Raw genomic sequence first — 121,896 nt, forward strand, 5'->3', positions numbered from 1 at the left:
GGCAGGGCTGGGCTGGCAGGGGGCTGCGGGTTGGGAGTGAGGGGCACCGGCAGGGTTGGGGGGCAGGGCTGGGCTAGCAGGGGGCTGCAGGTCGGGAGTGAGGGGCACCGGTGGAGCTGGGGGGGCAGGGCTGGGCTAACGGGGCTGCGGGTCGGGAGTGAGGGGCACCAGCAGAGATGGGGGGGCAGGGCTGGGCTAACAGGGGGCTGCGGGTCGGGAATGAGGGTCACCGGCAGGGTTGGGGGGCAGGGCTGGGCTAGCAGGGGGCTGCGGGTCGGGAGTGAGGGGCACCGGTGGAGCTGGGGGGGCAGGGCTGGGCTGGCAGGGGGCTGCGGGTCGGGAGTGAGGGGCACCGGTGGAGCTGGGGGGGGCAGGGCTGGGCTGGCAGGGGGCTGCGGGTCGGGAGTGAGGGGCACCGGTGGAGCTGGGGGGGCAGGGCTGGGCTGGCAGGGGGCTGCGGGTTGGGAGTGAGGGGCACCGGTGGAGCTGGGGGGGGCAGGGCTGGGATAGCAAGGGGCTGCAGGTTGGGAGTGAGGGGCACCGGTGGAGCTGGGAGGGGCAGAGCTGGGCTAGCAGGGGGCTGTGGGTCAGGAGTCAGGGGTACTGGCAGAGCTGGGGGGGGCAGGGCTGGGCTAATGGGGCTGTGGGTCGGGAGTGAGGGTCACCGGCACAGCGGAGGGGGGGGGGTGGAGCCCCACAGGTGTAGGTGGGTGGCTTCCCCTCCCCCCCAGGCCCTGCTTCCTCTTTCTGTCTCTGGGGGTGGGAGGTGCCGGGTCGCTGGAGCTGGGGGAACTGAACCGTGGCTGAGGGCAGGGGGTTGGCGGGCGGGCGGGGGGGGGGGCTTCACTCTGCAGCTGTTCCCCTGCCCCAGAGCTGGCTGCATCTCAATGCTGGGGGGCAGCTTGTGTGAGCTCAGCCCGGAGAGTTGGGGGGGTTAACCCTGGGGCTGAGCCCGGGGATCTGAGGCTCACATGGGACAGGAAGTTGTGTCAGGGGCTTTGGGACAGGAAGTGGCTCCCGCCCTGAAAGTCGGATGGCTTCCTGGAGATAAAGGGCTTTTCAGCAGGTGGAGGAGGGTGGGGCGGATTTGGGGGGCCCCTGGCAGTGAGAGAAACCCAGGCGTCCTGGCTCCCAGCCCTCCCCCTGCTCTAACCCACCAGACCCCACTCCCCTCCCCGAGCTGGGGAGAGAACCCAGGAGTCCTGAGCCCCAGGATGTGGGCCACGTCCCGCAGGGGCCCCTGAGCAGTGGGACGGGGCGTATGCCCTTATATGGGTACAAGTGGCCCCTGGGGAGAGGAGCCGAGCCGCCCCCCGCCCTGCCCAGTGGAGGCGCCAGGATGTGGCTGAGCTGTGACTTCTGCTATTTTCAGGGCCTCGGTTTGCAGGCGGGGGGACTGCAGGGGACTGCAGGGGACGGGGGGAGGGAGGGGTTCTGGGGGGGGGGGATTGGGAGGGGGCCGCAGTGTTTGTCCCCCAGTGTCTGGGTTTGGGCACATGGGGCCCTGGGATCCCCCCTTCAGTGAGCCCCAACCCCCAGAGACACTGGCTGGTGCATGAGGCAGGAAATACACCCAGCCCCAACCTCCCCCCCTCTCCAGTAGGGGGCAATGCTGCCCCCCCAACAGGCAACATCCCGACCGTGCCCCCCCAGTTCCAATCACAGCCCCCCCATGAAGGACACAACAGGGGCAGGGCAGCTGGGAGAACGACACAACGCTTCCCCCCTGCCCTGCTCTGGACTTTTCCATGACGCGGCCGATTCGAAACCGCGCCCAACAGACCCGCCCCCCCCCCCGGCACGGCGCTGCCGCCTGCCCCGAACCACAGAGCAATGCCGAGAAGGCCGGAAACTCAGCCCTGCAAATATAGAAACAGCCCCAGCCCCCTCCCCGCCCGCCCCAGCCCAGCTCGGCTGCTGCCCCTCACTCCCGACCCGCAGCCCGCTGCTCTCTGTGCTGGTGGAGGCCAGGCGCCGACACCTTCGCCAGGTTGCAGCCCCCGGGTCCCAGCCCGAGCGGGAACGGCTCTCCCGGCGTTTTTAGCCCGGGGGCTTGATCCTGAATGTGTAGGGCCAGGCTCTCAGCTGCGCTGCCCCGGGGTGCGGGGGGTTGCTGTGTGGACGCGCCTGAAAGGTCGGGCTGAACAGGGCCCTGTTGCCATGTTTGAGCCGCCCCACGTGGGAACAAGTCTTCCCCCCCGAGCCTGTCAACGGAGCAGGGCCCAGTTCAGGACCGGTGTTTTCCCCCGGGAATTGAAATTAGCGGGGGTCTTCGAATACACCAGGGGGTGAGGGCCGAGGGGTGAGACCGTGAGGGCGAAGCGGGGCTTACGGGCACCATTGTAAAAAGTGCAAAATGTCTCCCGGCCATTTGATTAAATTGAACTCGTGTGTTAAAATCATCACGCAAATGAAATCGGGCTCTTCCGGCCTTCTGTGAAGCCCGGCCGCTCCAGCCCTCTTGGGTTCTTGATGTAATTTTGCACAGCTCTGTTAGTGAACTTCTCGAACGCAGTGCGTTCGTCTTCGGTGGCTTCTCGTGCGTCCAGTCCTTCACGAGATCAGGCAGGGGTGGCGAATCCTTTCAGAACACAAAACGCTATTCAGTGAGGCCGAAGATCCCTCAACCGTAGCTGTTGTGACTGCGAGTGGCGGGAGAACAATTCCGACTTCCTTCATCCCGGGAGACAGAGCACAAAAATTGGGCCAAACCACGAGTGATGATAAAGGAGAAGCTGAAGTCAAATCTTCATTCATTCGTCGTGTGACGTTCCACTCTGTGTTCAAAGTCTCTGTCCTGAGCACACGGCAGCCCCGTGGCTGGTTGCGCCTACTCCATTCAGCTGTCGGTGTTTTATAGGACAGGCATCTGTAAACGCTACGTAGAGGTTGATAGAGTCCAAAAGTTGCTGTGGTAGGTTTGTAAGGATCGACTCCGTGTACTTGACTTTTCCAGCTGGCTTAGCAAACACTTCTTGTCCTCCTCACTTTAGGATTCAGAATAAGTGCCTTCATTGGTCAACTTCCTGACTGAAGTCTTTGCTTCTTCCAGCACGTTTGCAATGGCGCTCTCTCTGATTGACCCAAGGGTAGCTTCTCTTGCTGGGCAAAGACCTACTCCTGTTTGTAGCAGATGCCTGGATGGCATTGTTTAGTGACCCAAGGGGTTGCAACAGAAGATTTACAAGAGAGAGAATGGGGATAGTCTTCTCCGAACGTAGCCGTGGAAGTGATCCACCAGCCTCACTTCTTAGATCCATCCCATCTCGGTAGATACTTTCCAAAGCCAATAATAACGGTTGCAGTAATTTTAAGACAACAGCCAAGGATCGCTCGTGGGAAAGCCAGCGGGTTTTCCCAGGCTGGACTAATTTGAACTTCAGTCCCAGTGTATGGTCTGTTTTCCAAGACGTTCAGTCTTTTTGGACTCCTGCTGAAAAGAGTATAACAAAGACATTAAATGTATAGCTTTTTAAATGCCTTTTGAAGAGTCTGTATAGCTCGTACTAGCGCTAGCTAGAGTAGATGGCCTCTGCCGTGCGTATAGGAGAGACTAGGGTTACCCTTTTCTCTGAGCAAAGCTTGTGCTCCACCATGTCTTCCAGAGAAGTTTGCAGCTCCATCAAATGCACAAGCAGCCATCTGTTTGGGGGCCCACTGACGAGCATTTAACGCTTCTAAGATGTGGGTTGTCACAGATGCAACCGATGTGTCTTCTGTTAGGGGGCTTATTCCTTCGCCCACTTACTTCCCTGATCCTTCTCGCATGAACAGAGAGCAACAATACCCGAAGTCCAAAGGTGCAATTGGGGTTTATTGGGGTGAACTTCCAGCAAGCATGATTTCACTTTCCTTCCTTAGTGTCCCCCTTCCCAGCTCTGACACCACAGAGCCTTACCTGTGTCCTTGTTCCCATCCCCCCCCCCTTAGCCAAACATGATTCCAGTTTCCCCACCCCCATTCCTTGTTCCCATTTCCCCCCTCCCCACACACACTCCCTGATTGACTGCAGACTATATAGTAAAACTTGAGTTCAGCTTAGCTATACCTTAACCAATCATTTTCCTGAAATTTAACTACCCAATCCTAACGTATTGTAACATGATTATGTAACCAATTATGTCCCACCACCTTAATTAGTTTACACCCAGCAACATTAATTACGCAGCAGACAGGAACAATCACAGAACCAGACAGAGATTATACAGACAAACAGTAGCAAAGTGGGAACTATAATGACAAAACAATACAGAAGTGAGGATTTCACATCCCAGTATTGATAAGTGAGTTCTTGCCAGACAGGATGCTATCAGACTAAGTTTCCTTTTACATCTTCGAGGCACTTCCCTTTCTCTGGAGGCGATGGGCGTTATCAGGACAGGGTTGTATCCTAACAGCCCAATAGCACCTTCTTTCGATGTGACTAGTTTGGGATGTGAGGAGGTGACCGGTCGCTTCCCAGCTTATGGCTGCCTCTGTTGCTTAGCCAAAGATCTTAGCCTAAGCACAGGGCCTCCGAGTGTCACAGTGAGAGAAGGCCCTTACTCCGGCAGACAGTGATTTTGATTCTTTCTTTTATACCTCTAACTAGTCAAGTGATAAGAATACACCTAAATTCTTAGAGTCTGGGCCTTTACAGACAGGCCTGAATATCTGTATCCTAACATCTTCTATCATCCGAACATCTAGAAATGCATCGACTGGCCCACCACTGGATGCCCGTTTGCATCGGTGCATTCATCAGCCATGTGTACACGTTTTCTGAATGCCGTGAGAGAGGTCTTCGCTTTTTCAACTGCCGAGTCTTTCGCTTTTGCTCCGCATGCTTCTAACCAGTCGGCTGAGTTTCTTGCAGGAAGATAGTGAGAGCCTTTGCTGGTCTGGGTAGGAACCAGTGTCCAGCTTCAGGGTGAACAAGTGCCAATGCCCTTAACTTTGGCCTCCAGTTTGCAGTGCGTGCTATCGCTTTCTATTTAAGCAAGAATGATGTGACCGCCATGTTTGTTTGCATAAAGTGTGTTGTGTCTCCAGCTTTCTCGACAGCCTCGTTCAGCACGTCTAAAATTGGCTTTGACAGGGCCTGGCTTATGAGGCTTTCTGCATCTCGACGCAGTCCCGAGGCTTGGTGTTTTTTGCAGCCGTTTCACGTAGATTGTCAGCATTGGCTTTGCTGATCGGTCTGGCAAACCAAGCTCCTCCACATTGACTATATAAATCCATGGGACGCCCACATCTTGAATACTGTGTGCAGTCCTGGTCCCCTCAGCTCCAAAACGATTTATCGGAGTTGGAAAAGGTTCAGAGAAGGGCAACAAAAATGATTAGGGGTATAGAACGGCTTCCATGTGAGGAGAGATTAACAAGACTGAGACTTTTCAGCTTGGAAAAGAGACGACTAAGAGGGGATGTGATAGAAGTCTATAAAATCATGACTGGTGTGGAGAAAGTGGATAAGGAAGTGTTATTTACTCCTTCCCATAACACAAGAACTGGGGGTCACTGAATGAAATTAACAGGCAGCAGGTTTAAAACAAACAAAAGGAAGTATTTTTTCACACAACGGACAGTCAACCTGTGGAACTCCTTGCCAGAGGATGTTGTGAAGGCCAAGACTATAACAGGGTTCAAAAAAGAACTAGATAAATTCATGGAGGATAGGTCCATCAATGGCTGTTAGCCAAGATGGGCAGGGAGGGTGTCCCTAGCCTCTGTTTGCCAGGATCTGGGAATGGGAGACAGGGCAAGGATCACTTGATGATTCCCTGTTCTGTCCATTCCCTCTGGGCACCTGGCACTGGCCACTGCTGGCAGACGGGACACTGGGCTAGACCTTTGGTCTGACCCCCCCTGTATGGCTGTTTTTATGCTCTTACGTAAAAATTAATTATAATAATAAAAATGGTTAGTACAGAAGCTTCCCCAGATTATGACTTCTCGAGATGGCGCCGATGTGAGATAACGGCCTTGGCAAACGATGCGTTTTAAAAAATCTTGGCCGACTAGGAAACGTAAATGCGTAAAAGTTTCCCAGCCACAAATCTCGCATTCTGGAGCAAAGTCGCTAAAACCTCGTCCGACCGACAAAGGTTCCCTTAGCAACCTGCCCCTCCCTTCCCCCTCCACCGCCCCCCCCAAGCGTCGGGTCAGTGCAGACCCAGGGGTACGTTCGCAGGAGTTCACTTCCCCGCTCTGGCCGCTGTTCTTTGTGCGCCACCGCTCCGGCCCCGAGGGCCCCGCGCCATCCCCTGCCGCGGTGACCTCTGCCAGTCGGTCTCCTGGGGCCCCACCAGCTCTCGTGGGGGGGGGGAGTCTCGCCCCTCGTGCAGGCTGGGTGGTCTCTGCCACCGAAACCCTGGCCCGCAGCAGGGCTTCGACCGGATGATCCGTGACGGCCGCTCTACCGGTCGCCTCACCAACCCAAAGACTCTCTCTGGAGCCTCGTCAGCTCTCCCCTTCAACCAGGGCGAGGGGCAGGTCACTCGTCGGCAGAGCCCGCGCCACCAAGCAAAACACCTGTCCCCACCCTCTCCCTCTCGCTCTTCACGAGGATCTGGCAGCCGAACCCCCTGCCTAGCGAGGGCAGCTCAGTTGGGGGTGACCCGTGCTAAATTCGTAATGGAAAAGGTGCTCAAGCAGTTTTTTTGCTTTCATCACTGATGCGCAAGGCCGAGAGGTGCCGGGGCTCTAACCTGCCGGGCCCAGAGGCGCCGGGCTCTGACCCGCCGGGCCCATAGGCGCCGGGCTCTGACCCGCCGGGCCCAGAGGCGCCGGGGCTCTGACCCGCCGGGCCCAGAGGCGCCGGGCTCTGACCCGCCGGGCCCAGAGGCGCCGGGCTCTGACCCGCCGGGCCCAGAGGCGCCGGGCTCTGACCCGCCGGGCCCAGAGGCGCCGGGGCTCTGACCCGCCGGGCCCAGAGGCGCCGGGGCTCTGACCCGCCGGGCCCAGAGGCGCCGGGGCTCTGACCCGCCGGGCCCAGAGGCGCCGGGCTCTGACCCGCCGGGCCCAGAGGCGCCGGGCTCTGACCCGCCGGGCCCAGGGGCGCCGGGGGCTCTGACCCGCCGGGCCCAGGGGCGCCGGGGCTCTGACCCGCCGGGCCCAGGGGCGCCGGGGCTCTGACCCGCCGGGCCCAGGGGCGCCGGGGCTCTGACCCGCCGGGCCCAGGGGCGCCGGGGCTCTGACCCGCCGGGCCCAGGGGCGCCGGGGCTCTGACCCGCCGGGCCCAGGGGCGCCGGGGCTCTGACCCGCCGGGCCCAGGGGCGCCGGGGCTCTGACCCGCCGGGCCCAGGGGCGCCGGGGCTCTGACCCGCCGGGCCCAGGGGCGCCGGGGCTCTGACCCGCCGGGCCCAGGGGCGCCGGGGCTCTGACCCGCCGGGCCCAGGGGCGCCGGGGCTCTGACCTGCCGGGCCCAGGGGCGCCGGGGCTGTGAACTGCCGGGCCCAGAGGCGCCGGGCTCTGACTTGCCGGGCCCAGAGGCGCCGGGCTCTGACTTGCCGGGCCCAGAGGCGCCGGGCTCTGACTTGCCGGGCCCAGAGGCGCCGGGCTCTGACTTGCCGGGCCCAGAGGCGCCGGGGCTCTGACTTGCCGGGCCCAGAGGCGCCGGGCTCTGACTTGCCGGGCCCAGAGGCGCCGGGCTCTGACTTGCCGGGCCCAGAGGCGCCGGGCTCTGACTTGCCGGGCCCAGAGGTGCCGGGGCTCTGACCTGCCGGGCCCAGAGGCGCCGGGGCTGTGACCTGCCGGGCCCGTGACCTGCCGGGCCCAGAGGCGCCGGGCTGTGACCTGCCGGGCCCAGGGGCGCCGGGGCTCTGACCTGCCGGGCCCAGGGGCGCCGGGGCCGTGACCTGCCGGGCCCAGGGGCGCCGGGGCCGTGACCTGCCGGGCCCAGGGGCGCCGGGGCCGTGACCTGCCGGGCCCAGGGGCGCCGGGGCCGTGACCTGCCGGGCCCAGGGGCGCCGGGGCTCTGACCTGCCGGGCCCAGGGGCGCCGGGGCCATGACCTGCCGGGCCCAGGGGCGCCGGGGCTCTGACCTGCCGGGCCCAGAGGCGCCGGGGCTCGGAACTGCCGGGCCCAGAGGCACCCGGGCTCTGACCTGCCGGGCCCAGGGGTGCCGGGGCCATGACCTGCCGGGCCCAGAGGCGCCGGGGCTCTGACCTGCCGGGCCCAGGGGCGCCGGGGCTCTGTCCTGCTGAGCCCAGGGGTGCCGGGGCTCTGACCTGCCTGGCCCACGTGACACATAATCCGCTATAGCCCAAATGTCAGCCAATAAAGTGAACGACACGGTTTGGCCCGTGGCGGCCAAGTAGCCGGGCGCGTCACTCGCAGAACAGCGAGAGCCGCGTGTGGAAAGCAAAGCTCGCCGTGAGCGACTGGCTCTGAGCAGTGGCGAATGTAGGTTAGGGTGTGCCTCAGTAAATCCAATCCCGCAGAGACGTAGTTCGTTGCCTTTTTAACCCAGCACCTGCCAACCCCACTCGATACCTAGGCCGTGTGGGGGGCGTTCATGGAAACGCAGTCGGGGCCTGACACGCCACCCCCCCCCCTTGCCCCCCCCACATCACCAGCTGTCAGGGGAGAGCTCGTCCAGACCCCTAACCTGGCCAACCCACGCGCCGACGGTGCCGTGAAAACCAGCGGCTTGTGCGAGGGCGCGGGTCTGTGGGTCGCACTTTTCAGACCTAGTGTGCCTTTTCGGGTACAAGTGTTTGAGCACATGCTTTCCAAGCGGGGGGGCGGGGGGGGGCAACGCTGCGTGTAACTAGTTGACCACTGGGGAGGGGGTGACGGGGCAATTCGGGGGAGGGGAGACCCCAGTGCCGGGAGGCGGCAGGAGCCAGGGAGGTGGGGAGCCAGAGAACGGAGCTGCCTTTTGCAGAGCGCCTGGAGGTCCCAACTGGGCCGGTTGTGGGGGGGGCTTGGCTGGGCTGGCCCCTGGCTTCACCTTCATTTCCCCCTCCATGCGAACCCAGGGCCGGCCAGCACCAGGTGGCTTCTCAGTTGTTCCCCGGTGAGAGGAAATCGGCCGTTCCTATCATGTTGGTATGTGGCTGCTGCCTGCCTCAGTTTCCCTCTGGCCTTTGCGTTGCCCAGAGGGGGCCTGCTGCTCCTGGCTGGCACCGGTCTGCGTGACCCGGGGCTGCCGGGGCCATGACAGAGCTGGGCATGACCCCCGCTCCCCAAGTGCGCCAGAGGGTCCGGAGAGACAAGCTGGGGGGGGAAGGATTTTCCTGGCCTGGTTCCTGTCGGTGGACGAGACACTCCCTTGGCCGAGGCTGGGGCCATCGTCTGGGGCGCCGAACGGCCCTGTAGACGCCCGGGCTGTCTTGTGCTGTGCCGGAGCATGTCCACTGCAGTATTCAGCCTGCGCCCAGCTGGGGGCTTTTATTGCAGCCTCGTCGGCCCCCCCCAGGAGGGTCAGGGGGGTGTCAGGTGCCGGGAAACCGGTGTGTATTGCCTGCATGATTGGGGAAGGGGGGCTGGAAAGATGAGGCCCCCCCCCCCATGACTGCTCCAGAGACACCGACAGGCTGGCAACCCTGTAGGCAGAGCTTGGGGGAGGAGGGGAGCTGAAACGGGGCCTGGTGCTTTTTGGGGGCTGAGCAGTGTTCCCTGGGGACAAGGAGATAGGTCCGAAATGGGGACAGCTAGGCCGGCGGGGGGGTGACCCCCCAAGGCCGGCTAGTGGGGTGCTTTTGCTTTAGCTGTCTGGGGCAGTGACAGATCCGCGCCCCCCCTCCCGGAGCTTTGTGCCCAGGCAGGGGGGTGGGTAGAGATGGGGGCTGCTGTTTGCCGTGTGGCTAAAATACCCCCCTAACCCCCCCCCCCACGCACACTGCCGTGTGGCTAAAATACCCCCCTAACCCCCCCCCCCCACGCACACACCCCCAGGCCTGTTCGGGCTTGAGCCAGGGCCGGGGAGGGAGGGCTGAGAGCCGGCCGGGATGGGGCGCGGGGTCTTGGAGTCTAAGCTGAGCCTGTCTACACAGCTGCTGGGGGCTGGGGTGTGTGTCTGTGTGTGTGTGTTCCCCACAGCACGGATGAGGCAGGGCTGGGGTGCTTGAATTCCCCATGTGACCCCCCCTGCATTAACCCCCCATGTGACCCCTGCATTTGCCCCATGCGACCACCCCTGCATTAACCCTTCTTGGTTGTGCAGGCCCCCCTTGTAACACACCCATGACCACAGTGCCCTTGTTGTTACCCCACGTGACCTTGCTTGACCCCCCTTTGGACCATATCCCCCCCCACCCGGGGTCTAGGCCCTGGGGGGGTCACTCCCTGGCTCAGAGCCAGGCAGCTTCCCTTCGATGCACACAGCCCTGTCTGCAGATCGGGGTTGGGGGGCTCAGAATCAGGGTTAACAGCAGGGGCTGTGCTATAGGGGAGCTGTGGGGCACCCCGGTATCAGTAGTAGGAATGGGGGACCCTCTGCTATAGGGGAGCTGTGGGGCACCCCAGTATGAGTGATGGGAATGCGGGACCCCTGTGCTGTGGGGGAGCTGCGGGTCACCCCAGTATCAGTGATGGGAATGCGGGACCGCTGTGCTATGGGGGAGCTGTGGGGCATCCCAGTATCAGTGATGGGCCTGGGGGCATGTCCCAGACCCCACGACCGGTACTCTGCCCCCCAGCTTTGGAGGAATCCCGCCGAGGAGCCCCTCCCTCCGACGTGCCAGACCCCCAGGGGTCCCATTTCCTCCAGGGTCGGCTCCGGGGAGAGCCCCCCGTGTCCTCCAGCAGCCCCCACTTCTCCCTCCGCCCCCAGGTCCTTTGGTCTCGGGCTGGGGGCTCTGCCCGGCTGCCCCGTCCTCTCTGCTTTCCCACCCCGCTGGCTCGGGCCCCGGTCAGTCGGTCCAGGAGGCTGGGAGCCAGGTTTGAGCCCTGTTCCTTCGCAGTGTAGATGCAGCTGGACTGCTGCTCCGGGAGCTCAGGCAACACTGCCCCCAAGGCGTCGTCCAGCCAGCCGGGGCGAGAGTGGCCGTGTTTTGGGGGGCGCGAGGAAGCCTGGGAGACGGCTGAGTGGGCTCTGACCCCCCCGCTGCAGTGTAGACACTGGAGCGCTTAAAGCAAGTGCTGCAATGTGGAAAGACCCTCCTCCCGGCTGCCCTGCAGGCAAACGGCACGCCCCCTGCTGGGGAAACTGAGGCACAGCCAGGCTTCATAGAAATATGACAACACATTCCTTTGAAGTTGAACTGAGAAGGGGGGGTCTTAGCCAGTGAGCTGGGGCCCCGCCACGACCTCTTCCCCTCGCCTGCCAGGGAATGAAGGGGCAGGGGACCCACCTTCCCCCATGGGTCAGCCAGGTTGGGGCACCCATCCCCCCGAGCTGAGGAAGGCAGGGAGCGATCCCGTAAGCATTTGGGGGGATTGGGGTAGGTTGGTCGCCATGCAAAGCTGGTCCTAACCCAGCCGTGTCTCTGGGGCTCCCCCAGATTGGAAGGCCCCCTTTGGCCTGAACCCAACCCCAGGGCTGTATGCGTGCAGAGACCCGACTGCCCTTTTTGGGGAGGCCCCTTCACCCCCAGGACAGAGCCTTCCCTGCCTTGCCCTGGGGCACCCCAATATTAGAAATGGGAATGGGGGGGCCCTGTGTTATATGTGAGCCCTGAGGCACCCCAATATCAGAGATGGGAATGGGGGGCCCTGTGTTATGGGGAGCCCTGGGGCACCCCAATATTAGAGATGGGAAAGGGGGCCCTGTGACACCCCAATATTAGAGATGGGAATGGGGGACCCTGTGTTATAGGGGAGCCCTGGGGCATCCCAATATTAGAGATGGGAATGGGGGTGCCATGTGTTATAGAAGAGCCCTGGGGCACCCCAATGTCTGTGGTAGAAGTGGGGGTTAACCTGTTGGTAATAAAGAGGAACTTGGGGGGACAGCACTATAAGAGGGGGTGCTGTGGGGTACTGGGTGGAAGAGATGGGGGGCTGGCACGGTTAGAGAGGTGGGACACCTTGCTGGTTTTTGAGGTTCAAGGGAGGCAGCCCAGGACCCCCCCAGTAAGACAAAGCTTTGGGGAGCCCCAGAGGATTATGGGGGATCCCCAGAGAACCCCCCTGCCTCAATGTCAGACCCCAGACCTGGGTAACACAAAACCAGCCAAACCTTTATTGTTTCCAAACCGAAGAGAAGGTGGATTTCAGGGGGGCTGGTGGAGGGGGTTTGATCCCAGACAGGGAAGCGAGGGCTGTGTGCTGGGGGGCCAGGGGAGACATCCTGGGGGGGGCAGGAGGGGGGGTCACTGTGCCCACCCCCCGATCTCACTGCACGGCCTGTTCGTTTGCGCTGCTGCTGGAGTCTTGGGGTTTCATGACGTCGGGGAGCTCCGGGGGGCTGGAGAAGGGGTCGATGCGGAGAGCCTCGAAGGAGTCATCTGGAGGAGGAGAGAGGGTCAGAGAGGAAGGAGCAGCCCCCCAGGCTCCCCACGGCCTCTTCCCCCCAAGCACTCACCCCCGGCTCGGAAAGCCAGGCCCACCGTGGCCGGCGCCTGGGGCCGCGCCGTCTGGCTGGTGAAGCCGCAATCTCCCAGGGTCTTGCTGTCGTCGAGCAGCTGGTCATCCTGGGACGGAGAGAAGGGAGAGAGTGGAGCGGCGCAGCCTGAGACCCAAAGATGCAGCCGCCTCTGGGGCGCGGCAGCTGGGGAACCGCCGCATATAACACGGCACGGGGACGAACGGCCAAGGGAGCGGGCCCCCCTGCTGGGCCCCCTGCCGGCTCCCCGCAGCACGTGACCCCTGCCCAGCCCCCCACCCCCCGTCCCGCACCTTGTAGAGCCGCTGCTCCTCGGGGGGCCGCTTGAGGATGCCCTCCACGATGCGCTTCAGCTCGTACACGGTGCTGGACTCCTTGGCGTCGGTGAAGATGGTCGTCTTGTGGCGCCGGATCATCAGGAACACGTCCTGGGGGAGGGACGGACAGATGGACACGTGGCTCAGCCCCAGGCCCTGCGCACCAGCCCCGCTCCCCCCCCCCCCGGGGGCGTGCCTCAGTTTCCCCACCGGCTCAGCGCCAGGCCCCGTGCGCCATTGCCCCTCTCCCTGGGGCTTGCCTCAGTTTCCCCACCGGCTCAGCGCCAGGCCCCATGCGCCATTGCCCCTCTCCCTGGGGCTTGCCTCAGTTTCCCCACCGGCTCAGCGCCAGGCCCCATGCGGCCTCCCACTGGGCCGTGCCTCAGTTTCCCAACCGGCTCAGCACCAGGCCCCGCGGGACCCCCCTCCGGCCCAGGGCGTGCCTCAGTTTCCCCGCCGGCTCAGCGCCAGGCCCCGCGTGGCCTCCCCCTCCCGGGTCTGGGCCGTGCCTCAGTTTCCCCCCGGCTCAGCGCGGGGGCGGCTCCTGGGAAGGGCCCCGGCGGTGGGGGAGGGGCCGGGCCGGGCCGGCGGGAGGGTCCCGGGGGGGGCGGGGTCCCGGCGGGGGGGAGGGGCGGCCCGGGGGGGGCGGGGGGGTCGGTCTCGCTCTCTCGCTCACCATCCCGGCCGCTCCCCGCTCGCCCAGACGCAGCCGCAGCCCCCGGCTCCGCCACGGTCCCAGCCTGCACCGCGCGACCCGCGACGCACGCCGCGCGACCCCGCGCTGGGCGCCATCTTGGGAGAGGCGGTGCCTGCCCCGGTCGGGAGGGCGGGGGGAGGCCGGATCAGCGGAGCGGCAGGACCAATGGGGAGGGGGGAAAAGGTCTGGCGGGCGGCCATGTTGGGAAGGTCACGACAGCGTCAGGCCGCCATGGCGCGGAGGGGGACATGTTGAGCAGGTCTTGTGCCAATTCGCCATCTTGGAAAGGTCAAAGTTCAAGGCAGGAAAACCCCCCACCCACCGTCAGCCATTTTGAGAAGGTCCAATGACTTTTTCGGACCCTGAGCTGCCGCCATGTTGGGAAGGTCAAGGGAGTGGAGAGAGCCCGGACTCCTGGGTTCTCTGTCCCAGCCCTGGTCGCTGCACAGACTCCCTCCCCAGACCCAGATCTGTGAGCCCCTCGAGCCCCTTCCCCAGCCTTTAGCCAAGACACCCGAGCCGTGCCGGGTGTGACTTTCCCGGTGGTGAACTTCCCCCCGAACAGTGCCGCTGCCTCTGCCACCGTTCCCTCCACCCCTGTCCCCACCGGGCTTCCGCAGCTGACCGGCTGCCCTCGAACCTCCCGGCCCCCACCAAACCCACCTTGACCCCGTCTCGTCCCCCGCAGTTCATATTGCAGCGAGAGACCCCCGAGTTTGCACGCGGAGATTGCCCGCCCTGCGGGCGCGGTGACAGACGCCCGGGCTGCAGCTGTTGGAGAGAAATCAAAACCGGACCCATCGGGATAAATCCACACGGCGCTCCCCCAGGGGGCGGTGTAACGCCGACAGACCCCGGGCGTCGGCCGGCGGGATCGAACCGGCGACCTCTGGAGCTCAATGCATGAGCCTCCACGGCATGAGCTAAGAGCCACGTGGCCCTTCGCTCTCGCTAAGTGGTCTCGGTGCCTCTGGCGGGGACAGAACCCCACACCCAGGAGGTGTGTGGGCTACAGCTGCACGTCTGATTTCCCAGCCGGGACCCGGGAGGGAGCGGGACGTGGGGGCCCGTAGGGGCAGATCCCAGAGCCGGCGGTCATGCTTCTGCTGGCTAATCTGCCCTGGCCCTTTGACAATAAACGTAGCCCAGGCCACAGGCTCCACCCCAAGGCCCCGCCTCCACTCTGCCTCTTCCCACCCCCTCCACAAGGCCCCCCTCCCGCCAGCTGCGGCCGGTGGGTGCTGAGCACCCCCCTAGTTTTCCCCGTGAGGGCTTGAGCCCTGGAGCACTCCTGGCGTCGGTGCCTATGCCCCAGGCCCGAGTCCCTTCCAAGGGTCGCCTGTGGTGTCCAGCCCCTGATCCTCCGTTCCCAGCAGACCCCAGTGCGCCGGGTTCCCCTTAGCCCCCTCCACCCACAGCGCTTGAGTGCCGTGACAGTAAACCAAAAGGACGTTTATTCCAGAAAGAGCAGAGCTTCAACTGGAAACACGTGGGAGAGATGGGAACAAGCGGTCATGTACAAAACAAACCAGAAAACACAAACTAGGACCTACCCCTATCAATAGTCACCATTCCTAGCTAGGAAAGTAGCGTATCACCCCAGAATTCACTCTTTTGCAGCATTTGCTTGCCTCATGGAACCAGGACACCCCTGGGCCCCCGCTCATCAAGATATGTGCCGGGTGACCAGATGTTCCGATTTTATAGGGACAGTCCTGATTTTTTGAGCTTTTTCTTACATAGGCACCGATTACCCTCCACCCTGTCCTGATTTTTCACACTTGCTGTCTGGTCACCCTAGGCCTTCTCCACCCTGTGAGCTACTGGACCAGACACTTGTCTCTGTTCACGGACAGGGACAGCCCCTCGCTGCCCTGTCGTTCCATTTCACCTCCAGGCGGTTCTGATGGTTTGCCGTTGTCTTGGAGGGTTTCTATTGAGTTAGCATCATAGACTATCAGGGTTGGAAGGGACCTCAGGAGGTCACCTAGTCCAATCCCCGGCTCAAAGCAGGACCAATCCCCAATTTTTGCCCCAGATCCCTAAATGTCCCCCTCAGAGATTGAACTCACAACCCTGGGTTTAGCAGGCCAATGCTCAAACCACTGAGCTAACCCTCCCCCCATGGTGATCCCCCAATGAGGGGATCTGGGGCAAAAATTGGGGATTGGTCCTGGTTTGAGCAGGGGGTTGGACTAGGTGACCTCCTGAGGTCCCTTCCAACCCTGATAGTCTATGATTACCTTCTATGACTTCTTCTGGGCTGGGACCACGGTAGAGAACTGAACCATGAATTCCATCACCCCCATTACTGGGGAAGGGTGATCACTGCCACCTGAATGGGCCTCTGATTCCCTGGTGACAAACTTGCCCTCCCAAGACCACCAGGGCATACATTTCAATATTAGCCACATTATGACCCGTCCACACATCTCGCAGTGATCCGGAGTTTCAAGAAGTCACAAGCTTTCGGTAGAGACCTCACGGGCAGCTCCACGGCTTGTTTTCTAACTCTGAAAATACGTATTCTAGATTCTTACTCTTTGGACCCGCTCTCCTTACTAATAGTGATACTTTCTTGCAAAGTCAGCTGGTTAGTGTGGAAACAGCCACTTCACGCTGTGTTTCACCAGGGCAAGGTAAAGCCCCATTTTAACTACGGTTATGCTTCGTCCTGTGTTTTCACAACCTGGTATTAAACAGCCTGCGCGGGGGTGTGCGCTTGGGGAATAATACTAGCTAAAATTTTGTTTGTTCTTAAACCAAAGGCCCACAGCCACATAGGGGAAAGAAGGATAACCACGTGCCAGCTTTGCTTTACCCTGGAGTGCCGTGTAAATTGCTGAAACTTGCTTTCAAATCTGCCTTTTTAAAAAGGGTTTCTTGAAACAGTTAGTTTGGGTGCTTAAATTGTTTGTGATTTAGGGGCATAAGCACTGAACTTTTGTTTTTCTCCTCTGAGAAAATGTACGTGTGACCTCGGGCGGGCGGGGGAGGCGAATCGGTGTGTGGTTTTTTAAAACTGTTTGGGTTTCAGACGCTTAAATATACGGGCTGCCAAATGGGGTCCATGTATGTTTTAAAATGGTTACAAAAGTTGTTTTTCATGTTTAACTATGTAGGAACAGGTGCGGGTGGGTTTTCTACAGTGTTTTGTTGCAGTTGCAAACTGCTTTGGGGGGCTTAAAATAAGGGAGATTTTTTTTTCTTTTACTCTGGGCAAATGTATGTTTTAAAATGGGATAAAAATTAGTTTTGATGCTTAAATTGTTTGTGATTTAGGGGCATATGAAAGGTGTCTTCCCCTCCCCCACCCAGGAAAATGTACGCGTGATCTCAGGAAAGGAGGGGGTATAAAAGTGTGGGTTTTTTAAAGGTATTTTATTGCAAACTGTTTGGTTTTGGATGCTTAAAATACTGTTGTTTTTTTTTACTCTGTGCAAAACGTGGGGTCGGGGGGAATTGTTTGTGTGTGGGTAATTTACAGTCTGAAATTGATTGTGTAGCACAGTGACTTTTAAACAGCCCCAACACAACCAAAAAACACCTCCCCTAAATTATCAGTTGATTTTTCAATTTCACACAACTGTTTCCTGTGTCTTTTTAGTCATGGTGACTCCCCACAGTAAGGGGGGGGACAAGAGAAATCCTTAGACCCGAGTGCAAAGAAGTCAAAGGGAAAAAGAACGAGAGGAGAGAAACTCTCCAGGATCAACAGTTGACAGATGGTTGAAACCTAGTACATATATTTCGATTATTTGTTTGGTTGCTCAATTGGTTTTGTTGTTAAGCGAATACCTAGGTGGGGGTGCGTTTCGGTGAGAGGGAGAGATTATAGATTACAGAGTTAAAGGTTTGTTTGTGAACATTGTTTATTTGATGCTAAATTGGAACATCTTTTCCCTAATCAATCCTGTCTGACTCTCCCGACCTGCTGCAGTCAGAGCTACGGAGACGTGGCCGGCCGAACCACCGAACAACCAGGAATCTGCCGAGCCCGTTAACAATGCAACCAACAGACGAGCGCAGACAAAGCATCAGGGTAACCCAAAACTTGGCTCCGGCCAGCCAAAACAAATGACTCAAAAATCAGCACGGCAGCCACACCTTCAGCTCCTCTGCGGTTGACACCGCACTGAGCCCGGAGAAAGCTGTGAGCAAAAACACGAAGGCGGGTGTGCGCTTTAGGGTGGTGAATAGGGCTGCAAACACACACAGTGTCAGGGTGGCTACGGGCTGCAAAAACACTGTTGCAATAATTCCTCTGTCTCTCACTAATACCAGCAGTAAGGATTTTGGAAATTGGGAGCTAACATTGATGAGGGAGGTTCTGTCCCTGAGTGCCGACCCTTTGAGTGACTTGGAAAGACCGATAACTGTACAAAGTCTATGCTGGTGGCGGTCAAAAATTGGGTTTTTCTAACAGGAGATGGTAGCACTGACCACGCGGGCCTAGGCATGGGGCTCACGGCTGTGCGGATAACGAGGTTTGAACACACGAGGGCCTGCGCAGACTTGCAGAGGGAGCGCTCAGCGGCAGCAGGTGGAACGAGCGTTTGGATTTGCAGGATTTGGGGGACAAAGAGGCGCCTGCCGAAACTATGGGCGAGAGTCCCTGTAAAAAAAAAAAAAAAAAACGTAGAAAAGGTGGAAGGGGCAGGGAGGAGAAAACACACTGTTATGACTGAGAACGAGGGGTGGGATCGCAGAGAGTCTGATTTCGAAAAGCCCACGGAGCGGGGTTCCCATCCGCTCGCGAGAGACCCCGAGGCTCAAATAGTGGCTGATGCAGAAGAGCCCCCCCTCAGCGATGGGGCTTCTCCCCAAAACTTTCCAATTCAGCTACTTCTCATAGACTGTAAGGCCAGAAGGAACCATCCGGGTCATCTATCCTGACCTCCTGCACGTTGCATGGTTCAGCTGCTGGATCTCTTGGGAGGGGGGGCTAGTGGAATGACAACGTCCCAATCTATTGTTCTGTTTTCAGTTCAGACCAGAGCACCCCAAGCAGTAAATGGCCACCCACCGCCATCCAATGGAGGTCTTCGTGTTTTTTCCATTTCAACCTGTTACTTTGGCGCTTCATGGTTTGGTTTGGTTTTCAATTGAAATGGACGTCGGAGAGCCACAGCAAATACCGCCCCCGAAACGCCCCTCGCTTTGAAATGCTGGACAGGGAGGAGTTTGTTCTTCCAGCGTGATTTATAAATATGGGACAGGCGTGTGACCCCCGGCAACGTGTCAGTGTGGGGTTAGCCCGGCACTGACTTTGGGAATAATGTGATTTTTCAACCGTTTAGTGACTTTGCGAGGCTAGAAAGCCTGACCCGGAGCGTGCCATGAACTCCCGAGGGGTTATTACACCTGATGATTTAGTTGGTGTTGGTCCTGCTTTGAGCAGGGGATTGGACTAGATGACTTCCTGAGGTCTCTTCCAGCCCTAATCTTCTATGGTTCTATGATTTTATGACCCACAGGGGTGTATAAACTCCTGAGCTTCTGTCTGATTTACTACCAATCTGGGCTCCCCGCCCCGCTTTTGGGGGGTGAATGCCCCTTAGCCCTAATTACTGACAATCTTTCCAACCCCCAGCAGGACCTAATATCTTCAACCCTGATGGAAAGCGAAGGAAATCTGGGTTGGAGAGTCACCCCTAGGCCTGGTCTTATAGATCCACGGCAGGTGATCGAGGTGCCTTGGGCGGGTCGATGGGGCTGGGTCAGCGCTGTTGAGCTCAAGCAGGTGTGTCAGACGTCCGGGCTTTACACAAAATGTGAGAGCTCCTAGCTTGTCTTTTAAACTCACCTTGCTGGTTTTATTCCCCACCCCCGTTTCTCCTGCAGGCGTTTCAGCTTCTTGGCTGGGAATCTGTCTTTTTTCTTAAATACCCGGGATCTGGCAAGCTATTGTATTAGACCGACATACGGCCCTTGAAAACAAACCAACCTGCCCCATCAAACCCTTCGTCTTATCTAAGGCCCCCGTAACAGACACACGGATGGTCACAGTGGCCTTTCCAATAGATATTGTTCACAGATGCCAAGGTTTCCTAGGTTTGAGCTCACATTTCATCCCGGCACCATCCTCTGACTTCACCCTTTTGGATTTCTTACAAATCCTCTTTTTCCTCAGCAGGGCTCTGTGAGGTTTGTGCGGATCGGCCAGGCAGTATAATGCCCTAAGCCGGGATCCTTCGACTGGCTAATTCTCTTTAAACCACTGTCCGGGACGCTCGCGTTTTGCACAGCGTTTACCAAGGTGACACCGTGGGCTACATTTTCGTGGGTGAAGCACAGACGTTGCGTGGGATAAGCTACGGCTTCTTCGCAGGCCCGGGTCAGCACACAGGCCCCGGCGCTTGCAGTTTCTATCCTCTGAAGTCCACGCAGTCATGATGCTGCTGGCCCGGCGCGTCCCTAACGCGGCCCCCACGATCTTCCGTAAGCTTCTGGGCCGAGGGCCTTCCTTCCGTCCGCACAGCTGTCTTCCTCGTCCCGCGCGGGGTCCTCTTGAGCAATGCGTCTTGGCGTTGAGCAAAACCACGCTGGGCCTGATTCCTCTTCGCTCTCTGAGGCATGGCCGGCCAGGGCCTCCGGGGCCTCTAGGAAGGCCTCAAGCTGCCGAGTTTCAGGGAAGGAACAGCTGTCAGTCCCCTGGGTTTAGATTTATCCAACCCCAGGTCGGTTCCCACCCCGTTGAACCCCATGCTTCTGGTCATGTGTCAGTCTTGGGGGTGGAGATTACAGGTGGGCGGGGCCTTAAAGGTCAGGGGCGGGGACAGTGTTTCTTGACGTTGTACCCTTCGATGGCTCCCATGCTTGGGTCAACCCTAAACCTCCAAGAGCCAGAAGCTGGGAGTGGATGACCGGGGCTGGATCACTCGATAATTGCCCCGTTCTGTTCATTCCCTCTGAAGCACCCAGCACTGGCCACTGTCGGCAGACAGGACACTGGGCTAGGTGGACCTTTGGTCTGACCCAATGTGGCCGTTCTCATGTTCTTATGAGTTTGTCAGGGCTGAGATTGGAGTTGCTTGTAAAGAAACAATGAACTTTTTGCTGGTTGGCAACAAGGGGCTTCTGTGTCCCGGGAATCAACGGTGAAGTCACCCCAGAACGGTGCCCTAGTTAGTTGTATAAGCCCCGTGAAAGATGGGTGTCTGCCAGCTTACTGGAGTTGGCTTCCCCTCTCCAGAGATAGGACCCCTCCGGCGCAGATGGTGCAGTGGAGGGCTTGGGTGAGGATGAGACACATGCCCTTGGCTTTACAGTGCCCCCTGTGGATGACAATTGTGATGCGTTGGAAACGGTATTAAAATTGTGAGCGATCAGTTTAGATTCTCAGTGGGTTTCCGGGTCCTGTTGGCAGGCTAGGGGGCTCTGTGAAGAAGCCTGTTATCAGAGATATTTCTGCAGAGAGCCAGCCTAGAGTAAGGCCAATCCAGTTGTGCCCCTCTGCTTTTTAAGGAGCAGCCTGTTTTGTTTTCCTCTGTTTTGCGGGTCTTGTGTGTTATTGAGCTGGATTCTAAGCAATAAAGTCATGTTACGTTGGTACCTTCCAGACAGGCTGTTTAGGTTTGAGCTAACTTCTCTGTGTGTTTGCCATGAAAGTTAACAAGTATGGCAAGGCACCAATGAGAAAATCGGAGGGAATATTATGCTGGAGTTGCTTCAAACCTGCTGTTCTGAGAAATATCAATGAACTAGTTTTGCATTCAATTGTCTTGTCTGGAGCAACTAGGATAAGAGTTGGAAAAGGCCAGGGTGCCGCCTGGCTTTCTGGTCAGATGGGGCGGATGGGAGATTCTCTCCACACGTGAATTTTAACCCACCCAGATGCTCACCGAACATGTCTGCTGGGTGGGAAAGTTCTCCTCGGCATTGGGATTTTGATAGGAATTTGGTTTTTGACAATGGCAAATGGGTGATTTGAGGCTGAACTAGGGTTTGAAGGGAAATTAAAATGTCAATGGGAAGTTTTCCTGAAAAGTGTCTGATTCCTTGGGTGGGGGTGGGGGGGAATAAAATTTGAGTTTTTGGCCCAAACTTGTCAGGTTTTTGGCTTTTCTATGAAAAGTTGAAATTTTCTGTTTTCTGAGGATCTTTTACTGTTTTTTTGTGTGTGTGGAAAAACAAGGTATTGGACACAACAGATTTTTGTTCCACAGAAAGTGTGTGATTTGGGAGGGGGATTTTCTGATTTATTTTTAAAAACCAAAAGCTTGAGATGCTTCTGGCTTCTTTGCCAATAATGTTGCTGGCTGGTTTCTTTGACAACAAGTTGAAATTTTGCATTGGAAATAGACGTTTGTTTTCCGTGCCAGAGTCTTCACATGTGGGTGACGGTCACTGGTCACAGCTGGGTGCGAGATTTCGTTCATCACAGTGGAAGTGGAAGAGTATCACAGGAGGAGAAACTGAGATCGCGGGGCGCGGTCACATCGTGCCAGGCGCTGCACAGACCCTGAGTGACCGCAATCTAAACAGAAAGAGGAAAGTTTTTGCCGGGCCTGTGAAGTTCTTACGTTCTGCACTGCTCAGTTTGGATGTTTGTCTCGTGGTCTGTAACACGGTCACTTCTGAACCCTGTGTCTGACCTATCCCTGGCTCTAGAAAGGTCTGAGGTCTAGTGGGTTAGAGCAGGGGGGGCTGGGAGCCAGGACTCCTGGGTTCTCTGCTCACCCTATGTCGGTGCTGTTGCCCCCCAGTGTGTCGCCAGTCCAGGATCCCTGGCTGAAATGTTTGGGGCGGGGGGTGCCCCATGGGTCCAGGGACTGTGACAGGTCAGCATCCGTTTGCTCGGCTGTCTTTGTTGTAGAGGGTCCCTCATCTCAGACCAGTGGGTTGTGTCAGCAGCTCATTGCTTTGAAAGGTGAGTCACTTGGGGTGGGGAGGGACGAGGGGACAGGCAGATGTCCTGCTTGGATCCTTGCTGGGAGAGCCATCCCCATGCGGGGTTATGGGCAGCTGTTCTGCAGCTGCCCCACCCCAGAGGTGGCTGCATCTCAGCACCAGGCAAGCCATCCCTGTGTGGCGTCACTGGGCAGTTTTTCCTCCGCTGTCCTGCCCCAGAGGTGGCTGCATTTCACAGCCACATGAGCCCTGTGTGTTATTGTGGGTGGTTCTTTTCCTGCTGCTCCACCCCGGACCCCACTGCATTTTTGCCCATGTTTACAATCCATCTTCCCCCACTGATTGTTGTTTTCTCTCTGCTCCCCATCTCTGGTCCTCAGCCTGCCTATTCTGTGAACCCTGGGGGGTGCGGGGGAGTGTGGGTGGGTTAGAAACTAGCTCTCCAACCCCTCCCTAAGCCAGGTCTGATCCCCCATGCACCAGATCATCGTCTATCCTGATTACGAGAGGTGCAGCCATTCAGCCGATGTCGCCCTAGTGCAGCCGCCGAAGCCAGTGCGATTCAGAGATGAAATCTGCCCCCTCTGCTTGCCGGGCCCCACTGATCCTCCCGTGCAAACAGCCATGCTGGGTCACCAGCTGGGGAGACTGTTACTCAGGTAGTAAGACCATCCCCCGGGGGAAGGTGCTATCGCTCCGTGTCTAAAGCCCCATGCTCCTGGAGTCCTGGGATTCCTGCTGCACCTTGAAATAAACCCAGCCCAGCACTGTAAAATTTGTGGCCGTCACAAAGCTTGGTGGAAAATTTTGCTGTTTGAACGCTCACGGGGCCAGACTGAAGCCAGAGACCCTCCGGTGTTACTCCTGGGTCCGCCCAGAAGGACGATTTGAATGGGCAGCACTGTCCCTCTCAGGAGTTAGCTGGTAGCTTATAACCTGTCAATAGCACCAGGACTGGCCAGAGGCATCATCAGTGATGTGGGATCTAGGGCACCAGTTGAACTGGGGTAAGTGACGGGGCTCTGGGGACCGGGAGCAACCTGGATCTGGGGTGGAAATGACCCTTCACAACGAAGTCCACTTTGCCCGGGTGGCCAGAGAGACTGGAGAGTCTAAGACTGTCCATGACGTGACTTTTCTAGGGGTCCAGGAGTTCCCATTTGTTCCTGGCATGGCGAAATCTCATTACCGGCAGGCCGCCGGGTTGGGGTGTCTGCCCAGGCTGCCCCGAGGTTGGCACTCACGGCCGTGAGCCGCTCCAGACAGGGTGGCACAAACTCCCCCGGAGACTGGCGAATTCCCCATGGCGGCCGGCCTTAAGGAGCCCTGAGCTGACGCTGCCCCCTGGTGTCGGTCAAGGAGGCTGCAGACGGAGGGGGTGGCCCGTTGGCTCGGGCGGGAGAGTTTTGTGTCACAGGTTCGGGTCCCGCATAGGCTTTGCCATGTGTGTGTGTGTGTGTGTGTGTGTGGGCGGCGGTGTGGTGTGGCCAGCTGGGAAGGGGAACGGATGCCAGTGTGGGGTGGGTGGATGTGGGAGGAAAGGGGGTGGGGACTGGAGCAGAGGATGAGGGTGTGTGTGTGGGTGGGGAGGAGGACAGGGTGGGACAGAGAGGGATGGGCAGGCATGGGGGTGGATCCAGGGACCCCGTTCTCCGCCCCCTCTCCGTCGTCCCCCCACCCCAGACTCCGCAGGAGATTCAGGCCCAGCCTGCAAGGCCCGCTCTGCACCATCCACCCTCACCCAGAGCCTGGCAGGGACCCCGTCAAACCCGAAATGGTCCGGGCGCCTCCTGGATAGGACCCGCGCCCCCGACACTCATCGGCCAGGGCAGCAGCTCAGCTGGAACTCTCTCGCCGTCCACGCTCCCGGCACGGCCCGCGTCATGGAGGGAGGGAGAGCTCAGTGGTCTGAGCATTGGCCTGCTAAACCCAGGGTTGTGAGTTCAATCCTTGAGGGGGCCATTTAGGGATCTGGGGCAAAAATTGGGGATTGGCCCTGCTTTGAGCAGGGGTTTGGACTAGATGACTGCCTGAGGTCCCTTCCAGCCCTGATATTCTCTGATCGAGCTGCTCCGGCCCCAGGAAGGAATTTGCTACCCATTTGTTGTAGCGGTTGGTGCAGATCTCTGGATCCGCCCCCCTTTTTTACTGTTGATAGTCTGGGTCTGAGCAGCACCCGCCCCCAGCTCTGCTCCAGTCCCATCCCCAGCCTCCGCATGGCTCTGAAGCCAGCGGTGGGCCTGCCCCCAGTCTCGGCTGCTGGCAGTGGCTTCTCTGTTCTAACCCACGAGACCCCACTCCCGTCCTAGAGCCAGGGAGAGAACACAGGCATCCGGGCTCCCAGACCCTGCTGCTCTAACCCACCAGACCCCAGTTCCTTCCCAAAGCCAGGGAGAGAACCCAGGAGTCCGGGCTCCCAGATCCCGCTGCTCGAACCCACCAGACCCCACTTCCTTCCCAAAGCCAGGGGGAGAACCCAGGAGTCCTGGCTCCCAGTGGCCCCTGCTCTAACCACTAGACCTCGCTTCCTTCCCAAAGCCAGGGGGAGAACCCAGGAGTCCTGGCTCCCTTCCCCGCAGCCCCACCTACCAGTGGCTATTCATACCCTCGCCACGCCCTGGGAGCGTCTCCTTCGCGGTCAGAGCCCGGTCGCTGGGCAGGAGGAAATAGAAACTTTACTTTCGTTTCCCCAGGATTACACCTTGGACACGGGCAGAGCGAGCTGTGGGACAGGTAACGGGGGGCCAGTGACCGTCCCCGGGGGGCAGAATCGCCCCCTCCAGTCTATCCCCCCCCACCACTCCTACAAGGCAGGATCATCCCCCAACAATCCCCCTGAGATTTGAGTGGCTGGTTTCAAACCAGCGGCAGCTGGGGGGCACCAAAGGCAAATCCCGGCCAACCCCCGGCCTCTGGCTGGGGCCCGGCCCCCGCCCCACCAGCGCAGCCCCGCGGGTCCCCTCGCAGCGAGCCGCGCCCGGCTGCCAAGCCCGAGAGCTGCTTGAAAAGTCCCGAGCGGCTGAAAATCCCGCTGCGCCCGGGGCACTTGCGCCCCGGTGGGGAGGGGGGCGCGGATGGCAGCGGGATCTCCCCAGGTGCGACGGCTGGGGACGCGCGGTTTCCTCCTGCAACAGAGACGGAAATGAGTAGTGTTTAATGCCAGGGAGCCCGGACTCCTGGGTTCTCTCCCCAGCTCTGGGAGGGGAGTGGGGTGTAGTGGGTTAGAGCAGAGGGGGCTGGGAGCCAGGACTCCTGGGTTCTTTCCCCATTTCCGGGAGGGGATTGGGGGCTAGTGGTTTTGTGCAGGGGGGACTGGGAGCCCAGACTCCTGGGTTCTCTCTCCAGCTCTGGGAGGGGAGTGGGTCTAGTGGGTTAGAGCAGAGGGGGCTGGGAGCCAGGACTCCTGGGTTCTCTCCCCAGCTCTGGGAGGGGAGTGGGGGCTAGTGGGTTAGAGCAGAGGGGGCTGGGAGCCAGGACTCCTGGGTTCTCTCCCCAGCTCTGGGAGGGGAGTGGGGGCTAGTGGGTTCGAGCAGGGAGGCTGGGAGCCTGGACTCCTGGGTTCTCTCCCCATCACTTGGAGGAAGGAGTGGGTTAGAATGGGGAGGGGAGCTGGACCCCCTGGGTTCTGGGTGCAGTGGGGCTGTGGCATGAGGTGCTGGCCAAAGAGAGTTTGCTCATTTCTTGGGGTGCTAGTGGGGATGGGGGTGTGCCCAGTACACAAGGAGAGCCCTGGGGAACTCAGCACTCAAGAATTGGGATTAGGACATGGAGTGTCCCATCCCTGCTCTGTGCCTCAGTTTCCCCCTCTGCCAGCCCTCCTGTTTGAGCACAGTGGGTGTGAGGGGGTTAATCCATTGGTGTCCTGTTGACTCAGCTCTCCAACTGAGTTTGGTTTTAGTCCCAGCCCAGGAGGAGTGGAGATCGGTGGAGCCCAGCCTGTCACCCGCGGCATTATGGGAAATGCAAATAATAAAGGGTAAGCGCTCCAGTCCCACCCCATTCAGGTGTAACCCATTCCAGCCCTGGGGCTAGAGTCCACGATTCCTGGCTCACAGCCCCCCCCCACTCGACTCCAATCCCCTGCCCTGCACCCCCCAGCTGGGATAGAACCCAGGAGTCCTGGCTCACAGGCCCCCTGCTGTGTGTCTCCCAGGCCGATCCCACCCCCCTCCTTGAAGCCAGCTCCAGAGGGGATGGTGGAGCGACTCCAGGAGGACGTCACCTGCTCCATCTGCCTGGACATCTTGGAGGACCCCGTCTCCATCGTGTGTGGCCACAACTTCTGCCGGGGCTGCCTTGCAGCTCACTGGAGTGGGGTCTCGGCATGGGGGTACCAGTGCCCCGAGTGCCGGGCTCCCTGCTCCAGGAACCGGACGACCCCAGACACACGTCTGAAAAGCCTGGTGGAGAAAATCAGAGACCTGCCACATGAAAAGACGTTGACAGCAACAGGGACAGCGAGCCCTGAGGTGGGTGCAGCCCACCTGAGGCTGGTCCAGAGATGCAGCCACCTCTGGGGCGGGGCAGCGGGGGAACAGCTGCATGTTTGCTCCCTGCAGCACGGTGTCCCCTATCTCCATGCTGGGGCCTTGGGGTCGGGGGAAGGCCGGCTAAGGGGATTCCTGTGTCCCTTTAGCAACCGCTCAGGTCTCTGGGCTCCTAAGGGGGGAGCTGGGCACTCAGGGCTCAGACCTGCTGATAAGAAATTAACCCCCGAGCTAACAGGCTGTGACTCCAGACGGGGGCCCCGGTGAGGGGACATGGACTAGCTGGAAGTGGGGGGGAGAGGATGGGACACGGGGCCTTTCCCCTCTAGGGGGCACTGGCTTGGATGTGGCCCATGGTGGCACTGGCTGGTCCAGGGGGTGGGAACGGGGCTCTGATCCGGGGGAGAAGGGACTCACCAGCTCAGGGGTGGGGTCCCAGCTCTGATCCTGCTCTGTCCCTGCAGCCGGGGCCGAGGGCTCAGCCGGGGCCGGGGCACCCGGTGCAGCTGGTGCGTCTGGACGAGGAAGGGGGCCTGACCCTGGACAAGGAGGCCCTGAGCCGCTGCCTGGAGCAGGGTGGGGTGGGGGACGCCCCCGTCTGCCTGGTGTCCATCATCGGGGAGCAGCGCCGGGGCAAATCCTTCCTGCTGAACTACCTGCTGCGCCGGCTCCGGAGCCTGGTGAGTGCAGCCCTGATCCCCTCCCAGAACCAAGGATAGAACCCAGGAGTCCTGGCTCCCCCCCCCCCCCCGCTCTAACCCACTAGACCCCACCCTCCCCTCCCAGAACTGGGGATAGAACCCCGGAGTCCTGGCTCCCAGCCCCCCTGCTCTGACCCACTAGACTGTCTAGACCCTTGTCTGTGTGTCTGTCTCAGCCTGAGTCTGCCTGTCCATCATCTTTCCAGTGCTCTGGTCCCCATGCTACTTGCCCGCTCATAAAATACTCACAGTCCCCCTTCCCCCACCACACTAATTGCGCCGCCCCCCATGTCTTCTTCTCCCCCCCCCCCCCCCAGGATGTGAAGGATGGATCCTGGATGGGCCGGGAGGAGGAGCCCCTGGAGGGGTTCGAGTGGCGAGTTGGTGCCCGCAGCATCACCAAGGGGGTGTGGGCGTGGAGTCAGCCCTTCTGGGTCCCCTCCGAGGGGGGGCAGGTGAGTGGGAAGAGGGGTGGGGAAATGGGGTGGGGGGACGAGTGACTGCAGCAGATCTCTACTTGGGGGAGCGGAGCAGACAGAGGCTGGGTGGGCTCGGTGACCGGGGCCTGGGATGGGAGGCAGGGAACACTGTGCCCCCAAGGGGCTGGGTCTCACTGGGTGCTGGGGCATGTGGGGGTCAGAGTGGGGAGCTGGCGTGAGACACTGGCCCCTGGCTCCCCCCCAGGTGGCCGTGCTGCTGGTTGACACCGAGGGCTCCATGGACATCGCCAGAGACACGGAGACCAGCGTGAAACTCTCCGCCCTCTCCATGCTGCTTGGCTCCTACCAGGTAGGCACTAGGGGGCGCTGTGCTGCAGGGAGCGGGGCAGGGCTCAGCAGGGGGCGCTCTCCCATTGCAGCCAGGGCCGGCCCCGATGCTCCAGGTTGGCACTAGGGGGCGCTGTGCTGCGGGGAGAGGGTCGTGCTGGTTTCTGTCTCTAACCCTGTCCTCTCTGATGACTTGCAGATCCTGAATGTTTCCAGCCAGCTAAAGGACCCCGATCTAGAATATCTGGAGGTGAAGGGGGAGGAGGGAAGGACGTGGTGCCATTCTCCTAGAGCCCCAACGGGGTAGTCTGCCCATTCTACAGCTGGAGAAACTGAGGCCCAGAGAGAATCAGTGACTTGCCTGAGGTCACATGGGGAGTCTGTGGAACAGCCAGAGATAGAACCCAGGAGTTCTGGCTTCCAGGTCCCCCGCCCCGCTGTTTTAACCACTAGACCCCACTCCCCTCCCAGAGCTGGGGATGGAACCCAGGAGTCCTGGGGCCGTATCCAGCAGGGCCCAGCTTCTGTGCTGCTCCAGGGTCTGGAATTCGCCCCTGCCCGAGCTCCATGCCGACTGAGAACACGGGTGTTGCCAGGACTCAGGGAAGTCTCAATATTTGGCATCTTGGTCAATTCTGCTCCTACCGTCGGTGGGCACAGGGGGCAAACAGAGCCCCTGGCATGCGGCGGGGGGAGGGGAACCTTGACGTGCAGTTCTGCCCTTCGGCCACTAGGTGTCTCTGCAGCAGAGGGGGAAAGCCCTGGGGCCCGGGGAACAGACCCAGACCAAGCTGGAGCTGCAGCTCGGTGGGTGGCAGGGGGGTGTTTGTTGGTAGGATTTCCACCCCCACCTGCCACCAGGGCACACGCTGCCTCCCTGCCCCAGGGATCTCAGGCCCCTGCTCTCTCTGCTCTGCAGATGTTTCTGCACGTGGCCGAAGAGGTGGGAAAGGAATACGGGCTGGAGTCCATTCAGGTGAGACGACATTCCCCCCCCATTCCCGCACCCTGCCCCATGCAATCCCGTTGTCCCACTGCAAAGGATGCTCCTGCCCCAGCCACTCCCTGCCCCACACCTGAGGGGTTCAGCCTTCCCCTCCTGAGATTGTCCTGTCTCCCCTGCAGCACCTAGACCTGCTGGTGCGGGATTGGAGCAACTCCCCGGTCCTTGGAACGGACGGTGGGAAGGAGCATCTGAGAGACGTCCGACAGGTGACTGTGGGGCTTGACACGGGGCCTTTGCCCTCTGTGGGGTGCTGGCTCCAAGCTGGCTGCAGGGCAAGGGCCTGGCTGGCTCAGGGGAGCAGAAAATGGGTCCCGGAGTATTTCCCTCTGTTGATATCTCACTTCGCTGATTTCCCCGGCTCTGGCAGATGCTGGCGGCGAGGTCCCCTTGGAAACATCCCAAGGCCCTGGAAGCGCTGAGCAGAAGCAAAACCCGCTGTTACCTGATGCCCTTCCCTGGCAAGCGGATCATGACTGGAAGCCAGGGATGCCTTAGAGGTAACGTTTCCGGGACAGCGGCTCTGAGCCTGCACGACGGGGCGTCTCCATCTCTGCCGGGGAATGGACCGTGGGGGGACGCTCCGGCTCTGGGTTCATTGCCATGTCTCTCCCCTTTGCAGACATGGATGAGGATTTCCGGGACAGCCTGAGGGACTACGTCACTGGCCTGGTGGCCTCAGCCGGTCAACACGTCTGGAGGGACCGGCACGGGGCGCTGGTGACTGGGTCACAGCTCGCTGCCAAGATAAAGGTGGGGATTGGCCAGCTGGGCATGGGGTCTCAGTAGGGGGCGCTCTCCCATGGCGGTCAGCACTGTCCCCAATACCCCATGATGGCGCTAGGGGGCACTGTGCTGCGGGGAGCAGGGTTGGGCCTTAGCCCTTTTTGCTGAACTTTTGTTAATTAAGAATGAGGGTTGTATTTACAGCCTAGCAGAATCCCAGCTTGGATGATTCTACCGAGCCTTCCTAAATCATCCAGGAAAGTTCTTCATTTCCGCCACCAAACTGATTCCCACCGTTGTCTTATGGCCGTTCCCCAGCTGCCCTGCCCCAGAGGTGGCTGCATCTCAGCGCCGGGCGAGCCATCCCCATGTTCCCACTTTTCTAAGCACCTGTGAAGTCTGTATTGTGATTGCTTGTGCTTGCTTTGCAGACATTCTCTGATCTGATGAAGAAACATTGTTTCGGCTTCTCCTCTCCCCCTCAGGTACCTTCTCTGCCCGTCTCTGCCTCTGACCTGGTCAAGGGGTGTGTCCCTCCTCCTGAATCCACTTCCGATGTAAAACTGTAGCCTACTTTCGCCTTGCCCAAAAGGTGGCTGCATCTCATGTCGGGCAAACCATCCCCATGTCGTGTTGTTGTGAGTCTATTCCCCAGCTGCTCCTCCCCCTCCGACAGTATTCTTGCCAGCAAGTTAAAGAAGTATGGGCTGGATGAATGCACTATAAGGTGGATAGAAAGTTGGCTAGATTGTCGGGCTCAACGGGTAGTGATCAATGGCTCCATGTCTAGTTGGCAGCCGGTGTCAAGTGGAGTGCCCCAAGGGTCGGTCCTGGGGCCGGTTTTGTTCAATATCTTCATAAATGATCTGGAGGATGGTGTGGATTGCACCCTCAGCAAGTTTGCAGGTGACACTAAACTGGGAGGAGTGGTAGATACGCTGGAGGGCAGGGATAGGACACAGAGGGCCCTAGACAAATTAGAGGATTGGGCCAAAAGAAATCTGATGAGATTCAACAAGGACAAGTGCAGAGTCCTGCACTTAGGACAGAAGAATCCCATGTACCGCTACAGACTAGGGACCGAATGGCTAGGCAGCAGTTCTGCGGAAAAGGACCTAGGGGTTACAGTGGACGAGAAGCTGGATATGAGTCAACAGTGTGCCTTTGTTGCCAAGAAGGCCAATGGCATTTTGGGCTGTATAAGTAGGGGCATTGCCAGCAGATTGAGGACGTGATTGTTCCCCTCTATTCGACATTGGTGAGGCCTCATCTGGAGTCCTGTGTCCAGTTTTGGGCCCCACACTACAAGAAGGATGTGGAAAAATTGGAGAGGCCCCCGAAGGGCAACAAAAATGCTTAGGGGGCTGGAGCACATGACGTATGAGGAGAGGCTGAGGGAACTGGGATTGTTTAGTCTGCGGAAGAGAAGAATGAGGGGGGATTTGATAGCTGCTTTCAACTACCTGAAAGGGGGTTCCAAAGAGGATGGCTCTAGACTGTTCTCAGTGGTAGCAGATGACAGAACAAGGAGTAATGGTCTCAAGTTGCAGTGGGGGAGGTTTAGGTTGGATATTAGGAAAAACTTTTTCACTAGGAGGGTGGTGAAACACTGGAATGTGTTACCTAGGGAGGTGGTAGAATCTCCTTCCTTAGAAGTTTTAAGGCCCAGCTTGACAAAGCCCTTGCTGGGATGATTTAGTTGGGGATTGGTCCTGCTTTGAGCAGGGAGTTGGACTAGATGACCGCCTGAGGTCCCTTCCAACCCTGATAGTCTATGATTCTCCCCCAACCCCAGAAGTGGCTGCATCTCAGGACTAGGTGAGCCCATCCCTATGCAGTGTTGTGTGTGGCTGTTGCCATATGCTCCTCCCCAGAGGTGGCTTCATCTTAGGAGTGTGTTGACACTTGTTGGAAAATGTTTGTTTTTTTTCCCCCCAAAGAGAAATTTGAGTTTCCGGCGAAATATGAAAAGTTGAAATACTTGATGTGGTGTCTCATGGGAATTATAGTTTGGCTCTGCATGCTCCCTTTTCTCCCCATAAATCAGCTCTCTGGTCGGACTGCAACTCCCATGATGCACCATAGAGGAGGGGATGATGCATCATGGGGCTTGTAGTTTGGGTGCCTGGCTTCAGGCTGAGCTGCCGTGGTGGCTCATGGGAGTTGTAGTTTCACACTGGCTCGTGGCATCGCTCTGTTACATGAGGTTGCTGCAGTTGCTAGGTGGAGACAGGGCCCCATAAACTGCGGCTCACCCCAGTCTTGTCCTCCCTGTGCAGATGGCCATCACCTTCCACAACCAGAGAGTCCTGGACAGGGCCAGCGCAGACCACACTGTGTTTTTGAGGGAGAAGGTGAGTCTGTGAGGTGGGGGCCCCTGTGCCCCAGCCAGGGGAACCCCGGGGAACTGTCCTGGCCAACCCCACTGGCTGTGGGCTTTGGGGTAGGAGATGGGACCTCGTATCTCCAGCTCCCAGGATCACTATAGAGATGGGAGGTTCAAACTCCTGCACAGGGGTTGGGAGTGGGGGAGGGAATAAGTTTGCCCTGTGGCCAGCTGCAGTGGTGGAGGCGTCATGGCCCAGGTGGCTCACGGGCTGGACCAGGAGTCAGAACTCCTGGCTTTTGTTTATGGTGCTGTCGCAGACTCCCCTGGGCTCATCACTGAGACTCTCTGGGCCTCGGTTTCCCCATCTATGAAAGTGGGAGAATGATCTTGCCCTTGGGTGTTTTAGCCTGTGATCTTTTTGGGGCAGGGATGGCCTCTCACTGAGTTTGTGTGCCACGTGAGGGAGGGCCTCCATCTCGGTCCAGGTCTGTGGTGCGCCCAGCATGAGGGGGCCCCCCATCTCAGCCCTGGTTTGTGCCGTACCCGGCACGAGGGGGGGCCCCCATCTCAGTCAGGAGGGTGGGGTCCATGCAGCGCTTGCCCCTTCTAACGCTCTTGGCCGTCTCCTCTCCCGGCGGGCGCAGGACGGCGACTCCCAGAACATGTTCACCTGCCTGAAGGTGCGGCCGAGCAAGATGGCGGAGCTGTTCGCGGAGCGGCGCGGGCAGGTGCTCTGGCGGTGCCGGACGGACATGTGGGAGCCGGCGCCGGAGAAAGAGGCCCAGCTGACGGAGCTGGAGGCGGTGCTGACGCGGGAGGCCGAGACCTTCCTGGAGAGCTATGGGAAGCGCTTCAAGAAATTCGCCATTTTGGCGGGCGTGGGCGCGGGGGTGCTGGTCCTGGGACCGGTGGGCGGCGCTGCCGGTGCCGGGATCGCCGCCGCTGCCATCGCTGCCGAGGTGGCGGTGGCCATTGGGGCTGGGACGGGCGCCGTGGCCGGGATTGTCGTGGGCGGGGGCGTGGGTGGGGGAGTTGGTGGGAACATCGCCCAGAAGGATAGGCAGAGGGCCAAGGCTGCTGGCGGCGGGAGGGAGGAGGAGGACGGCACTGAGGATCTATCCGACGAGAAACCCCTGATCTGATCGGTGCCCCCCCACAATCTGGGGCTGACGAATGGGGTGACAGGACAGCAGTGTGGCCTGGACACGTCCCCCAGAAGCCACCCCAGAGCAGGGAGCCATTGCCCCCAGATTCTAAGAAGGGACGTTTAGATCCTCTCGTCTGATCTGCTCTGCCACCCAGGCTGGAGAATGCCGCCCACTTCCCCCTGCCTTGGGCCCGATATCTCCTTTGCACTAAATCATTTCCCAGAAAGGCGGCCAGTCCGGCTCGGAATCCGGAAAAGACAGAGTCCCCCACTGTTTTCCCGCTGGTGAATCACCCGCGCTGTGAGAAATCGGGTGCCTCGTTTCCAACTGGAATTTCTCGCTTTAACTTGCAGCCCTCGGTTCTCGCTCTGCCTTCCTCCAACGTTGCAGGGCCACTCCGGCTGCAACACATAGCACTTGGAAACGCCCTGCCGACGGTCCTGTCCCGAGATCACCCGCTGGGGGTGACCGTGGGCGCCTGGCTTAGTTCCTACAGCGGCAGCCATGTTGTCTGGTCCTGGAGGATAGATATCCAGCCACTCCTCTGAGCGGGAAGGCGGGTCCAGGGGAGAGGGCACAGAAAGACGTGGATTGGGTTTCCTGCTCTACGATGGGCTTCCTCTGTGACTTTGGCCAAGTCACTTAGTTTCTCTGTGCCTCAGTTTCTCATCTGTATACTGAGGATAATAATGCATTGAAAGATGTGAGGGATTTGAGTTCTACTGAGAGAAAGCGCTATCCAAGAAACAGGTATCGTTATTTATTCTGCAGGAGGGCTATAAAACCATCCAAAGCTAAAGGATTTTCTGTTCAACACCCATGAACGCACGCCGAGCAGGGGACACCGTCTGATCAACTCCACAGGAAGGCTCAGCTCCTACCCTTCGGCGCTGGTGAAAAGCCAGGAGTTGGACTTGAGGATTTCCAACCAACGAGGGCTCGGGCTAGGGGTACTCTTCAGCTGTTCCATGCCCATGCCAGCCTCAGCTGGTGCCTACGATCCCATAGACCGCTCTAGCGTGAGGTACGGGGTCAGCTCCATCATGGCTTTGCCTTGGTGAGCTGGGAGCGCCCCTTCCCATCACAGATTCCAAGGCCTGGATAACATGGACCTTGACCCTGCCCTGAATTAATTCCTGCTTGAACTGGAGTGATCTGTTAGAGAAACTTCCCATCTCTATTTAAAAATGGACAATGATGGCGAATCTGCCACGACCCTTGGTAAATTATTCCAATTGTTCTGACTGTTTAAAATTTCTGCCTTACTTCCAGTCTGAATTTTGTTGAGCTTCAACGTCCAGCCATCGGAGCATGTTAGACCTTTCTGTGCTAGACTGAAGGACCCATTATGAAATATTTGTTCCCCAGGTGGGTACTTATGGACTGGGATCCAGTCACCCTTAACCTGCTCTTTGAGTCCTATCTTCCTAAGTACTCCTTGGAAACCTAATATCAGGGCTGCAGGTTTTCAAAGGCTGCACCTCTTGGTACCTAACAAGAGAAAGCAGAAGTCACTTGAGACTGTGGTCTGCAAAGTGTCCAATGGGAGAGGTTAGGCTTCTGCTGGAAGGTGGCCAGTCAACAGGTCTTGGGTGCAGGACAGTCTCAGAGCAATGGAGGCATTTAAGCAATTTCCTTTGTGCCCAACAGGAGGAAAGATATTTGGGGTACTGTGTTAGGGTGTCAATGTAGGGATGAGTGCGTGCGTGAGTCTGTGAGCACCTGTAAATGACTGTCATGGGGAGTGCTAGAGAGTAATCTCCCAGATCTAAATAACTGTGAAGTTCTGACTCTTCGAACCTTGCATGGTGAGTTCCTAGTTTTGGGACAAGTCTCCACAGAAACCATCAGCTGTAATTCCGTTCAGGGAAGAACGGAAGGGCTTTAAACTGCTCCTGGGGGAATTCTGCGCCAAAAAAATTTAAAATCCTGCGCAGAGTTTAAATTTCTGCACATTTTATTTATCAAAATAACCTTATATAATCACACCAGTTTCATTTATTTTGGTAATTTATTTCAAAATACCTGTCGGCAAGTATTTCTGTAACAGTCGAGACACCCACACAAATTCCCCTAGGAGTAGAAAGTTGAAGAAACCCTGACAACTCAGTTCCTGCTTTTGTGCCCCCTCCCTCCCCTGCTTCCCTGAGCCCAGCTGTCCCCACCTCCTCAGTCCAGCCAGTAGGCCCTCCTCAGCCCAGCCATTCACACCTCCTCCCCTGCCCAGAGCCTGCACCTGTCACCCAAACCCCATCCCAGAGCCTGCATGCCAGACCCCTCCCCCACCCAAACTCCCTCGGAGATCCCAACCTCTCACCCCTTCTGCACCCAAACTCACTCCCAGAGCCTACCCCCCAATCCCATACCCCAGACCTCCTCCCCCATCCAAAGTCTTAGGCAGGTGGGGGGTGGAGTTTTGGGGGGCAGGGTCTGGGTCGCATGAGTAACATTATTGGCCCCCTGGGAGGATTTGAGGACTGGCACTGGCCCTAAGGTAAATTGAATTTGAGACCCCTGCCTTAGATCTTAGTAGCACTGGATGAAAGTTTGAAGGCTGATCAATGTAGATTTGGCTTGACTGAAACCTTTTAGGGCTTAGTGTCAAATTCTTTTGATCAGGGGGGCGGGGGGGGGGGGGAACCTCCCAAAGCTTGAAATGGTTTGATTTTTTTCTGATTGAACTTTTCTCTAAAAGAAAAGTTTCATTTGACCAGAAACAATTTCCCTCCTGGACTTTTGGGGCTTTTTTTGGGGGGAGGAGGGGTTCATTTCAGATCAACCCCAAATGATAATTACCCCTCCCACATACTCCAATTTTCCGAAGGGCCAGAGAATAGAAGATTAAGTTGGGTGGACACAGCTCTGCCGCAGGGCAGAGGGCTACACCAGTGCGTCGGGGCTTCTTTCGATCGAACTAATGTCTAAGCTACCTGTCCCTTGCTGCAGTTTAAGCCGGTATCTTCTGGTCCTGCCCGCAGTGACGAAGGAAAACAATTGCTCACCCTCCTCTTTATAAACAATCTCTTACGTACTTGACTACTGTTCCCATGCGTCCCCCTCGGGTGGCTCTTCTCCAGACAAAACAAACCCAGTTTCCTCCAGTCTCTGCTTGTCGGCTGCATTTCCGAGAGGATGGGCCCGTGGACTTGCTCATGACACGAGCATGATGCTGTGGATACCCGTGTCCACAACGCCCCTGTGCTTTTGCCACCTCAGCGCTGGCGTCGCAGGGCTCGGTCCAGGCCGGGACACACGCCAGGAGCCGCGTTGCTGTGGGTTGTTTCCCAGTGCGGGCTGGGGGATACGCTGACCCCACCGTGGTACTTCCTTGTCTTCTGGGGCTGGTCAACCCACAATGCTCACGGATCCACTGTCTCCGTGGAAGCAGGCACCCCACGCCATTGGGTTTCACCTCATTTCCACCCTCTCCTGAGCACCTGGCGCTTAGACAGGGGGTGTTGTTCTCTTCAGCTGACCCGGGCAGGCCCCCCTGTTGGGAGACTTTCCTGGGCGCCTGGGACTTTGCCGTCTCTCCAGGTTTTCGGCTGGGCCGGGGTGGGCACAGGAGGGGCTCAAAACAGAACTCTTTGCCAGGCCGGGCCGACGGCCGTCCATTGCGCTCAGCGGGAACGGTTCGGGTACCCAACATTTGCCCCGGGCCCCGGCTTGAAAACCAATCCTGGCCCAAACATCCTGCAACACCCATGATGTCAGCGAGCTCCAGGCTTCCGTCCTTGGTGAACTCCCATGGGGACAGTCCACTCAGGGTAATATACCTGCCCGGGCATGGGTGTGTCACCGGATGGGGCTAGAGTCCAGGGGTGGGGCCAAAGCATGTGGGTAGGGCCATGCTGGGGCCCATGTGCCTAGGCCTATAGGGGGCTGGTTAATGGATGCTGAGGGGTTGAAGGGAAGGTCTGAGGGGACCCTGCTTGATCGCAATCTCTCAGGACTGAGATGCAGCTGCCTCTGGGGAGGGGCAGCTGGGGAACCTTCTAGGGTAACCCTGAGATAGGACCTGGCTCCTGGACTGGGCTGTGAGCATGAGGGAGGCTGGTGGTGGACAGCTCACTCTGGGAGGTAGCCACGTGGGCTCTGTGGGTGGGGGCGAAAGCACCCCTCACTACCCAACCACAGCCCCTATGTCACCACGACCAGGAGCGCCAGCCCCTCTGCCATCAGCCCTGTCCTACTCCTTTTTAGCACTGTCCCTGCGACCTGTCTCCTCCACCTCCCATCACAGTTCCCTGCCCAGCTCTCTCCATTGCTCCCCTCTGCCCGTGGGATGTAAGAGATGCAGAAGAGAGAGGGGTGGAGATCAACCGCTGACTGCCCATGGGCCTGAGTCTGCAGAGAGCCTGAGCCCATCGCTCGGAGAGGAGGGAGCTGCTCTGAATATGCCTCTAGGGGGCACGACTGGGGCATCCAAATCACAGGCAGCTGGGCTTGGATCGCTGGGAGGTGGGCAGTCTCTGTGGGGGGGGGGGTGGATTCCAGGTAGCCCCTTCTACAGCTCCATAGCACCCCCTGCATGTGATTCTGAGGGGGATGCTGCACCCCCACGACTGGTGATCAAACATAAAACAGTTTTGCAGCAAATTGTGGCCCTGGGCTCCAGGCCGCGTGTGTGGGTGGCATGCTGGGGAGAACGGAGGAGCTGTGTCGTGTGTGGAGTGGGGTGCAAGGAGTTGGCCAAACAGCTCCCAAAGCAGGGGGAACGCTCATTAAGCCTGGGTTTTCCCTGGGGACCTGGGACTTTGCCGTGAACTGGGGCTTGGAGGGGAATCGGGTGCAGAGAAGAGCCACAGAAAGGAACCGGGGGCTGGAGTGAAAACGTTGGAGTGGGAGACGAAGCTGTTTAGTGTCTCCAAGAGAATCCGAGAAACGTGGGGCTGGAAGGGACTTGGAGAGGGCACCAAGTCCCATCTTCGGCACTGAGGCAGGGCCAAGGAAACCTAGATCAGCCCTGACCAGTGTGTGTCTGACCTGCTGTCAAAACCCTCCAATGACAGGGATCCCACCACCTCCCTGGGGAGCCTGGCCCAGAGCTGAGCTACCCTGAGAGTTTGAAAAGTGTCTCCTAATACCCAGCCCCTTGCTACAAGCTAAGCTGCTTCCTTCTGGTCTGCCCTTCGCTGGACACGGAGCACACCCGCTCGCCGGCCTCTTTAGAGCGACCCTTGTTCTCCCGTCCTAGCTCAGCCTTCTCTTCCCCAGGCCGAACCCAGCCAGGACCTGCAGCCGTCCCTCGCCGGCACATGAATGGGTTTGTCCTCGGAAATGGAGGAAGGGAATGGGCATAGAAGAGTTTTATGTCCACACTGAGCCCTGCCAGGTCCTCCCCACAACCCACAAGCCCCCTGGCCCTCCGAGAGCTGGGTACAGAACCCAGGAGTCCTGCCTCCTAGCTCTCCTGCTGTAACCCACCAGCCCCCACTCCCCTCCCAGAGCTGGGGAGAGAACCCAGGAGTCCTGGCTCCTAACCCCAACCACTAGACACCTCCCCCCCCCGCTCCTGGAACTGGGGATAAAACCCAGGAGTCCTGGCTCCTAGTAGCCCCTCCTCTAATCACTAGACCTCACTTCCTTCCCAAAGCCAAGGAGAGAACCCAGGAGTTCTGGCTCCGCTCCCAGGGGCTGTTCATATCCTCCCCTGTGGCTCCACCCCGACCTGAGAGCCAATCTCCTTCGCGGTCAGAGCCCGGCTGCCGGGCAGGAGGAAATAGAAACCAGCTGAGGTTTTACTTTCGTTTCCGCAGGATTAAATCTTGGACTCTGGCAGAGCGAGCTGTGGGACAGGTAACGGGGGGCCAGCGACCTTCCCTGGGGGGCAGAATCGCCCCCTCCAGTCTATCCCACGTCCCCAGAGAACCCCCCTGAGATTTGAGTGGCTGGTTTCAAACCAGCGGCAGCTGGGGGGCACCGAAGGCAAACCCCAGCCATATCCGGGCCTCTGGTTGGGGCCCGGCCCCCGCCCCACCAGCGCAGCCCCGCGGGTCCCCACGCAGCGAGCCGCGCCCGGCCGCCAAGCCCGAGAGCTGCTTGAAAAGTCCCGAGCGGCTGAAAATCCCGCTGCGCCCGGGGCACTTGCGCCCCGGTGGGGAGGGGGGCGCGGATGGCAGCGGGCTCTTCCCAGGTGCGACTGCTGGGGACGCGCGGTTTCCTCCTGCAACAGAGACGGAAATGAGTAGTGTTTAATGCCAGGGAGCCCGGACTCCTGGGTTCTCTCTCCAGCTCTGGGTCGGGAGTGGGGTGTAGTGGGTTAGAGCAGAGTGGGCTGGGAGCCAGGACTCCTGGGTTCTTTCCCCATTTCCGGGAGGGTAGTGGGGGCTAGTGGTTTTGTGCAGGGGGGACTGGGAGCCCAGACTCCTGGGTTCTCTCTCCAGCTCTGGGAGGAGAGTGGGTCTAGTGGGTTCAAGCAGGGAGGCTGGGAGCCAGGACTTCTGGGTTTTCTCCCCATCGCTAGGGGGAAGGAGTGGGTTAGAATGGGGAGGGGAGCTGGACCCCCTGGGTTCTGGGTGCAGTGGAATCAGGTGCTGGCCAAAGAGAGTTTGCTCATTTCTTGAGGTGCTAGTGGGGATGGGGGTGTGCCCAGTATACAAGGAGAGCCCTGGGGAACTCAGCACTCAAGAATTGGTTTTAGGAGATGGAGTGTCCCCGCCCTGCTCTGTGCCTCAGTTTCCCCCTCTGCCAGCCCTTCTGTCTGAGCTCAGGGGGTGTGAGAGGGTTTATGCATTGGTGTCCTGTTGTCTCAGTTCTCCAACAGAGTTTGGCTTTAGTCCCAGCCCAGGAGGAGGGGAGATTGGTCAACCGGAGCCCAGCCTGTCACCCGCTGCATTATGGGAAATGCAAATAATAAAGGGTAAGCGCTCCAGTCCCACCCAATTCAGGTGTAACCCATTCCAGAGCTGGGGCTAGAGCCCACGAATCCTGGCTCACAGCCCCCTCCCCTCACTAGACCCCAATCCCCTGCCCCACGCCCCCCCCAGCTGGGATAGAACCCAGGAGTCCTGGCTCACAGGCCCCCTGCTGTGTGTCTCCCAGGCCGATCCCATCCCCCTCCTCGAAGCCAGCTCCAGAGGGGATGGTGGAGCGACTCCAGGAGGACGTCACCTGCTCCATCTGCCTGGACATCTTGGAGGACCCCGTCTCCATCGTGTGTGGCCACAACTTCTGCCGGGGCTGCCTCGCGGCTCACTGGAGCGGGGTCTCGGCTTGGGGGTACCAGTGCCCCGAGTGCCGGGCTCCCTGCTCCAGGAACCAGATGACCCCAGACACACGTCTGAAAAGCCTGGTGGAGAAAATCAGAAACCTGCCACGTGAAGAGACGTTGACAGCAACAGGGACAGCGAGCCCTGAGGTGAGTGCAGCCCACCTGAGGCTGGTCCAGAAATGCAGCCACCTCTGGGGCGGGGCAGGTGGGGAACAGCTGCATGTTTGCTCCCTGCAGCACGGTGTCCCCTATCTCCACGCTGGGGCCCTGGGGTTAGGGGGAAGGCCGGCTAAGGGGATTCCTGTGTCCCTTTAGCAACCGCTCAGGTCTCTGGGCTCCTAAGGGGGGAGCTGGGCACTCAGGGCTCAGACGTGCGGATAAGAAATTAACCCCCGAGCTAACAGGCTGTGACTCCAGACGGGGGCCCCGGTGAGGGGACATGGACTAGCTGGAAGGGGGGGGGAGAGGATGGGACACGGGGCCTTTCCCCTCTAGGGGGCACTGGCTTGGATGTGGCCCATGGTGGCACTGGCTGGTCCAGGGGGTGGGAATGGGGCTCTGATCCGGGGGAGAAGGGACTCACCAGCTCAGGGGTGAGGTCCCAGCTCTGATCCTGCTCTGTCCCTGCAGCCGGGGCCGGGGGCTCAACCAGAGCCGGGGCTCCCAGTGCAGCTGGTGCGTCTGGACGAGAAAGGGGGCCTGACCCTGGACGAGGAGGCCCTGAGCCGCTGCCTGGAGCAGGGTGGGGTGGGGGACGCCCCCGTCTGCCTGGTGTCCATTGTCGGGGAGCAGCGCCGGGGCAAATCCTTCCTGCTGAACTACCTGCTGCGCCGGCTCCGGAGCCTGGTGAGTGCAGCCCTGATCCCCTCCCAGAACCAAGGATAGAACCCAGGAGTCCTGGCTCCCAGCCCCCCTGCTCTAACCCACTAGACCGTCTAGACCCTTGTCTGTGTGTCTGTCTCAGCCTGAGTCTGCCTGTCCATCATCTTTCCAGTGCACTGGTCCCCATGCTACCTGCCCGCTAATAAAATACTCACAGTCCCCCTGCCCCCCGCACTAATTGCGCTGCCCCCCATGTCTTCTTCTCCCCCCCCCCGCCCAGGATGTGAAGGATGGATCCTGGATGGGCCGGGAGGAGGAGCCCCTGGAAGGGTTCGAGTGGCGAGTTGGTGCCCGCAGCGTCACCGAGGGGGTGTGGGCGTGGAGTCAGCCCTTCTGGGTCCCCTCCGAGGGGGGGCAGGTGAGTGGGAAGAGGGGTGGGGAAATGGGGTGGGGGGGATGAGTGACGGCAGCAGATCTCTACTTGGGGGAGCAGAGCAGACAGAGGCTGGGTGGGCTCGGAGACCAGGGAGTCAGGGAACACAGTGCCCCCCAGGGGCTGGGTCTCACTGGGTGCTGGGGCATGTGGGGGTCAGAGTGGGGAGCTGGCGTGAGACACTGGCCCATGGCTCCCCCCCAGGTGGCCGTGCTGCTGGTCGACACCGAGGGCTCCATGGACATCGCCAGAGACACGGAGACCAGCGTGAAACTCTCCGCCCTCTCCATGCTGCTTGGCTCCTACCAGGTAGGCACTAGGGGGCGCTGTGCTGCAGGGAGCGGGGCAGGGCTCAGCAGGGGGCGCTCTCCCATTGCAGCCAGGGCCGGCCCCGATACCCCAGGTTGGCACTAGGGGGCGCTGTGCTGCGGGGAGAGGGTCGTGCTGGTTTCTGTCTCTAACCCTGTCCTCTCTGATGACTTGCAGATCCTGAATGTTTCCAGCCAGCTAAAGGACCCCGATCTAGAATATCTGGAGGTGAAGGGAGAGGAGGGCAGGACATGGTGCCATTCTCCTACAGCCCCAACGGGGTAGTCTGCCCATTCTACAGCTGGGGAAACTGAGGCCCAGAGAGACTCTGTGACTTGCCTGAGGTCACATGGGGAGTCTGTGAAACAGCCAGAGATAGAACCCAGGAGTCCTGGCTTCCAGCCCCCACCCCCGCTGTTTTAACCACTAGACCCCACTCCCCTCCCAGAGCTGGGGATAGAACCCAGGAGTCCTGGGGTCGTATCCAGCAAGGCCCAAACTCTGCACTGCTCCAGGGTCTGGAATTCGCCAGGACTCTGGGAACATCTCAATATTTGGCATCTTGATCTATTCTGCTCCTAGCGTCAGTGGGCACGGGGGGCAAACAGAGCCCCTGGCAGGGGGTAGGGGAACCTTGACTTGCAGTTCTGCTCTTTGGCCACTAGGTGTCTCTGAAGCAGAGGGGGAAAGCCCTGGGGCCCGGAGAACAGACCCAGACCAAGCTGGAGCTGCAGCTTGGTGGGTGGGTGGGTGGGTAACAGGGGGGTGTTTGTTGGTAGGATTTCCACCCCCACCTGCCACCAGGGCACATGCTGCCTCCCTGCCGCAGGGATCTCAGCCCCCTGCTCTCTCTGCTCTGCAGATGTTTCTGCACGTGGCCGAAGAGGTGGGAAAGGAATACGGGCTGGAGTCCATTCAGGTGAGACGACATTCCCCCCCATTCCCACCACTTGCCCCATGCCATCCCCTCACCCCACTGCATGTGATGCTCCTGCCCAAGCCACTCCCTGCCCCACACCTGAGGGGTTCAGCCTTCCCCTTCCTGAGATTGTCCTGTCTCCCCTGCAGCACCTAGATGTGCTGGTGCGGGATTGGAGCAACTCCTTGGTCCTTGGAATGGACGGTGGGAAGGAGCATCTGAGAGACGTCCGACAGGTGACTGTGGGGCTTGACACGGGGCCTTTGCCCTCTGAGGGGTGCTGGCTCTGATCTGGCCAAAGGGCAAGGGCCTGGCTGGCTCAGGGGAGCAGGGAATGGGTCCTGGAGTATTTCCCTCTGTTGGTGTCTCACTTTGCTGATTCCCCCGGCTCTGGCAGATGCTGGTGGCGAGGTCCCCTTGCAAACACCCCAAGGCCCTGGAAGCACTGAGCAGAAGCAAAACCCACTGTTTCGTGATGCCCTTCCCTGGCAAGCGGATCATGACTGGAAGCCAGGGATGCCTGAGAGGTAACGTTTCCGGGACAGCGGCTCTGAGCCTGCACGACGGGGCGTCTCCGTCTCTGCCGGGGAACGGGCCATGGGGGGACGCTCCGGCTCTGGGTTCATTGCCATGTCCCTCCCCTTTGCAGACATGGATGAGGATTTCCGGAACAGCCTGAGGGACTACGTCACCGGCCTGGTGGCCTCAGCCAGTCAAAACGTCTGGAGGGACCGGCACGGGGCACTGGTGACCGGGTCACAGCTCGCTGCCAAGATAAAGGTGGGGATTGGCCAGCTGGGCGTGGGGTCTCAGTAGGGGGCGCTCTCCTCTGGCAGTCAGCACTGGCCCCAATACCCCATGGTGGCGCTAGGGGGCGCTGTGCTGCGGGGAGCAGGGTGGGGGCTTAGCCCTTTTTGCTGAACTTTTGTTAGTTAAGAATGAGGGTTGTATTTACAGCCTAGCAGAATCCCAGCTTGGATGATTCTACCGAGCCTTCCTAAATCATCCAGGGAAGTTCTTCATTTCCCCCACCAAACTGATTCCCACCGTTGTCTTATGGCCGTTCCCCAGCTTCCCTGCCCCAGAGGTGGCTGCATCTCAGCGCCGGGCGCGCCATCCCCATGTTCCCACTTTTCTAAGCCCTGTGGAGTCTGTATTGTGATTTCTTGTGCTTGCTTTGCAGACATTCTCTGATCTGATGAAGAAACGTTGTTTCGGCTTCTCCTCTCCCGCTCAGGTACCTTCTCTGCCTGTCTCTGCCTCTGACCTGATCAAGGGGTGTGTCCCTCCTCCTGAATCCACTTCCGATGTAAAACTGTAGCCTACTTTTGTCTTATTACTGCTGCCTTGCCCGAAAGGTGGCTGCATCTCATGTCGGGCAAGCCATCCCCGTGTCGTGTTGCTGGGAGGCTATTCCCCAGCTGCTCCTCCCCCTCCCACAGTGTTCTTGCCAGCAAGTTAAAGAAGTATGGGCTGGATGAATGGACTATAAGGTGGATAGAAAGTTGGCTAGATTGTCGGGCTCAACGGGTAGTGATCAATGGCTCCATGTCAAGTTGGCGGCCGAAATCAAGTGGAGTGCCCCTAGGGTCGGTCCTGGGGCTGGTTTTGTTCAATATCTTCATTAATGATCTGGAGGACGGTGTGGATTGCACCCTCAGCAAGTTTGCAGATGACACTAAACTGGGAGGAGTGGTAGATACACTGGAGGGTAGGGATAGGATCCAGAGTGCCCTAGACAAATTAGAGGATTGGGCCAAAAGAAATCTGATGAGATTCAACAAGGACAAGTGCAGAGTCCTGCACTTAGGACGGAAGACTCCCATGCACCGCTACAGACTAGGGACCGAATGGCTAGGCAGCAGTTCTGCAGAAAAGGACCTAGGGGTTACAGTGGACGAGAAGTTGGATATGAGTCAACAGTGTGCCTTTGTTGCCAAGAAGGCCAATGGCATTTTGGGCTGTATAAGTAGGGGCATTGCCAGCAGATCGAGGGACGTGATCGTTCCCCTCTGTTCGATATTGGTGAGTCCTCATCTGGAACCTGTGTCCAGTTTGGGGCCCCACACTAGAAGAAGGACGTGGATAAATTGGAGAGAGTCCAGTGGAGGGCAACAAAAATGATTAGGGGGCTGGAGCACATTACGTATAAGGAGAGGCTGAGGGAACTGGGATTGTTTAGTCTGCGGAGAATAATGAGGCGGGATTTGATAGCTGCTTTCAGCTACCTGAAAGGGGGTTCCAGAGAGGATGGCTCTAGACTGTTCTCAGTGGTAGCAGATGACAGAACAAGGAGTAATGGTCTCAAGTTGCAGTGGGGGAGGTTTAGGTTGGATATTATGAAAAACTTTTTCACTAGGCGGGTGGTGAAACACTGGAATGTGTTACCTAGGGAGGTGGTGGAATCTCCTTCCTAAGAAGTTTTTAAGGCCCAGCTTGACAAAGCCCTGTCTGGGATGATTTAGTTGGGGATTGGTCCTGCTTTGAGCAGGGGGTTGGACTAGATGACCGCCTGAGGTCCCTTCCAACCCTGATAGTCTATGATTCTCCCCCAACCCCAGAAGTGGCTGCATCTCAGCACTGGGTGAGCCCATCCCTATGCAGTGTTGTGTGTGGCTGTTGCCATATGCTCCTTCCCAGAGGTGGCTTCATCTCAGGAGTGTGTTGACACTTGTTGGAAAATGTTTGGTTTTTTCCCCCCGCAGAGAAATTTGAGTTTCCGGCGAAATATGAAAAGCTGAAATACTTGATGTGGTGTCTCATGGGAATTATAGTTTGGCTCTGCATGCTCCCTTTTCTCTCCATAAATCAGCTCTCTGGTCGGACTGCAACTCCCATGATGCACCATAGAGGAGGGAGATGGTGCATCATGGGGCTTGTAGTTTGGGTGCCTGGCTTCAGGCTGAGCTGCCGTGGTGGCTCATGGGAGTTGTAGTTTCACACTGGCTAGTGGCATCGCTCTGTTACATGAGGTTGCTGCAGTTGCTAGGTGGAGACAGGGCCCCATAAACGGCGGCTCACCCTGGCCTTGTCCTCCCTGTGCAGATGGCCATCACCTTCCACAACCAGAGAGTCCTGGACAGGGCCAGCGCAGACCACGCTGTGTTTTTGAGGGAGAAGGTGAGTCTGTGCGGCGGGGGCCCCTGTGCCCCAGCCAGGGGAACCCAGGGAACCGTCCTGGCCAACCCCACTGGCTGTGGGCTTTGGGGTAGGAGATGGGACCTCGTATCTCCAACTCCCAGGATGACTGTAGAGATGGGAGGCTCAAACTCCTTCACCGGTGTTGGGAGTGGGGGAGGGAATAAGTTTGCCCTGTGGCCAGCTGCAGTGGTGGAGGCGTCATGGCCCAGGTGGCTCACGGGCTGGACCAGGAGTCAGAACTCCTGGCTGTTGTTTATGGTGCTGTTGCAGACTCCTCTGGGCTCATCGCTGAGACTCTCTGGGCCTCGGTTTCCCCATCTATCAAAGTGGGAGAATGATCTTGCCCTTGGGTGTTTTAGCCTGTGAGCTTTTTGGGGCAGGGATGGCCTCTCACTGAGTTTGTGTGCCGCGCGAGGGGGGCCTCCCATCTCGGTCCAGGTCTGTGGTGCGCCCAGCATGAGGGGGCCCCCGCATCTCAGTCCTGGTTTGTGCCGTACCCGGCATCAGGGGGAGCCCCCATCTCATTTGGGAGGGTGGGGTCCATGCAGCGCTTGCCCCTTCTAACGCTCTTGGCCATCTCCTCTCCCGGCGGGTGCAGGATGGCGACTCCCAGAACATGTTCGCCTGCCTGAAGGTTCGGCCGAGCAAGATGGCGGAGCTGTTCGCCGAGCAGCGTGGGCAGTTGCTCTGGCGGTGCCGGACGGACATGCGGGAGCCGGCGCCGGAGAAAGAGGCCCAGCTGACGGAGCTGGAGGCGGTGCTGACGCGGGAGGCCGAGACCTTCCTGGAGAGCTACGGGAAGCGCTTCAAGAAATTTGCCATTTTGGCTGGCGTGGGCGCGGGGGCGCTGGCCCTGGGACCGGTGGGGGGCGCTGCCGGTGCCGGGATCGCCGCCGCTGTCATCGCTGCCGAGGCGGCTGGGGTGCTCGCCGTGGCCGAGGTGGTGGCCATTGGGGTTGGGGCGGGCGCCATGGCCGGGATGTGTGTGGGCGGGGGTGTGGGCGGGGGAGTTGGTGGGAACATCGCCCAGAAGGATAGGCAGAGGGCCAAGGCTGCTGGCGGCAGGAGGGAGGAGGAGGACGGCACTGAGGATCTATCCGACGAGAAACCCCTGATCTGATCCGTGCCCCCCCACAAACTGGGGCTGACGAATGGGGTGACAGGACAGCAGCGTGGCCTGGACACGTCCCCCACAAGCCACCCCAGAGCAGGGAGCCATTGCCCCCAGATTCTAAGAAGGGACGTTTAGATCCTCTCGTCTGATCTGCTCTGCCACCCAGGCTGGAGAATGCCGCCCACTTCCCCCTGCCTTGGGCCCGATATCTCCTTTGCACTAAATCATTTCCCGGAAAGGCGGCCAGTCTGGCTCGGAATCCGATAAAGACGGAGACCCCCACCGTTTTCCCGCTGGTGAATCACCCGCGCTGTGAGAAATCGGGTGCCTCGTTTCCAACTGGAGTTTCTCGCTTTAACTTGCCGCCCTCGGTTCTCGCTCTGCCTTCCTCCAACGTTGCAGGGCCACTCCGGCTGCAACACAAAGCACTTGGAAACACCCTGCCGACGGTCCTGTCCTGAGATCACCTGCTGGGGGTGACCGTGGGCGCCTCGCTTAGTTCCTACAGCGGCAGCCCTGTTGTCTGGTCCTGGAGGATAGATATCCAGCCACTCCTCTGAGCGGGAAAGCGGGAGAGGGCACAGAAAGACGTGGATTGGGTTTCCTGCTCTACGATGGGCTTCCTCTGTGACTTTGGCCAAGTCACTTAGTTTCTCTGTGCCTCAGTTTCCCATCTGTATACTGAGGATAATAATGCATTGAAAGATGGTGAGGGGTTTGAGCTCTACTGAGAGAAAGCGCTATCCAAGAAACAGGCATCGTTATTTATTCTGCGGGAGGGCTATAAAAGCATCCAAAGCTAAAGGATTTTCTGTTCAACACCCATGAACGCACGCCGAGCAGGGGACACCGTCTGACCAACTCCACAGGAAGGCTCAGCTCCTACCCTTCGGCGCTGGTGAAAAGCCAGGAGTTGGGCTTGAGGATTTCCAACCAATGAGGGCTCGGGCTAGGGGTACTCTCCAGCTGTTCCATGCCCACGCCAGCCTCAGCTGGCGCCTACGATCCCATAGACCACTCTAGCGTGAGGTACGGGGTCGGCTCCATCATGGCTTTGCATTGGTGAGCCGGGAGCGCCCCTTCCCATCACAGATTCCAAGGCCTGGATAACATGGACCTTGACCCTGCCCTGAATTAATTCCTGCTTGAACTGGAGTGATCTGTTAAAGAAACTTCCCGTCTCTATTTAAAAATGGACAATGATGGCGAATCTGCGACGACCCTTGGTAAATTATTCCAATTGTTCTCACTGTTAAAAATTTCTGCCTTACTTCCTGTCTGAATTTTGTTGAGCTTCAACGTCCAGCCATCGGAGCATGTTAGACCTTTCTGTGCTAGACTGAAGGACCCATTATGAAATATTTGTTCCCCAGGTGGGTACTTATGGACTGGGATCCAGTCACCCTTAACCTGCTCTTTGAGTCCTATCTTCCTAAGAACTCCTTGGAAACCTAATCTCAGGGCTGCATGTTTTCAAAGGCTGCACCTCTTGGTAGCTAACAAGAGAAAGCAGAAGTCACTTGAGACTGTGGTCTGCAAAGTGTCCAATGGGAGAGGTTAGGTTTCTGCTGGAAGGTGGCCAGTCAAGAGGTCTTGGGTGCAGGACAGTCTCAGAGCAATGGAGGCATTTAAGCAATTTCCTTTGTGCCCAACAGGAGGAAAGATATTTGGGGTACTGTGTTAGGGTGTCAATGTAGGGATGAGTGCGTGCGTGAGTCTGTGAGCACCTGTGAATGACTGTCATGGGGAGTGCTAGAGAGTAATCTCCCAGATCTAAATAACTGTGAAGTTCTGACTCTTCGAACCTTGCATGGTGAGTTCCTAGTTTTGGGACAAGTCTCCACAGAAACCATCAGCTGTAATTCGGTTCAGGGAAGATGCAACTTCTGTTTAACGGAAGGGCTTTAAACTGCTCCTGGGGGAATTCTGCGCCAAAAAAATTTAAAATCCTGCGCAGAGTTTAAATTTCTGCACATTTTATTTATCAAAATAACCTTATATAATCACACCAGTTTCATTTATTTCAAAATACCTGTTGGCAAGTATTTCTGTAACAGTCCAGACACCCATACAAATTCCCCCAGGAGTAGAAAGTTGAAGAAACCCTGACAACTCAGTTCCTGCTTTTCTGCCCCCTCCCTCCCCTGCTTCCCCGAGCCCAGCTGTCCCCACCTCCTTAGTCCAGCCAGTAGGCCCTCCTCAGCCCAGCCATTCACACCTCCTCCCCTGCCCAGAGCCTGCACCTGTCACCCAAACCCCATCCCAGAGCCTGCATGCCAGACCACCTCCCCCACCCAAACTCCCTCCCAGCTCCCAACCTCTCACCCCTTCTGCACCCAAACTCACTCCCGGAGCCTGCCCCCCAGTCCCATACCCCAGACCTGCTCCCCCACCCAAAGCCTTAGGCAGGTGGGGGGCGGAGTTTTGGGGGGCAGGGTCTGGGTCGCATGAGTGACATTATTGGCCCCCTGGGAGGATTTGAGGACTGGCACTGGCCCTAAGGTAAATTGAATTTGAGACCCCTGCCTTAGATCTACATGGTTTTTATGACGTCCAACCCATGATTCCCCTGCTGCACACTCAGTGTGTCGTTCTTTTCCTCGCCTTGGAGGACGTGGGGAACAATTGATCAGCTTCCTCTTTAGAACAATCTTTGACATATCGGACGACTGTTCTCAGGTCCCTCCCCAGCCTTCTCTTCCCTAAACATGCCAGGTTCTTTCAACCATTCCTCATAGGCCCTGTCTTCTTAAACCGCCGATCGTGTTTGTCACGCTCCTCTGGACTCTCTCCAATGTGTCCATCTGTCTTAAAATGCGGTGATGAAAACTGGACATAGGATGCCAGTGGAAGCTTCACCAGTGCTAAGTAGAAGGGGACAGTTGCCTCCTGAGTCTGACATATGACCTTCCCGTTAATACACCCCATGTGACATTCCCCATTTTCGCACCCCATCCCACTCTTGTCTTTGGTGATTTGCCTGCGTTGATGACTTGATTCTAATATCGCTGCTGCTAATTTGGCTACTTGATCTTATTTTCACCTCAACTGGAGAATGGCTGAGTCAGTCGGGTAGAGTTTGTACCGGCTTGGTCTCAGTGATCTGTTTTCTGGACGTTGTATTTGTGGTGGGTTGTTTTACTTGTAATAAAATGGCTAGAAAGCACACTGGGTCATCTTTTCTTTCAATCAGCAACTTGAGCCGGAACCACAGAGAATCTTTGGCTGGTACATCATCAAGTGGCCTCACTCCCCACACAAGGACACTCCTGGAAACACCTGAGGAAGAAAGACTGAATTGGGGGAAGTGCTGGTCCCAGGCTAAAAGGATTTCTTAGCCAAACCCGGTAAACTGCTTGTATCATCAGCCAGGATGAGAAATTGCTCATTCCTCCCCAGTCTTGCGAGTATTTTAGGCTTTGTTGGCTGTTTTGTTTATTTGCTAGGAAATCTGCTTTGAGCTGTTTGCTATCACTTAAAATCTATCTTTTATAGGTAATACACTTGTTTTTTGCTTTATCTAAACCAGTGTGCCCTTCAGTGAAGTGTCGGGGGAACACCTCAGCATCACAGTGAGGGGAGAGCGAACATATTAATGAGTTTACTTTGTCCAGATCCCTGTGCAGTGTAAGAGGGTAGAATTCTGGGTTTATACTCCAGCAGGGGGGTGTGAGCTGGGGATTATCTGTTGTTGGGTCATGCAGAGGCTGGCCAGAGCCCCCATGTAACTGCAGCTGTGTGTGTCCCTGCCTGTGTGAATGCGGATGGAAGTGTAGGACCAGGAGCCGTCTGCAGCTTGTCACAGTAGCCGTGTGGGAGAGGGAGCCCAGGCTGGTGGGTCAGTGGTAACCCAGTTTCAGGTGGCACCCCTAGGGGAACCCGTCACACATTACCTCCCCTGTCTTACACATGATGCTCCTGCAGCCTTTTCATTGTATCTCAGGCTATCCTGCTGTTTTCCCCAATAACGGTGTGAACTTTCTCAGTGTTGGATTGTGGGGTTACTCCATAGCTCCTGTTTTCCTGCCTGGGATCTCCCTCCAAGAGGTTTGCTCCTGCCCCACAATGAGCGAGGCTGGGGCACGCTTCGTACTCTCATTGGCTGCTGTACTATAAACAATCAAAAGGAATGGACTATACTGGTCCCAGTCCCTGGGGTGCTGTCCTGCAAAGGGAGCCAGTGGACCCCCCAGAAGTGCTTTTCATCCTTTCAGCCCCCCCATCCGATTGGGGGTGTGCTGGGGTGGCCGGGTTTTGTGGATTCCTAGACTCTCCCCAACCTGTCAAAAAACGTTGGATTTAACGGGTTTCCCTTCATCTGTGAGTAACTCACCCTGGAGCCCAAATGTGGTGAAGGATTCGTTCCCTGGGAGCCCGGCTGCTGTCACAGCCTCTGGATTTCCTTGGGGAAGCCTCAGGCCATTTTGTGAAGTGCTCTGTAGCTACCAGCGAATCTTGGTTGCCAGATTCTGTCTCAGGCAAAGTCTGAAGCACGTCAGCAGGAACGCGCCCCGTCGGTGCCCCCCCAAAATATTAATACAGCGGGGCTCTGCCTGTCTTGAATTTGAACCAAAATGATCAAAACGCTGCCGTGTAAGGCAAACATCACATTCCTGACACCAAACGTCTTCATCTACCCGACAGAAATTCTCCCTCGTGTTGGCTGGCAACACCGAAATCACCAGCAGTTTCAGGATCGTGACATGTACCCTGGAACCTGGTTTTTTCAGTGTCTCTAGTGCAGCTCTGTTCCCGTTGCCTGCCCAGTCTGTCATCTCTCAATCCCCAGCTTTCCCACGGGGACGGGGAAGATTCGACTGTGGTGAGGTGACACTGGAATCCTGCCGGGGGTTTGTGGCAGTGCAAAGGGCGGGGTTTGAATATGTAGGCGGTTCCTCTTGAAATTAACACACCCACTGGCAGGAGGCCGCACCCAGAAACCTGGGAGAATCCTAAAAATCTTACCTGAGTGTGATTTCTAGGAACCGCTTCCCCTCCGACAAGTGCTGAGCGTGGATCTGAAACAAGGAATAAGGGGGGAAAGGATGCAGCATTAATTTGGGCATACATAGCAATGAGCAGTCCACAATGTATCTGTGTAACGAGTAAATGAAACACCCTACTCCAGTAGGTTTTGAAGAACAGTCCTACCCCTGAATTTCCCTAACAAACTGTGTGATGTAAGACACCCACCACCCCAGGGTCTTCCAACACACCAGTTCCCCACTTTGTTGCCCCCCACTCACAGGTTGGATAATGAAATTCCAGCATCTAGGAGCATTCTCAGGAGATCCATCTCCAGGACCTTATCCCCATAACAGAAAAGACAGTCCTCATCTCTCTGGCCTGTGGTCAACCTCCACTGCTCTGAGACTGAAGTGATGCTTAGGGTCAGCTCCCTCACTCAGGGCATCTAAAGCACAGCCCTGTTGCCCTTTCATCCCGCAATAGGAATAACCACAATTTCATTTCCCATGCCCCAAAACTTCAATGAATTTTAACCAAAATGACCAAAACATTCACTCTGGAATGCTGGGGGTAACCAAGATGCAAATGAGGTCTGGTCCATGCCAGCCCTTCCTCCGCTTCACCAGTAGATGGTAGCAGAGACCTCCTTCCTCACTGAGCTTCAGGGTAGCACTGGGTGAAAGTCTGAAGGCTGATCAATGTAGATTTGGCTTATGTCTTCTGCAGTTTCCACAGTATGCATCCGATGAAGTGAGCTGTAGCTCACGAAAGCTTATGCTCAAATAAATTGGTTAGTCTCTAAGGTGCCACAAGTCCTCCTTTTCTTTTTGCCAATACAGACTAACACGGCTGTTACTCTGAAACCTTTCAGGGCTTAGTGTCAAATGCTTTTGATCGGGGGGGCAGGGGGGGAAATCCTCCCAAAGCTTGAAATGGTTTGATTTTTTTCTGATTGAACTTTTCTCTAAAAGAAAAGTTTCATTTTACCAGAAACAATTTCCCTCCTGGACTTTTGGGGCTTTTTTTGGGCGGGGGGTTCATTTCAGATCAACCCCAAATGATAATTACCCCTCCCACATACTCCAATTTTCCGAAGCGCCAGAGAATAGAAGATTAAGTTGGGTGGACACAGCTCTGCCGCAGGGCAGAGGGCTACACCAGTGCGTCAGGGCTGCTTTTAATCGAACTAATGTCTAACCTACCTCTCCCTTGCTGCAGTTTAAGGCCGTATCTTCTGGTCCTGCCCGCAGCGATGAAGGAAAACAATTGCTCACCCTCCTCTTTATAAACAATCTTTTACATACTTGACGACTGTTCCTATGTGTCCCCCTCGGGCGGCTCTTCTCCAGACAAAACAAACCCAGTTTCTTCCAGTCTCTGCTCGTTGGCTGCGTTTCCGAGAGGACGGGCCCGTGGACTTGCTCATGACACGAGCATGATGCTGTGGACACCCGCGTCCACAACGCCCCTGTGCTTTTGCCACCTCAGCGCTGGCGTCGCAGGGCTCGGTCCAGGCCGGGACACACGCCAGGAGCCGCGTTGCTGTGGGTTGTTTCCCAGTGCGGGCTGGGGGATACGCCGACCCCACCGTGATACTTCCTTGTCTTCCGGGGCTGGTCAACCCACAATGCTCACGGATCCGCTGTCTCCGTGGAAGCAGGCACCCCACGCCGTTGGGTTTCACCTCATTTCCACCCTCTCCTGAGCACCTGGCGCTTAGATGGGGGGGCTGTTCTCTTCAGCTGACCCGGGCAGGCCCCCCTGTTGGGAGACTTTCCTGGGCTCCTGGGGCTTTGCCGTCTCTCCAGGTTTTCGGCTGGGCCGGGGTGGGCACAGGAGGGGCTCAAAATAGAGCTATTTGTGAGGCCGGGCTGATGGCCGTCCATTGCGCTCAGCGGGAACGGTTCTGGAACCCAACATTTGCTCCGGGCCCTGGCTCGAAAACCGCACCTGTCCCAAACATCCCGCAACACCCGTGATGCCAGCGAGCTCCGGGCTTCCATCCTTGGTGAACTCCCACGGGGACAGTTGGCGCAGGGGTAATATACCTGCCCAGGCATCGGTGTGTCACCAGACGGGGCTAGAGTCCAGGGGTGGGGCCAAAGCATGTGGGTGGGGCCATGCTGGGGCCCATGTGCCTAGGCCTATAGGGGGCTGGTTAATGGATGCTGAGGGGTTGAGCGGAAGGTCTGAGGGGACCCTGCTTGATCACAATCTCTCAGGACTGAGATGCAGCTGCCTCTGGGGAGGGGCAGCTGGGGAACCTTCTAGGGTAACCCTGAGATAGGACCTGGCTCCTGGACTGGGCTGTGAGCATGAGGGAGGCTGGTGGTGGACAGCCCACCCTGGGAGGTAGCCACGTGGGCTCTGTGGGTGGGGGCAGAAGCACCCCTCACTACCCAACCACAGCCCCTATGTCACCACGACCAGGAGCGCCAGCCCCTCTGCCATCAGCCCCGTCCTACTCCTTTTTAGCACTGTCCCATCACAGTATCCCTGCCCAGCTCTCTCCATTGCTCCCCTCTGCCCGTGGGATGTAAGAGATGCAGAAGAGAGAGGGGTGGAGATCAACCGCTGACTGCCCATGTGCCTGAGTCTGCAGAAAGCCTGAGCCCATCGCTCGGAGAGGAGGGAGCTGCTCTGAATATGCCTCTAGGGGGCAGGACTGGGGCATCCAAACCAGAGGCAGCTGGGCTTGGATCGCTGGGAGGTGGGCAGTCTCTGGGGGGGGGGGGTGGTTTCCAGGTAGCCCCTTCTACAGCTCCACAGCACCCCCTGCATGTGATTCTGAGGGGGATGCTGCACCCCTACGACTGGTGATCAAACATAAAACAGTTTTGCAGCAAATTTTGGCCCTGGGCTCCAGGCCGCGTGTGTGGGTGGGATGGTGGGGAGAACGGAGGAGCCATGTCGTGTGTGGAGTGGGGTGCAAGGAGTTGGCCAAAACACCTCCCAAAGCAGGGGGAACGCTCATTAGGCCTGGGTATTCCCTGGGGACCTGGGACTTTGCCGTGAACTGGGGCTTGGAGGGGAATCAGGTGCAGAGAAGAAGCACAGAAATGAACCGGGGGCTGGAGTGAAAACGTTGGAGTGGGAGACGAAGCTGTTTAGTGTCTCCAGGAGAATCCGAGAAATGTGGTGGTGGAAGGGACTTGGAGAGGGCACCAAGTCCCATCTTCGGCACTGAGGCAGGGCCAAGGAAACCTGGATCAGCCCTGACCGGTGTGTGTCCGACCTGCTCTCAAAATGTGCTCGGACATAGAGGAAGGGAATGTGCATAGAAGAGTTTTATGTCTACAGTGAGCCCTGCCAGGTCCTCCCCCGAACCCCCTAGCCCCCTGTCCCTCCCGGAGCTGGGGACAGAACCCAGGAGTCCTGCCTCCTAGCTCTCCTGCTCTAACCACTAGACCCCACTCCCCTCCCAGAGGCAGGGAGAGAACCCAAGAGTCCTGGCTCCTCCCCCCAACCACTAACCCCCCCCCACCCACTCCCATCCTGGAACTGGGGATAGAACCCAGGAGCCCTGGCTCCCAGTGGCCCCTGCTGTAATCATTAGACATCACTTCCTTCCCAAAGCCAAGGAGAGAACCCAGGAGTCCTGGCTCCCTTCCCCCCAGCCCCACGTACCAGTGGCTATTCATATCCTCCCCTGTGGCTACAACCCCCCCGCCCTGGGAGCCAATCTGCTTCGGGGTCAGAGCCTGGCTGCCGGGCAGGAGGAAATAGAAACCAGCCGAGGTTTTATTTTCATTTCCCCAGGATTAAATCTTGGACACGGGCAGAGCGAGCTGTGGGACAGGTAACGGGGGGCCAGCGACCGCCCCTGGGGGGCAGAATCATCCCCTCCAGTATATCCCCTGCCCCATGTCCCCCGACAACCCCCCTGAGATTTGAGTGGCTGGTTTCAAACTAGCGGCAGCTGGGGGGCACCGAAGGCAAATCCCGGCCACTCCCCGGACTCTGGCTGGGGCCCGGCCCCCGCCCCACCAGCGCAGCCCTGCGGGTCCCCACGCAGCGAGCCGCGCCCGGCTGCCAAGCCCGAGAGCTGCTTGAAAAATCCTGAGCGGCTGAAAATCCCGCTGCCCCTGGGGCACTTGCGCCCCGGTGGGGAGGGGGGCACAGATGGCAGCGGGCTCTCCCCAGGTGCGATTGCTGGGGACGCGCGGTTTCCTCCTGCAACAGAGACGGAAATGAATGGTGTTTAATGCCAGGGAGCCCGGACTCCTGGGTTCTCTCCCCAGTTCTGGGAGGGGAGTGGGGTCTAGGGAGTAGAACCAGGGGAGGCTGGGAGCCCAGACTCCTGGGTTCTTTCTCCAGCTCTGGGAGGGGAGTGGGTCTAGTGGGTTAGAGCAGGGGGGCTGGGAGCCTGGACTCCTGGGTTCTCTCCCCATCGCTAGGGGGAAGGAGTGGTTTAGAATGGGGAGGGGAGCTGGACTCCCTGGGTTCTGGGTGCAGTGGGGCTGTGGCATGAGGTGCTGGCCAAAGAGAGTTTGCTCATTTCTTGGAGTGCTAGTGGGGATGGGGGTGTCCCCAGTACACAAGGAGAGCCCTGGGGAACTCAGCACTCAAGAATTGGGATTAGGACATGGAGTGTCCCATCCCTGCTCTGTGCCTCAGTTTCCCCCTCTGCCAGCCCTTCTGTTTGAGCTCAGGGGGTGTGAGAGGGTTAATGCATTGGTGCCTGTTGTCTCAGTTCTCCAACAGAGTTTAGCTTTAGTCCGAGCCCAGGAGGAGGGGAGATTGGTCAACCAAAGCCCAGCCTGTCACCCCCTGCATTATGGGAAATGCAAATAATAAAAGGTAAGTGCTCCAGTCCCACCCAATTCAGGTGTAACCCATTCCAGAGCTGGGGCTAGAGCCCACGAATCCTGGCTCACAGCCCCCCCCTCACTAGACCCCAATCCCCTGGCCCCGCCCCCGCAGCTGGGATAGAACCCAGGAGTCCTGGCTCACAGGCCCCCTGCTGTGTGTCTCTCAGGCCGATCCCACCCCCCTCCTCGAAGCCAACTCCAGAGGGGATGGTGGAGCGACTCCAGGAGGACGTCACCTGCTCCATCTGCCTGGACGTCTTGGAGGACCCCGTCTCCATCGTGTGTGGCCACAACTTCTGCCGGGGCTGCCTCGCGGCTCACTGGAGTGGGGTCTCATCTTGGGGGTACCAGTGCCCCGAGTGCCGGGCTCCCTGCTCCAGGAACCGGATGACCCCAGACACACGTCTCAAAAGCCTGGTGGAGAAAATCAGAGACCTGCCACGTGAAGAGACGTTGACAGCAACAGGGACAGCGAGCCCTGAGGTGGGTGCAGCCCACCTGAGGCTGGTCCAGAGATGCAGCCACCTCTGGGGCGGGGCAGGTGGGGAACAGCTGCATGTTTGCTCCCTGCAGCACGGTGTCCCCTATCTCCACGCTGGGGCCCTGGGGTCGGGGGAAGGCCGGCTAAGGGGATTCCTGTGTCCCTTTAGCAACCGCTCTGGTCCCTGGGCTGCTAAGGGGGGAGCTGGGCACTCAGGGCTCAGACGTGCGGATAAGAAATTAACCCCCGAGCTAACAGGCTGTGACTCCAGACGGGGGCCCCGGTGAGGGGACATGGACTAGCTGGAAGTGGGGGGGAGAGGATGGGACACGGGGCCTTTCCCCTCTAGGGGGCACTGGCTTGGATGTGGCCCATGGTGGGACTGGCTGGTCCAGGGGGTGGGAATGGGGCTCTGATCCGGGGGAGAAGGGACTCACCAGCTCAGGGGTGGAGTCCCAGCTCTGATCCTGCTCTGTCCCTGCAGCCGGGGCCGAGGGCTCAGCCAGAGCCGGGGCGCCCGGTGCAGCTGGTGCGTCTGGACGAGGAAGGGGGCTTGACCCTGGATGAGGAGGCCCTGAGCCGCTGCCTGGAGCAGGGTGGGGTGGGGGACGCCCCCGTCTGCCTGGTGTCCATTGTCGGGGAGCAGCGCCGGGGCAAATCCTTCCTGCTGAACTACCTGCTGCGCCGGCTCCGGAGCCTGGTGAGTGCAGCCCTGATCCCCTCCCAGAACCAAGGATAGAACCCAGGAGTCCTGGCTCCCCCCCCCCTGCTCTAACTCACTAGACCCCCCCTTCAGCTCCCAGAATTGGGGAGAGAACCCAGGAGTCCTGGCTCCCAGCCCCCCCTGCTCTAACCCACTAGACCCCTCTCCCCTTCCAGAGCTGGGGATAGAACCCAGGAGTCCTGGCTCCCAGCCCCCCCTGCTCTAACCCACTAGACCGTCTAGACCCTTGTCTGTGTGTCTGTCTCAGCCTGAGTCTGCCTGTCCATCATCTTTCCAGTGCACTGGTCCCCATGCTACCTGCCCGCTAATAAAATACCCACAGTCCTAATGCCCCCCGCACTAATTGCGCCGCCCCCCATGTCTTCTTCTCCCCCCCACCCCCCCTAGGATGTGAAGGATGGATCCTGGATGGGCCGGGAGGAGGAGCCCCTGGAAGGGTTCGAGTGGCGAGTTGGTGCCCGCAGCGTCACCGAGGGGGTGTGGGCGTGGAGTCAGCCCTTCTGGGTCCCCTCCGAGGGGGGGCAGGTGAGTGGGAAGAGGGGTGGGGAAATGGGGTGGGGGGATGAGTGACCGCAGCAGATCTCTACTTGGGGGAGCGGAGCAGACAGAGGCTGGGTGGGCTCGGAGACTGGGGCCTGGGATGGGAGGCAGGGAACACTGGGCCCCCCAGGGGCTGTGTCTCACTGGGTGCTGGGGCATGTGGGGGCCAGAGTGGGGAGCTGGCGTGAGACACTGGCCCATGGCTCCCCCCCCAGATGGCCATGCTGCTGGTTGACACCGAGGGCTCCATGGACATCGCCAGAGACACGGAGACCAGCGTCAAACTCTCTGCCCTCTTCATGCTGCTTGGCTCCTACCAGGTAGGCACTAGGGGGCGCTGTGCTGCAGGGAGCGGGGCAGGGCTCAGCAGGGGGCGCTCTCCCATTGCAGCCAGGGCCGGCCCCGATACCCCAGGTTGGCACTAGGGGGCGCTGTGCTGCAGGGAGAGGGTAATGCTGGTTTCTGTCTCTAACCCTGTCCTCTCTGATGACTTGCAGATCCTGAATGTTTCCAGCCAGCTAAAGGACCCCGATCTAGAATATCTGGAGGTGAAGGGGGAGGAGGGCAGGACGTGGTGCCATTCTCCTACAGCCCCAACGGGGTAGTCTGCCCATTCTACAGCTGGGGAAACTGAGGCCCAGAGAGACTCAGTGACTTGCCTGGGGTCACATGGGGAGTCTGTGGAACAGCCAGAGATAGAACCCAGGAGTCCTGGCTTCCAGCCTGCAATCCCCCTGCTGTTTTAACCACTAGACTGCAGTCCCCTCCCAGAGCTGGGGAGAGAACCCAGGAGTCCTGGGGCCGAATCCAGCAGGGCCCAGCTTCTGTGCTGCTCCAGGGTCTGGAATTCGCCCCTGCCCGAGCTCCACGCCGACTGAGAACACGGGTGTTGCCAGGACTCAGGGAAGTCTCAATATTTGGCATCTTGGTCAATTCTGCTCCTACCGTCGGTGGGCACGGGGGGCAAACAGAGCCCCTGGCATAGGGCGGGGGGAGGGGAACCTTGACTTGCAGTTCTGCTCTTTGGCCACTAGGTGTCTCTGCAGCAGAGGGGGAAAGCCCTGGGACCCGGGTAACAGACCCAGACCAAGCTGGAGCTGCAGCTTGGTGGGTGGGTGGGTGGGTAACAGGGGGGTGTTTGTTGGTAGGATTTCCACCTCCACCTGCCACTAGGGCACACGCTGCCTCCCTGCCCCAGAGATCTCAGCCCCCTGCTCTCTCTGCTCTGCAGATGGTTCTGCACGTGGCCGAAGAGGTGGGAAAGAAATACGGGCTGGAGTCCATTCAGGTGAGACGACATTCCCCCCCAACCTCCCACCCTGCCCCATGCAATCCCCTCGCCCCACTGCATGGGATGCTTCTGCCCCAGCCACTCCCTGCCCCACACCCAAGGGGTTCAGCCTTCCCCTCCTGAGATTGTCCTGTCTCCCCTGCAGCACCTAGACGTGCTGGTGCGGGATTGGAGCAACTCCTTGGTCCTTGGAACGGACGGTGGGAAGGAGCATCTGAGAGACGTCCGAGAGGTGACTGTGGGGCTTGACACGGCGCCTTTGCCCTCTGAGGGGTGCTGGCTCTGATCCGGCTCCAGGGCAAGGGCCTGGCTGGCTCAGGGGAGCAGGGAATGGGTCCTGGAGTATTTCCCTCCATTGATGTCTCACTTTGCTGATTCCCCTGGCTCTGGCAGATGCTGGCGGCGTCTTGCAAACACCCCAAGGCCCTGGAAGCGCTGAGCAGAAGCAAAACCCGCTGTTACCTGATGCCCTTCCCTGGCAAGCGGATCATGACTGGAAGCCAGGGATGCCTGAGAGGTAACGGACCCGGGACAGCGGCTCTGAGCCTGCACGATGGGGCGTCTCCGTCTCTGCCGGGGAACGGGCCGTGGGGGGAAGCTCCGGCTCTGGGTTCATTGCCATGTCCCTCCCCTTCGCAGACATGGATGAGGATTTCCGGGACAGCCTGAGGGATTACATCACCGGCCTGGTGGCCTCAGCCGGTCAACACGTCTGGAGGAACCGGCACGGGGCACTGGTGACCGGGTCACAGCTCGCTGCCAAGATAAAGGTGGGGATTGGCCAGCTGGGCATGGGGTCTCAGTAGGGGGCGCTCTCCCCTGGCAGTCAGCGCTGGCCCCAGTACCTCATGGTGGCACTAGGTGGCGCTGTGCTGCGGGGAGCAGAGTGGGGCCTTAGCCCTTTTTGCTGAACTTTTGTTAATTAAGAATTAGGGTTGTATTTATAGCCTAGCAGAATCCCAGCTTGGATGATTCTACCGAGCCTTCCTAAATCATCCAGGGAAGTTCTTCATTTCCCCCGCCAAACTGATTCCCACCGTTGTCTTATGGCCGTTCCCCAGCTGCCCTGCCCCAGAGGTGGCTGCATCTCAGCGCCGGGTGAGCCATCCCCATGTTCCCATTTTTCTAAGCCCTGTGGAGTCTGTATTGTGATTTCTTGTGCTTGCTTTGCAGAAATTCTCTGATCTGATGAAGAAACGTTGCTTCGGCTTCTCCTCTCCCGCTCAGGTACCTTCTCTGCCTGTCTCTGCCTCTGGCCTGGTCAAGGCGTGTGTCCCTCCTCCTGTATTCACTTCCGATGCAAAACTGTAGCCTACTTTTGTCTTATTACTGCTGCCTCGCCCGAAAGGTGACTGCATCTCATGTCGGGCAAGCCATCCCCGTGTCGTGTTGCTGGGAGGCTATTCTCCAGCTGCTCCCCGCCCCCCCAACCCCAGAAGTGGCTGTATCTCAGCACTGGGTGAGCTCATCCTTATGCAGTCTTGTGTGTGGCTGTTCCCATATGGTGCACCCCAGAGGTGGCTTCATCTCAGGAGTGTGTTGTCAATTTGAGTTTCCGGAGAAGTATCAAAAGCTGAAATACTTTGATCTGGTGTCTCATGGGAATTATAGTTTGGCTCTTCACGCTCCCTTTTCTCTCCATAAATCAGCTCTCTGGTCGGACTTCAGTTCCCATGATGCACCATAGAGGAGGGTGATGGTGCATCATGGGAGTCCCTGGCTGTGGAGCATCATGGGGCTTGTAATTTGGGTGCCTGGCTTCAGGCTGAGCTGCCGTGGTGGCTCATGGGAGTTGTAGTTTCACACTGGCTAATGGCATCGCTCTGTTACATGAGGTTGCTGCAGTTGCTAGGTGGAGACAGAGCCGCATAAACTGCGGCTCACCCCAGCCTTGTCCTCCCTGTGCAGATGGCCATCACCTTCCACAACCAGAGAGTCCTGGACAGGGCCAGCGCAGACCATGCTGTGTTTTTGAGGGAGAAGGTGAGTCTGTGCGGCGGGGGCCCCTGTGCCCCAGCCAGGGGAACCCAGGGAACTGTCCTGGCCAAGCCCACTGGCTGTGGGCTTTGGGGTAGGAGACGGGACCTCATATCTCCAGCTCCCAGGATGACTATAGAGATGGGAGGCTCAAACTCCTGCACTGGGGTTGGTGGTGGGGGGAATAAGTTTGCCCTGTGGCCAGCTGCAGTGGTGGAGGCGTCATGGCCCAGGTGGTGAATGGGCTGGACCAGGAGTTGGAACTCCTGGGTTTTGTCCATGGTGCTGCCACAGATTCCCCTGGGTGAGTCAGTGAGTCTCTCTCGGCCTCAGTTTCCCCATCTATCAAAGGGGGAGAATGATCCTGCCTTGGCGAGTTTTTGCCTGTGAGGTTTTTGGGTTCGTGTCCCTCACCTGGTGTGAGGGGGCCCACTATCTCAGTCCAGGTCTGCACCGTGCCCGGCTCGAGGGGGGCCCCCATCTCAGTCCAGGTCTGTACCATGCCTGGCGAGAGGGGGCCCCCATCTCAGTTCGGGGAGCAGGGTCAGTGCAGCGCTTGCCCCTTCTAACGCTCTTGGCCGTCTCCTCTCCCGGCGGGCGCAGGACGGCGACTCCCGGACCCTGATCACCTGCCTGAAGGTGCGTCCGAGCAAGATGGCGGAGCTGTTCGCGGAGCAGCGCGGGCACTTGCTGAGTCGGTGCTGGAGGGACATGCGGGAGTCGGCGCTGGAGAAAGAGGCCCAGCTGACGGAGCTGGAGGAGGAGCTGACACGGGAGGCCGAGACCTTCCTGCAGAGCTACGGGAAGCGCTTCAAGAAATTCGTCATCGCGGCGGGCGTGGGCACGGGGGCGCTGGTGCTGGCCCCGGTGGGCGGCGCTGCTGGCATCGGGATCGCTGCTGCCGCTGCTCTCGGCATGGCTGAGGCAGCAGCCCTTGGCGCTGGTGTGGGCGCCATGGCTGGGATTGTCGTGGGCGGGGGTGTGGGCGGGGGAGTTGGTGGGAACATCGCCCAGAAGGATAGGCAGAGGGCCAAGGCTGCTGTCGGCCAAAGGGAGGAGGAGGACGGCACTGAGGATCTGTCTGAGGACACACCCCTGATCTGTTGAGTGCCACCCACCCCAGTCTAGGGCTGACGAATGGGGTGATGGGTCTGCCGCGTGGCACAGACATGTTCCCCACAAGCCACCCCAGAGCGGGGAGCCTTCGCCCCCAGATTCTAAGAAGGGACCTTTAGATCCTCTTGTCTGACCTGCTTTGCCACCCAGCTGGAGAACACCGCCCACTTCCCCCTGCGTTGGGCCCGATATCTCCTGTTGGACTAAATCATCTCCCGGAAAGGTGGCCAGTCTGGCTCGGAAGCCAGAAGAGATGGAGAAATCATGGGTTTCTCGGGGAGCTGGTCCCGCGGGTGAATCACCCGCGCTGTGAGAAATCTGGTGCCTCATTTCCAATGCGAGTTTGTCTGGCTTTAACTTCCAGCCCTCAGTTCTTGCTCTGCCTTCCTTCGATGTTGCAGGGCTACTCCGCTGCAACGCGAAGTGCTTGGAAATGCCCTGCCGATGGTCATGTCTCAAGATCACCTGCTGGGGGTGACCATGGGCTCCTGGCTTAGTTCCCACAGCAGCAGTCCGGTGGTGCCGCCCCTCTGAGCGGGAAGGTGGGTCCAGGGGAGAAGGCACAGGAAGACGTGGGTTTCCTGCTCTACCATGGGCTTCCTCTGTGACCTTGGCCAAGTCACTTAGTTACTCTGTGCCTCAGTTTCCCATCTGTATAATAAGGATAATAATGCATTGAAAGATGGTGAGGGGTTTGAGCTCTACTGAGAGAAAGCGTTCTGCAAGAAACAGGCATCATAATTTATTCCAAGGGAGGGCTATAAAACCTTCCAAAGCTAAAGGAAATTGACACCAGTGAGCTTCACCATTATTGTAGAGAACTTCACTGGGCCTGCAAGTCAACCATGGTCTTCCTTCTGGATCTCTCAGCTCTTTTAGACATGGTGGGCCCAGGGCATGAAGTGCCTTGAAGATCAGGCTGAGACCATGAACTTGATTCAATACTGTAGTGCAGACATGGCCAGGTGGGCATATGGCCCCTGTGTCCCACCATCTTCTCAATATTTCACCTAAGGGGGTCGTGTGCGGGTTCTGCCAAATGGTGGGAACCAGCCGCTTGTCATGGCTATTGCCAGATGGTTGTATGAGTAACGGTTTTAGAGCCAGGTCCCAGGTAGCATATTGAGTTCTGAATCTTCTGGGAGTCAAACGTGAGGCTGGGAGCCGACCTGGTCAACGTGAGAACAATGCACATCCCTGGAGGCAGCCTCTTCTTGCTGGCTCGACAAGATGCAGGCTGGCCATCTACAGAGACCAACCAACCCCAAGGGAATGCTCAGGAGAGGGGGGCCCTGGGCTCGGAGACAGGAGCTTGTGACTGGAGAAGAGCAGAAGAAATGGCCCATTACAGAGGAGTGACTTTGCCAGCAGGGGGAACAGGGGATCCCAGCTCTGTGGACTGGACAAGTGCTGTGAGAACCAACCAGCTGGAGAGAAACACCTCAGCAGCCAGGAAAGGAACCTGTTAGCAAGGACGGGCTCTAGATGGTGTCTGATGTTTTCCTTTTACCTGTAACCTTGTTTCCAAAGCCTTTTACTTGCTTTTTATTTGAATCTCTATCTGAGGCTCTGTTAAATGAACTTCAATTTGGTTTGACTGTAAACCTGTGAGGGATGGGGGGGCTGTCATGAATAGGGGGAAGGGTAGCAAACTTTATGTATCCTTGGCAATTGTACTGGATTGCCTTACCTGTAAGGGGTTAAGTAGTTTAAATAACCTAGTTGGCACCTGACCAGAAGGACCAATAAGAAAAGAAAATACTGGGGGAGGATTTGTTTGTTGTTGTTGTTCCCTCTCTGGATGGAGGGAGAAGCCAAGCAGGTACAACATCTCCTGAAAATATATCTGTAATAATCCATCTAAATCCACAGAAATTGTAAGTAGGGCAAGGAAATGCATTAGGTTATCGTTTGTTTTAGCTTGTGAATTTTCCTATGCTACAGAGCTACTTTTATTCCTGGTTTTTTTGTAACTGTGAAGCTGAGCCCAGAGGGGAGTCCTCTGTCTTTTAAATCTTTTTATTACCCTGTAAAGTTACCTTTCATCCTGATTTTGCAGGTGTGATTCCTTTATATTTTTTCTTTATAAATAAAGTTCTTCTTTTAAGAATCTGATTGATTTCAGTGTCCTGAAGACAAAGGGTCTGGTCTGTGCTCACATTGCTAAAGCAATTGGTTGGTATAGTATTCTCAAGTCTCCCCAGGAAAGGGGGGGATATTTTGGGGGGATAGCGATTCCATGTGACCCTCCCTGAATTTTTGTGTAAATCACGTGGTGGTGGCAGCAATACTGTCCAAGGACAAGGAAAGGAATTTGTGCCTTGGGGAAGTTTTAACCTAAGATAGTAGAAATAAGCTTAGGGGGTCTTTCATGCAGGTCCCCACATCTGTACCCCAGAGTTCAGAGCGTGTGGGGGAACCCTGACGGTTCGTAGGTGGTCCGGCCTAGCTGTCATAACAGGGCCGAGGCCTGCGCACGAGGGACGGGCGTCTCCAGGCAGGAGTTGGAGGAATCTCAAGGCCAGGTCCCAAAGACAAGAGTCCGTGTCACAGTCAGGCTGGAGTTGGAGACCAGAGATCGGGAGACAAAGCAGAGTCTGGCGCTGCAGCAGGCCAAGGTCTGGGGTTGCCCGGCCCATTTCCTGGGGCAACCCCTGGAGGTTAAGTAGGGGCAGCTGACCAATCAGAGAGCCGCAGGGTACTGTCATGCTGGATCTTGTGGGCGGTACTTCCTATGGCGCCTACTCCCCACAGTGCTCCCTGGCTGTGCCTCAGCCTGGCCCCCGGTGGCACTGTGGGAATATCAGCTGCCCTGGACTCTGCAGACCTGGGTTCTAGTCCCCAGGTCCTCACAAAACCTGCCTGAGGGTGAGGTGTGCAGGCGAGCATGGAACTGAAGTGGAGCAGGGGAGCTCTGTTTCCATGGAGGCAGCAGATCGGCGTGCATTGTGGGTGTGCCGAAGGCAGGTGACTGGGCCCTGGACTGTAATGGGATCAGGCGTGTAAATTGCCAGCCTGCAGTGGGATACAAAGGGGTTTGCAGAGCACCTGGTGTGATAGGGTCCCTTGAATGTAACCTGGAAGTGGGGTATTGCTGAGTCCCTCCAACCAGGGCTTTCTCTCACCCTGTGATGCTGTTGCTAAGCCACAAACCTCTGCCACAAACCGCACTCACACAGACGTCCACAGGCAAGGACCCACCCTGCTGAGTTACATGAATACTTCTCCCAGTTCACTCATGAACTAACAATAAAGAGGCTCCAGCCAATTCCCCCCCAGCCTACAATCCCAGGGCTGTACCATCGTGTCCTGCTCAGAAGCCTGACCAGTGTAAGTTGATAACCCAGTCCACCCCTCCCTCAGTGCGGAGAGGGCATGCACCAGCTCTTGTTCCTGAGCAGATTTCCCAGGCACTTCAAGCAAATCCCACTGGTTTAGGTAAAATATAAAACCTGTTTATTAACTACAGAAAGACAGGTTTGAAGTGATTATAAGTAATAAGTGTCAGGTTTTGAAAGACAGGATTTGTAATAAGTGTCAGGTTTTGAAAGACAGGATAAGTGTCAGGTGTAATAAGTGTCAGGTTTTGAAAGACAGGATAAGTAATAAGTGTCAGGTTTTCAAAGACAGGATTTGAATCAAGCCGTGTCTCACCCTGATGGTCTAGTTCCTTACTACACAGGCTGGGATTCTCCTGTCCAGCCTGGGCCCACCTCCCCAGTTCAGTCTTTGTTCTCCAAGCGTGTTTCCAGGTGTTCAGTTGGGGGTGGGGGCGGGGGGGAGAGTGAGGCCAAGTGATGATGTCACTTCCCCTCTTTTATAGCTTCTTCCAGCCTGCTGGAAAGAGCCTTTGCTATGACGTGAGTCAAGAAGCCTCCATTGTCTGCGTGGTCTCTCTGAGAAGTCTCCATTGTATACAGATCCCGGGATAATCCTTGGGAGTGTGGATTCCTTTAATGGGCCAATAGGATGTCTAGCTGCTCTGCTGTTGCACCTGAAAGGCTGGTTGTGGGTGTTCCCAACCTCTCAACATATTTCAGTCACGCACACAGAGCAAAACTTCATAACTTCCCAACCAGAGACAGCACACACAGTCCAACCGGGTATTAATGTTCAACAGACCAAGACTTTTAAAGTGATACCTCACAAGGCAGACTTTGTACAAAACATCATAATTATCTGACCATGGTGATTATGGGGGTGCCAGGTTGTTGCTTTGAGGCCCAGCGTGCCACACTGGGTCTGCGAGTTGCCAGTGGAAAGCGAGAGTATCCCCTGGTGGGCACAGACAGGGCTCCGTCCTGCTGGCAGCAGAGGGCGGTGATTACCCGTGGACACACCGGGAAACCCCAAACCAGCATTGCAGTTATTCCATGGGAAGTTGGTGTGGGCAGTGCAGGGCTGGGTGATACGCTCAGGGAGATGCCCTGCTGCATTATGGAACAGCTGAAGTTTTCTGAGTGGCGGAGCTTTGGGGTGACACATTGCTGCAGCCCAGGGGAGAGGCGATGGCGTAAATAACCAAAGCTAAGTCATCATTGGCCAGGATGGGTGACGGGTCGTAGGCAGCCGGAGATGATTGACAGCGCAAGTCGCAGGTGCTGCTATGCAAGAGCTCAGCATCAGGGAGGAATCCAGGAACGGTCCTAGATGACGGAGTCTGCAGCAGGGCTGAGGGGTCAGCTTCGGCCAGGTTTTCAGAGGGGTAAGTTTGCTTTGCCGTAAGGCCTTAATTCCTGGAGTTTAGAAGATTAGTTTTGCTTTGCCTCAACTCTGCAGTTCCTGGAGTTCAGAGATTTAAATCCAGGGGCATCCAGTGTTCAGGAATGGTCTGAAACAGCCTGAGGCAACCTTAAGGCTGGTAGTGATGTGTTGGGGGAAGAAGCGTGCAGCTTTGCTCTGTTCCTCACTCCTGCATAGAGCGGGATATTTGCTTTGGCGCGAGGAAAGGGTGGATTATGGGTTATATCAGAAGGAATTCTGGACCTTTGACCCCAAGTGCCAACAATTCTCTGTCACCAGAGAGTACCTCACAGTACTAATTTAGGAAACGAACTTGATATCTTTTTGTGATGAGATGACAAGGTGGGGTGATAAAGGTCATTGTGTTGACAGAATAAACGCATGCTTCTGTAAGGCATTTGACTTGCACCAAACGTCATTTGGATTAAAAAGCTAGAATGATGCAACATGAACTTGGCCCACAGTAAATGGATTAAAAACTGGCTAACTGATAGGTCTCGGAATGTAATTGTAAACAGGAAACCCGCTGAGCGGGTGTGTTCCTAGTGGGGTACTGCAGGGAGCAGTTCAGATTGTACCCTGGGTATGTCTCATATACATCTCGGACCAAAGAATGCAGGCCCTACTTACAGGCTGGGGGACTCAATCCAGCAGGGCGGTGACTCGGAAAAACCTTTGTGGGGTTGTGGTGAATAATCAGCTGAACGTGAGCTCCCAGTGTGACGCCGTAGCCAAAAAGGCTAATGTGATCCTGGGAATGCATAAACAGGGGACTATCAAGCAGGAGGAGAGAGGTGATTTTCTCTCTGTATTTGGCTCTGGTGTAACCTCTGCGGGAATCCTGTGTCCAGTTCTGGTGCCCACAATTCAAGAAGGATGTTGATAAATTGGAGAGGGGTCAGAGAAATGCCACAAGAATGATTGAAGGATTAGAAAACCTGCCTTAGAGTGATAGACTCAAAGAGATCAGTCTACCCATCTGAACAAAGAGATGGTTAAGGGGTGACTTGATCCCAGTCTGTAAGTATCTCTGTTTAATAACAGGCTCTTCAGACTAGCAGAGGAAAGGTCTAACACGATCCAATGGCTGGAAGTTGAAACGAGACAAATTCAGACTGGAAATAAGGTGTAAATTTTTAACAGCAAATTAACCACTAGAACAATTTACCAAGAGTCATGGTGGGTTCTGCGTCATGGCATTTTTAAAAACCAAGATGACATGTTTTTCTGAAAGCTCCACTCTCGGAATGATTTTGGGGAAGTTCTCTGACCTGACTAGACCATCACAAGGTTCCTTCTGTCCTTGGAATCTAGGAATCTATGAGTTCACTGTGAAAATTTCCCACAAGGCTGTGATACCAGGCTATCTACCCACAATGCAGGACCCTTCCCACAGACCGACAGACCCAAGTGATATTAACAGCATGGCTGAAAGGTAAAGTCAGCCAAGATGCCAGTAGTGGAGATGCATCCAGGGACTGCATCCCCTGTTCTGTGGCGGATCCATCGGCCAATAGCTCGGCAAAGGATCCTGTGACACTTCACCCCACATTCTTCCCAGTGATATTATATGATTATGACATAATCATAATGTATTTTATGCAAGATAAGTCATGTGAGGTGTCATTGGAAAGGTTATGGTTTGCTGAATATGATTATCCTACTTGAATGCATGTATCATGTCTGTATCTGAAGTTAGAAATATTTCTATATATCTGTATTTGAAATGTGTTTTCACCTGGGGAATGCCCACTAGACAAGCTGTTTTCACTCTTGATATTCGGTGGGGAAGGGCCTATTCAGTGCAATGGCACATTAGGAGAACAATAGGTCTTAGGAGAAGCTTATCTCCCACCTGGGGAGCCTTCCTGAGGACGCTACAGACAGCCTCCAAGTAATGGCTGCTGTGACCCTACAGGGACATGTGACCAGGTCACCTGGTGCTGGAGTCCATCTTGGGATGTCAGTCTTTTTCCACTGACTGGCGTGGGAAGCAAGCTTTGAAAGGAAAGATTCCCACCATATGCAAAAGCGATATAAGGCAGGGGAGTGACATCATCAAGGTTCTTCACTGACTCCCCCACCCATGGAGACTCCTGGAAACACCTGAGGAACAAAGACTGAACTGGGGGAAGTGCTGGACCCAGGCCAAAGGGATTTTTAGCCTGTGAATGGAACACCTGGGAATTCCATACTGCAAGCAAGTGCAGCTGGCCCCTTAAGAATCTGCAGCCTGTTTGTATCATCTCTTAGGGTGAGAATTTGCAATTCATCTCCAAACTATGTAGTGTATTAAGCTTAGTTTGTATTTTTTGTTTATTTGCTGGGAAATCTGCTTCGATCTGTTTGTCATCCCCTATAATCACTTAAAATCTTTTGCAGTTGTTAAACTTGCTTTTGCTTTATCTAAAACCTGTGTGTGGGAGTCATAACTTGGGGCAGAAAGCGGTTGCATATTCCTCTCCACATTGAGGGAGGGGGTGAATTTCATGAGCTTATGCTGTACATTTCCTTGTACAGTGCAAGACAGGATAATTTTTGCATTTATACTCCAAAGGGAGTGTGTGCCTTAGGAACTGGGAGATGCCCTAGCTGTAGCCTTCCCATGCAGGGGCTGGTCAGAGCATCTGCATGTAATTGCAGCTGCATGTGTCCCTACCTGCATTTGTGCTGGTGAAAGTGCAGGCTGGAGACTGGAGAGGGCTTGGCAGGTTGTCCCAGCAATACGGTGTAGAAGGGAGCCCAGGCAGGTGGGTCAGGGAGGCTCAGTGGTACCCCAGTTCCAGGTGGCACCCTGAGGGGAGGAACCCGTCACAGATCCTACGTGATTGATATGCACTGAGTTTAAAAGCCTGAAAGGTCAGAAAGCTCCAAAATGGACACCTGTGTAAAGAGGGAAAATAGGAACTAGAAATGTCAGTCTGGTGTTTCTTGGGTGATGGACACGACCCCCAAGAGAAAGCCTCAGGAAGTTTGTGTGGAGAACCCTAGCTGACAAATCATGGCAGTTAACCAACCTTCTCCCAGCTGCAAAGTTCTGAAAGGAAGAATCTAGGAACGTCCGTAACCCATGATTGATCCTGAAGTTAAAATCCCACAAGAATAGATATACGGTGTATTCCTGTTTCTCTGAAACCCTGTTATCCAAACCTCTGCATTATCTGAGTCCCTTCCTTGTCCCCCAGCATGAAACACCTGTCCTCTGCAACAGGATCTCATGTATCTGATGCTCGGGGACCAGGAAGGGATTTGGAGAATGTGGAGGTCCAGATACTAGAGCAGAGACCCCCCAGCCAGGAATAGGAGGAGGACGATGACCCGCTCCAGACATGTGGGAGGCCACCCTCTTACTGAATGGCTCCTGCCCTCTGGATTATCCAAACTCCCAATAAACTGAATAAAATCCATGTCCCCCCCAGGCTATTCAGATAATCGGGAGTTGACTGTATCCTGTTGCAAAGAATGAAACTACATGAGTCAGCCTGTATTTCTCTCTCACTGTAAAAAGGATGAGAGCTAAAGAGAGAAGTGGTTCAACTTGATTGGTCACCTGTTACTAAATATGAAAATTTGTCGCCTGACTTGCCCTCAAAGACGCATCCAGAGACCCTTGAAGGAAACTTGTGCCGAAATCTAGTAAGAACCGTACAGCGGCTGCCAGCACCAGCTCGAGTGTAGACGAACCCAGCGGAACTAAAGCTCCATCTAGGTGTAGAGGCTGAGTTGGAAAATCCACATCTAGGTCACAGACAGGTACCAATGGCTTGTTTTCTGCATGTAATTCCCTTCTACTCCAACACTGTATGGGCTATACTCTGTTTAACTACTTACATGTTTAGGCTGTGAAGTCTGAGGATGACTTAAGGGCATAATGGGTTTGTACTTTGCCAGCCAAACGCTGTCCTAAATGTCAAGAAATAATTTAAGGAGAGCGGGTCGAGAACTTTTTGTCAAACAAATTTTGAACCAAAAAGGGCTTTTGGACCAAAATGAAGATGTTTGTTTTCGTCCAAAAAACTTGTTTTCTTGACAAAAATAAAACCGAATACGAAACAATTCCCATTTTTATAAAAATTGTGTTCCTTTTCTCTCATAGTCGAAAAGTGTCTGTCTGTCTGTCAGTCAGTCAGAGAGTGAGAGAGGTGGGGGGAGGTTAATTTAAAAAGTGGGGGAACGGAGAGAAACGGAATGATTTTGAAAGGAAATGAAAATGGTCATGTCACCATTTTTGCGCTGACGAGGTGACTGAGCCATTTGCTGAGAGAGGGCAGCACAATATTCTCCTAAGAGGAACACACGGGACACCCAGACGGTTCACAGAGAGTCTGTATCCACTGAAAGCAAAGCTATTTCCTCTAACGTAGCTTCCGTATAAAGAAGTGAAACCTTCTTGCTGGGAATGGGTTGGAAGGGATGTCACAATGCTGTTTGCACAGTGTTCTGTTCTGTGTATCATGCGACCACTGGGAAGACCTCATCTGTAATCCTGGGTCCAAATCTGTCACCCGTCTATTCAGCTTAACCACGGGGATGTTCAGGGGAGCCTGAAGCCCATCTGAAAGTACCTACAAGGGGAATAGAAATGAGATCTTAGAGGCCTCGTCCATCGCTTTGGTCTGATGCAGCCCATTGGCTGGAAGTTGAAGCTAGACAAATTGAGACTGGAAATAAGGTGTCAGCGTTTACCAGTGAGAGTCACTGCCCGTTGGCATGGCTTACCAAGGGGCGTGGGGGATTCTCCATCACCGACCACGGTTTTTCTACCAGATCTGCTCTGGTTGAACCAGGAATTAGTTCCTGGACATTCTCTGGCCCGGGTTACAAAGGAAGCTCAGGCTAGATGATCACAAGGGTCCCTTCTGGCTCAGGGATCTGTGAGCCTATGTTGCAGCAAGAGGGCTCTGTGCTGGGCCAGGTGCAGAGAGGGGATGCTGGGATGCTCAGGGGGACAGAGAGCCCATCTTGTGGGAGGAGACTCAAAGAGCCTGACTCATTCATCCTAATAGGAGGGTGAGAGGGGCTGTAGGCATGGGGGCAGAGGGACGCCAAGAATGGGGAAGAGCCATGGAAGCAGAAGGACAACGGGGTCTGGCCCAATCGAGGTGGGAAAGGAGAAGGTGGCTCCCAGCCCCCAGAGAAGGCAGGTTCTGGAAAAGCCTCCCTGTGGGGCACGGGGGTGGGGCAAGAAACCCAACTTGTCTGGAGAAGGAGGTTGAGAGGAAGCAGAAGTCATTCGGGACTGGCGTCTGCAGAGAGTTTGGTGCTGTGCTGCTATGGTCCCAGATGTGGAGATGTAGCCTGTGAAACCCCTGTTGGAGCAGTGCAGGGTCGAGCCCTTTCTAGATAAAGGCTCTGATTCTTTCTTCTCCCATGTTCACTGGGAGGCTGCCCAATCGTGCTGTGTTAGAGTGGAAATGGCCAGGCCGGCTCAGGGGGATGGGAATGGGGCAGGGGACTCTGCTCTGGGGAGCTGGGGACTGGCATGCTCAGGGGTGGGGTCCCAGCTCGGACCCTGCTCTCTCCCTGCAGCAGGGGCCAGGGGCTCAGCCAGAGCTGGGGCGCCCGGTGCAGCTGGTGCGTCTGGACGAGGAAGGGAACCTGATCCTGGACGGGGAGGCCCTGAGCCGCTGCCTGGAGCAGGGTGGGGTGGGGGACGCCCCCGTCTGCCTGGTGTCCATCATCGGGGAGCAGCGCCGGGGCAAATCCTTCCTGCTGAACTGCCTGCTGCGCCGGCTCCGGAGCCTGGTGAGTGTAAATGGGAACAGGAGTGAGCCGGGGTGTGAGCGGCCCCATCCTGCCCCCTGCTGGAGGAATCAGAGCTGCACACGTGTCTGTGAGTGCCCCCCTCCACACGTCCAGGTAGCTGGAGCCATGGCTGGACCCTAGTGTGTCTCTCTGTCTGAAAGTAGTATGTCTGTCTATCTGTTTGCACCCTAACGTGTCCGTCTGTCTATCAGATTCCGAGCACGCCCACCCATCACCAAGTATTCCTCACCACTCCCACCCCACGCTCGCACAATGAACTCCCTGTGATGGTTTGCGGTTCAACCCAGACTAGGGAGGGGTGGTGTCACCGCTGGCCTCTGCTTTCAATGCTGCGATGGCGCCCGGACACCAACAGGCAGCCGAGAAGCCTGCAGGCCACACCCAGGCTCCCACTGTCCCGTTGCTTTTTGCAGAGGGACCCCAACACCCTGTCCCGAGTCACCCCGAAACCCCCTACCAAGGTTAGGAATTTCTGGGTTTCTCAGAACTGTGAGTTTCGGGTCATGGTCTCAGCCTCCCTGTCCACCCTGCCAGCAAACCCTTCAGGACTTGGCAAGTCGTCTGCCTGTCTTGGGGGAAACAAACACTGAACCCCGACTCCTGGGCTCCCCAGAGACGTCTCCCCGCAGTGCCCATCCCGCTCCTGCAACATGCCCAGAAACCATTCAGTGCTTTGCTCCTGTATGGAGACAATGTGTTGCCACTTATCGATTTAACCGAGTGGCAAACACGCTGATCCCAATCCCACCCCTGGGCCGGTTAATATCCAAAGTCAGACAAGGCTGATTAAAGAAAAGGCCCCAGGGTTAAGTGACACCTCGTGTGAGGAGTAAAGCTGGACAGGGCGACACGCAAAGAGAAGGGAGAATGCGCTTCTCAGTCTAATGCTGAACTTCTGCAAGTCACAGTCTTGGCCGTGGCAGGTTTCTCCCCTCCAGTCATTTCCTGGAGCCTTCAGCTCCCTTGGTCGAAGGACCCACCACTGTGATTTCAGGAGCTCTGTTCTGGTTAGTCCCACCAGTGCAGGATAACACCAATGTCTCCGTCATAAATATAAAGGGAAGGGTAAACCCCTTTAAAATCCCTCCTGGCCAGAGGAAAAACCCTTTCACCTGGAAAGGGTTAAGAAGCTAGGATAACCTCGCTGGCCCCTGACCAAAATGACCAATGAGGAGACAAGATACTTTCAAAGCTGGAGCGGGGGAGAAACAAAGCCTCTCTCTCTGTCTGTGTGATGCTTTTGCTGGGGACAGACCAGGAATGGAGTCTTAGAATTTAGTAAGTAATCTAGCTAGAGATGCGTTAGATTCTGTTTTGTTTAAATGGCTGAGAAAATAAGCTGTGCTGGATGGAATGGAGATTCCTGTTTTTGTGTCTTTTTGTAACTTACGGTTTTGCCTGGAGAGATTCTCTATGTTTTGAATCTGATTACCCTGTAAGGTATTTACCATCCTGATTTTACAGAGGTGATTCTTTTTACTTTTTCTTCTCTTAAAATTCTTCTTTTAAGAACCTGATTGCTTTTTTTCATTGTTCTTGGGATCCAATTGTTTGGGTCTGTGTTCACCTATGTAAATTGGTGAGGATTTTTATCAAGCCTTCCCCAGGAAAGGGGGTGTGGGGTTTGGGGAGGATTTTGGGGGGAAAGACATTTCCAAGCGGGCTCTTTCCTGGTTATATATCTGTTAGACGGTTGGTGGTGGCAGCAATAAAGTCCAAGGGCAAAAGGTAAAATAGTTTGTACCTTGGGGAAGTTTTAACCTGAGCTGGTAAAAATAAGCTTAGCGGGTTTTCATGCAGGTCCCGACATCTGTACCCTAGAGTTCAGAGTGGGGAAGGAACCTTCACAGTCTCTTTGCCCCGCTCCTATTACCCCAAAGTCTGATGTCTCTGTTTAAGGCGTAATACCAGCGAGTATCCAAATTTCTCCTCTAGCGTTAATACAGACCTTGCAGAGTGATATTTATCGCCTGTGGGTCACTGACTTTCAGTGAAGGCCTCACTCGAGACACTTTTGATAACACAGGAATATTGTAGATTGTACAATAACAATAACACAGGAATATTGTAGAGCCATTGAGTCAATGATTTATTTGAGGTTCAGGCCCTCCCCCGCCTCTTTATAGCCCAGGAAACGTGTCCTTTGAAAATTCAAACCCAGCCTAAGCATCTCTCTCCTGCTGGGGAGTCATGGGGTTATCTCTGCCCCTCGGTGGCTTGACGTCTTTGTGTAGCTTCTATGGAAATACATTTCCAATATCCCGCGGTTTCCCTTGGAGACCCAGTCAAGCAGGTTAGCACCTTCCCTGGCCCAGGGCAGCCCGGCTGATGCATGCTTTCTCATACACATTTTAAGAGCATAATTCTTGTGCATGGCCACACCCCTTTGCGCACACCCCGTGCAGACGTGACGCACGAATATTAAATACCCACGAGGGCTGAGTTTGCCAGTGAGATCCCACCTGCCACCCATTGGGTCTGGAGCCTGACACCAGAGTGTGAAGTGCAGAGAGTCCCTCAGGCCTGGCAAGAGTTGGTGACACAGAGCAGTTTGACCCACCAAATGGCCTGTGTCACCCCCCCATTCACACCCCCCTGAGGCCTGGGGATTGGCAGGTTGGTGAGAGATGGGCCCAGTCACTCTCATCCTCCACCCTGATCTGACTGCCCCCCTCCCAGCAGGATGCGAGGGACGGGTCGTGGATGGGCCAGGAGGACGAGCTCCTGGAGGGGTTCGAGTGGCGCGCGGACATGCAGCGAGTCACCAAGGGGGTGTGGGCGTGGAGTCAGCCCTTCTGGGTCCCGGCCAAGGGTGAGAAGTTAAGTGGGGGCATTGGGGGTGCACAGAGAAGGGGAGGAGGCCATGGGGGGGGGCTGGGAGAAGGGAAAGGGGAACAGGGTAGAGGGCTGGGAACAGAGAGAATGAGGGAAACCAGGAGGGATGGACAGAGATGTGGGAAGGAGGCCCCAGGGGAACCCCCTGGAAAGAGAACAGGTGGGAATGGAGAAGAGCGAGAGGAGGGAACTAACACGGCAGGGAGGAGGGGAGGGGCTCAGCAGGGGGCGCTCTCCCCTGGCAGTCAGGGCTGGTCCCAATGCCCCAGTGCAGCACTAGGGGGCGCTGTGCTGTAAGGTGCAGGGCAGGGTCTCAGTAGGGGGTGCTCTCCCCTGGCAGGCCGGGCCGGCCCCGATGCCCCCTGCGGCACTAGGGGGCGCTGTGCTGTAGGGAGCGGGGCAGGGTCTCAGTAGGGGACGCTGTCCCCTGGCAGGCCGGGCCGGCCCCGATGCCCCCTGCGGCACTAGGGGGCGCTGTGCTCGGGGCGGGTGACGTGGCTGGGAAGTGGCCGGGGCCGGCCGGCCCTGCTCGTTGCTGTAGCTCTGTCTGTCCCCTGCCTATTTGTAGATACTGAACACTGGCTGTCGGGTGAAGGACCCGGATCTCGAATACCTGGAGGTGAGGCCGGCAGCAAGACGCAGAACGTGGCCGGGCCGGGTTCACCCATGAGCCCCTCAGGGTTATTATCTCTCCCCATAGGTCCTGTGGGGCAACTGAGGCCCAGAGAGAAAAAACGACTCTCCCACGGTCACGTGGGCCTCTGGAGTCAGCACTGTCACCACACGGCCCAGCCTGGCTCTCTGCTCCCAGGTGTCCAGCGTGGGCCACTGGGCCAAAGTTAGGACCCCTCCCTCCCCTCCAGCCCAGCTCCGCCGTCGGTGGGAAGCTGCTGGGGCCAGGGCCTGGGGCGGTCGCTCTGCCCCCCTGTTCTGCTTTGCTCTTCTCTCCAGGCTCTTACCCAGCCTCAGCCCCCCCGGATGGAGCCCCTGGCAGTCGTGCTCTCAGCGACGTCACTGCCCCCTGTGGCATATGGCGTGTCCTGCCCCTGCACCGCGCCCCGGGGAGATTCTCTCTGCGGGACACGGGTTGGATCTGGCGAGCCCTGGAACCAGACTTGCTCCTCCCCGGAGCATAGGGCACGGAAGAGTGGGGTGTACCCAATGGCTATCCCCCTCAGCACCAGACCCCTGTACCCCACGGCCTCCCCCCACCCCGTTGGCTGGGAGCACCCCGCTTCTCTCTGACCCATGGAAAATGTCTCCATCCATCTCCAGCTTTGTTTTGCACTTGTCAGGCCTCACTGCGAAGGGAGCAGGTCAGACTGGGGGTGTGGGCGACCAGGCCCCTTTGCGCTTCACAGGAAGGATCCCCCCGCCCAGTGTAAACACCTCCCAGCCCCCAGACTCACCCGCCCCCACACTCTGTTCTCTTCACTCCGCAGATGTTTGTGCAGGTGGCTGAAGTGGTGGGAGAGGCCTATGGACTGGATCCCATTCAGGTGAGACGGCTTCTCCCCCATCACCCGCCCTGCCCCATGTATCCCCACATTGCACCCCTCCCCCACTCCACAGCATGCTCCTGGTCCCTCGTACCAAGGCTGTCTTTTACAGCCGATACTTCGGTGAGGTCCTCGCTACTTACAATACTAAATCTAAACTGACATCACCTCTTGTGGGTTCGGTGACTAGTTGATGAAGAAATCTGTCGGCTGTCACACCCAGGAATATCTGAGCCCTACCATTATTAGTAGCACTTTTCCACCAGTCTCTGCCTGGAAAACTAAAGTCTCCATAATCACACAATTCCCAGTCGTATTTATTTCATTAAAACTATTCAAGAGGTCTCTATCCAATGTGGATCCTGGGGGTCTGTAGCAGACCCAAAGCACTCTCCCAGGGGAGCCTCTGGTACGTTTCTTCCCCAAAGTGATCTTGACCCAAACAGATTCTGTTTTATCCAGTCCATCCCTTCTAATTTCTTTCCACTCTATCTCATCATTAGCATATGTCAGGGTTCCCACACACTCTGAAGTCTGGGCTGCAGATGTGGGGACCCGCATGAAAGATCCCCTAAGCTTATATTTTATCAGTTTAGGTTAAAAACTTCCCAAGGCACAAATTCCTTTCCTTGTTCTTGGACGGTATTGCTACCAACACCAAGTGATTTGCACAAAAATTCAGGGGAAGGTCACTTGGAATCCCTATCCCCCCCAAATATCCCCCCAAGCCCCTTCACCCCCTTTTCTGGGCAGGCTTGAGACTAATATACCAACTAATTGCCTTAGCAATGTAAGTACAGACCAGACCCTTTATTTTTAGGACACTAAAATCAATCAAGTTCTTAAAAGAAGAAATTTATTATAAAGAAAAAAGCAAAATCAGAATGAAAGGTAACTTTACAGGGTAATAAAAAGATTTAAAACACAGAGGACTCCCCTCTAGACTCAGCTTCACAGATATGAAAACAGGAATAAAACTACCTTTGTAGTGTAGGAAAATTCACAAGCCAAAACCAAAGATAACCTAATACATTTCCTTGCCTTACTTACAATTTTTGTAATTTTAGCTGAATCATTCCAGGTATGTTTTCAGGAGATGTTGTACCTGCTTGGTCTCTCCCTCCGTCCAGAGAGGGAACAAAGAGAGCCACAAACAAATTCTCCGCCCCCTGATTTGAAAGTATCTTCTTTCCTCATTGGTCCTTCTGGTCAGGTGCTAACTAGGTGATTTGAGCTACTTAATCCCTTACAGGTAAAGTGATTCAGTACAGCTGCCAAGCAGGGATTTCATGCTACCCTTCTGTTTATTTTATGACAGCAGACAATGCTACTCCACAACCTTTGCCTTTTTTCTTTCTTTCCTGTAATCCAGCCATGGCTGCTATTGCCCCACGGTTCTGTTATCCTGATAATATCTGGTTTCCCATCTCACACCCATAGTTCTACTTCCTCCATTTTGTCACCCAGGCTCCTGGCATTGCTGAGCAGACATCTTACTGATTCCGCTTGGCTTTGCTCAGATTTCTCACCCGGTCAGGTACAGTATTGGCCACCTGACTATTAGTGTGGGTGCTTTTGGCAGTATTGTTCTTCTTCCCATCCCTTCTCCTGCCCTCTGTTGTTCCTTTCTCCATAGCTGCGCCCTCTCCTACTTGATTTGCCTCCCGCTCAGTGTGAGAGTCAGGCCTGAAGATTGCAAGAACATCTCCCAGAGTTCCTAGTTTAAAGCCCTTTTCATCAGCTGTGCCAACCTCCATCCCGGAAGTCTATCTCCCTCCCTACGCAGGTGTAATTTCCCAGGTATTTTTAGAAAAGCCAACTGAAAAAAATAGCCAGAAAAAAGCCCAACCCCAGGCACAAAATGTTCAACCAATTTTAGTATTTCTCAATCTGCCTTTTTTAATGGGTGGGGATTGGGGCGGGAGTTTGTGTCCAAAAGTTTCAGCCAGCTCTAATGTTAAAGGAACAATGGCAGAGTTATTAGCTTTTCATAGAATCTCAGGGTTGGAAGGGACCTCAGGAGGTCATCTAGTCCAACCCCCTGCTCAAAGCAGGACCAATCGCCAATTTTTGCCCCAGATCCCTAAATGGCCCCCTCAAGGATTGAGCTTACAACCCTGGGTTTAGCAGGCCAATGCTCAAAGCACTGAGCGATCCCTCCCTGCCAGTTCTTGTCTCCTTCCAGCCTACAAAACTGTTTTCACTGGGAATGGCCAATTCCTGTGAATTCAGGAGAAAAAAGAACCCCAGAAGGAGTTAAATGTGGCCCAAGTCTTGGGGCGGGTGGAGGAGCAATGGGAGGGCAACTGGATCCAGGCACAGGAGCCTGCTGGAGAAGCCGGACCTACTGGGGCTAACATCAGGAAATGGTAGGATTCTAGGTAGATAGACATACATACAGGCTGTTGTTTTAACAACTTTTTCTCTAATGCCACATTTCTGCTGCTAAATAAAGAATGCTTTGCTTGTTTGGTCACTGGATACCACTCGTAAGGTCAGGACAGCGCGTTCTGACCTTGTCGGTCCTGCTAGGACACAAACAATGGATCCATGAGGGTATCGGTCTGAGAGCAGGCCAAGGGCACGACTCCACCACAGGAGAGGTAACAGGGACGACCCCTGCATAGATGCAGTGAGGCACAGCCAGCCCTGTAGCCCACATGTCCAGGTGGGGAACCCCATGGGGGGATCCCTCTTTTGCCTTCTCCTAACGGTTGCCCACCATGTCCCCTGCCTAATCTCCAGGTACCAGCAGCTCCGCTCACTCCATAAAGGGCTTTGGGATCTTCCTGGGCAAAAGGTCCCAGAAAGATCTTTGAATAGGCAGGTTCCCAGGGATGTGATGCTGGACGTGTCAGCCAAGATATGGGGGGGCAGGTTCCAGGGGAGGTGAATGACCACGCCATGGGGGATCGGCTGGGATCCACCTGTGCGAAGAGCTAGAGCAAAGTGCCAGGCCCCTCTGCTGAGTGGAAACCCAGAACTGTCCCTCCCAGCCAGTGAAAGGAAGGGCAGGCTGTGTGTCTGTCTGTGCTAATAATGGCCCATGACGGGGTGCACCCAGAGGCAGTGTCAGAGAAGCAGCGAGAGCCCTGTAACCAAGACACAGGGCAAAACAATGTATTCTCTCCTCCTAGCCTTATTCTCAGCTACCGCTGACCCACTTTTAGGGATACTTTCCCCAAAACTTCAGCTGGAGGCAGACACCCGGCCTGGGAAATTTCAACCCATATGGTTAGTTGGCAAAGTTATAGGCAACTGAAAAGAGGGTCTTAAAATGGAAAGTGTCAGGCAGCCCTGACTGGTAGCCTCTCTACCACCCTCGCTTATAATGCGACAGAGAGAAAAGATATAGAGATCGAGACAGAGCTGATAGGGATAGCTAGAGACAGGGATTATAGATGGGACATGGCTGGATAGCTGGACAGGGCACAGTACATACAAAGATCTAACTAGTTAGCTAGGGGTTTATACCACACCCATTCTCATGCTCTCCAGAGAGTGGCAGCGTCACACAAATATGCCCGTGAGATCATCTTCCTCACTGGGACAATCATGCAGATGCTGACAAGTCAATTGACACAAAGTCTCACATGGGCAGGGTCCTTGCTAGGATGGTTTCCAGCTGTCAATGGTGGCTGGCTTCTTCTTAGCTACGTGGAGGGCAGGATTTTAATTCAAGGTGATTTTGACACATTAGAGAATTGGTCCAAAATGAACGAGAAAAAATTCCATAAAGACAAGAGCCAAGTGCTGCATTTGGAAGGAAAAATCAAATGCACGGCTACAAACTGGGGAGCAACTGGCTAGGGGGTCGTATGGCTGGAAAGGATCTGGGGTTCCAGTGGATCACAAATTGAATTTGAGTCAAGAGCGTGATGCAGTTGCAAAATCCCCTAATGTCATTCTGGGCTGTGTTAACAGGAGAGTCGTATGTAAGACACAGGAGATGTTTGTCCCGCTCTACTCAGGCAGTGGGGAGGCCTCAGCTGGAGTATTGTGTCGAATTCTGGGTGCTGCACTTTAAGGAGAAGTGGACAAATTGGAGAGAGTCCAGAGGAGAGCAACAAAACTTATCAGAGGTTTAGAAAACCTGACCTACGAGGAAAGATTGAAAGGACCTAGAGACAAGGAGGCTGAGGCGGGACCTAACAATAGGCTTCAAATATGTGCTAAGTTGTTATAAAGAGGACAGAGGTGGAACGGTCTCCATAGGCAGCACAAGAAGGCACCGGCTTAGCTGGCAGTGTGGGAAATTTACGTTGAACATTAGGAAAAGCTTTCTAGCCATAAGGTTCTCCTCTCCCTGCCCTCCCCGTGAAGCATTTTTGTCTGGGGCTAGTGTGCATCAGCTCCCCGAAACCGCCTGCTTCTAGTCCTACAAGCACTGCCTGCCCGGGCCCTGCAGGCCCTATCTGGGTTAGGATTAGGCATCCACTGACCCCTGCATCCTCCAAGTGTCCCCCTGGAGCATCCAGCCCCGATCCACTGGACATGCACAGTACTACCAGGTGTGCTGTCCCACAGGGAGGCTACACAGCAGCTGGAACAACTTCAGCTCAGAACCCACGCTGTGCTTAACGGTAGCACAGCATGGAGCTACAGATGTAGTGAAAGCAAGTTTATGGCCGTGTCTACACGACCAAATGAAGTCAATCTAACTTATGTTGGCCTACAGTCACCACAGTAATTGCATCGCTTGTGCCTGGATAGACTTTGGTCCTTGTGTCGGTGATGCAGATCCTCATAGCATTTATATTGATTGAACTGACAGTGCAGGGCATTGTGGGAAGGCTCACAACAGTGGATCGCAAGCAATGCAGCATCTACACTGACAGTGTGTCTACCTAACTACATTGACTTTGACTGTATGGAGGAGGGGGAGATTGAGACAGGTTGGGTCACAGACACCCTCTTGGGACTGTCACCTGTGGTGCTGAGACTACCTCTAAGCCTGTTTTCCCTGTTACACCTTGGGACTTCTGAACCCTGCCTTGTTGAGCCAGACACACTAGCGTGCTGCAAACACAGACCCAGGGCTGAACCACATCCCCCAAAACTGCAGGCTTTAACTGAAAACCACTTAGCAGGTACTCCTGTCTCCAGCACCCAGATACCCAGTTCCCAATGGGATCCCACCCCCAAATAAATCAGTTATACCCTGTATAGAGATTATACAGGGTAAACGCATAAATTGTCCACCCTCTATAACACTGATAGAGAGATCTGCACAGCTGTTTGCTCCCCCGGGTATTAATTACTTACTCTGGGTTAATTAATAAGCAAAAGTGAATTTATTAAATATAAAAAGTAGGATTTAAGTGGTTCCAAGTAGGAGGAGCCGCGGGAGAGCCGTTGCACGTACTACAGTGGGAGCAGAGGAACTCACAGCAGCCGAGCGACTGGTGAAGCCTCCCTGTCCTAGCTGCTGGAACCACTATCACAGGGCAGGGGGTAGAGCCCCGGAGCTGCCAACAGACCAGAGACCCTGACTTTCCTGATCTCCTGGAACCCCAAACTGTGGACAAGGAAGTTGGGGAGACATGAGGTGAGGGTGGGGGGCAGAACAACCTGTGTTCAGGGTCCCATTTGTTTGGGACTGTGACTGATGCAGCCTGAGGTACACAGTGGTGGAAGGCGTTAAACTATAAATATACATCCCCAGTTCAACCCGGCCCTTCCCTTTTCTCTCCTGCCCCCAGCAAATTTCATCCCTTCAAACCTCAGTGCTGGCAAGTGGCTGCAGACTTGCCTGGCAAAGGCGCCCAGAGTGGCTACATCTTCCCAGACTAGAGTGAGAACAATCGACACCTTCCCGCCCGGCCCGGTCCCGCATTTACAGGCAGGACCAGCCTCAGGCCTGCGCATGGACAAAGGAAAAAGCACCCACGGAAAGACTCTGAATCAGGACCCTTGGGGCTGAGCTGAAGTGAATGCCCTAGACCTGAGCAGTCTGAGGCTGTATAAGAGAAGAAAAAGGGGCCCAAGATGGGATCTGTCATGGTCGGAGGTGATGCTCTGCACGTAGGAGGGTCTCATGAGAGGTGGGTACCAGCCCTGTGCCCTGGCCAGCCACTGCACGGACTGGCTGCGGACGTCGGGATCCCTTATTAGAGAGGAAAGGAGCTGGGTAATACAGGCAGGCTCAGGATTGCAGTTTATATTTGTCGGTAACCTGGTGTTTCCAGCCCTTCTCTTGAACTCTTTTGAATCTCTGTCTCCAGCTCTGTGAAATAAACCTCCGTTTGGTTTTACTGTGGCCACATCTAAGTGTCGGGTGTGAAGGAGAGCGTGGAACTGAGGCAACACCCATCACCTGTGGGGGGGCGCCGCTGGGAGTCAGCGGATCAGGGGGCGCTGCAGGTGTCCAGAGGATGAGAGATGGGGCACGTTAGTGCAGCAGAGAGGGATGGGTGGCAGGGGATAGAGCAGGGCTTGGGGAGCCCAGAGCGGAGAGTCAGTGCTGTCAGTATCTGGGAGTTAACGGTGAATTTCCCCCAACTGGCCAGAGGCACGTCTCTCCCACACTGTGAGCAGGGGATAGTGGTTTACCCTGGACACCTTGGGTAAACTCGCTGTGTCACAGGAAGATCCCACCTCTTCGAGCGATGGGCTCAGGCTCTCTGCAGACTCAGGCGGTGACGCTGTGTCAGTTACATTGGGTGCAGTTCACACCCCTCTGAGCTGCAGTTTCGGGCTCTCTGCAGACACAGGCAGAGATTGCTGCTCTGATTGCCCTAAAAGGGGAAGAAGGAGCAGGATATTGGTCAAGCGACCAGTGAACTGGAGCAGTTTCATACCCAATGGCAGTGAAAAGCCCGAAAAAGGAAATGCTCCTGGAGCCCTCTACAGCTGTCAGCTTCAGAACAACCTCTGGTGACAGCAGCCTGCTCACTGAGAAAACCGCCGTGTGACTCTGCAGCTGTCACCCAGCCACCCCACCCCAGCATCAGCTCAGTGCTGGTTGTACGTCCCCTGAGAAGCATTGCAACGGCGCAGGGCTTTTTGAGGGCTTTGTTTGTTATCTTGTTTTGCAGCCAGTATGAATTCTGCTAACCCACATTGTTTCTTGGAAAGAACAGTTCCCACACTGCTTTCGGTTTCCTCCTGCGTGAGACAGGAAACAGACCCGGTGGAGGGTGGAGGGTGTCACAGCCAGCTACTGATAAACAACGTTTAAACCTGACAGCTCTCACCGATGGCTCTGCACTCTTCCGAGTGTGATCGCTGCCTTCTGGCCTCGAAGCCTGGGATCCACAGCGAAGACATTGGGATGTTGAGAAGTGAGATGCCCTGAGCAGAGATCAGAGTTAGCACCACTTTGTGGATTGGGGCCAGCTTGCACCCCTCTCAGAGCTGATGCGCCAGGCTCTCTGCAAACCCAGGGGAGTTTAAGGAGAGGTGCACCCTGCATTGAAAGCACATTAAACACAGGGAGACACGATTCCCTGGTGTCGCCCTGGGGTAACAGTCACATGCAGAGCGAGCCAGGGAGCTCAGTGTGGGGCATCCGGACCGGCTGCAGATGAAGCCAGGATGAGTTGTTAGCCCTTCCCTGCCCAGACGTCATTGTCAGCATGTCTCTAAGGAGCGCCAGGTCGGCAGGGCTGCTCTGAGAACCCCACTCTGGGCAGGGACCCTTCATTCCTCGGCTCCCCCCATGGGCCCTTTGGCCGGGTCTGGTGGAAACGCATGTGCTTTAATGGGCACTGGAAGTGCTGGAGTTGTGATTCCCCTGGACCTAAACAGTTTGGCCAGAGCCCTAGTGGAGAGAAAGCTCCTCGTCAGCTTGACACCTTCAGGGAGTCACCACTACTTTTCCCTCCGGAGATAACACCCCAGCAGCTGCCTCTTCTCAGAAATGAGGGATTTCTAGAGCTGAAACAAAAACCCTCAGCAGATATTCAACTCTCCCAGTGCTGGGTTACAGTCACCCAGCTCCCGGGGTGGAGATGCAGCCACTTCTGGGGCAGGGCAGGTGGGGTGCAGCCATGCATAATTTTGCACAAGAATGGCTCGCCCAGCACTGAGCTGCAGCCACCTCTGGGATAGAGCAGCTGGAGAACAGATGCACATAACACCACAAAGTGATGGCTCACAACTGTGAAAATTTAAATCAGTAAAAACTGAGAAAAAATATAGATTCATAGATATTAAGGTCAGAAGGGACCATTATGATCATCTAGTCTGACCTCCTGCACAATGCAGGCCACAGAATCTCACCCACCCACTCCTGCAAAAAACCTCTCACTTATGTCTGAGCTATTGAAGTCCTCAAATCGTAGTTTAAAGTCTTCAAGGAGCAGAGACTCCTCCAGCAAGTGACCCATGCCCCATGCTACAGAGGAAGGCGAAAAACCTCCAGGGCCTCTTCCAATCTGCCCTGGGAAAATTCCTTCCCGACCCCAAATATGGCGATCAGCTGAACACTGAGCACATGGGCAAGATTCACCAGCCAGATACCCAGGAAAGAATTTTCTGTAGTAACTCAGATCCCACCCCATCTAACATCCCATCGCAGGCCATTGGGCCTATTTACCATGAATATTTAAAGATCAATTAATTACCAAAATCATGTTATCCCATCATACCATCTCCTCCATACACTTATTGAGTTTAATCTTAAAGCCAGATAGGTCTTTTGCCCCCACTGCTTCCCTTGAAAGGCTATTCCAGAACTTCACTCCTCTGATGGTTAGAAACCTTCATCTAATTTCAAGTCTAAACTTCCCAATGACCAGTTTATATCAATTAAAATATGCTTCAAAATCCATCAGAATTATAAGACAAGTAAAAATCGGATTTTGCCAAACTGTGCCAGGCCTCGCCACGGCGGCTTTTCCCAACAGACACGTGCCAGGATGTCGACTCATCGTTGCAACAGTCACTGTTTTCCACAGGAAGCTGATAGGTTTGTGCCAAGGTTCCTTCCCCACTCTGAACTCTAAGGTACAGATGTGGGGACCTGCATGTAAACCTCCTAAGCTTATTTTTACCAGCTTAAGTTAAACTTCCCCAAGGTACAAACCATTTTACCTTTTGCCCTTGGACTTTCGCTGCCAGCACCAAACGTCTAACCGGTATTATATTATTAGGAAAGAGTCCATTTGGAAATGTCTTTCCCCCCCAAAATCCTCCCAGACATTACCTCCCTTTTCTGGGGAAGGTTTGATAAAAATGCTCACCAATTTGCATAGGAGAACACAGACCCAAACCCTTGGATCTTAAGAACAATGAGAAAGCATTCAGTTTCTTAAAAGAAGACTTTTAATAGAAGAAAAAGTAAAAAGACTCACCTCTGTAAAATCGGGATGGAAAATACCTTACAGGGTAATTAGATTCAAAACATAGAGAATCCCTCTAGGCAAAACCGTAAGTTACAAAAAGACACAAAACCAGGAATATCCATTCCATTCAGCACAGCTTATTTTCTCAGCCATTTAAAGAAATCAGAATCTAACGCATATCTAGCTAGATTACTTACTAAGTTCTAAGACTCCATTCTTGTTCTGTTCCCGGAAAAAGCATCACACAGACAGACACAGACCCTTTGTTTCTCCCTCCTCCCAGCTTTTGAAAGTATCTTGTCTCCTCATGGGTCATTTTGGTCAGGTGCCAGCAAGGTTATCCTAGCTTCTTAACCCTTTCCAGGTGAAAGGGTTTTTCCTCTTGCCAGGAGGGATTTTAAAGGGGTTTACCCTTCCCTTTATATTTATGACACGCCCTCCAAATCACAGATAGGGTGAAACGCTGGCTGTGATTTCTTCCTGGAGCTCTAGGAAAAAACAGAGTTAATAAGACACATGTACCTCTAAATATACTACCGAGGATATAAAGACTAACAATATTTTCCACATCTCAAGGACGATTTTAACCAGTTGATTCTGGGAAACTTTCATGGGATAGTGCATCAGCCACTTTGTTAGAAGCTCCTGAGATGTGTTGGATGTCAAAATCAAAATCTTGGAGAGCTAAACTCCACTGAATAAGTCTTTTGTTACTTCCCGTGGCGGTATGAAACGACTGTAGCACATCATGGTTGGTTTGCAGGTGGAAACACCGTCCCCAAATATATGGGCATAGCTTTTCCAGAGCATAGACAATGGCATAACATTCTTTTTCAGTGACTGACACTTTCCCTCTGAGACAGCTTCTTGCTGAGAAACACTACAGGGTGGAATTCTTGATCCGGTCCTTCCTGCATTAGAACTGCTCCCACACCACGCTCGGACGCATCGGTGGTTACTAGGAATGATTTGTCAAAGTCTGCAGCCTTTAGCACAGGGTCAGACATGAGTGTCACTTTAAGCTAGTTAAAGGCCTTCTGACACTCTTCGGTCCACTGAACGGCATTTGGCTGTTTCTTTTTGGTTAGGTCTGTCAGTGGGGCGGCGATTTGGCTGTATTGGGGTGCAAATCATCTGTAATAACTGGCCAAGCCTAAGAAGGATTGAACCTGTTTCTTTGACTTTGGGACAGGCCACTTTTGGATAGCATCCACTTTGGCCTGTAGGGGGTTGATAGTTCCTTGACCCACCTGGTGTCCAAGGTAAGTCACTCTGTTTAAGCCAATTTGACACTTCTTAGCCTTAACAGTTAGTCCTGCCTCCCTTATGCGCTCAAAGACTTTTTGTAGATGTTCCAGGTGTTCTGCCCAGGAATCCGAAAATATGGCCACATCATCAAGGTAGGCGACTGCATATTCTCCTAATCCCGCTAGGAGACCATCTACAAGTCTTTGGAAGGTGGCGGGTGCATTCTGCAGCCCAAAAGGGAGTACATTAAATTCATACAGCCCGAGATGTGTGGTGAAGGCTGAGCTTTCCTTGGTGGATTCATCTAGCGGTACCTGCCAGTACCCCTTGGTTAAGTCCAAGGTAGAGATGAACTGGGCCCGTCCCAGTTTCTCTAATAGTTCATCTGTGCGTGGCATTGGATAGTTGTCTGGGCGAGTTACAGCATTTAGCTTACAGTAGTCCACGCAAAAACGTATCTCCCCATCCGGTTTGGGAACTAGAACCACTGGAGATGCCCATGCACTGCCAGAGGGGCGGATTACACCCATCTGTAACATGTCCTGGATCTCCCGTTCTATAGCAATTTTAGCTTGAGGAGGCACCCGGTAAGGTTGGACTTTAATTGGGTGAGCATTACCTGTGCCAATGGAGTGGTATGCCCTTTCAGTCAGTCCTAGGGTGGCTGAGAACATCGGTGCATAGCTAGTGCACAGCTCCTTGATCTGCTGTCGCTGCATACGCCCAAGGGTCATGGAAAGGTTCACCTCTTCCACGCCACCAGCACTTTTCGGTTTGTAGTAGACCCCTTGAGGCCACTCAGCGTCATCTCCTCCCTGGGCTGTAAACTGACAAACCTTTAATTCTCTGGATGGATTAGAAGAGCTGAGAGGCGGTGGGTTGCTCCATCCACCGTCCAAGCTCTCTGGAGGCTTTCATCTGCTTCCTGTTTGGTCTGGAACTGTTCTCTTGATGCTGGAGACCTCAGCTCCTCATTGGATTGTGGACGTAGGCTTGGTCCCTCTGGAAGCGATGTAGGGGATGGGGCTGTTTCCATTGACTGTGAACCGCTCTCCACTGGGGCACTATGTTGGGGTTCAGGCTCCGGATGAGCCTCTGGTGTAGGGTTATCGGCTTCTGCCAGTTCAGGTTCGGTGGGGCCCTCTGGTGTTGGGGTTGCAAGTACTGGATTCAGTGCTGGCAATGGGTCTGGTGCTAGTTGTTTCACCAGTTCCGGTTCTGGGACTGGCTCTGTCTGGGTCTCTGGAACTGGATCCACTACTGCTGTTGCAGACATTGGCCTGGGGTCCGGGTCCATCACCTCTGACCGGGTCCTGGTAGAAGTTTCCGGAACAGAGCTAGGCGTGATGCCTTGCTTAGCCTGGCTGTGGGTCACCATTCCCGCGCTCTTGGCTAGCTTCACATGATTGGCCAAGTATTCCCCCAACAGCATGGGGATGGGATAATCATCACAGACTGCAAAAGTCCACGTTCCTGACCAGCCCTTGTACTGGACAGGCAACTTGGCCTTAGGCAAATTGAAAGAGTTGGACTTGAAGGGTTGAATCGTCACTTGGATCTCTGGGTTGATTAAATTGGGGTCCACTAAGGAAGCATGGATAGCTGATGCTTGTGCTCTGGTGTCCCTCCACGCGGTGACCTTCTTACCACCCACACTCACAGTTTCCCTCCACTCCAGGGGTATCTGGGAGGTATCTGGGCCTGAGGACCTCTGGTGTGATTCCGGTGCAATGAACTGTAATCTGTTGGGGTTCTTGGGGCAGTTGGCCTTTACATGCCTTGGCTCGTTACATTTAAAACATCATCCAGCTGACGGGTCACTGGGGCGAGGTGGGTTGCTGGAGAAAGGTGTGGAGGGACGATAAGGTGGCTGGAGGGTTCCTTGGGGGGTAGTTGGGGCCTTGGGCAGCCCCCGGTAGTAGGGTGTGGTCTGAGGTTGTCCCTTCTGGTATCCGCTCCAACTACGACCAGTTTTTTTCTTTTCCGACACCTCCACCCATTTGGCTCCAATCTCCCCTGCCTCGATTACAGCCCTGTTCTGGGCTTCCCATCTAGGATGTATCTTTCTATTTCCTCAGGAACACCCTCTGAGAACTGCTCCATTTGCATTAGGAAGGGCAAATCTTCTGGAGATTTAACACTTGCTCCTGATATCCAGGCATCCCAATGTTTCACAATGTGGTAGGCATGTCGGGTTGTCATAAATATAAAGGGAAGGGTAAACCCCTTTAAAATCCCTCCTGGCCAGAGGAAAAATCCTCTCACCTGTAAAGGGTTAAGAAGCTAAAGGTAACCTCGCTGGCACCTGACCAAAGTGACCAATGAGGAGACAAGATACTTTCAAAAGCTGGGAGGAGGGAGAAAAAGAAAGGGTCTGTGTCTGTCTGTATGCTGCTTTTGCCGGGGACAGAACAGGAATGGAGTCTTAGAATTTAGTAAGGAATCTAGCTAGGTATGTGTTAGATTATGATTTCTTTAAATGGCTGAGAAAAGAGCTGTGCTGAATAGAATGACTATTCCTGTGTGTGTGTCTTTTTGGTAACTTAAGGTTTTGCCTAGAGGGATTCTCTATGTTTTGAATCTAATTACCCTGTAAGGTATCTACCATCCTGATTTAACAGAAGTGATTCCTTTACTTCTATTAAAAGTCTTCTTGTAAGAAAACTGAATGCTTTTTCATTGTTCTCAGATCCAAGGGTTTGGGTCTGTGGTCACCTATGCAAATTGGTGAGGATTTTTACCAAACCTTCCCCAGGAAGTGGGGTGCAAGGGTTGGGAGGATTTTGGGGGGAAACAAGTGTCCAAACTACGTTTCCCAGTAAACCCAGTTAAAGTTTGGTGGTAGCAGTGGAAATTCCAAGGGCAAAGGGTAAAATGAATTTGTACCTTGGGGAAGTTTTAACCTAAGCTGGTAAAAATAAGCTTAGGAGGTTTTCATGCAGGTCCCCACATCTGTACACTAGAGTTCAGAGTGGGGAAGGAACCTTGACACGGGTAAATGACATGTCTGGTTTCCACCTTAGGGCTCTGAACCATCGACGGGAATGCTTGGGTGTTAGCTCCATTCTGACTCTCGCCTTGGTTTTAAACAGTTCATACTTGTTCATGTGTTCCTTAGGCTTTTCAGCCGCCACCTCAGCTAAGGGTCCACTGAGCTGCGGCCTCAGCTTTACCATGTATTGGTCTGTAGAGATGCTGTACCCAAGGCAGACCCTTTCGAAGTTTTCTAAGAAGGCCTCAGTATCATCACCTGCCTTGTAAGTGGGGAACTTTCTGGGATGGGAAGTGGTACCTGGAGAAGGATTGCTAGGGTTTGTTGGTGTATTCTGCTGAGCCTTTGCCTTCTCCATCTTCAGTGCATGCTTCCTCTCTTTTTCCTTCTCCTCCAGTTCTTTGTCCCTTGCCTCCATAGCTCTCCTGTGGGCAGCCTCTTGGTTTTTTTCTGCCTCTTTCGCTGCCTCCAGTCTGATTAACTCCAATTTTTGTTGTGTCTTGGTTTCTGCCATCTTTGCCTCTCTGTTTTTAACTAACTTTACACCCAAGAGATAGAAATAAAACAAACAAACAAAAAAATCTTGGCTTGTAAAATTTTGCTGTGCTGTAATATGATAGCTATATTCTCTGATAGTGATTGTCAGCCTACAGAAAAATCCTAACACCTTTGTCTCCAGGCAAATAGACAGAAAACCCCTCTAGTTGCTCTTAGGTAAAAAAAAAACTTCTTCAGGTCTTTGAAGACTAATGAATTTCCCTGCAGGAGGTTAACTACCCTGCTTTTAGGTAGAGAAAACTCCAGCTCACAAAAGACAATTCCCTTTTGTCTCTGCTCTGGCCCCCAAGCAGAGACAAAAAAAAACCCAACAACTCTAACTGCTTTCAGCTTAAAACCTGCTTTCCAATAGCCCAAAGGAAAAAAAAATTCCTTTTAAAATCTGTGCTTCTGGTTCAAAAATCTCAAATTGATCTCCAAATGATTTCAAGTTAATCCCACCACTCTGCCACCATGTCAAGGTTCCTTCCCCACTCTGAACTCTAGGGTACAGATGTGGGGACCTGCATGAAAACCCGCTAAGCTTATTTTTACCAGCTTAGGTTAAAATTTCCCCATGGTACAAACTATTTTACCTTTTGCTCTTGGACTTTTTTTGCTGCCACCAGCAAGCGTCTAACAAATATATAACAGGGAAAGAGCCCTCTTGGAAACGTCTTTCCCCCCAAAATCCTCCCCAAACCCTACACCCCCTTTCCTGGGGTAGGCTTGATAAAAATCCTCACCAATTTACATAGGTGAACACAGACCCAAACCCTTGGATCTTAAGAACAATGAAAAAAGCAATCAGGTTCTTAAAAGAAGAATTGTAATTGAAGAAAAAGTAAAAGAATCACCTCTGTAAAATCAGGATGGTAAATACCTTACAGCGTAATCAGATTCAAAACATAGAGAATCCCTCTAGGCAAAACCTTAAGTTACAAAAAGACACAAAAACAGGAATATCCATTCCATTCAGCACAGCTTATTTTCTCAGCCACTTAAAGAAATCAGAATCTAACGCATATCTAGCTAGATTACTTACTAAGTTCTAAAACTCCATTCCTGTTCCGTTCCTGGCAAAAGCATCACACAGACAGAGAGAGCCTTTGTTTCTCCCCCACTCCAGCTTTGAAAGTATCTTGTCTCCTCATGGGTCATTGTGGTCAGGTACCAGCAAGGTTATCCTAGCTTCTTAATCCTTTCCAGATGAAAGGGTTTTTCCTGTGGGCAGGAGGGATTTTAAAGGTGTTTACCCTTCCCTTGATATTTATGAAAGTCCCTGTGGGACAGCACACCTGGTAGTTCTGTGCGTGTCCAGTGGATCAGGGCTGGATGCTCCAGGGGGACACTCAGAGAACACAGGGGGTCAGTGGCTGCCTGTCACTAACCGGTGCACACAGGCCGAGGCCTGCGGGGCCCAGGCAGGCAGTGCTTGTGAGGGTGGAGGCTGGTGGTTTCGAGGAGCTGATCCACACAAGCCCCAGACAAAAATGCTTAGGTGGTGGGGGACGTTAGCACGAGAAAGTTAGGAAAAACTGACAGAAGGACAATACGGGGTTTTTTGGCAACTGAATCACATTCTTGACTCATATTCAATTTGTCATCCACTGTATCTCCTGATCCTTTCCAGCCGTACGACCACCTAGCCAGTTATACCCCAATCTGTAGCCCTGCCTTTGATTTTTCCTTCCTAAGTGCGGCACTTGGCCCGCGTCTTTATGGAATTTCATCTTGTTCATTTCAGACCAATTCTTCAGTGTGTCAAGATCACCTTGAATTCAAATCCTGCCCTCCACATAGCTCAGAAGAAACCAGCCACCATTGAGAGCTGGAATGGCCTAGCAAGGCAGCCTGAGGATGGGTGTGGTATAAACACCTAGCTAACTAGTTAGAGCTATCTATGGACTATGCTCTGTCCAGCTATCCAACCATGTCCCCTCTCTACAATCCCTGTCTCCAGTTACCCTATAAGCTCTGTCTCAAGCTCTATATGCTTTATCTCTATCTCTTTATAGGTGAGGATGGTAGAGATGCCACTAGCCAAGGCTGCCTGACACTTTCTATTTTAAGACCTTGGTTTCAGTTGCCTATAACTTTGCCGAAGTGTAATCACTGGGGCTGAAATTTCCCAGGCCGGGTGTCTGCCTCCATCCGAAGTTTTGGGGAAAGTTTCTCTAAAATGGGTCAACAGTTGCTGAGAATGAGGCTAGGAGGGAGAACGACTTTGTTTTGCCATGTGTGATGGTTACAGGGCTCTCACTGCTCCTCTGACACTGTCTCTGGGTGTGTCCCATTGCGTGCCATTAGCAGACACACACAGCCTGCCCTTCCTTTCACTGGCTGGGAGTGGGAGGGACAGCTCTGGGTTTCCACTCACCAGGGGCACTGGCACTTTGCTCTAGCTCTTTCCACAGGTGGATCCCAGCTGATCTCTCATGGCCTGGTCATTCACCTCCACAGGAACCTGCCCCCCAGTATCCTGGCTGACATGTCCAGCATCATATCCTTGGGAACTTGTACATTTCATTGCCTTTCTGGAACCTTTTGCCCTGGAAGATCCCAAAGCCCTTTATGGAGCAAGGGGAGCAGCTGTTGCCAGCTGCTCAGCGAGGGACGTGGTAGGCAACCATCAGAAGAAGGCGGAAGAGGGATTTCCCCAATGGGGTTCTCCACCTGGTAACCTCCCCTGGACATGTGGGGTACAGGGCTGGGTGCACCCTCAGTGCAGCCCTGCAGGCATCATCCCCATTACCTCTCGTGGGGTGGAGTCGTGCCCTTGGCCTGCTCTCAGACCGAGCCCCCCATGGCTGGGTAAGTTTCCACTGGGCTGCTGTGAGTTGGCCACTCCAATTCTCTGGCGAATGCCAATGAGAAGGCACTTCCCGCTGTATCCGCTGTTGGTGGGGTTTTGGGTTGCCTGGGGGCCCGGGAGGGCAGCATCCCAAACTGTAATGGGAATGATACAGCGGTTACTGAGCTCAGCCCGCTGGAAACACCCGACCCGCCGGGGAGTCTCAGAAACGCCAGGTGCCATTGCTCCTGTTCTTATTGCAGGTGGGCTGCCTTGGGCATCCTGAATCTCTCCCCCATCTCACAGGGCCCCAGGGCTCCTGGACCAAGTGCAGCCGGCCAGAGCACACCGCCCTGGCCAGGCATTAGCCACAGGCAGGGAGAGGGGATTGACGGAACATCACTGGAGCAGATCTGGGCACCGAGCCTGGCAGTTCTGACGGCCAGAGCCAGCCCTGCTCCGCCTCCTGGCAGATCTTCGACTGTCCTGCTGCTGAGATACCCTCAGCCATGGATCTTAGCTCTGCCAGTGCCCCTCAAACCCAACCCCCTGCCCCCTGCTAGCCCAGCCCTGGGCTCCTGCTTTCCCCACCACAGCTCTGCTGCTGTAGCTCACCCTGGAGAACAGACTCGAGCGCACACCCATTTGTCTCTGATGTTTTCCCTGCCTCCCTCGCTCTCTGCATCTCTCTCTGCACAGAGTGACGGGTTGGCTGCTCCCGCCTCAGTTTTTATTTCAGGCTCTGGCTTTGGTCACTGGATGCCCTGGGCGTGGCTGAGGAATCTTGGCTCATCTCCCTTGAAATATTTTTGGAGGGGACAGTTGGTGCAGGGGTGGAGCTCTGGGCAGGTTCCCTGGACCCTTGGCCGGGGCCTGGACCCTCAGCACTGGTGAGGGACATTGGGGTATACCGGGACTAAGGTTTGTACTTGGGGTCCATATTTTTGAGCATACCCTGTGGGCAACCCTCCTGGACAAGAACCAGGTGTGGGGTCACTCTGATGACGTGGATGTTGGCCAAGGCCGGGTGAGAGCCCTGGACGGAGATGGGGGGCAAAGATGGAGGGGCTTCAGAGCCGTGGCGGGAATAACTCTTTGGGTGGTAGAGACATGGCTGGTACATAAAAACCCGCAACCCCCTTGCATCTAGAAGAGTTGAGCGAAGAGCTGGAATTGCCTTGGCTAGGCAGAGCTCACCACAAAGGCCAGTTGTCCAGCCCCGGACAAGTAGACTGAACGGCAGAGCAAAGCAGCAGCTGGATTCAGCCATAGCCCAACAGGGTTTGGTGGGGGAACCGCCATGGGAGAGCCGTGGCGTGTACTACAGCGGGAGCAGAGGAGTTCACGGCAGCCATCGATGGCAGCCTAGCGACTCCCGTGAGGCCTCCCTGTCCTAGCTGCTGGAACCGTGATTGCTGGGCAGGTGATAGACCCCCAGAGCTGCTCATGGGCCAGAGGCCCTGATTTTCCTGAACTCCCAGAAACTCAAACTGTGAGCGAAGAAGTTGGGGAGCCATGAGCTGAGGGTTGGGGCAGAACAAACTGCGTTCAGGGTCCAACTGTTGGGACTGTGACTGATGCGCCCTGAGGTACACAGTGGTGGAAGGCGTTAAACTGTAAATATACGTCCCCAGTTCAACCCAGCCCTTCCCTTTCCTTTGCTGCCCCCAGCAAAGTTCATTTCTTCAAACCTCTGCAATGGTGAGTGGGTAGAGACTTGCCTGGCAAAGGTGCCCGGCGTGGTTACAGGTTCCTAGACGACTGGGGGATCCGACTTGACACCGATCCAAAAGATCGAGGCAGCGACATGATTAATCGCATCAGAGATGTGTTCTCTACAAAACCAGGGCGGACGACTGAGACCTATCACCATATCCGCACGATCCCCGGAGCCAAGGTAACATTGCGACCCTACCGAATCCCAGCAGCCAAAAGAGAAGAAATCCAGGCCGAAGTAAAGAAAATGTTAGAATTAGGGGTTATTGAAGAATCTTACAGTCAGTGGTCCAGTCCAATTGTTGTAGTGCCTAAACCTGACGGTACCATGAGATTCTGTAATGACTTTCGCCAACTGAATGAAATATCCCAGTTTGATGCATACCCCATACCACACATTGACGAACTGGCTGATCGACTGGGTAGTGCCCGATTCTTGACTACACTGGATCTGACCAAAGAAGTTAAAGAAAAGACAGCATTCTCCACCCCGGATGGGCTATTCCAGTCCACCGTCCTCCCTTTTGGGCTACATGGGGCCCCAGCCACATTCCAGCGCCTCATGGATAAGCTGCTGCGCCCCCATACTAGTTATGCAGCTGCATAGCTAGATGATGTCATCATCTATACGCCAGACTGGGGAACCCACTTGGAGAAAGTTGAGGCAGTACTGCGCATCTTAAGGCAGGCTAGCCTCACTGCTAATCCCGCTAAATGCGCCATATGGCTAGCAGAGGCTAGGTACCTGGGATATATTGTGGGAAGGGGCATAGTGAAGCCCCAAACCAATAAGTTAGAGGCAAATCAAACTGGCCCCGGCCGACTTGAAAGAAGCAGGTCCGTGCGTTCCTAGGCGTGGTAGGCTACTACCGACGGTTTATTCCCCACTTCACCACTAGGGCAAGTCCCCTAACGGACCTGGTGAAGGCCCGAGGTCCAGACATGGTAAAGTGGACCAACGCAGCGGAGGGGGCATTTATAGACCTTCAGACGGCCCTCTGCAATGACCCCATACTCATAGCCCCGGACTTAAACAAGGAATTTATTTTACAAACAGACGCTTCTGAGGTGGGGTTGGGAGCAGTTCTGTCGCAAATGGTGGGAGAAGAGGAACACCCGATCCTCTACCTAAGCAGAAAGCTTCTCTCAAGAGAACAGAAATACGCAATAGTCGGGAGAGAATGCCTTGCTGTCAAATGGGCTATGGAGACACTGCGTTATTACCTCTTAGGCCAGCGATTTACTCTTGTGACGGACCATGCACCCCTCCAGTGGATGCAGTGGAATAAGGAAAAGAATGCAAGGGTCACCACATGGTTCTTATCCCTCCAACCATTCCAGTTCCGCATACGGCACAGGGCTGGATGCCACCATGGCAACGCTGATGGTCTGTCATGAACATACTGCCTGGCGTCCCAAGTTGCCCAACTCTATGGTGTTGAGCAGAAGGGGGGGATAGGTGACGGGGCAAGGCGAGATGGCTGTAGAAAAGTAGTGTGAGATAGATATATTAGCTCCAGGCTAAACAAATCCCTGGTACCAGGTTAAGTGAAATGGAAGCTGCTCCAGGTCAATTAAGACACCTGGGGCCAATTAAGAACTTTCCAGAAGGCAGGGAGAAGGCTAGGTTGATTGGGACACCTGAAGCCGATCAGGGGCTGGCTGAGACTAGTTAAAAGCCTCCCAGTCAGTCAGGTGGGTGGGCATGTCAGGAGCTGTGGGAGGAAGTTGTGCTGTTGGAGAGGCTGAGCAGTACACACCATATCCAGCACAAGGAAGGAGGCCCTGAGGTAAGGGTGAAGTGAAGCTTGAGGAAGTGAGGGCTGCTGTGGGGGAAGTAGCCCAGGGAATTGTACATGTCATGTTTCTAAATGGTCAGCTACCATAGCTGATACTATTAGGGTCCCTGGGCTGGAGCCCGGAGTAGAGGGTTGTCCCGGGCTTCCCCCCCGATTAATCACTGAGACTGGGAGGCAACAGAGACTGGGCAAGGAAGGATAACTTCTCCTCACCTCCCTTGCTGGCTTATGATGAAAATGGCTCAGTAGACTGTGAGCCTTGTCTCTAGAGAGAGAAGGGTTACGTGGAGGGTCACCGTGAGCCTCTGAGACTAGTGAAATCGGCCAGGAAACGCGGGACCCACGGAGACAAGGACAGAGCTTCTTCACAGTACTTGACGACTGTTCCCATGTGTCCCCCTCGGGCGGCTCTTCTCCAAACAAAACAAACTCAGTTTTTTCCAGTCTCTGCTCGTCGGCTGTGTTTCCTAGACCTTTAATCATAGTCGAGGACAGGCCTGTGGACTTTCTCATGACACGAGCATGATGCTGTGGATACCCGCATCCACAACGCCCCTGTGCTTTTGCCACCTCAGCTCTGGAGTCGCAGGGCTCGGTCCAGGCCGGGACACACGCCAGGAGCCGCGTTGCTGTGGGTTGTTTCCCAGTGAGGGCTGGGGGATACGCCGACCCCACCGTGGTACTTCCTTGTCTTCTGGGGCTGGTCAACCCACAATGCTCACAGATCAGCTGTCTCCATGGAAGCAGGCACCCCACGCCGTTGGGTTTCACCTCATCTCCACCCTCTCCTGAGCACCTGGTGCTTAGACAGGAGGGGATTGTTCTCTTCAGCTCAGCCATGGAGGCCCCCCTGTTGGGAGACTTTCCTGGGCTCCTGGGACTTTGCCGTCTCTCCAGGTTTGTGGCTGGGCCAGGGTGGGCACAGGAGGGGCTGAAAACAGATCTCTTTGCCAGGCCAGGCCGACGGCCATCCATTGCGCTCAGCAGGAACGGTTCTGGAACCCAGCATTTGCCCTGGGCCCCGGCTCGGAAACCGATCCTGGCCCAAACATCCCACAACACACGTGATGCCAGCGAGCTCCGGGCTTCTGTCCTTGGTGAACTCCCACGGGGACAGTCCACTCAGGGGTAATATACCTGCCCGGGCATGGGTGTGTCACCGGATGGGGCTAGAGTCCAGGGGCGGGGCCAAAGGATGTGGGTGGGGCCATGGTGGGGCCCATGTGCCTAGGGCTATAGGGGGCTGGTTAATGGATGCTGAGCGGTTGAGGGGAAGGTCTGAGGGGGCCCTTCTTGATCACAATTTCTCAGCACTGAGATGCAGCTGCCTCTGGGGAGGGGCAGCTGGTGAACCTTCTAGGGTAACCCTGAGATAGCACTTGGTTCCTGGACTGGGCTGTAAGGAGAGGGGAGGCTGGTGGAGGACAGCCCACTCTGGGAGGTAGCCACGTGATCTCTGTGGGTGGGGGCAAAAGCACTCCTCACTACCCAACCACAGCCCCTATGTCACCAAGACCAGGAGCGCCAGCCCCTCTGCCATCAGCCCCGTCCTACTCCTTTTCAGCACTGTCCCCGGGACCTGCCTCCTCCACCTCCCATCACAGCATCCCTGCCCAGCTCCCTCCATTGCTCCCCTCTACCCGTGGGATGTAAGAGATGCAGAAGAGAGAGGGGTGGAGATCAACCGCTGACTGCCCATGGGCCTGAGTCTGCAGAGAGCCTGAGCCATCGCTCGGAGAGAAAGGAGCTGCTCTGAATATGCCTCTAGGGGGCAGGACTGGGGCATCCAAACCAGAGGCAGCTGGGCTTGGATCGCTGGGAGGTGGGCAGTCTCTGTGGGGGGGCGTGGTTTCCAGGTAGCCCCTTCTACAGCTCCACAGCACCCCCTGCATGTGATTCTGAGGGGGATGCTGCACCCCCACGACTGGTGATCAAACATAAAACAGTTTTGCAGCAAATTGTGGCCCTGGGCTCCAGGCCGCGTGTGTGGGTGGGATGGTGGGGAGAACGGAGCAGCTGTGTCGTGTGTGGAGTGGGGTGCAAGGAGTTGGCCAAACACCTCCCAAAGCAGGGGGAATGCTCATTAGGCCTGGGTTTCCTCTGAGGATCTGGGACTTTGCCTTGAACTGGGGCTTGGAGGGGAATCGGGTGCAGAGAAGAGCCACAGAAAATAACCGGGGGCTGTAGTGAAAACGTTGGCGTGGGAGAGGAAGCTGTTTAGTGTCTCCAAGAGAATCCGAGAAACGTGGGGCTGGAAGGGACTTGGAGAGGGCACCAAGTCCCATCTCCAGCACTGAGGCAGGGCCAAGGAAACCTAGATCAGCCCTGACCGGTGTGTGTCCGACCTGCTGTCAAAAACCTCCAATGACGGGGATCCCACAATCTCCCTAGGGAGCCTGGCCCAGAGCTGAGCTACCTGAGAGTTAGAAAAGTGTCTCCTAATACCCAGTCCCTTGCTGCAAGCTAAGCTGCTTCCTTCTCGTCCGCCCTTCGCTGGACACGGAGCACAACTGCTCGCCGGCGTCTTTAGAGCGACCCTTGTTCTCCTGTCCTAGCTCAGCCTTCTCTTCCCCAGGCCGAACCCAGCCAGGACCTGCAGCCGTCCCTCGCTGGCACATGAATGGGTTTGTCCTCGGACATGGAGGAAGGGAATGGGCATAGAAGAGTTTTATGTCTACACTGAGCCCTGCCAGGTCCTTTCTGCAACCCTCTAGCCCCCACTAGCCCTCCGAGAGCTGGGGACAGAACCCAGGAGTCCTGCCTCCCAGCTCTCCTGCTCTAATCCACTAGCCCCCACTCCCCTCCCAGAGCTGGGGAGAGAACCCAGGAGTCCTGGCTCCTAACCCCAACCAGTAGACCCCCCCGCATTTTGGAACTGGGGATAAAACCCAGGAGTCCTGGCTCCCAGTAGCCCCTGCTTTAACCACTAGACCTCACTTCCTTCCCAAAGCCAAGGAGAGAACCCAAGAGTTCTGGCTCCCTTCCCCCCAGCCCCACCTACCAGTGGCTATTCATATCCTCCCCTGTGGCTACAACCCCCCCACCCCTCCGCCCTGGGAGCCAATCTCCTTCGGGGTCAGAGCCTGGCTGCTGGGCAGGAGGAAATAGAAACCAGCTGAGGTTTTACTTTCGTTTCCCCAGGATTAAATCTTGGACTCTGGCAGAGCGAGCTGTGGGACAGGTAACGGGGGGCCAGCGACAGTCCCTGGGGGGCAGAATCACCCTCCAGTCTATCCCTCGCCCCACATCCCCAGAGAACCCACCTGAGATTTGAGTGGCTGTTTTCAAACCAGCGTCGGGGGCACCGAAGGTGAACCCCAGCCTCTCCCCGGCCCCCGCCCCACCAGCGCAGCCCCGCGGGTCCCCACGCAGCGAGCCGCGCCCGGCCGCCAAGCCCGAGAGCTGCTTGAAAAGTCCCGAGCGGCTGAAAATCCCGCTGCGCCCGGGGCACTTGCGCCCCGGTGGGGAGGGGGGCGCGGATGGCAGCGGGCTCTCCCCAGGTGTGACGGCTGGGGACGCGTGGTTTCCTCCTGCAACAGAGACGGAAATGAGTGGTGTTTAATGCCAGGGAGCCCGGACTCCTGGGTTCTCTCTCCAGCTCTGGGAGGGGAGTGGGGTGTAGTGGGTTAGAGCAGAGGGGGCTGGGAGCCAGGACTCCTGGGTTCTTTCCCCATTTCCGGGAGGGGAGTGGGGGCTAGTGGTTTTGTGTAGGGGGGACTGGGAGCCCAGACTCCTGGGTTCTCTCTCCAGCTCTGGGAGGGGAGTGGGGGCTAGTGGGTTCGAGCAGGGAAGCTGGGAGCCTGGACTCCTGGGTTCTCTCCCCATCGCTAGGGGGAAGGAGTGGGTTAGAATGGGGAGGGGAGCTGGACCCCCTGGGTTCTGGGTGCAGTGGAATGAGGTGCTGGCCAAAGAGAGTTTGCTCATTTCTTGAGGTGCTAGTGGGGATGGGGGGTGTGCCCAGTACACAAGGAGAGCCCTGGGGAACTCAGCACTCAAGAATTGGGATTAGGACATGGAGTGTCCCCTCTCTGCTCTGTGCCTCAGTTTCCCCCTCTGCCAGCCCTTCTGTTTGAGCTCAGGGGGTGTCAGAGGGTTAATCCATTGGTGTCCTGTTGTCTCAGTTCTCCAACAGAGTTTGGCTTTAGTCCCAGCCCAGGAGGAGGGGAGATCGGTCAACCGGAGCCCAGCCTGTCACCCGCTGCATTATGGGAAATGCAAATAATAAAGGGTAAGCGCTCCAGTCCCACCCAATTCAGGTGTAACCCATTCCAGAGCTGGGGCTAGAGCCCACGAATCCTGGCTCACAGCCCCCCCCCACTAGACCCCAATCCCCTGCCCCCGCCCCCGCAGCTGGGATAGAACCCAGGAGTCCTGGCTCACAGGCCCCCTGCTGTGTGTCTCCCAGGCCGATCCCCGCCCCCTCCTCGAAGCCAGCTCCAGAGGGGATGGTGGAGCGACTCCAGGAGGACGTCACCTGCTCCATCTGCCTGGACGTCTTGGAGGACCCTGTCTCCATTGAGTGTGGCCACAACTTCTGTCAGTGCTGCCTCGTGGCTCACTGGAGTGGGGTCTCGGCTTGGGGGTACCAGTGCCCTGAGTGCCGGGCTCCCTGCTCCAGGAACCGGATGACCCCAGACACACGTCTCAAAAGCCTGGTGGAGAAAATCAGAGACCTGCCACGTGAAGAGACGTTGACAGCAGCAGGGACAGCGAGCCCTGAGGTGGGTGCAGCCCACCTGAGGGTGGTCCGGAGATGCAGCCACCTCTGGGGCAGGGCAGGTGGGGAATAGCCGGATGTTTGCTCCCTGCAGCACGGTGTCCCCTATCACCATGCTGGGGCCTTGGGGTCAGGGTGAAGGCCGGCTAAGGGGATTCCTGTGTCCTTTTAGCAACTGGTCAGGTCCCTGGGCTGCTAACGGGGGAGCTGAGCACTCAGGGCTCAGACCTGCTGATAAGAAATTAACCCCCGAGCTAGCAGGCTGTGACTCCAGACGGGGGCCCTGGTGAGGGGACATGGACTAGCTGGAAGTGGGGGGGAGAGGATGGGACACGGGGCCTTTCCCCTCTAGGGGGAAGTGGCTCGGATGTGGCCCATGGTGGGACTGGCTGGTCCAGGGGGTGGGAATGGGGCTCTGATCCGGGGGAGAAGGGACTCACCAGCTCAGGGGTGGGGTCCCAGCTCTGATCCTGCTCTGTCCCTGCAGCTGGGGCCGAGGGCTCAGCCAGAGCCGGGGCGCCCGGTGCAGCTGGTGCGTCTGGACGAGGAAGGGGGCCTGACCCTGGACGAGGAGGCCCTGAGCCGCTGCCTGGAGCAGGGTGGGGTGGGGGACGCCCCCGTCTGCCTGGTGTCCATCATGGGGGAACTGCGCCAGGGCAAGTCCTTCCTGCTGAACTACCTGCTGCGCCGGCTCCGGAGCCTGGTGAGTGCAGCCCTGATCCCCTCCCAGAACCAAGGATAGAACCCAGGAGTCCTGGCTCCCGCGCCCCCCCCGCTCTGACCCACTAGACCGTCTAGACCCTTGTCTGTGTGTCTGTCTCAGCCTGAGTCTGCCTGTCCATCATCTTTCCAGTGCGCCGGTCCCCATGCTACCTGCCCGCTAATAAAATACCCACAGTCCCCCTTCCCCCCTGCACTAATTGCGCCACTCCCTATGTCTTCTTTTCCCCCGCAGGATGTGAAGGATGGATCCTGGATGGGCCGGGAGGAGGAGCCCCTGGAGGGGTTCGAGTGGCGAGTTGGTGCCCGCAGCGTCACCAAGGGGGTGTGGGCGTGGAGTCAGCCCTTCTGGGTCCCCTCCGAGGGGGGGCAAGTGAGTGGGAAGAGGGGTGGGGAAATGGGGTGGGGGGACGAGTGACTGCAGCAGATCTCTACTTGGGGGAGCAGAGCAGACAGAGGCTGGGTGGGCTCGGTGACCGGGGCCTGGGATGGGAGGCAGGGAACACAGTGCCCCCCAGGGGCTGGGTCTCACTCGGTGCTGGGGCATGTGGGGGGCAGAGTGGGGAGCTGGCCTGAGACACCGGCCCGTGGCTCCCCCCCAGGTGGCCGTGCTGCTGGTTGACACCGAGGGCTCCATGGACATCGCCAGAGACATGGAGACCAGCGTGAAACTCTCCGCCCTCTCCATGCTGCTTGGCTCCTACCAGGTAGGCACTAGGGGGCGCTGTGCTGCAGGGAGCAGGGCAGGGCTCAGCAGGGGGCGCTCTCCCATTGCAGCCAGGGCTGGCCCCGATACCCCAGGTTGGCACTAGGGGGCGCTGTGCTGCGGGGAGAGGGTCGTGCTGGTTTCTGTCTCTAACCCTGTCCTCTCTGATGACTTGCAGATCCTGAATGTTTCCCGCCAGCTAAAGGACCCCGATCTAGAATATCTGGAGGTGAAGGGGGAGGAGGGAAGGACGTGGTGCCATCTCCTACAGCCCCAACGGGGTAGTGTGCCCATTCTACAGCTGGGGAAACTGAGGCCCAGAGAGAATCAGTGACTTGCCTGAGGTCACATGGGGCGTCTGTGGAACAGCCAGAGTTAGAACCCAGGAGTCCTGGCTTCCAGCCCCCACCCCCGCTGTTTTAACCACTAGACCTCACTCCCCTCCCAGAGCTGGGGATAGAACCCAGGAGTCCTGGGGCCGTATCCAGCAGGACCCAGCTTCTGTGCTGCTCCAGGGTCTGGAATTCGCCCCTGCCCGAGCTCCATGCCGACTGAGAACACGGGTGTTGCCAGGACTCTGGGGAAGTCTCAATATTTGGCATCTTGGTCTATTCTGCTCCTACCGTCGGTTGGCACAGGGGGCAAATAGAGCCCCTGGCATGGGGCGGGAGGGGAGGGGAACCTTGACTTGCAGTTCTGCTCTTTGGCCACTAGGTGTCTCTGCAGCAGAGGGGAAAGCCCTGGGGCCCGGGGAACAGACCCAGACCAAGCTGGAGCTGCAGCTTGGTGGGTGGGTGGGTGTTTGGCAGGGGATGTTTGTTGGTAGGATTTCCACCCCCACCTGCCACCAGGCCACACGCTGCCTCCCTGCCCCAGGGATCTCAGCCCCCTGCTCTCTCTGCTCTGCAGATGTTTCTGCACGTGGCGGAAGAGGTGGGAAAGGAATACGGGCTGGAGTCCATTCAGGTGAGACGACATTCCCCCCCATCCCCCCACCCTGCCCCATGCAATCCCCTCGCCCCACTGCATGGGATGCTTCTGCCCCAGCAACTCCCTGCCCCACACCTGAGGGGTTCAGCCTTCCCCTCCTGAGATTGTCCTGTCTCCGCTGCAGCAGCTAGACGTGCTGGTGCGGGATTGGAGCAACTCCCCGGTCCTTGGAACGGACGGTGGGAAGGAGCATCTGAGAGACGTCCGACAGGTGACCGTGGGGCTTGACACGGGGCCTTTGCCCTCTGGGGGGTGCTGGCTCTGATCTGGCCGCAGGGCAAGGGCCTGACTGGCTCAGGGGAGCTGGGAATGGGTCTTGGAGTATTTCCCTCAGTTGGTGTCTCACTTTGCTGATTCCCCCGGCTCTGGCAGATGCTGGCGGCGAGGTCCCCTTGCAAACACCCCAAGGCCCTGGAAGTTCTGAGCAGAAGCAGCACCCGCTGTTACGTGATGCCCTTCCCCGGCAGGCAGATCATGAATGGAAACCAGGGATGCCTGAGAGGTAACGTTTTCGGGACAGCGGCTCTGAGCCTGCACGACGGGGCGTCTCCGTCTCTGCCGTGGAACGGGCCGTGGGGGGACGCTCCGGCTCTGGGTTCATTGCCATGTCTCTCCCCTTTGCAGACATGGATGAGGATTTCCGGGACAGCCTGAGGGACTACGTCACCGGCTTGGTGGACTCAGCTGGTCAACACGTCTGGAGGGACCGGCACGGGGCACTGGTGACCGGGTCACAGCTCGCTGCCAAGATAAAGGTGGGGATTGGCCAGCTGGGCATGGGGTCTCAGTAGGGGGCACTCTCCGCTGGCTGTCAGCCCTGTCCCTATGCCCCCATGTGGCACTAGGGGGCGCTGTGCTGCGGGGAGCGGGACGGCGGTTCTGCAGGTACGCCATCCCCATGTTCCCACTTTTCTAAACCCTGTGGAGTCTGTATTGTGATTTTTTGTATGGTTTCTTTGCAGACATTCTCTGATCTGATGAAGAAACATTGCTTCGGCTTCTCCTCTCCCACTCAGGTACCTTCTCTGCCCGTCTCTGCCTCTGGCCTGGTCAAGGCGTGTGTCCCTCCTCCTGAATTCACTTCCGATGTAAAACTGTAGCCTACTTTTGTCTTATTACTGCTGCCTCGCCCAAAAGGTGGCTGCATCTCATGTCGGGGAAGCCATCCCCGTGTCGTGTTGCTGTGAGGCTATTCCCCAGCTGCTCCCCCCACCCCCACCCCCAGAAGTGGCTGCATCTCAGCACTGGATAAGCCCCTCTCTATGCAGTGTTGTGTGTGGCTGTTCCTATATGCTCTGCCCCAGAGGTGGCTTTATCTCAGGAGTGTGTTGACACTTGTTGGAAAATGTTTGGTTTTTTTCCCCACACAGAGAAATTTGAGTTTCCGGCGAAGTATAAAAAGCTGAAATACTTTGATTTGGTGTCTCATGGGAATTATAGTTTGGCTCTGCACGCTCCCTTTTCTCTCCATAAATCAGCTCTCTGGTCGGACTTCAGCTCCCATGATGCACCATAGAGGAGGGAGATGGTGCATCATGGGAGTCCCTGGCTGTGGAGCATCATGGGGTCTTGTAGTTTGGGTGCCTGGCTTCAGGCTGAGCTGTCGTGGTGGCTCATGGGAGTTGTAGTTTCACACTGGCTAATGGCATCGCTCTGTTACATGAGGTTGCTGCGGTGGAAGCTGCAGTTGCTGGGTGGAGACAGGGCCCCATACACTGCGGCTCACCCCGGCCTTGTCCTCCCTGTGCAGATGGCCATTACCTTCCACAACAAGAGAGTCCTGGACAGGGCCAGTGCAGACCATGCTGTTTTTCTGAAGGAGAAGGTGAGTCTGTGCGGCGGGGGCCCCTGTGCCCCAGCCAGGGGAACCCAGGGAACCATCCTGGCCAACCCCACTGGCTGTGGGCTTTGGGGTAGGAGACGGGACCTTGTATCTGCAGCTCCCAGGATGACTATAGAGATGGCAGGTTCAAACTCCTGCACAGGGGTTGGGAGTTGGGGGCGGGGAATAAGTTTGCCCTGTGGCCAGCTGCAGTAGTGGAGGCGTCATGGCCCAGGCGGCTCATGGGCTGGACCAGGAGTCAGAACTCCTGGCTTTTGTTTATGGTGCTGTCGCAGACTCCCCTGGGCTCATCACTGAGACTCTCTGGGCCTCGTTTTCCCCATCTATCAAAGTGGGAGAATGATCTTTCATTTGTGTGTTTTAGCCTGTGAGCTTTTTGGGGCAGGGATGGTCTCTCACTGAGTTTATGTGCAGCGTGACGGGGGGCCCCCATCTCGGTCCAGGTCTGTGGTGCGCCCAGCACGAGGGGGGCCCCCCATCTCAGTCCTGGTTTGTGCCATACCCGGCGCGAGGGGGGCCCCCATTTTGGTCGGGAGGGTGGGGTCCATGCAGTGCTTGCCCCTTCTAATGCTCTTGGCCGTCTCCTCTCCCTGCGAGAGCAGGACGGTGACTCCCGGAACATGTTCGCCTGCCTGAAGGTGCGGCCGGGCAAGATGGCGGAGCTGTTCACGGAGCTGCGAGGGCAGTTGCTCTGGCGGTGCCGGACGGACATGCGGGAGCCAGCGCCGGAGAAAGAGGCCCAGCTGACAGAGCTGGAGGCGGAGCTGACGAGGGAGGCTGAGACTTTCTTGGAGATCTACGGGAAGCGCTTCATGAAATTTGCCATTTTGGCAGGCGTGAGCATGGGGGCAGTGGTCCTGGCACCGGTCGGCGGCGCTGCCGGTGCTGGGATCGCCGCCGCTGCCATCGCTGCCGAGGCGGCTGTGGCCATTGGGGCTGGGACGGGCGCCGTGGCCGGGATTCTCGTGGGTGGGGGCGTGGGCGGGGGAGTTGGTGGGAACATCGCCCAGAAGGATAGGCAGAGGGCCAAGGCTGCTGTCGGCCAAAGGGAGGAGGAGGACGGCACTGAGGATCTGTCTGAGGACACACCCCTGATCTGATCAGCGCCCTCCACCCCAATCTAGGGCTGACGAATGGGGTGACGGGTCTGCCACGTTGCACAGACATGTTCCCCATGAGCCACCCCAGAGCGGGGAGCCTTCGCCCCCAGATTCTAAGAAGGGACCTTTAGATCCTTTTGTCTGACCTGCTCTGCCACCCCGCTGGAGAACGCCGCCCACTTTCCCCTGCGTTGGGCCCGATATCTCCCGTTGGACTAAATCATCTCCTGGAAAGGTGGCCAGTCTGGCTCGGAAGCCAGAAGAGATGGAAAAATCACGGGTTTCTCATGGAGCTGGTCCCGCAGGTGAATCATCCGCGCTGTGAGAAATCCGGTGCCTCATTTCCAATGCGAGTTTGTCTGGCTTTAACTTCCAGCCCTCGGTTCTTGCTCTGCCTTCCTTCGATGTTGCAGGGCCACTCCGCTGCAACGCGAAGTGCTTGGAAATGCCCTGCCAACGGTCATGTCTCGAGATCATCCGCTGGGGGTGACCATGGGCGCCTGGCTTAGTTCCTACAGCAGCAGTCCGGTGGTGCCGCCCCTCTAAGCGGGAAGGTGGGTCCAGGGGAGAGGGCACAGGAAGACGTGGGTTTCCTGCTCTACCATGGACTTCCTCTGTGACCTTGGCCAAGTCACTTAGTTACTCTGTGCCTCAGTTTCCCATCTGTATAATAAGGATAATAATGCATTGAAAGATGGTGAGGGGTTTGAGCTCTACTGAGAGAAAGCGTTCTGCAAGAAACAGGCATCATAATTTATTCCAAGGGAGGGCTATAAAACCTTCCAAAGCTAAAGGAAATTGACACCAGTGAGCTTCACCATTATTGTAGAGAACTTCACTGGGCCTGCAAGTCAACCATGGTCTTCCTTCTGGATCTCTCAGCTCTTTTAGACATGGTGGGCCCAGGGCATGAAGTGCCTTGAAGATCAGGCTGAGACCATGAACTTGATTCAATACTGTAGTGCAGACATGGCCAGGTGGGCATATGGCCCCTGTGTCCCACCATCTTCTCAATATTTCACCTAAGGGGGTCGTGTGCGGGTTCTGCCGAATGGTGGGAACCAGCCGCTTGTCATGGCTATTGCCAGATGGTTGTATGAGTAACGGTTTTAGAGCCAGGTCCCAGGTAGCATATTGAGTTCTGAATCTTCTGGGAGTCAAACGTGAGGCTGGGAGCCGACCTGGTCAATGTGAGAACAATGCACATCCCTGGAGGCAGCCTCTTCTTGCTGGCTCGACAAGATGCAGGCTGGCCATCTACAGAGACCAACCAACCCCAAGGGAATGCTCAGGAGAGGGGGGCCCTGGGCTCGGAGACAGGAGCTTGTGACTGGAGAAGAGCAGAAGAAATGGCCCATTACAGAGGAGTGACTTTGCCAGCAGGGGGAACAGGGGATCCCAGCTCTCTGGACTGGACAAGTGCTGTGAGAACCAACCAGCTGGAGAGAAACACCTCAGCAACCAGGAAAGGAACCTGTTAGCAAGGACGGGCTCTAGATGGTGTCTGATGTTTTCCTTTTACCTGTAACCTTGTTTCCAAAGCCTTTTACTTGCTTTTTATTTGAATCTCTATCTGAGGCTCTGTTAAATGAACTTCAATTTGGTTTGACTGTAAACCTGTGAGGGATGGGGGGGCTGTCATGAATAGGGGGAAGGGTAGCAAACTTTATGTATCCTTGGCAATTGTACTGGATTGCCTTACCCGTAAGGGGTTAAGTAGTTTAAATAACCTAGTTGGCACCTGACCAGAAGGACCAATAAGAAAAGAAAATACTGGGGGAGGATTTGTTTGTTGTTGTTATTCCCTCTCTGGATGGAGGGAGAAGCCAAGCAGGTACAACATCTCCTGAAAATATACCTGGAATAATCCATCTAAATCCACAGAAATTGTAAGTAGGGCAAGGAAATGCATTAGGTTATCGTTTGTTTTAGCTTGTGAATTTTCCTATGCTACAGAGCTACTTTTATTCCTGGTTTTTTTGTAACTGTGAAGCTGAGCCCAGAGGGGAGTCCTCTGTCTTCTAAATCTTTTTATTACCCTGTAAAGTTACCTTTCATCCTGATTTTGCAGGTGTGATTCCTTTATATTTTTTCTTTATAAATAAAGTTCTTCTTTTAAGAATCTGATTGATTTCAGTGTCCTGAAGACAAAGGGTCTGGTCTGTGCTCACATTGCTAAAGCAATTGTTTGGTATAGTATTCTCAAGTCTCCCCAGGAAAGGGGGGCGTATTTTGGGGGGATAGGGATTCCAAGTGACCCTTCCCTGAATTTTTGTGTAAATCACGTGGTGGTGGCAGCAATACTGTCCAAGGACAAGGAAAGGAATTTGTGCCTTGGGGAAGTTTTAACCTAAGATCGTAGAAATAAGCTTAGGGGGTCTTTCATGCAGGTCCCCACATCTGTACCCCAGAGTTCAGAGCGTGGGGGGGAACCCTGACGGTTCGTAGGTGGTCCGGCCTAGCTGTCATAACAGGGCCGAGGCCTGCGCACGAGGGACGGGCGTCTCCAGGCAGGAGTTGGAGGAATCTCAAGGCCAGGTCCCATAGACAAGAGTCCAGGTCACAGTCAGGCTGGAGTCAAAGACCAGAGATCGGGAGACAAAGCAGAGTCTGGCGCTGCAGCAGGCCAAGGTCTGGGGTTGCCCGGCCCATTTCCTGGGGCAACCCCTGGAGGTTAAGTAGGGGCAGCTGACCAATCAGAGAGCCGCAGGGTACTGTCACGCTGGATCTTGTGGGCGGTACTTCCTGTGGCGCCTACCCCCCACAGTGCTCCCTGGCTGTGCCTCAGCCTGGCCCCCGGTGGCACTGTGGGAATATCAGCTGCCCTGGACTCTGCAGACCTGGGTTCTAGTCCCCAGCTCCTCACAAAACCCGCCTGAGGGCGAGGTGTGCAGGCGAGCATGGAACTGAAGTGGAGCAGGGGAGCTCTGTTTCCATGGAGGCAGCAGATCGGCGTGCATTGTGGGTGTGCCGAAGGCAGGTGACTGGGCCCTGGACTGTAATGGGATCAGGCGTGTAAATTGCCAGCCTGCAGTGGGATACAGAGGGGTTTGCAGAGCACCTGGTGTGATAGGGTCCCTTGAATGTAACCTGGAAGTGGGGTATTGCTGAGTCCCTCGAACCAGGGCTTTCTCTCACCCTGAGATGCTGTTGCTAAGCCACAAACCTCTGCCACAAACCGCACTCACACAAACGTCCACAGGCAAGGACCCACCCTGCTGAGTTACATGAATACTTCTCCCAGTTCACTCATGAACTAACAGTAAAGAGGCTCCAGCCAATTCCCCCCCAGCCTACAATCCCAGGGCTGTACCATCTTGCCCTGCTCAGAAGCCTGACCAGTGTAAGTTGATAACCCAGTCCACCCCTCCCTCAGTGCGGAGAGGGCATGCACCAGCTCTTGTTCCTGAGCAGATTCCCAGGCACTTCAAGCAAATCCCACTGGTTTAGGTAAAATATAAAACCTGTTTATTAACTACAGAAAGACAGGTTTGAAGTGATTATAAGTAATAAGTGTCAAAATTGATCAAAGTAATAATAAATAAAAATAATAAAATTGATTATAAGTAATAAGATCAAAATTGGTTTCCTAAGAAATGAAAGTAAAATCCCGATCTGAGTTCTATAAACTAGACAGGATTTGAATCAAGCCGTGTCTCACCCTGATGGTCTAGTTCCTTACTACACAGGCTGGGATTCTCCTGTCCAGCCTGGGCCCACCTCCCCAGTTCAGTCTTTGTTCTCCAAGCGTGTTTCCAGGTGTTCAGTTGGGGGTGGGGGCGGGGGGGAGAGTGAGGCCAAGTGATGATGTCACTTCCCCTCTTTTATAGCTTCTTCCAGCCTGCTGGAAAGAGCCTTTGCTATGACATGAGTCAAGCAGCCTCCATTGTCTGCGTGCTCTCTCTGAGAAGTCTCCATTGTTTACAGATCCTGGGATAATCCTTGGGAGTGTGGATTCCTTTAATGGGCCAATAGGATGTCTAGCTGCTCCGCTGTTGCACCTGAAAGGCTGGTTGTGGGTGTTCCCAACCTCTCAACATATTTCAGTCACGCACACAGAGCAAAACTTCATAACTTCCCATCCAGAGACAGCACACACAGTCCAACCGGGTATTAATGTTCAACAGACCAAGACTTTTAAAGTGATACCTCACAAGGCAGACTTTGTACAAAACATCATAATTATCTGACCATGGTGATTATGGGGGTGCCAGGTTGTTGCTTTGAGGCCCAGCGTGCCACACTGGGTCTGCGAGTTGCCAGTGGAAAGCGAGAGTATCCCCTGGTGGACACAGACAGGGCTCCGTCCTGCTGGCAGCAGAGGGCGGTGATTACCCGTGGACACACCGGGAAACCCCAAACCAGCATTGCAGTTATTCCATGGGAAGTTGGTGTGGGCAGTGCAGGGCTGGGTGATACGCTCAGGGAGATGCCCTGCTGCATTATGGAACAGCTGAAGTTTTCTGAGTGGCGGAGCTTTGGGGTGACACATTGCTGCAGCCCAGGGGAGAGGCGATGGCATAAATAACCAAAGCTAAGTCATCATTGGCCAGGATGGGTGACGGCTCGTAGGCAGCCGGAGATGATTGACAGCGCAAGTCGCAGGTGCTGCTATGCAAGTGCTCAGCATCAGGGAGGAATCCAGGAACGGTCCTAGATGACGGAGTCTGCAGCGGGGCTGAGGGGTCAGCTTCGGCCAGTTTTTCAGAAGGGTAAGTTTGCTTTGCCGTAAGGCCTTAATTCCTGGAGTTTAGAAGATTAGTTTTGCTTTGCCTCAACTCTGGAGTTCCTGGAGTTCAGAGATTTAAATCCAGGGGCATCCAGTGTTCAGGAATGGTCTGAAACAGCCTGAGGCAACCTTAACGCTGGTAGTGATGTATTGGGGGAAGAAGCGTGCGGCTTTGCTCTGTTCCTCACTCCTGCATAGAGCGGGATATTTGCTTTGGCGCGAGGAAAGGGTGGATTATGGGTTATATCAGAAGGAATTCTGGACCTTTGACCCCAAGTGCCAACAATTCTCTGTCAGCAGAGAGTACCTCACAGTACTAATTTAGGAAACGAACTTGATATCTTTTTGAGATGAGATGACAAGGTGGGGTGATAAAGGTCATTGTGTTGACAGAATAAACGCATGCTTCTGTAAGGCATTTGACTTGCACCAAACGCCATTTGGATTAAAAAGCTAGAATGATGCAACATGAACTTGGCCCACAGTAAATGGATTAAAAACTGGCTAACTGATAGGTCTCGGAATGTAATTGTAAACAGGAAACCCGCTGAGCGGGTGTGTTCCTAGTGGGGTACTGCAGGGAGCAGTTCAGATTGTACCCTGGGTATGTCTCATATACATCTCGGACCAAAGAATGCAGGCCCTACTTACAGGCTGGGGGACTCAATCCAGCAGGGCAGTGACTCGGAAAAACCTTTGTGGGGTTGTGGTGAATAATCAGCTGAACGTGAGCTCCCAGTGTGACGCCGTAGCCAAAAAGGCTAATGTGATCCTGGGAATGCATAAACAGGGGACTATCAAGCAGGAGGAGAGAGGTGATTTTCTCTCTGTATTTGGCTCTGGTGTAACCTCTGCGGGAATCCTGTGTCCAGTTCTGGTGCCCACAATTCAAGAAGGATGTTGATAAATTGGAGAGGGGTCAGAGAAATGCCACAAGAATGATTGAAGGATTAGAAAAGCTGCCTTAGAGTGATAGACTCAAAGAGATCAGTCTACCCATCTTAACAAAGAGACGGTTAAGGGGTGACTTGATCCCAGTCTGTAAGTATCTCTGTTTAATAACAGGCTCTTCAGACTAGCAGAGGAAAGGTCTAACACGATCCAATGGCTGGAAGTTGAAACCAGACAAATTCAGACTGGAAATAAGGTGTAAATTTTTAACAGCAAATTAACCACTAGAACAATTTACCAAGAGTCGTGGTGGGTTCTGCGTCACTGGCATTTTTAAAAACCAAGATGACATGTTTTTCTGAAAGCTCCGCTCTCGGAATGATTTTGGGGAAGTTCTCTGACCTGACTAGACCATCACAAGGTTCCTTCTGTCCTTGGAATCTAGGAATCTATGAGTTCACTGTGAAAATTTCCCACAAGGCTGTGATACCAGGCTATCTACCCACAATGCAGGACCCTTCCCACAGACCCACAGACCCAAGTGATATTAACAGCATGGCTGAAAGGTAAAGTCAGCCAAGATGCCAGTAGTGGAGATGCATCCAGGGACTGCATCCCCTGTTCTGGGGCGGATCCATCGGCCAATAGCTCGGCAAAGGATCCTGTGACACTTCACCCCATATTCTTCCCAGTGATATTATATGATTATGACATAATCATAATGTATTTTATGCAAGATAAGACATGTGAGGTGTCATTGGAAAGGTTATGGTTTGCTGAATATGATTATCCTACTTGAATGCATGTATCATGTCTGTATCTGAAGTTAGAAATATTTCTATATATCTGTATTTGAAATGTGTTTTCACCTGGGGAATGCCCACTAGACAAGCTGTTTTCACTCTTGATATTCGGTGGGGAAGGGCCTATTCAGTGCAATGGCACATTAGGAGAACAATAGGTCTTAGGAGAAGCTTATCTCCCACCTGGGGAGCCTTCCTGAGGACGCTACAGACAGCCTCCAAGTAATGGCTGCTGTGACCCTACAGGGACATGTGACCAGGTCACCTGGTGCTGGAGTCCATCTTGGGATGTCAGTCTTTTTCCACTGACTGACGTGGGAAGCAAGCTTTGAAAGGAAAGATTCCCACCATATGCAAAAGCGATATAAGGCAGGGGAGTGACATCATCAAGGTTCTTCACTGACTCCCCCACCCATGGAGACTCCTGGAAACACCTGAGGAACAAAGACTGAACTGGGGGAAGTGCTGGACCCAGGCCAAAGGGATTTTTAGCCTGTGAATGGAACACCTGGGAATTCCATACTGCAAGCAAGTGCAGCTGGCCCCTTAAGAATCTGCAGCCTGTTTGTATCATCTCTTAGGGTGAGAATTTGCAATTCATCTCCAAACTATGTAGTGTATTAAGCTTAGTTTGTATTTTTTGTTTATTTGCTGGGAAATCTGCTTCGATCTCTTTGCCATCCCCTATAATCACTTAAAATCTTTTGCAGTTGTTAAACTTGCTTTTGCTTTATCTAAAACCTGTGTGTGAGAGTCATAACTTGGGGCAGAAAGCGGTTGTATATTCCTCTCCACATTGAGGGAGGGGGTGAATTTCATGAGCTTATGCTGTACATTTCCTTGTACAGTGCAAGACAGGATAATTTTTGCATTTATACTCCAAAGGGAGTGTGTGCCTTAGGAACTGGGAGATGCCCTAGCTGTAGCCTTCCCATGCAGGGGCTGGTCAGAGCATCTGCATGTAATTGCAGCTGCATGTGTCCCTACCTGCATTTGTGCTGGTGAAAGTGCAGGCTGGAGACTGGAGAGGGCTTGTCAGGTTGTCCCAGCAATACGGTGTAGAAGGGAGCCCAGGCAGGTGGGTCAGGGAGGCTCAGTGGTACCCCAGTTCCAGGTGGCACCCTGAGGGGAGGAACCCGTCACAGATCCTACATGATTGATATGCACTGAGTTTAAAAGCCTGAAAGGTCAGAAAGCTCCAAAATGGACACCTGTGTAAAGAGGGAAAATAGGAACTAGAAATGTCAGTCTGGTGTTTCTTGGGTGATGGACACGACCCCCAAGAGAAAGCCTCAGGAAGTTTGTGTGGAGAACCCTAGCTGACAAATCATGGCAGTTAGCCAACCTTCTCCCAGCTGCAAAGTTCTGAAAGGAAGAATCTAGGAACGTCCGTAACCCATGATTGATCCTGAAGTTAAAATCCCACAAGAATAGATATACGGTGTATTCCTGTTTCTCTGAAACCCTGTTATCCAAACCTCTGCATTATCTGAGTCCCTTCCTTGTCCCCCAGCATGAAACACCTGTCCTCTGCAACAGAATCTCATGTATCTGATGCTCGGGGACCAGGAAGGGATTTGGACAATGTGGAGGTCCAGATACTAGAGCAGAGACCCCCCAGCCAGGAATAGGAGGAGGACGATGACCCGCTCCAGACATGTGGGAGGCCACCCTCTTACTGAATGGCTCCTGCCCTCTGGATTATCCAAACTCCCAATAAACTGAATAAAATCCATGTCCTTCCCAGGCTATTCAGATAATCGGGAGTTGACTGTATCCTGTTGCAAAGAATGAAACTACATGAGTCAGCCTGTATTTCTCTCTCACTGTAAAAAGGATGAGAGCTAAAGAGAGAAGTGGTTCAACTTGATTGGTCACCTGTTACTAAATATGAAAATTTGTCGCCTGACTTGCCCTCAAAGACGCATCCAGAGACCCTTGAAGGAAACTTGTGCCGAAATCTAGTAAGAACCGTACAGCGGCTGCCAGCACCAGCTCGAGTGTAGACGAACCCAGCGGAACTAAAGCTCCATCTAGGTGTAGAGGCTGAGTTGGAAAATCCACATCTAGGTCACAGACAGGTACCAATGGCTTGTTTTCTGCATGTAATTCCCTTCTACTCCAACACTGTATGGGCTATACTCTGTTTAACTACTTACATGTTTAGGCTGTGAAGTCTGAGGATGACTTAAGGGCATAATGGGTTTGTACTTTGCCAGCCAAATGCTGTCCTAAATGTCAAGAAATAATTTAAGGAGAGCGGGTTGAGAACTTTTTGTCAAACGAATTTTGAACCAAAAAGGGCTTTTGGACCAAAATGAAAATGTTTGTTTTCGTCCAAAAAACTTGTTTTCTTGACAAAAATAAAACCGAATACGAAACAATTCCCATTTTTATAAAAACTATGTTCCTTTTCTCTCATAGTCGAAAAGTGTCTGTCTGTCTGTCAGTCAGAGAGTGAGAGAGGTGGGGGGAGGTTAATTTAAAAAGTGAGGGAACGGAGAGAAACGGAATGATTTTGAAAGGAAATGAAAATGGTCATGTCACCATTTTTGTGCTGACGAGGTGACTGAGCCATTTGCTGAGAGAGGGCAGCACAATATTCTCCTAAGAGGAACACACGGGACACCCAGACGGTTCACAGAGAGTCTGTATCCACTGAAAGCAAAGCTATTTCCTCTAACGTAGCTTCCGTATAAAGAAGTGAAACCTTCTTGCTGGGAATGGGTTGGAAGGGATGTCACAATGCTGTTTGCACAGTGTTCTGTTCTGCGTATCGTGCGACCACTGGGAAGACCTCATCTGTAATCCTGGGTCCAAATCTGTCACCCGTCTATTCAGCTCAACCACGGGGAGGTTCAGGGGAGCCTGAAGCCCATCTGAAAGTACCTACAAGGGGAATAGAAATGAGATCTTAGAGGCCTCATCCATCGCTTTGGTCTGATGCAGCCCATTGGCTGGAAGTTGAAGCTAGACAAATTCAGACTGGAAATAAGGTGTCAGCGTTTACCAGTGAGAGTGACTGCCCGTTGGCATGGCTTACCAAGGGGCGCGGGGGATTCTCCATCACCGACCACGTTTTTTCTACCAGATCTGCTCTGGTTGAACCAGGAATTAGTTCCTGGACATTCTCTGGTCCGGGTTATAAAGGAAGCTCAGGCTAGATGATCACAAGGGTCCCTTCTGGCCCAGGGATCTGTGAGCCTATGTTGCAGCAAGAGGGCTCTGTGCTGGGCCAGGTGCAGAGAGGGGATGCTGGGATGCTCAGGGGGACAGAGAGCCCATCTTGTGGGAGGAGACTCAAAGAGCCTGACTCATTCATCCTAATAGGAGGGTGAGAGGGGCTGTAGGCATGGGGGCAGGGGGACGCCAAGAATGGGGAAGAGCCATGGAAGCAGAAGGACAATGGGGGCTGGCCCAATCGAGGTGGGAAAGGAGAAGGTGGCTCCCAGCCCCCAGAGAAGGCAGGTTCTGGAAAAGCCTCCCTGTGGGGCACGGGGGTGGGGCAAGAAACCCAACTTGTCTGGAGAAGGAGGTTGAGAGGAAGCAGAAGTCACTCAGGACTGGCGTCTGCAGAGAGTTCGGTGCTGTGCTGCTATGGTCCCAGACGTGGAGACGTAGGCTGAGAAACCCCTGTTGGAGCAGTGCAGGGTCAAGCCCTTTCTAGATAAAGGCTCCGATTCTTTCTTCTCCCATGTTCACCGGGAGCCTGCCCAATCGTTGTGCTGTGTTAGAGTGGGAATGGCCCTGCGGCTCTCTGAGTGCCTGCAACAGGCCGCCATGGGGCGGCACTAAGGAGCAATCTCCCAGATTGAAACACCCCTGAATTCTGCCCCCTCAGATCCGGGAATGAGGGGTTCCTAGTTTGTGTCCACAGAGACTGGGAGCTGCAAGTTGTTATCGCCGCAGTGAGAAGTGTTCGTTGTGTGGCTGCCTGGGGAGAATGAAGGGGCACCTGGAGCCCCTGGCATGGGGGGCAGATGGAGCCCCTTGCATAGGGGGAGGGGCAAATGGGGGCACAGGGAGCGCCTGTTGTGGGGAGAAGGGAGCACACAGAGCCCTGGCTGCTCCCTGTAAGTGACTCTCTGTTACCCTGTATTTCCCCCATTATTATTTGTTTCCTTGCTGGCTGGGCACTCACCCCTTCAAGGTGTCAGCGTGTTGCCCCCACCCAGATGCTGGGACCCAGCTGAGACCGAGAGTCTGCAGTGCAGGGACACGTTCATTGCTCCCAGCGACCGGCTGTCTGATCTCCAGCAGCCAGGGGCTCTGTGTGTCCCCCATTCTCCCCATTTCTGGTTTTCTGATTTTCACTGAAACCCGCCGGGCTCTGGCCATTGATGCATAGAACAGCCTCAGAGACTTTGGGCAGGATCAGAGGTGGCGTTGGGAAGGGAGTGTGTTGCAGCTGGCCGGCCAAGTTGTGAAATCCCATCACAGGAAGTGCAGCCCCTCGATTAGTTCGTCTGGTTAATTTTTCAGACGTGTCCCAGGTTTGTAAGTTCCACCTTGCACTTGCTGGGGACCAGACACCTGGTGCTGGATCGCCTGGTGTGGGTGGTGCTGTAAATACACCCCCTCTCCCCAGCATTTGCCCACTCAACCCAATGGCGCTAACCCTGCCGGGCTGTGAACGCCACGAACCCAACGGGGCCTGAGGACGCGTCGGGCAAGATTGAAATTAGTTTAATTTGGGAATCAGATGTGGGAGAACGGAAAAGAGGGAAATGTTTCACAGGTCTAGTAAGAGCCTGAAAATTTCTCTTTCCATTGGAAAACTGCAGGAGGAAGGAGTCCTGGCTGCCATTCCCCTTTAGTCCAACCACTAGACCCCACTCTGCTTCTACAGCCAAGGATAAAACCCAGTAGTCCTTGCTCTCAGCCCTGCCTTGGTCTAACCACTACACCATACTCCCCTCTGTCTGTCCCTTGAAGCCAGCACCAGAGGAGATTATGCAGAGACTCCGGGAGGATGTCCCCTGCTCCATCTGCCTGGACGTCTTGGATGACCCCGTCTCCATCGAGAGCGGCCACAAAGTCTGCCGGGGCTGCCTCATGGCTCATTGGAGCCTGGTGTCGTCCCAGACACACCGGTGCCCCGAGTGCCGCCGCCCCTGCTCCAAGCACAGGATGATCCCAGACACACTCATGAAAAACCTGGTGGAGAAAATCGGAGACACACCACAGGAGGGGATAGAGACAGAGCGGGTGAGAATAGTGGATGCTGGAAACGGGACATGGGGCCTTTCTCTGCTTGGGGGTGCTGGCTCTGATCCAGGAGGCCGGTGACTGGCTGACCCAGGAGGTGGGAATGGGACATCTGGCCTTTCCCCTTCAGGGGGAATCAGCTCTGATCTGACACCAGGGCGGGGGATAGGCTGGCTCAGGGGGATGGGAATGGGGCAGGGGGCTCTGCTCTGGGGAGCTGGGGACTGGCATGCTCAGGGGTGGGGTCCCAGCTCTGACCCTGCTCTCTCCCTGCAGCATTGGCCGGGGGCTCAGCCAGAGCCGGGGCGCCCGGTGCAGCTGGCGCGTCTGGACGAGGAAGGGGACCTGATCCTGGACGAGGAGGCCCTGAGCCACTGCCTGGAGCAGGATGGGGTGGGGGACGCCCCCATCTGCCTGGTGTCCATCATCGGGGAGCAGCGCCGGGGCAAATCCTTCCTGCTGAACTGCCTGCTGCGCCAGCTCCGGAGCCCGGTGAGTGTAAATGGGAACAGGAGTGAGCTGTGGGTGTGAGCGGCCCCATCGTGCCCCCTGCTGGAGGAATCAGAGCTGCACACGTGTCTGTGAGTGCTCCCCTCCACAGGTCCAGGGAGCTGGAGCCATGGCTGGACCCTGGTGTGTCTCTCTGTCTAAAAGTAGTGTGTCTGTCTATCTGTTTGCACCGTAACATGTCCGTCTGTCTATCAGATTCCGAGCACGCCCACCCATCACCAAGTATTCCTCACCACCCCCACCCTGCGCTCGCACAATGAACTCCCTGTGATGGTTTGGGGTTCAAGCCAGACTAGGGAGGGGTGGTGTCACCGCTGGCCTCTGCTTTCAATGCTGCAATGGCGCCCGGACACCAACAGGCAGCCGAGAAGCCTGCAGGCCACACCCAGGCTCCCACTGTCCCGTTGCTTTTTGCAGAGGGACCCCAACACCCTGTCCCGAGTCACCCCGAAACCCCCTGCCAAGGTGAGGAATTGCTGGGTTTCTCAGAACTGTGAGTTTCGGGTCATGGTCTCAGCCTCCCTGTCCACCCTGCCAGCAAACCCTTCAGGACTTGGCAAGTCCTCTCCCCGTCTTGGGGGAAAGAAACACTGAACCCTGACTCCTGGGCTCCCCAGAGACATTTCCCTGCAGTGCCCATCCCACTCCTGCAACGCGCCCAGAAACCATTCAGTGCGTTGCTCCTGTATGGAGACAATGCGCTGCCACTTATCGATTTAACCGAGTCTGGCAAAGACGCTGATCCCAATCCCAGCCCTGGGCTGGTTAATATCCAAAGTCAGACAAGGCTGATTAAAGAAAAGGCCCCAGGGTTAGGTGACACCTCGTGTGAGGAGTAAAGCTGGAAAGGGCGATACGCAAAGAGAAGGGAGAATACGCTTCTCAGTCTAATGCTGAACTTCTGCAAGTCACAGTCTTGGCCGTGGCAGGTTTCTCCCCTCCAGTCATTTCCTGGAGCCTTCAGCCCCCTTGGTCGAAGGACCCACCACTGTGATTTCAGGAGCTCTGTTCTGGTTAGTCCCACCAGTGCAGGATAACACCAATGTCTCCGTCATAAATATAAAGGGAAGGGTAAACCCCTTTAAAATCCCTCCTGGCCAGAGG

General features: G+C 55.6%; 4 protein-coding genes across 5 annotated transcripts; 3 read left to right on the forward strand and 1 right to left on the reverse strand.

Annotated features, from left to right (window-relative positions):
- Positions 1-12,086: 12,086 nt before the first annotated feature.
- Positions 12,087-13,621, reverse strand: ELOB (elongin B). The gene is made up of 4 exons (XM_037898756.2): positions 13,466-13,621; positions 12,766-12,900; positions 12,452-12,560; positions 12,087-12,374 (listed from the first exon to the last, which is right to left on the reverse strand). Exons 1-4 carry the CDS (start codon positions 13,466-13,468, stop codon positions 12,262-12,264), a joined length of 360 nt encoding a protein of 119 aa, XP_037754684.1. The 5' UTR covers positions 13,469-13,621; the 3' UTR covers positions 12,087-12,261.
- Positions 13,622-24,940: 11,319 nt separating this feature from the next.
- Positions 24,941-34,765, forward strand: LOC102930083 (RING finger protein 112). 2 transcript variants are annotated; one of them, XM_037898732.2, is made up of 14 exons: positions 24,941-25,072; positions 26,238-26,315; positions 26,493-26,808; positions 27,291-27,506; positions 27,845-27,982; positions 28,212-28,316; positions 28,494-28,544; positions 29,214-29,270; positions 29,420-29,506; positions 29,668-29,797; positions 29,920-30,050; positions 30,455-30,508; positions 32,303-32,377; positions 32,997-34,765. In XM_037898732.2, the coding sequence occupies exons 2-14, from the start codon at positions 26,293-26,295 to the stop codon at positions 33,492-33,494; spliced, it is 1,881 nt and encodes a 626-aa protein (XP_037754660.1). In that variant the 5' UTR covers positions 24,941-25,072; positions 26,238-26,292; the 3' UTR covers positions 33,495-34,765. The 2 variants fall into 2 exon arrangements, with proteins under 2 accessions (XP_037754660.1, XP_043405606.1); XM_043549671.1 differs by lacking the exons at positions 24,941-25,072; positions 30,455-30,508.
- Positions 34,766-39,157: 4,392 nt separating this feature from the next.
- LOC114018310 lies at positions 39,158-110,668 on the forward strand. The gene is made up of 32 exons (XM_043548298.1): positions 39,158-39,299; positions 40,256-40,362; positions 57,398-57,713; positions 58,196-58,411; positions 58,823-58,960; positions 59,191-59,295; positions 59,473-59,523; positions 60,207-60,263; positions 60,412-60,498; positions 60,660-60,783; positions 60,906-61,036; positions 61,440-61,493; positions 62,175-62,249; positions 62,847-63,345; positions 71,522-71,547; positions 73,632-73,847; positions 76,551-76,709; positions 77,272-77,322; positions 78,146-78,202; positions 102,721-102,803; positions 102,981-103,296; positions 103,780-103,995; positions 104,248-104,385; positions 104,615-104,719; positions 104,897-104,947; positions 105,628-105,684; positions 105,833-105,919; positions 106,081-106,210; positions 106,333-106,463; positions 106,671-106,724; positions 107,459-107,533; positions 108,154-110,668. The coding sequence occupies exons 2-32, from the start codon at positions 40,340-40,342 to the stop codon at positions 108,649-108,651; spliced, it is 4,326 nt and encodes a 1,441-aa protein (XP_043404233.1). The 5' UTR covers positions 39,158-39,299; positions 40,256-40,339; the 3' UTR covers positions 108,652-110,668.
- On the forward strand, positions 43,595-50,617 carry LOC119566277 (RING finger protein 112). The gene is made up of 4 exons (XM_037898752.2): positions 43,595-43,723; positions 44,380-44,433; positions 46,242-46,316; positions 46,936-50,617. The coding sequence occupies exons 2-4, from the start codon at positions 44,395-44,397 to the stop codon at positions 47,455-47,457; spliced, it is 636 nt and encodes a 211-aa protein (XP_037754680.1). The 5' UTR covers positions 43,595-43,723; positions 44,380-44,394; the 3' UTR covers positions 47,458-50,617.
- Positions 110,669-121,896: the final 11,228 nt, after the last annotated feature.

This window comes from Chelonia mydas, chromosome 6, assembly GCF_015237465.2.
Source record: "Chelonia mydas isolate rCheMyd1 chromosome 6, rCheMyd1.pri.v2, whole genome shotgun sequence".
NCBI classification, from domain to species: domain Eukaryota; kingdom Metazoa; phylum Chordata; order Testudines; family Cheloniidae; genus Chelonia; species Chelonia mydas.

Coding starts and splice junctions, on each gene's coding strand:
- ELOB (XM_037898756.2), bottom strand. Junction 12,561..12,765: donor AGGAGCAGCGGCTCTACAAG/GTGCGGGACGGG, acceptor TCTCCGTCCCAG/GATGACCAGCTGCTCGACGA. Junction 12,375..12,451: donor CCTGGCTTTCCGAGCCGGGG/GTGAGTGCTTGG, acceptor CTCCTCCTCCAG/ATGACTCCTTCGAGGCTCTC.
- LOC102930083 (XM_037898732.2), top strand. CDS start 26,293: ATGGGAAATGCAAATAATAAAGG. Junction 28,545..29,213: donor CCGATCTAGAATATCTGGAG/GTGAAGGGGGAG, acceptor TCTGCTCTGCAG/ATGTTTCTGCACGTGGCCGA. Junction 32,378..32,996: donor CTGTGTTTTTGAGGGAGAAG/GTGAGTCTGTGA, acceptor CGGCGGGCGCAG/GACGGCGACTCCCAGAACAT.
- LOC119566277 (XM_037898752.2), top strand. CDS start 44,395: ATGAAGAAACGTTGTTTCGGCTTCTCCTCTCCCGCTCAG. Junction 44,434..46,241: donor GCTTCTCCTCTCCCGCTCAG/GTACCTTCTCTG, acceptor CTCCCTGTGCAG/ATGGCCATCACCTTCCACAA. Junction 46,317..46,935: donor CTGTGTTTTTGAGGGAGAAG/GTGAGTCTGTGC, acceptor CGGCGGGTGCAG/GATGGCGACTCCCAGAACAT.
- LOC114018310 (XM_043548298.1), top strand. CDS start 40,340: ATGGGAAATGCAAATAATAAAGG. Junction 76,710..77,271: donor TAAGTGGGGGCATTGGGGGT/GCACAGAGAAGG, acceptor GCCTATTTGTAG/ATACTGAACACTGGCTGTCG. Junction 104,386..104,614: donor TCCCCTCCGAGGGGGGGCAA/GTGAGTGGGAAG, acceptor GCTCCCCCCCAG/GTGGCCGTGCTGCTGGTTGA.